Consider the following 116754-nt stretch of genomic DNA (forward strand, 5'->3'; position numbering starts at 1 on the left):
CTCTCACACCCGCTGTCTCCTGCCTGAGACGCAGCTTTTCTCGGTGGTGAGCGGGAGTGCACAGAAATCCTCATCATCCGAAGGGAGACGATGAGCACGGCAGGGTCAAGGAGCTGCCTTGAGCTTTTTGCCCCTATTAGTGACCAAATGGTGGTGGGTCCTGCATCACACAAGGGTCACACCACCCCGTACTCACAGAATCACAGAATCACAGAATAGTAGGGGTTGGAAGGGACCTCTGTGGGTCATCTAGTCCAACCCTCCTGCCAAAGCAGGGTCACCTACAGCAGGCTGCACAGGACCTTGTCCAGGCGGGTCTGGAATATCTCCAGAGAAGGAGACTCCACAGCCTCCCTGGGCAGCCTGGGCCAGGGCTCCGTCACCCTCAGAGGGAAGAAGTTCTTCCTCATGTTCAGACGGAACTTCCTGTGCCTCAGTTTGTGCCCATTGCCCCTTGTCCTGTCACTGGGCACCACTGAAAAGAGCTTGGCCCCATCCTCCTGACACCCACCCTTCAGATATTTATAAGCATTTATTAGGTCCCCTCTCAGCCTTCTCTTCTCCAGGCTGAACAAGCCCAGCTCCCTCAGCCTCTCCTTGTAGCAGAGATGCTCCAGTCCCCTCCTCATCCTCGCAGCCCTCCACTGGACTCTCTCCAGTAGCTCCTCATCTTTCTTGAAGTGGGGAGCCCAGAACTGGACACAGTGCTGCAGATGGGGCCTCCCCAGGGCAGAGCAGAGGGGGAGGAGAACCTCCCTGACCTGCTGCCCACACTCTTCTTGATGCACCCGTACTCCCCCGAGCAAGACCCCCTGCAATGCTCCCCAGCCCAGGAGCCGCGCTGGGGGGTGTCGGTGTGAGCCCCCGTGCCCCGTGCCGGGGTTTCCATTGGGGGCAAAAGGAGCGAGAGGCAAAGCGCAGCGCGGATCCGGCCCCGTCTGCCCGGGGTTTGTCCCAGCCCTGCTCAGCCCGCAGCCGGGTGCTCCCCGTCCCGGCGTCCGTGCAGCGCAGCACCGCGGCTGCAGACATCCAGACGGACGCCACGCTGCTGCTGCAGCTCGCAAGGGGCAGAATTGCTAGCGAAAGGCTAGCTAGACCAGATTTTGAAGCTAATTTATACCTTGACTTTTTCACTGGCTTTAGCACAAGCTGTGATCCTCGCCAGCGAGCCTCAGGGTGTCCGGATATGTTCAGCCATATTCGCATGGGGAGAAAACCCATTTTTCAGCGTACATCTGTAGCCCTTTTCCAGCACCTTGGGTATCCAACACAGTTTCTGTGCTGCGTGTTCTCACTCGTTCAGCGATAATCAATTTAACTGCCATATGCCCTGCTCATCGGGAAAGAAACTGCTTCTTGTTAAAGGTGTGAAAGTAAGTCGTGTGTAAAATTAGCTTAGCCCTTTGCTAAGTCAGATGGGAATTGCTTTCAGAGCAATACAACCTGCCCGGATTCCCAGGAGCTCAGCCATTTTCCACACCAGCTACTGCTTCGCCGAAGAGGAAAATACTTTTCCGAAGTATGGGAGGAGGGTGCTGGGAACTCGCTAATGGCTGGGTCGTGGAAGGGAGCGTGGTCACCAGGATGAGCTCCCGAGCCACGTCCCCGAGCTTTGAAACACTCAGCCAGGCTGGGAGGATCCGTCCCAGTGCGCGGGGGGAAATGGGGGTGGCTGTCCCCACACGGCACCCGTGGGTGCCCTGCGGCGAGTGGCCCAGGGCTGCGGGTGACCCTGGCCAGCCCTGCGCCTGGGCTGCCAGTCCCACACGCCACTGCTTGCGTTTCTGTTTGCTTTGAAGAAAAAATGAACTTCTGCGGTGGGATTTGCCGCCACTCCAGGGATTTGGACATTAATTTCTAATGGGGATTAAGAATTCAAATCCCTTAAGCAGCTTTCGCAGCCCCATCCTTCCCTCCCCTCACGGCAGAGACCCCTGGGCGGCCCCACGCCAGCGCGGACGGTGCCTGGGAAACCCCCACGCCGGCACGGCACCGGGCATGGCAGCACGGCCATCGCATCGCCCAGGACCTGGGGGATGGAGACGTGGCTCTGCCCACCCCCAGGAGCAAAGGCAACAGCAGCCTGAGCCCGGTCTCACCGCCCGGCTCCATCCCTGCTCCAGCCACGGAGCATTGGCTGGGGCTGCGGCCAGAGCGGCGGGAAGGGCTTTTACCATCCAAAACCAACACGGGCTTTGGTGAAAGCCCTGACACCTCCTTCAAAGTCCTGGGTTCGGCTCTGCCCCCGGAGTCCCCCCTCCCCAGACCGCCGGGCTCAGCCCCGCTCCAGCACAGCAGGCCCTTCAGGAACGGAGGTTTCAGGCTGATTCCCCCATGTCAGAGACTCCCCCAGGGCTGAGGAGCAGGAGCAATGCCTCCACTGCAAGAAGCTCCTATAAATAGGCTGACACTGTCTTCTTGCTTAATTACGAGGCACTTTTAGGCGATTTCCCACTGTATTTCCTGTTGCTTTCCTTCTGCCTTCGCCCTGGGCACGTCTCTGCTGTGGTTTAATCTGAGCGGAGCTTGCTGGAAGGCAAGGGCCAGCTGCAAGAGGCCGGCTTCAGGAGGAACAAACCCAAGAAGAAAGCTTGGATTCCCAGTTTGAATGGAGGGAAAGACTTTGGCCGTGCTGTTTCCACCCGACGGCTGCTGGCAGCACACAGGATCCTTCGCAGCCACCCTGAACGCCACGGCCAGGAGCAGGACGCTGGCAGGAGGCAGCTGGCAGGGGCATCTCGCTCCCAGAACCCACTACCCAGCACCCACCAGTACCTCACCAGGGGCATCCTGCACCCACCACCCAGCACACTGCCTCAGTGGGGGGCTACGGGCGAGTGTGGCCCCGGGCGAGGGGACCTGGGGGGCCTGGGGCACCCCTGGACCCCTGCCCTGGGACAGGGCTCTGCACCATGGATGTATGTGGACCCCCCCAGGATCCTTCCCCCCAGGTCCTGTCCCCAGCCAGGATATTTGGGGGAGAAAGGTGTGAATCTGGGGGTCTGGGGGGGTCTGCCTTGGCTGTGCCCAGGTAATGCGGCAGGTCAAGGGGGGGTGCGGTGTCCCTCTGTCCCCCGGTGTGATAACGCTCCCCATGCCATCGGCATCACCCTGCCGAGGACAGAGAGGAGGAGGATGGCCCTGGCTCCTGCAAACCCAGCCTGTCCTCCCCCTGCCAGGGTGCTCTGCGACACCGGGGGCTCCTGTCCCCAAGGGCTGTGGGACACAGGGCGAGGCAGGGGCAGCCCCGAGCCCGCTGCCGGCTGCCCCGTGGCCTCTCCACCAAGTCATGGCGGGAGGAGGGTGAGCAAGCACCTGGGAACCTCGTTAGCAGCCCAGCCCTGTTCATAACCATCTCCATGGTGATGGAGCTCAGAAAGCCACACTGCAGAGCGGCCCCGTGGCTGGGCTCCGGCACGCCAGGGCCAAGAGGCCGAAGGCTGCGCTCCTCGGGGTGCAGCGCGGTGGCTCCCCGAGCTCCGGCAGATCTCCCCGACACGCTGTGGGCAGCCACGGGGCTGGGGGAAAACCAGGGATGTCTTCGTGCCGCAGCCCTTCTGCCTCTCCGGCATTGCTAATCCCACTGCCCTGCTTTGCTCTCCCCTGCTCCCCCTCCTCGCTTCCCCGGTCCCAGCAGAGATCCCCCCCTTTAGCCCAGGGTTTGCCACTGGTCCCTGAAAAATCCTGCGAGACCTCGGCAGCTCGGTCCTGCTCACGCATCCTTGCATCGTCCTGGGCCAGCAGCTCCCGTGGCTCCCGGCATCTCCCCCACGCCCCACAGCATCTCCCCCACGTCTCACATCATCTCCCCCACGTCCCACATCATCTCCCCCACGCCCCACATCATCTCCCCCACGCCCCACAGCATCTCCCCCACGTTCCACATCATCTCCCCCACGTCTCACAGCATCTCCCCCACGCCCCACATCATCTCCCCCACGCCCCACATCATCTCCCCCACGTCTCACAGCATCTCCCCCACGTCCCACAGCATCTCCCCCACGTCTCACAGCATCTCCCCCACATCCCACAGCATCTCCCCCACGCCCCACAGCATCTCCCCCACGCCCCACATCATCTCCCCCACGCCCCACATCACCTCCCCCACATCCCACAGCATCTCCCCCACGCCCCACATCATCTCCCCCACGTCTCACATCATCTCCCCCACGTCTCACATCATCTCCCCCACGTCCCACATCATCTCCCCCACGCCGCACATCATCTCCCCCACGCCCCACATCATCTCCCCCACGTTCCACATCATCTCCCCCACGTCTCACAGCATCTCCCCCACGCCCCACATCATCTCCCCCACGCCCCACATCATCTCCCCCACGTCTCACAGCATCTCCCCCACGTCCCACAGCATCTCCCCCACGTCTCACATCATCTCCCCCACGCCCCACATCATCTCCCCCACGCCCCACATCATCTCCCCCACGTCCCACAGCATCTCCCCCACGTCCCACAGCATCTCCCCCACGTCTCACATCATCTCCCCCACGCCCCACAGCATCTCCCCCACGTCCCACATCATCTCCCCCACGTCTCACAGCATCTCCCCCACGTCCCACAGCATCTCCCCCACGTCTCACATCATCTCCCCCACGCCCCACATCATCTCCCCCACGCCCCACATCATCTCCCCCACGTCTCACAGCATCTCCCCCACGCCCCACATCATCTCCCCCACGTCCCACAGCATCTCCCCCACGCCCCACAGCATCTCCCCCACGTCCCACATCATCTCCCCCACGTCTCACAGCATCTCCCCCACGCCCCACAGCATCTCCCCCACGTCTCACATCATCTCCCCCACGTCTCACATCATCTCCCCCACGTCCCACAGCATCTCCCCCACGCCCCACAGCATCTCCCCCACGTCCCACAGCATCTCCCCCACGCCCCACAGCATCTCCCCCACGCCCCACAGCATCTCCCCCACGTCCCACAGCATCTCCCCCACGCCCCACAGCATCTCATTGCTCCCCACAGCATGAAGGAGGTTCCCGCTGCCTTCAGCCACCCACAGCCACCCATGAAGCAAAGCCTGCCTTGGGGAGGGAGAGGAAAACGGGCCACTGGGCTGCTTTTTGCTGTACCTGCCTCCCTCCCCACCGCTGGCAGCCCATCTGCAGGCTCTGCCACGACTCTCCTGAGGAAATTCCATGGGATTTTGTAACCGTAGCAGCAACTAAACGATTTGACAGGTCTTTCGCATGATCTGGGGTGGCCAGCGACCGAGCAAGACGACCATGGGCTGGTGCGGAGCAGAGCCCAGCGAGCGGCGAGCGAGCACGCACCCGCCGGAGGGGGGGATTTTCTGTGCCAGTGGCCGCGACTTCAGCGTGCCAGACTTCACATCACCACAGCGACAAACCTCTGCAGGCCCCCCAAACCAGCAAAACCCCTGCTCTGCCCACGGGGGAGAACAGGCAGCGGCGTGCTCAGATTTCCTCTGAACAAACACGGCTGCGGAGGAGCACGCGTCCGAAAAACTGGGAGGTGTGGTAGATACACCAGCAGGCTGTGCTGCCATCCAGCGTGACCTGGACAGGCTGGAAAGTTGGGCAGAGAGGAACCTGATGAGGTTCAACAAAGGCAAATGCAGGGTCCTGCTCCTGGGGAGGAACAAACTCATGCACCAGTAAAGGCTTGGGGTGGACCTGCTGGAGAGCAGCTCTGTGGAGAGGGACCTGAGGTTGTTCCTCCCCAGGTGCAGGACCCTGCACTTGCCCTTGTTGAACCTCATCAGGTTCCTCTCTGCCCAGCTTTCCAGCCTATCCAGGTCACGCTGAATGGCAGCACAGCCTGCTGGTGTATCTACCGCACCTCCCAGTTTGGTGTCATCAGCAAACTTGCTGAGGGTACGTTCTAACTCTTCATCCAGGTCGTTGATGAAGAAGTTAAACAAGACTGGGCCCAGTACTGACCCCTGAGGGACACCACTTGTCACCAGCCTCCAACTAGACTCAGCGCCGCTGATGACAACCCTCTGAGTTCTGCCCTTCAGCCAGTTCTCTATCCACTTCACTGACCACTCATCCAGCCCACACTTCCTCAGCTTCCCTAGGAGGATATCATGGGAGACTGTGTCGAAAGCCTTGCTGAAGTCAAGGTAGATAACATCCACGGCTCTCCCTTCGTCTACCCAGCCAGTCATGTCATCATAGAAAGCTATCAGATTGGTCAGGCATGATTTCCCCTTGGTGAATCTATGCTGACTACTCCTGATAACCTTCTTTTCTTCCACTTGAAGAAGAGTGTGGCCAGCAGGTCGAGGGAGGTTCTCCTTCCCCTCTGCTCTGCCCCAGTGAGGCCTCCTCTGGAGTACTCCGTCCAGTTCTGGGCTCCCCAGTTCAAGAAGGATGAGGAGCCACTGGAGAGAGTCCAGTGGAGGGCTACAAGGATGAGGAGGGGACTGGAGCATCTCTGCTACGAGGAGAGGCTGAGGGAACTGGGCTTGTTCAGCCTGGAGAAGAGAAGGCTGAGAGGGGACCTTCGAAATGCCAATAAATATCTGCAGGGTGGGGGTCAGGAGGACGGGGCCAGACTCTGTCCAGTGGTGCCCAGCGACAGGACAAGGGGCAACGGGCACAAACTGGAGCCGAGGAAGCTCCAGCTGAACCCGAGGAAGAACTTCTTCCCTCTGAGGGTGATGGAGCCCTGGCCCAGGCTGCCCAGGGAGGCTGTGGAGTCTCCTTCTCTGGAGATATTCCAGCCCCGCCTGGCCGCGGTGCTGTGCAGCCTGCTGTGGGTGACCCTGCTTGGGCAGGGGGTTGGGCTGGGGGACCCCCAGAGGGCCCTGCCACCCCCCAACATTCTGTGATTCTGTAAAACACACCCGGTTTCTTGGCCATGCGTTAACGGGAATTCCAAGGAGGACGATGTTAAAATGAAGTGTGATCTCCCAAGAAACAGCCCCGACCGTCCAGCAGCCGCACCCACCCATGCCGGAGCCTGGGGTCTGGGGGCTGCACGGGGGTCGGTGCTCCCCACACAGTGCCTGGCCCGGGGGAGAGCGGGACGTTGCCGAGGTTTTGCAGGCACGAGGCACTGGAGCGACGCTGGGCGTACAGACCTGGCGAACCAAGGGCAGGTGCCTCTAGCACCCTGCACCCAGTACCAGGACCAGCACCAAATGCTCTTCCCCAGTACCAGGTCACAGAACCACAGAATCACAGAATCCCAGCATGGCCGGGCTTGGCAGGGCCCTCTGGGGTCCCCCAGCCCAACCCCCTGCCCAAGCAGGGTCACCCAGAGCAGCTGCACAGCACCGCGGCCAGGCGGGGCTGGAATATCTCCAGAGAAGGAGACTCCACAGCCTCCCTGGGCAGCCTGTTCCCAACGCCTTTCCCAGTACCAATCCTCAGCACCAGTACCAACACCCAATGCCAGCCCCCAGCATCAAACCCCTGATGCCCAACGCCTTTCCCAGCACAAACTCCCCGCACCAGTACCAGTGCATGAGGCACTGGTGTCCCAGATGTTGGTCCACCAAAAATGTTTGGGGTTTGACCCGTTCCCAGCCCTCACACCTGGTGAAGGAACAGGAATGAATACAATCCATAAGGAAGGGGAAGGGGCTAGGGGTGGGCAGGAGCCCCCCGATCCCCTGGGGCCGGGCTGGATGAAGGCGTCCTCCCGCGCATGGCACTTTTTGCAAAGAGCCACGAGAACCGCTACCCCCCGCACCCCCAAACACGCCGAGCACCCCGGGGCCGGCCACCGCCTCCCACGCCCGCGCCGGCCGCCCGGCTGGGGTCTCCGGAGGAGACGAGCTCACGCAATAACCCTGCTTCCAAGTGCTCGTGCCGTTGCCTTCAGAGCTTTATGAATATTGTAGCAAGGCTGCTCCTTTCATCTCTGCTTCCTTCCAGGGAGCCCCAAACCTTCTGCACATTCGTTTCCACCTCACTATTCCTCTTAATTATTTAAACTCACCCTTCCGAAAGCGGAGCCCTTCCATTATCACTCCTTCCTCTGCAGCGCGTGTGGAATTTGGGGGCTTGCAAACCCACCCGACTCCTTCGCGTGCGTGCGGAGCCGCGGGCTCCCCTCCGCGCTCCCTTCCAGCCTGAGCCCACATCGCGCCTGCAGAGGCCTCGGCCGCAGGGACCTCCGAGCCAAAGCAGAGCGTCGGCGCTTCTTGCCGAGGTCCTGAGCGCTGCGGTGTTTCCCAGCGTGGCTTTGATTTCTGCCACGGCTCTTCTTGCCGACGGTCCTTCCCAGAGCCGCGTGCGGGGCCCCTGTCCCTGCGCCGCGGCTGCACCAACGCGGTTCACAAGCGGCGCGTGAGACACCGGAGAAACCCCTCGCTGCCCCGTTGCCAGCACCCATCAAAGCGAAAAACACCTGCGAGGGCTCCCTGCGCTGTGGATCCCATCCCTGCCCCTCCAGTGAGGCATCCCTGATTAATTGCCTGTTAATTAGAAGGTAGGAATGCCAAGGCCAGCTCCCCAAATACTTGGAGTTGAAGCCTGGAGGCTCAAAATGCTGTGGGAGAAATGCAGTTTTCAATAACATAGATTCATAATAACACCTTCTCCTTCTCCTTCTGGAAGGTGGCAGGGGGGTCTGAGGACCACAGCTCCCCGGGGACACCCCCGTGCTGCCGGGACCCAGCCACGGCTGAACTGGGAGGGTTCTGGTGGAGCTCCAGGGATGCCTGTGGGATGTGGGAGCTGCGGGACAGGGTGGCTCAGCCAGGTTTGACGCGCTTTGATCTTCTCTTGTCACGTCTGAACCTGCCGGCTGCTCCACCGCCGGGGCTTTGCCGCGGTTCCAACGGCTGCACCAGCCCAGCCCTTGTGTTCGGCTGGGCACGAGCAGCGTGGCGGGGCCTTCTGCTGGAGGAAGACCCCCTCAGTCAATGCTTTTTCTCCCCATCCTCCTGCTCTTTATGGATTATTCTCTGATTATCTCGTGCCCTGCCAACAGTCTCTCAATTTGGCTCACAGAATCACAGAATGATCGGGGTTGGAAGGGCCCTCTGTGGGTCATCTAGTCCAACCCCCTGCCACAGCGGGGTCACCTACAGCAGGCTCGTCCTCTCCGAGGCCACCACGGGAGGGCTGGGGTCTCCTCACCCCACTGGGGGGGATGAGGGGGGTGAGGAGGTGCAGTGTGTGTCCCATGGACTGGCCGCCTCTACCAGCAGCACGTTGTTCCCGGTGCTGTTCTTTGTGCATTTACCAGCACACAGCTGGAAATGGGGTGGGGGCTCCAAGGGGACCCCGGCGTGGAGGGGCTGGCAGAGCCCTCAGCCTCCAGCACCAACAGCAGTGTCACCAGAGCAGGGACACCCCGCTCTGAGCAGCTCCCGGCTTCGTAACCCCCCAAAATACTCCAAGGGGGGCACAGGCAACACCTCCGGGGTGCAGCAGGAACAGCCACCAGTCCCAGGGCGGGGGGACACCAGCACGGGCCGGTGCAGCGTCACTGATCCGCGCCCCTGGGAGTGCAACCCCGCGGAGGTCGGTCCCTTCCCAGCCCCCCCAGCCTGGTCCAGCAGCGGGACCCCCCGCGCATCGCCCCCGCGCCTGGCACTCGCCTCCGTGCGTCACTCCCTGCATTAATCATCAGCCTCGCTCTGCGCCAGGGTCCTTGCTTAGACAGGTTTTTAGACATTAAAAATTAACAGCACTGAATGATTGATGCCGGGTCCCCCCGCACCCCGCGCTCTGCCGCAGAGCTCAGCTCGCGGCGGCTTTGCGTTCCCCGAGAGCTGCGACACGTCCTTGTCCCCAGCCATCCCCTCCACGGCTACACTCAGAGGAGTGTGGGCAGCAGGTCAGGGAGGGTCTCCTCCCCCTCTGCTCTGCCCCAGTGAGGCCCCATCTGCAGCGCTGTGTCCAGTGCTGGGCTCCCCACTTCAAGAAAGATGAGGAGTTACTGGAGAGAGTCCAGCGCAGGGCTGCGAGGATGAGGAGGGACTGGAGCATCTCTCCTGCGAGGAGAGGCTGAGGGAGCTGGGCTTGTTCAGCCTGGAGAAGAGAAGGCTCAGAGGGGACCTTAGAAATGCCCATAAATATCTGCAGGGTGGGGGTCAGGAGGACGGGGCCAGACTCTGTTCAGTGGTGCCCAGCGACAGGACAAGGGGCAATGGGCACAAACTGAAGCAGAGGAAGCTCCAGCTGAACCCGAGGAAGAACTTCTTCCCTCGGAGGGTGCCGGAGCCCTGGCCCAGGCTGCCCAGGGAGGCTGTGGAGTCTCCTTCTCTGGAGATATTCCAGCCCCGCCTGGCCGCGGTGCTGTGCAGCTGCTCTGGGTGACCCTGCTTGGGCAGCGGGTTGGGTGGGGGATCCCCAGAGGGCCCTGCCAACCCCCACCATGCTGGGGTTCTGTTATCTGGGGGAGGAAACCACCATGCCCCCCCCCCCCAAAGTGGCCGTTGGGTGTCAAGGTGCTGGTGGTGGTGGAGCATCCTCGGTGCCCTGGGATGAGCATGTGGGGGGGGGGGTGCTCTGTCCCCCCACGGACACGGAGGGGTCTCTTTGCCCATCCCACATGCGCACAGCAAAACGAGCCCCCGCCTCCAGCACCCACCCCGTCACCCCCACCCCCAGCACCCGACTCAGGCTCACACCCCACGCACGCACCCCCCCCCCCCCAGCACCCGCCCACTCACGCACCCCATGCCCCAACCTCGGGCACCGGCCCCGTACACCCCCCACCTCCCGCACCCCCTCCCGGCACCTCCCAACTCCCGCTGCCCCCCCACCCCCCCCACCTCCCGAACCCACCCGGGCACCCCACGGCCCAGCCCCCCCGACACCCCCCACCTCCAGGACCCCTCTCCGACACACCCCACCTCCCGCATCCCCCCTCAACACCCACCGCCTCCCGCACCCCTCCGGGCCCCGCCAGGCCCCGCCCCCGGCCCCGTGGCTCTTCCCGGGCCGCCACTGCCCCCTAGCGGCCGTCCGGTGCCGCCGCCCCCCGGGAACGGGGAAGGGGCGGGGGGGGGTGCAGCGGCGGGGGGGGGGGGGGAGGTTCGGGGCTGCACGGCCAGAGCTGCGAGTGCGGGGTCACCGCCATCCCCTCACCCCCTCACCTCGTCACCCTGTCAGCCCATTACCCCCTCACCCCATCTCCCCCTCACCCCATTACCCCCTCACCCCATCTCTCCCTCACCCCATCTCCCCCTCACCCCATCACCCCCTCACCCTGTCACCCCATTACCCCCTCACCCCATCACCCCATCACCCTGTCACCCCCTCACCCGTCACCCCATCACCCCATCTCCCCCTCGCTGCACCACGGCTGCTCCTGCTGGTGGCCCCAGCCCCCCCCAGGCTCCCCCAGCCCCAGGGGTTCAGCTGGGCAGGACCCCCCCATGCACTGCCCACCCCACCAGTGAGCCCGACACCCCCTCCCGCACCCCCCAACCCCACCGCCACCATGGTGCCCTGCTCCCTGCCCCTGCTCCCCCCGCTGCTGCCTCCGCTCCCCTCTGCCCTGCCCCCGGGAGTGGGGAAATGGGGTGCTGGGGGCTGTTCAACCCCCCACGGCATTACCCTGATGCTCCGGGGGAGACGTGTCTGCAGGGCACCCATGGGTGCTGCTCCAGGGTGGGGGGGCCAGGGCAGCACCCCGGCTGCCCCCGGTGCTCAGCCCAGCAGCGCCTGGGGGTCGGGAGCGCGGTGGGTGCTCCCCTGCCCGGTGTCCTGTGGCTGGGGCTGGGCCATGTGGTCCCTCTCAGTGCTGCTCCTCGAGGGAGCGTGTCGTAGGATCACGGAATCACGGAATGGTTGGGTGGGAAGGGACCTTAATGAACTTCTCCTTCCACCCCCATGCCACGGGCAGGGCCCCCTTCCACCAGCCCAGGGTGCTCCCAGCCCCGTCCAACCTGGCCTTGAGCACTGCCAGGGAGGGGGCAGCCACAGCTCCTCTGGGCAGCCTGGGCCAGGGCCTCACCACCCTCATGGGGAAGAATTCCTTCCTTCCATCTCATCTACATCTCCCCTCTTCCAGTCTAAAGCCCTCACCCCTTGTCCTGTCCCCCCAGGCCCTTGCACAAAGCCCCTCCCCAGCTCTCTCGCAGCCCCTCCAGGCCCTGGCAGCTGCTCTAAGCTCTCCCCGCAGCCTTCTCTTCCCCAGGCTGAGCAGCCCCAGCTCTCCCAGCCTCTCCTCCCAGCAGAGGGGTTCCAGCCCTCGCATCATGGCTGGGGCCTCCTCTGGCCCCGCTCCAGCAGCTCCAGCTCTGTCCTGTGTTGAGGGCTCCAGAGCTGGACGCAGGGCTCCCGGGGGGTCTCACCAGAGCGGGACAGAGGAGCACAATCCCCTCCCTCGCCCGCTGCCCACGCTGCTGGGGATGCAGCCCAGGGGACGCTCGGCTTTCTGGGCTGCCAGCGCACATTGCCGGGTCGTGTTGAGCTTCTTGTCAACCAACAGCCCCAGGTCCTTCTCCCTTCTCCTCAGGGCTGCTCTCAATCCACTCCCCGATCAGCCTGGGTTTGGGCTTGGGATTGCCCTGACCCATGGGCAGGGCCTTGCTGAACTTCATGAGTCACTTCACTGAACTTCATGAACTTCACGGGCCCACCTCTGCAGCCTGTCCAAGTCCCTCTGGATGCCATCCCATCCCATGCTATCCCATCCCATCCCATGCCATCCCATCCCATCCCATCCCATCCCATCCCATCCCATCCCATCCCATCCCATCCCATCCCATCCCATCCCATCCCATCCCATCCCATCCCATCCCTTCCCTCCCGTGGGTCGACCATTGGCAGACTGGCTGAGGGTGCACTCGACAAAGCGACACGTCGTCACCCTACACGTCCAGCTCCTCCTCGTGTCTCTGTGGGGCTGTCCCTGTCCCCGCGTGCAGGTGGGCTCAGGCCAGCAAGTCAGGAGGCCCCAGCTTCACCGCGCATCACCCGCAGGAAAACCTCCCGTAGATCAGCCACCTTCTAGGGGGCCATTTCCCTCCCCGCCGTGGTGGCCGGGGTGCCCGCGCTCCCCGGACGGCGGTTGGCACGGCGGGAGCTGCCGGAGGTGTTGGCGAGGGTGCGACGCTTGGGGAACCCGGGATGGGCAGTTCCCCGCGGAGGTTCTCGAGCAGAGAGCGAGGGCCGAGGCGCTGCCGGGGGGAGGACCCAGACCCCAGACCAGGAGGGGTGGGAAAGCTCCTGTCCTCGGCCCCGCGCCGCTGCCGCCGGCTCAATGGCCCGATTGTGCGCCGGGACCAGCTGCGCCGCGTCGGCCGCCGGCACAGAACGGCTTTTCCGCCGCCTTTCAATGGCCGCTCTGTGCCATTCCTGCCGGGAAGGTCCCGCCGCGCGGACCCCCGGCCCTCGCCAGACCCCCGGCGGGCAGGGACCCGCCAGCTGCGGGGCGCGGGGCGGGGAAGGACGCTCTGTGTGCCCGGACGCGCGCGGCCTTGCTGGGCTGCGCTGGAAATGTCAGAGCGGAGCCGGACGCCGGCAGCCCGCGGGCGCTGCGGCGGGGGGAGCGGGGAGCTGGAAGTGACTCCAGCGGAGGGACCGTGGGGTTGGGTCGCTGGTGGCGGTGGCCGGGCACAGAAGGGCATCGGCTGGGCAGGACGTTCCCTCGTTGTCCCGAGAGGTCGGCTGGGGTCTCTGTGGGGGGCTGGAGAGCCCAGAAGATGACGGTGTTTGGGGCTGGTTTGTCCCCTCCCGGGACTCACCCGTCCCCATCCTGCTCTGCAGGGTGAAAGGACGAGCTGGGAATCGGTGGGCAATGCTGAGCCCACCTCACCCACCAGGCGATGGGGACACCGGTGTCCCCACGCAGGCCAGCGTGCCCCCCTCTCGCCGAGAGCCGGGGGGCTGGGAGCGGTGCCAGGGCTGCTGCTCCTGCACAAGGGCGTTTCCCACAGGGCCTGGAGCCCACCCTGCTGTGGGACCCACAAAATCCCAGCATGGCGGGGGTCGGCAGGGACCTCTGTGGGTCCCCCAGCCCAACCCCCTGCCCAAGCAGGGTCACCCACAGCAGGCTGCACAGCACCGCGGCCAGGCGGGGCTGGAATATCTCCAGAGAAGGAGACTCCACAGCCTCCCTGGGCAGCCTGGGCCAGGGCTCCGGCACCCTCAGAGGGAAGAAGTTCTTCCTCGGGTTCAGCTGGAGCTTCCTCGGCTTCAGTTTGTGCCCGTTGCCCCTTGTCCTGGCGCTGGGCACCACTGAACAGAGTTTGGCCCCTGGGGTCGCATGAACTCGCCGGAGCCGCTGTCCGCCCTGCTGCCCCCTCCCAGGGGTGACCCCACCCGGGGACAGTCGGGGTGGGCACCTGCTTTCACAGCACGTCCTGCAGCTCACAGACGGGCACCAGAACACAGCCTGGAGGTGTCAGAAAAACGTCCATTTTAAGGAGTGCTGAGTTCAAGCCAGGATCACAACTCCTCAGGGCACCCCAGGCTGCAGACCCTCGGTGCGCAGCGTGACCTGGGTACCCGGAAAGTCCCGGAGCTGGGGGCACCCCGCCGGCGGCTCCCACCGACCGTTGGGGAGTGTTCCCGGCCAGGTAACGGCAGGAAGCTGCCGGCCGGTGGGGCAGGGCCCCCCGCGCTGCCGGCGGGGCTGGACGCCGGCCAAAGCAAACCCCGGCTGCGGAAAGCCCGCGCGGCATTTTCCTCAGCCCTGATAAGGCCGAGCTGCAAACGCGGCCACAAAAATCAAAGCCGTCCCGGTGTTCCCCGGGCTGGCTGGGTGCCGTGCCAAGCGCGCCCAATATTGCCCGAGATCAAAGCTCGCGCCCGCTGTGCCGCACGGGCATGGAACGTCACCGGCAGCCGGCTAGATCAGAGGGGACGCGGGAGAGGGGACTGGGGACAAGGGCGAGGGCTGGTCGTGTGGAGTCACAGGGGGAATGAGAGGGCGCACGGGGTGACACCCATCGGGGGGACGCAGGGGGAGGTGGCAGGGAGCAGGGGGTCCCCGGGGAGCGGGTGGCATGGCAGAGGTTCGGGGTTCGGTGCAGCGGCCACAGTGTGGCCCCAAATCAGTGTCAGGGGAGGTGGGGGGGCGGTGGGAGGGAGCAAGGGGGGAGGCTGCTGGCGAGGGGTCTGTGGGGTGGTTATCCCACTGTCGGGGTACGGCTTCAGCCCCCGCCACCAGCCCCTTCCCCACCAGCCCGGCTGGGTCTGAGCCCGGTGTGGGCATCCGTCAGCCCCTCGAGGGCTCTGCCCCGAGCCCCGCTCGTGGCTGGGGAGTTAGGTGGCTGCTCCTGCTCCACTCTCAGAATCACAGAACCCCAGAATGTTGGGGGTGGGCAGGGCCCTCTGGGTCACCCAGCCCAATCCCCTGCCCAAGCAGGGTCACCCAGAGCAGCTGCACAGCACCGCGGCCAGGCGGGGCTGGAATATCTCCAGAGAAGGAGACTCCACAGCCTCCCTGGGCAGCCTGGGCCAGGGCTCCGGCACCCTCAGAGGGAAGAAGTTCTTCCTCGGGTTCAGCTGGAGCTTCCTCTGCTTCAGTTTGTGCCCGTTGCCCCTTGTCCTGTCGCTGGGCACCACTGGAAAGAGTCTGGCCCCGTCCTCCTGACCCCCACCCTGCAGATATTTATGGGCATTTCTAAGGTCCCCTCTCAGCCTTCTCTTCTCCAAGCTGAACAAGCCCAGCTCCCTCAGCCTCTCCTCGCAGGAGAGATGCTCCAGTCCCCTCCTCATCCTCGTAGCCCTCCGCTGGACTCTCTCCAGTAGCTCCTCATCTTTCTTGAACTGGGGAGCCCAGCACTGGACACAGCACTGCAGATGGGGCCTCACTAGGGCAGAGCAGAGGGGGAGGAGACCCTCCCTCGCCTCCTTTGTTTTGCTGCAGCGTCCTGGGGAGGAAGGATCCGGGCAGCGAGGCCAGGAGAGGAACCGAGCCTCCCGCCCGCTCCCAAACCCACAGGCAGGAACCAGGGGCAGGGCTGGGCAGGGAGAGCCGAGCCTGCCGGCGGGGAAGCTGCTCGCCGCGTTTATTCACACAGCGCGGAGGCGTTCACGCCGCTTTCCTACGGGCACTGCGTCAGGCAAAGCCCCGGCCAGGCTCTGCCCGTGAATCCCACGCTGTGTCCGGCCTGGCCAGCCCAGTCACGAGGCCATGGAGCGGGCGATGGAGCCGGGAGCTGGGCTCGGGCAGCTTGGACATGGCTGGAACACGCTGCACCGGCTGCTTTCCACGCGTGCCCGGAGCACGCACAGCTTCTCCCAGCCACGGGCCACCGCCAGCCAGCCCTGGGCACACAGAGCTTCGGGATCCTGCTGCCCGGGGAGGGGACCAGGGTGCCCAGGGCTTCGGGATCCCGCTGCCCGGGGAGGGGACCAGGGTGCCCAGGGGTCTGGGATCCCACTGTGCCCACACGCACACACGTACTCCCTGTCCAACTGCCCTGATGGGGAAACTGAGGCACGATCACATGCACAGTCCCAGTCAGGGCTGGCAGAAAGCGAAGGATTGGGATTCTCAGGGAAAGCCACTTTTGAGACCAAAAAAAGCTTTTTCATGTTTCTGATGAATTGAAAACTCGTCAGGTGCTGGAGCTTTTTGTTCAGGCGATGCTCCCGGGAGGGTCAGGGCCGGTTTCCCTGCCTAGCACGAGGTCCAGGACTGGGGACGGCCGTGCCAGGCCCTGCCACGACGCCACACAAGTCTGCAGCACCCCAGACTGCTGGACCACAACCTTCCAGCACCAGAACACCATCAGGCTCGGCCAGAACTGCCCCTACCACAGCCACCACGCCTGGCTAGCCCTCCTCACCTTGCCCGTGTCCCCACCAGGGCTGAGCACCCGGGCGTCCCTCCCCCACGCAGGCACCCACCGCCATAACCACAGCCTCGCGGTCGCACCCTTGCTCGCTCGAAGCTCGGCACACGCACGGGCGCAGCAGGAAAGCTGATGGGCGCTGCCATTTGCCTCCAAGCCTGGGCTGGGCTGCGGGCGCCGGGGGCTGCCGGCCCGGGAAGGCGGGTGCTGCCGCTCGGACCGGTCCCACGCCGGCGTCCCCAGCCTGGGGTGAAGCCACCGGCGCTGGCCGACGGTCGAAACTTGGGCAGCGCTTTTCTCCACGCCGCCTCCCAGGTGCAGCCGTGATTTACAGAGGGTGAAAACCTTCGTGTTTGAGCTTTGCAGAGTTTCCACAAAATCCGTGAACGCTGGGAATGAGAGCTGTGCCCTGGGTTTAGCTCTGCCGGAGGAGTCGGAGCGGAGCAGGGAACAACTCAACACCCCTTATCCAAAGGGTGCTGCCGAGTTTTAGCCTGGAAATAAAATCTCCGAGCTGCCACGGTCCTGTGCTCCAGCCCCGAACTCCGGCAGCCCCGGGTCCGTGTTCCCGTGGGGGCCGTGGGAGGTTTGAGCTCCCCCCACCCCGTCACAGCTCTGCCCCGGCGCCGGGGCGGCAGCAGCCGCGTGGGCAAGGTCTGGCGCCCGCAGAGCTGGGGTGACATCGCTCTCCCAAGCTCATTTTTCCTCCACTCCTCCTTGACGGGTTTTTTTTTGCTTCGGAAGGAGGAAAGCAGAAACCCTGTCTGGCGGTGGGTGACGCTTTCGTCGGATGCCCGAGAGCGGGTCTGAGGGACCCGGGCGTGGGCTCCTCGTGGAGCTCCGAGAGGCACGAGCCGGTGGGCTCCACTCCTCGCGCCAGGCTTCCCCTTTCCAGAGCCGGACGGAGCAGGCAAGCCGCACGGCTGCCGAGGACCCAGCCGATTTCTCTGCCGAGCCGGCAGTGAACCGGCAAGAGTGGGGCTGCTCCAGACCTGCTCTGGAAACGGGACGAGGGCATGAGCTCACCAAGCTCGTTACCACAGGATGCCGGAGAGGCCAAGTATGTAAATGGGGTGGAGAGGGACGAGGTCTGGCTGGAGGTAGATCCATTAGTGCTATTCAGGTACTTCCATCCGGATGCAGATCCTTTCCCAGGAAGTCCCCGAGCTGCCAGCCGGCAGCTGGGAGGGACGCCGGGAAGCACGTCGTGTTTCTCCTGCTCTTCCCGTGAGTAGCGCCGCAGCAGAGCCAGCTGTGGAAAAATACCCGGGGGGGGCCGGGGCGGGGGCTGAGCGGCTGAAAAGGAAAGAAAAAGGAGCAAAAACTCCTTGCTGAGGGTTTCAGCGTTGACAGGGGTTGGAGCGGTCGGTGAGGGCCAGCTTCAAGATGTGGAAGTGCCGGAGGTCCCCGCGGGACGGTGGACGGCCCAGGGCTCGGCGGCTGGGCGAGGAAGCAGGCGGGGAAGAAAGCTGGCAAAAAAAGGAGACAAACAGCGCGGTGCCGGGCGAGGGAGGGCTGCCAGCACCCAGCGGGGCCCGGCCCGGGGACCCAGCCAGGGCGAGCGGCTCAGGGCTCCCAGCCATGGCCCCGGGTGGGACGAGGGCAGGCGGCGTGCGAGGGGAGGCTGTGCCAGCGGGAGGACGCAGGGCAGGAGCTGGGCCCCCCGCCAGCAGCCGTGTGGAGCTCGGGGCAGGGGATCCCCCGTTCTCCAGGGTGACTGTCCCCGAGGCGAGCAGGGAAGGGACATCCCCATCCCAGGGTAACTGGAGTCGGGGCACCCCATTCCCAGGGGTAACCAGGGCAGGGGACCCCCATCCCTGGGGCAACTAGGGAAGCGGATGCCCCATCCGTGGGGTGATCAGGGCAGGGGACCCCTGTACCCAGAGTGATCCGGGCAGGGAATCCCCTATACCCAAGGGTAACCAGGGCAGGGGACCCCCATCTGTGGGGCGATTGGGGAAGGGGAGCCCCCATCCCTGGGGCAATTAGTGCAGGGGACCCCCATCCCTGGGGTGACCAGGGCAGGGGGCACCCCCCTTCCTGGGCTCACCGGGACACCCCTTCCTCCCAGGGGCATACCCCACCGCGGGGGGCCACGGGGACAGGGACCCCCCCCCCCCCCCCCATGGGTGGGATTTCGGCGCCGGGGTGAGCGGGGATCCCGCCCGGGGGGGGGGGCCGGGGGCGGTGCCTCTCCCCGCCCGCCCCCGCCCCGCCCCGGCCCGCTCCCGCCCGCCCTCGGCGCGGGGCTGCGGCGGGCAGCGCTGCCCGGCCCTGGAGCCGCCCGGAGCGCCGAGCCCGGGACGGCGGCCCCGAGCTGGGGCCCGGCTGCAGCCCCGAGGCGCGGGCGGCACGGTGAGGGGCGGCGGGGACCGGGCGGGACGGGACGGGACGGGACCGGGCGGGCCCCGGCTGCGGGAGCGGCTCCGGCAGCGGCGGGGCCGGGGCTCGTCCCGGCGGCGGCGCCCAGCGGGGCCCCCGCAGCCGCCTCCGCCCGGGCCCCGCCGAGGGGCCGCTCCGGAGCCCCCCGGGAGCGCGGGGGGGGGGGGGGGGGCGGCCCCGGCGACCCCCGCCTCGGGGGCTCCGCCCCAGCGGCCCCGGGAGCGGGGCTGCTGCCCGCGCCCTCGGGCTGCCGGTACCGCTGGCTCCGGGCCGGCGGGGCCGGGCGGGGCCGCGCACCCAACCCCGGCTGGCGGGGGCGGGGGGGTCCCAGGGGGGGTCCTGGGCTGGGGGCGGGCGCCCCGACGTGCGGGGGCGGGCAGGGTGGTGCGGGCACCCCGAGGTGCTTTGGGGCTGCCAGGGCCACGGGGACCCGCGAGGTTGGGGGTGCTGGGGGGCTCCCCGGGGTGCTGGGGTCCTGTTAGCGCTGGGGATGCTGGGGGGGCTCCCCGGGGTGCTGGGGAGCTGTGGGGCTGGGGATGCTGGGGGGCACCCCGGGGTGCTGGGGGGCTTCAGAGATGGGAGTGCTGGGGGGCTCCCGGGGGTGCTGGGCTCCTGTTAAGGCTGAAAGTGCTGGGGGGCACCCTGGGATGCTGGGGAGCTGCAGGGCTGGGGGTGCTGGGGGCACCCCGGGGTGCTGGGGCTTGGGGTCTGGGGGTGCAGCAGGGCACCGTAGGCTGCTGCAGGCCCCGCTGGGGTGCTGGGGGGCACATGGGGTGCTGTGGGATTTGGGGTGCTCCCTGCGTGTGCGTGGGGAGCCCGCCGTGGGGCTGTGCCTGTGCGCCGTGGGGGGAAATGTCACCGTTTGACCCTGAGCCCCTCCTCGCAGCGGGGCGATCCCAGGCCGACCCGGTGTGTCCCGAGGGGATCGGGGAGGTGTTGGTGAAAGTGCTGGTGGGCCGCCGCGAGGAGGGAGCCGGACGAGCGGTGGAGGTTTTCTAGTGGCAATGTGGGAGCCCTGGAGAGCTGACGGTGTAACGGGGCCGTGGAGCCGAGCCCCGCGCGAGCCCGGCTGCGGGCGCGCTGTGCGCCTGCTGTCCAGGGGTTGTGAGCTCGCGGGGGTCCCCGAGGTGGTGGAGCGGGTGCTGAGCCTGAGCAGCCCCCGCAGCCTCCCGACCAACCGGGCCGACGATGAGAGCCCAACCCTGGAACTGGGCTGTTGAGGAGATGGAAGCATTTCCCTTCCCCTCCCCGGGTCCGGCGCACCCACCCGCCCGGGACCCGGCTCCTCCGGGAGCAGCCCCAGCCTGGACGCCACAGCCGGGGCGGCCCGGGCGAGCGGGCGCAGGGACGGCGGGCGGCACGGAGCACGGCCGTGCCGTGCAGCCCCGGGGCAGGGGATGGGGATGGAGCAGGTGGCCGGGAAGACGCGCCGAGCCCCGGCTGCCTCCCGTCCGCACCCAGCCTGCGGCGCCGGCGGGTGACGCTGCGGGTGACGGGCACGCGCGGCGGCTGGCTCCGTGCGAGGGGCCCGAATCCCGGCGGGTCGCTGGCAGCGGAGGAAGCCGTGAGCTTGCTCAGTGGTTTCCCTTTAACTTTGGAACAGCCTCAGCGCCGAGCTTCGGGGCTTATCGCCCGCGCGCAGCTTTGAGGGAAGCGTGCCTGGCCGAGATAAATCAAGTCGTGCTGGCCAGGGCTGCGCTGGACTCTGTTCTTCTCACATTCCTCATGACCTCAGTGTTTTGGCTCGGGAGGAGAGCCCGGGAGAGCCCTCCCTGTGTCCGGCCTGGCCCCGCCGGCGGTGCGGCTCGGGCTGCACGTGGCCGAGCCGGGGACGGGTGCTCCTCGTGAGGGAAAGGGCCCAAAGGAGTCTGGAGCTTTAAAAATCTCTCACCTAGGTCTGTCCCCTGCCAGCCTGGGGGCTCGGGGACCCGGGGAGGGGGGGGATCGCCCCACGGACCACGAGGCTGGGGTCCCAGGGGCCGGGCTGGGTACAGGGGGTAGCGGAGCTGTGCCGAGGTGCCCGGCCTGCCCCATCCCTCACACGGCTTCTTGTTGTAGTCGAGCAGAGCGGCTCCGGTTTTGGCTCCGAGTTTCGTGGGTTGGTGTTGGTACAACGGGAAATGGAGGTGCGAGCCCGGGGCAAAGCGTGGCCCTGCCTCCGCGGGGACGATTGGGTCCCTGCGCATCCTCCTCCTCCTCCTCCTCGCCCTGCTGAGCCTCCCCAGCGGCTCTTTGCTTCGCACCCACCCGCTTTTCTGCGGAAGCACCGGGGCTGGAAACGACCCTTTCATTGCTTCCAAAGGCAGCTGGGATCGTGCAGGGTCCCCTGCCCTTGGCACCCACGGGTCCCCGTGCCCAGCCCGGGCAGCACCAAGCCCCGGTGCCCAGGGGCGCGTCCGGAGCTGCCGAAAATCCGCCTTTGGCACCAAAGTGGCCGGCGCAGTCTTCCCCGTCGGGACTCCAGCCCGGGTGGGGAGCGGCTTCTCTTTGAGCCGGTGCCGCGGCGATGGCGGCCGGCCAGGGACAAGGCTGGCTTCGTGCAGGTGCCGGGGCCGTGGGTGAGGGGACTTCACCCTCTCGCCGCTGCCGCGCGCCGGGGCCGTCTGCCCCCGCTGCTGATCCTCGCCGGCTCGAACCCGGGCTGCCGCTCGCCTCACCGCCCAGCCCGGGGCAGCTTGCGCGGCACGGGGAGCCCAGGGGGAGCTTTGCACATCACAGGGCCCCCCGGGGGGGTCACACATCGCAGGGACCCCGTCGGTGTTGGCACATCGTGGGGTCCCTGGGATGATGTGCGCGTGGTTGGGAGCCTGCGGGTCCCGTCGTCTGGCCTGGCCCTTGGGGAGCTGGGTGAAGGCAGGAGCTGCTGCCCCGGGTCCAGCCCATCCCGTCGGAGCGGTCGGACCAGAGGGGGGCTGCGGGAGGGTCTCCCCCGGCTCTGGGACGGGCACTTCATCAGCAGAGGCTGGCGTTGGGTGAAGGGGTGATGGCAGGGGGGCTGAGCAGCGCGTCCCGAGGGCAGCGGGGCCGTGCTGTCCCCAAAGGGACAGCTTTGCCAGGCGGGAGGAGCGGAGCGGAGCAGGAGCCCTCCCGGGGCGGCTGTTCCTGGCCAGGCCCCGGGCAGGACAATTCCCGGCCGGGCGGCGGAAGGGAGCTGCCGGCCGCTTCCCCCGAGGAAACGCACCCGCTGGCCCTGGCTCCCGCTGCTCTCCCGCTTCCTCCCGTTTGATTTACGGCGTGCGCAGAGCCCGGGGGGAAGTTTGTCCTGGCCCCGGCGCTGTTTAATTACCTGCAGCGAGGGCACGGGGCCGGGCAGAGGAGGAAGCTGGCCGCTTCCCGGTGCAGGAGGGCTGAGACCAGGTGGGGGATGCGCAGACCCTTTTGGGCGCAAAGCTGGCGGCACGAGAATGGTGGGGTGCCAGCATGGAGCTGGGCTGTTCCCAAGGGATGTGGAAGGGGTGCCAGCGCAGAGCTGGGATGTCCCCAGGGGAGGCAGAAGGGGTGCTGGCACGAAGCTGGGGTGATCCCAAGGGAGGTGGAGGTTGGGCTGTGCACCTGGTGTGGATGGGTTGGTAGAGGAGTGGAAGAACCCCAGGATCCATCCCAGTCACCGATGATGGGAAGCATCTCATCCCTGCCCGGCGGACTCAACCCCTTGGCCCCACGTGCTGGGGGTGGGGGGGGGTGGGAGGCTGCCAAGCCTGGCCCAGTGCTGCCCGCGCCACGGCTGCTCCTCCGGCTTCTGGCACAGGGTGAGCCACGGGCTGGCAACCGCAGCGGCACGGCCGGGGCTGGGAGCAGCCGGCGGCATCACGGTGGGCAGCGGGTGCCAGCCAGGGGCCAGGCCATCGTCCCCAAGCTGGGTGCGTGATGGGAGCGGCCACAGCACCTCTGCTAGAAAAGTCTGGATCCTCCGGTCGTCGCAGGCGGGGGATCTGGGGAGGGATGCGGGTGTTTCCCCGCAGCCGAGGCCGGATCCTGTGCCCTTCTCTGGGCAGTGCTGAGCCCCAGCTGCCCTGAGGGCTGTGCCTGAGCTGCCTTTCCTCAGCGGCGTGCTTCCTCCCCTGCTTTCTGCTGAAAATAGCCCAGTGCCAAATTCTTTGCCCGCCAGCAGCTGTGCCCCGTGGGCAGGGCACCGGCCCCCGCCGCGCAGGGACCCCGCGGGTGGCTGCAGGGTGACGCCGTGTGCGGCGGCAGCAGCTGCTCCCGGGGTGCTGCTTGCCCCCGTCCTGCTCCCGCCAGCAGTGCTTCCCACCCCAGCGCCCAGATGTTGCTCGCAGCTGGTGGCCCCCCCTGGAGCTGACCCCCGGGTGGGAGCTGCGTCCTGCTGGCTCTCCTCCAGCGTGCCCGTGCCTGGCTCTGGGGAACAGCAGGCTCTGGTTGCATTCCCGCCATGCTTTATCCCGTATTATCGACAGGGAAAAGCAGCCAGGTCCCTCCTGGGGGTCCCCGGCCCTGGAGACCCCCCCCGAGGTGGGGGTGGGCAGCTCAGGGCCCCCCGGTCCCGCTCGGCGGACATCACGCCCAGCGACGGGCGGGTGTGCTGCGCTCACGTGGCTTCGCAGAAGCATCGATCCCCTTTACCCAAAGCAAACTTCGCACACCCGGGAAGGCTCCAGCCCGCTGCCCCGCTGCGGCCAAGCTCTGACTCACGACTCGGCACCCTCGGAGCTGGCAGCGCGACCGCGGCGGCCGTCCCAGCCCGGGCTGCGAAGCATTCCTTAAATGTACAAACATCCCCGGCCTCGCAGGCAGCGCCGCGCTCGCCCGCCCGGCAGCCGGCTCGAGCTCCAGCCCCGCGGCACCGAGGGCTGGAGGGAGGCGAGGGGGCCCAGCGATGGCGGGCGGGGGGCTGCGGGGTGCTCCCCGGGCAGGGGGGCCATGGTTTGCGGCTGCGGGGGGCTCACCAGCCCCCCATCCACAGGGTTTTGCCAGACGTTGGCCCTTTGTTGTTGCAGGTTGATGGTCCCCTGGTCAGCGGCATCGCGGGAAGAAGATGGCTCAGCCCGCGCCCCTGAACCAGAACCTCCCAGGTAAAGGGACCGGGGTGGTCGCCAGCGGAAGGAGCGCGAGGGGAGCGGCACGGCTGAGCTCTCCCGGCCTGTCCTGGTGGGTCTCCTCTCCCCAGCACCCACCCCGGCACAGAGCGGGTGCCCCGCGACACCCAGCAGCACCGAGCGTGCCGGGGACAGGGCATGCCGCTGGGCCCACTGCCAGCAGCATCACGGCAGGGAGGGGGGCTGCAGACTGCAAATCCCAGTATAACCCAGTTGGAAAAGCCTTCCTGTGTCTACCAGGTCCCTGCCTAACCGTCCCTGCTCCTCTTGCAGATCTCGGGGGCCCGTTCTTGTACCGGGACCAGGACGATGGGGAGAAGAGCTCGTATTCGGTGGAAACCCCCTACGGCTTCCTCCTGGACCTGGATTTCCTGAAATACGTCGATGACATTGAAAGCGGACAAACCCTGAAGAAAGTGCCGCTGCCTCGCAGGGCGAAAGGGGCCCGGCAGCCGCCCAGCGCCCTGCGCAGCCCCAGCAGCCACACCAGCGCCTGGACCTCCACCGAGTCCCTCGCCTCCACGGCCAGCGAGGAGGGCAGGACCGCGCTGCTGCTGTCCCCGCACGGCCGCGCACCCCTGGAGCCCCCCAGCAAGCCGACCTCCCACCCCGTCTCGCCGCCGGTGCCGCCAGTGCGGCTGCTCCCACCTCCCACCCGCAAGTGCCTCCCGCGAAACCCGCAGGTGGAGAACACCTTGCTGGAGACAAGCCGGAGGCTGGAGCAGGAGCAGGGCTGTTCGCAGGACAGCGGTGGTCCGTCCCGCGGTGCCCCGAGTCAGCCGCCTCCCTGGGTGCCAATGGGTGCTGAGGGCCAGGCAGGCTGGGGACGGGCGAGCCCCGGCAGCTCGGGGCGCAGCACGCCGGCACCGGGGCTCGCCGCTGCCCCGTTGCAGCACGTGCGGGAGCAGATGGCCGCGGCCCTGCGGCAGCTCCGGGACCTGGAGGAGCAGGTGAAAACCATCCCCCTCCTGGAGACGCAGATCTGCGAGCTGAAGAGGGAGAAGGCAAAGCTGTTGGAGAAGCTGTCGGCGGAGCCCGGCGAGGCTTTTGGCCACCCCTCTGGCTCCGAGGCGGCGGCGGGGGGCGAGGAGCCGCCCCAAGCGGGGCTGGAGAGCGAAGTGGAGCCGGCAAAGGGACGAGCGAGCAAGATCACGGAGCTGAGGAAGCTGACGGAGAAGCTGGCCGTGCCAGAGCGGGGCGGCAGGGCTTGGCCGGGCAGGAGCCCCAGGGCCGCCGAGAGGCCGTGCCGCTCTGTGGCGGTGGGCGAGGACCGGGCCATGAGCGATGCCGTCTTCTACTACCGGTCGCAGCAGGAGGGCGGCGGCGACGCGGCGGATGGCGGGGCACGGGAGCGCCGGGACGCGGCCGTCTGGGTGCTGGAGTCCTCGCTGGGGCTGGCCAGCGAGGCGCAGCGGGAGCTGGAGCTGCTGCAGCAGACGGTGGGGCACCAGAAGGAGGTGATCGCCCTGATGGAGGGGCACCTGCAGGAGGCCACGCGGGAGCTGGAGGAGCTGCGGCTGGAGGTGTGCGCCCGCCGGCCCCGCGGGCGGGTGGACAAGGCGGTGATGGCCAAGCCGCTGGTGGCCGAGGCGCTGGTGGAGGCGGCGGTGGCCACGCGGAGCCGGGCAGCCGGCGACCCCCCGGAGACGGCAGAGGCGGGCGTGGGGTGCTGCCCACCGACCACCTGCGTCGGGGTGGGATGCCGCCCCGACGGGCGGGACGTGGCCGTCGGCACCGATGCAGCTGCCGGGTGCGAAGATCGGGGCAGCCAGACCGACGCGGGCAGCGCTTTCCTGGCGGGCGAGGAGACAGCGCCTGGGGCGGGCGATGCCCCCGGCAGCCCCTTGGCGCAGGGCACGGGAGCAGTTGGGGGGACGTGCCAGGGGAGCCCAGCGCCCAGGGCAGCCACGCCGGAGATGATGCAAAGCGACCGGGACCCGTCCCCGGTGTGGGACGGCGGAGCTGCCCCAAGCCCTGCAGCTGGTGAGTCGGCTGCGGGGGGTGACACCAGGGTCTGGGGTGGGACATCCCTGTGGGAAGGGTGAGGGTGGCCCTGCTGGGGACATGGCCTGCGGGGCCAACGCTGCCTGCGTCACAGCAGCTGCCTGCACGCTACCCACATCCCTCCCGTGCCCACCCCGGCGGGTTTGGGGTGCCTGGGGAGCCCCGTGGGGGGGTTCCTGCTCGCCGGCCCCTGACACCCATCTCTCTGCCGCCAGGAGCCCTGAAGTCCATCATGAAGAAGCGGGACGGTCCCCCGCGGAGCGAGGCCGAGGGCAGCAAGAAGAGCCTGCAGTTCGTGGGCGTGCTGAACGGGGAGTACGTGCCAAGGGGCTCCTGCCCCCCGTCCGTGGGCCAGCACCAGCACCCGGCACCCCCAGCCGGGGCTGGGCACAGCGGCAGTGAGGGGTCTGGAAGGGACCAGCTGGGCGCTGCGTTGCCGCTGAGCATCCTCCCTCTGTGCAGGTACGAGAGCACGTCCAGCGAGGAAGAGGAGGAGGAGGAGGAGGAAGGAAACAGCTCCTCTGAGAAGGCTTCAGCCGACAGCTCCGACAGTGAGGAGCAGGGGGACACGGAAACCTCGGAGGAGGAGGCCGGGGAAGGCGAGCACGAGCCAGGACGGGAGCAGGAACAGGCTGGCGTGGCCCTGCCAGAGCCCCCCGAGGTGAAGGAGAAGTAAGTGCCGGGGGGAGGCACCAGCCCTGCCGAGTCGGGGCATCTGCCCCGGTTTCAGTGCAGCCGATGGGAAAAGCACATTGAGCTCCTGCGGAAACCATTCGGCAGGAAAACAGCGCTGCCAGCTTCTCGGCTCTGCTGTGGAAGGGATGGGGCTGAGGGCCCAGATGCCTCCTTGCTGGGGAAGGTTGATTGAAGGGGGCGGGGGGGAATCCCCAACAGCCCTTAATGGCATTTTTCAACAAAAGGAAAAAAATTGAACTAAAAACGAGAATCGTGCCTGAGCGCACCCGTGTATGGCTCAGTTCAGCGGGGTTTCAGAGGCTGGAGCTGGCAGGGTGCAGCCGCCGGGCTGGACGTTGCAGCGTGGGGAGCTCGCGGAGGCTCGCGGGCACGGGGGAGAGGAGCGGAGCCCCCGCGGGGGTCTCGGGGTGCCCCTTGGCCGCACGGTTTCGGTGGGGTGACAGACGCCCTCCTGCTCTCCCCAGGTTCGAGCTGAGCCCCAGGATGCGGGAGGCCTGCCTGATCGTCAAGACCCACCTGGGCCACCCCGGTGCCACCAAGAGCAAAGAGGTGGTGAGTGGGGTGCTGCGGGTGGGACATCTCGCCCGGCCCCTGCCGGGGACCCCCCCGTCGGGCCGGCGCTCCCCAAGGATGGGCCAGCAAAGCCTGGCTCAGCACCTTCCCCCAAAGCACGGCCCTTTGCTCCAGGCTTTGTCCCGGACAGCCCACAGCATGGCCTTGGCTCGGGCCATCCCGGCACGGTTTTGGGGTTTCAGGGTCCTGCCCTGCGCCGGTCTCTGGAGCGGGGCCGGCAGCGGGGGGTGCGGGGCTCGGGGACAGCCGCAGCCCCCAGCTCAGCGCCGCTCGCCGTCTGCAGCTCAGCAGCAGCAGCCTGGTCCTGCAGGAGTGGTTCCGTCTGTCCAGCCAGAAGTCGTCTGTCCCCGACACGGTCGCCAACCACCTCCTGGCCTTCGCCGAGGTCTCGCCGGCTCTCCTGGCCCACGTGGTGAACCTGGCCGACGGGAACGGCAACACGGCCCTGCACTACAGCGTCTCCCACTCCAACTTCCACATCGTGCGGCTGCTGCTGGACACGGGTCGGTGCCCCCCACCCCCAGCAACGTGCCCCCGCCACCATCCCGCTCCGTACCCCGGGTCACAGCGTGGCCGGGCAGGGCAGGGAGAGCTGCCCCAGGCTGTGTCCGTGCCGGGGGGGGAGCTGGGCCACCCCAGCCCTTTGGGAGCCCCGGTTTGATGGGGAGGGCTCATCTGCAGGTCTGGGCCCACGGGGCTGTGGGACAGCTCGCAGCACCCTGGGCAGGGTGGGAGCCAGGCACGTGGCTCGGTCCGTGCCTCGCACCAGCCCCATGGCACCCTGAGCCCCCCCTCCTCTGCCCGTCCCCACAGGGGTCTGCAATGTGGACCACCAGAACAAAGCTGGCTACACAGCTCTCATGCTGGCAGCGCTGGCGGCCGTCGAGCAGGAGGATGACATGAACGTGGTCAGGAGGCTCTTCAGCATGGGCAACGTCAACGCCAAGGCCAGCCAGGTTGGTGTGGGCCGGCGGCCACCATGTCCTGACCCTCTCCCCCCACCCCAAGCAGCTGCCAGGGCACCACTCTGCTCCTTCAAGGGCAGGAAAGCGGCTCCGAACCCTGTAGGGGCCGGTACATGGGGCAGGCATCGCATTAGGGGCTCCTTCTGCCTGACACCCGGGCTCTCGGGTCTCACCCCCACCTCATCCCCAGCCAGGGAGTGCTCAGAGGCGGCGGTGGGCGCTGGGGACGGCAGTGGGGCCCTCCCGGGGCAGTGGGAAGAGCGGGTGGCACGGCGGGGCAGCCTGGCAGCGTCCCTTGCCCCGCAGGCTGGCCAGACGGCGCTGATGCTGGCCGTCAGCCACGGCCGGCAGGAGATGGTGGAAGCCCTGCTCGCCTGCGGAGCCGACGTCAACCTGCAGGACGAGGAGGGCTCGACCGCGCTGATGTGCGCCTGCGAGCACGGCCGCGTGGAGACGGTGAAGCTGCTGCTGGCCCAGCCCGCCTGCAACGTCTCCATCGTGGACAGCGTAAGGCTCTGCCGCCGCGGCCCGGGCACGCTCGCCCACCCGCGTCCCGTCCCCGGCCCTCTCACCAGCTGCTCTCCCTCCCTCCCCAGGACGGTAACAACGCCGTTGCCATCGCGCTGGAGGCCGGCCACAGCAACATCGCCGTGCTCCTCTACGCCCACCTCAACGGCACGAAGGCGCAGCTGCCTGTGAGTCCTGCAGCCCCCGACCCCGTCCCACCCAGGGCCCAAGAGGGTGACACCACAGCAGGCAGGCGGCCCCCCGGGAGGGGACGGGGCTGTGACACAGCTGATGTCCCCCAGGAAGGGGCTGCAGGAGCAAGCGGCCCAGGGGTGCACGGCGCATCCTCAGCTTTGGGGAACCAGCCTGGCTGGCCCTGACCGGGCGTCACCGGAGGGGTCTCTAGTGACATGTCGTGACTCTGCTCTCTCTGCAGCAGGCGATGTCACCAACAGCCACCAAGAGCCCCGCGAGCCCAAAGAAACCAAATTAGAGCGACCATCAGATCCGGCCAGGGGCCAGCCGGCCACCAGCACTCGGCTGCTCATTCACGTCCCCTCTCCTGTGCCGCATGGCTCCCTGTGCCCGCAGATGCTGTGACCCTCCTGTCACTGGAGCAGGTTCCACCCCCGGGCCTCGCTCACCCACATCCATTGCTGGGAGCGGCCCGCGCGCGGCCACCTTGCTCCAGGTGACAGGGGAGCCAAGCATCCAGCGACCTCAGGCTGGAATCACAGAATCACTGAGGTTGGAGAAGACCTCCAAGATCATCAGCCGCCAAAGGCAGCGAGCAGAGGTCAGCGGCATCCCCTCTGCTCCCCGCCACCCCGGAGCCCTCTGCAAGCCGCCAGCTCGCTGGAGCAGCACAAACAGCACCCGGTTTCTGCCCTCCCGGCAGGCAGCAGAGCCAGGGACGGGGAGCAGGGCTGCGGGAGGGCGAGCATCGGGCCCTGCACCCTGTTTGCTGTGTGGCACTCAGCGGGCGAGTCCCGCACAGCAACAGGAGAGGGGACACAAAGCAGCTGGCCACCGCTGCCTCGGACGTGGGCTGGGAGCACTTCCAGACCGAAATACTTGCCCTTCTTTTGTGTCATTTCCTTTCCTGGCTGAAATCTTAATTTTTTTCTAGCACATGCACACCAAGCAAAAACCAAAAAGGTGTATTGCTTACTCAAAGGATGCAGTTCAACGTAAAATCACTTGGCGGTTTGATCTGCTCAATGGGAGCAGAACTTCTGGGCACGTGGGGCTGCAGCCAAGAGCCAAGAATACATTTAGGGACTGAGGCTGCCCAGCCGCTACCCGACACAGGGAGCAGGGACCTTCTCCCGGGGGAAGGATGGCAATCGCCTCCCCAGAATTTCCCCGTTTAAAGTCCCACAGCCACTGACTCTGAAGGCACATGGAGCCCACAGCCACGTCCCTCTCTGCCTGCTTCCCTTCCCAAAAGGGAGAGCAGCTGAGGATAGCTCCAGGGAAAAAGGGTCAGCAAGCAGCGCTCAGAGCAAGCCGAGGGCCTGTGGATGGACACGTATGTCAGAGGGTGTGTGTGCGTCTGTGCGAGTGTGTGTGCAGCAGGGGGGGTGGGGACGGACACGGGACAGACTACGGACCAGAAGGAAGAAAGAGGCTTTTGCAGGTGAAGCCAGCTCTGCTCTCTGAACCCTTCGCTGAGGTAACACGTGTGGCAGCCCCATCTGTTCCCCCAGCAGCACCCCTGCCGCGCACAGGCCTGCTCTGAGCCGTTCTGTGAGCTGGGAAACGCTCCCCAAGAAACTTGTTCTGGGCAGCACGCCGCTGTCCCGCAGTGGGCCTGTTTCAGCTTTGCACTGACGTTAACATACGATGCTCACAGCCACTCTAGTACGCTGCTCTATGTATTCCCTACTCACTGCTTTGGTTTCACAGGTTTGTTTGCTGATATTTTAATACTGATGTTTATTTTTAAGATATAAATAAAATTTAAAGTAAAATTATTTTGAAATATTACAGTGACCAGCAGCAGTCGTCTCCTGCTCCTTGTCTGGCTCAAGCTAAAACCCCCAGAACAGCTTCACCCAAGGGACAGCCTGGCACAACCCTCGCCCAGAGCGGCTGCCTGCACGTTTCCATTCATTCCCTGCAAGTTTATAAACTGGTGACATCCATTGGTCTGGTTTCTTCCAGCAGAACTGTCCCAGTCTCCAGTACCAGGGTGTCTTCTGGCCTGTTTCACTTCACAGGGCCAAGTGGGACGCTGGGACGAGACGCAGCCCTTTGCCACCTCTGATATTAAGCTGCATGATCAGATTGAGAGCAGGGCTGCAGTCACCTCCCTCCTCACATGGCCGAGGGCCATGCTGAGCCCACAGGGACACTCGGGAAGGGTCGCGGCTGCTCCGAGCCACCCTCACTACCAGTTCACCTCTGTCTGGACACCGCCTCGCAGCCGATGCCTCCCCTCTCGGCCACTCAGCACGGTCAGGGCTGGCAGCCGCCAGAGCAAACACTCTTCGGTCACTGCTAAAGCTGTGTGGGGAACAAACAGCAGCCAGAGAAGTGAACTCCAAGGTTCTTGCACTCATAGCTAGTTCCCAAAATCTCTGCTGCGTCACACTAATCAAGGGACTGCAGACTCGCCCAGTGCCCTGAAATGCCACCAAAGAATCAAGCCCTAGATGAAGCAATGCATGAGCACATACTGAGAAGGGCACAAAATCCTCCTCAGGGCACCCATGAGCTGACCAGGGCACAACTAACACCCGTGGGAGGGAAGAGAAACTACAAATGCTCTTTCAGCACCAGCCCTAACACCAATCCTCACTAGCTGCCCAAGTTCAGTGATTTTAACATCTATTCCAGAAGTGCTCTCCTCAGCTTGAGGATACTCAAACCCTCAATCCCACCCGCCACTGAAGTGCCTTAACCAAGGGCAGGACATTGAGGGATGAAGAACACTCCCATCAGAGACCACAGGATCAGGAGCCACCAGCCCAGCTGGGCTCAAACACACCACAAACCAGTATCACTATTATCAGATGCAAAATATCGGTACTTAAAAACCAGCCCTTGAACAGTGACAGTTTCCATGTTCATTCCTAATCCTTTCAGCCTTTTACTTTATATAACAGCCTAAAAGAATAAATCTTCCTAACTGATAGTGTGACAGAAGGGAAAGCTCAGGAAGAAAACTAGCGAGATCGATTTACTCACTCCTCTAAGGGCAGAGAGACAAGCCCTCTCTTTCCATGGGTGACTGGCAGGGAAGGCAGCGAGTTGGTGTATTTATAGTATCACTTACTGAGGAGAAAGACAGAAGCAGCGGGCTGTAACTTTGCAAGCTGGTACAAAGCTCCACCTTCTGCTTGTAATTAAACTGCACAGAAGCCCAGTACATCAAAGGCTGTGGGCCCAGGCTGCCCAGAGGAGCTGTGGCTGCCCCCTCCCCGCCAGTGCTCAAGGCCAGGTTGGACGGGGCTGGGAGCACCCTGGGCTGGTGGAAGGGGGCCCTGCCCCTGGCAGGGGGGTTGGAACAGGATGAGCTTTACGACCGCTCCCAACCCAAACCATTCGATGAAGTTCAGTAGTGTCGCTTTACCAGTTACACACACGAAAACGCTTACCAGAAAGGTCGGGATGAAGGCTGCTGTAATCAAAGCAGACAGTTACTTTTGTCATGACAGTTATTTTTGTTGTGACAGGTTAACAAGAGCGCTGGGGCACCGCAGCGTGAGGGCGGAGGCATTGCCCGCAGCCCCAGCGAGGCCCCTCAGCAAGCGACACCCAAGGCACGGGACCACCGGAAAAAAAACCCCATCCCTTTATTGTGGGGCCGCCGCGCTGCTCCCCATCCCCCGCCGGGCCCCGCACCGGAGCGGGGGGGCTCGCGCTGCCTCAGGCGGCGGGGGATGGGGGGGGGGGAGGCCGTGAGGCGCCGCGCGCGCTTCACCGCAGCCGCCGGGCCTCGCGCTCCGACTCCAGCAGCGTGAGGACGTCGCCCTCGCGCACCGGGCCCTTGACGTTGCGGATGATGGAGCGGCTCGTGTCGTCCATGAACTCCACGCGCACCTAAAATGGCGGGAGGAGGAGAAGGGGGGGAGAAGACGGCGTCAGCGCGGCCCTGACTCGGCGGCAGCGCTTCCCCCGCCGAGGCCCCGCTCACCTGCGTGCACTGCCCCTGCGAGCCGGTCCGGCCCAGCACCTTGGTCACCTGCGGGGACAGAGCAGAGGAGTCAGCGCCCGCCCAGTCCCCATTCCCCCTCCCCAGTCCCTGTTCCCAATCCCCCTACCCTGGCCAGCTTGATGGGCTGCACACGACTCGTGTCCATGGCGGCTCCGCAGCGCACGAAAGGGGCGGAGCCTTCCCGCTCCGCTTTTTATAGCCGCGCCCAAGTCTCGCGAGACCCAGCGTGCCCCGCGCGCGGCCGGCTCCGCCCCCTCCCGCCTTCCCCCTCGGCACCTCCCTGCCCTTCAAGGCAGCACAAGATGGCGACAGCCACTCGCCTCATCCAGCGCCTCCGCAACTTCTTAGCGGGGGTAAGGGCGGGCGCGGTTGTCAGAGCCGCCGCGGGTACCGGGTGCTGCGCGGGCCCGCGGGCCCTCGCAGCGCCCGACGTGGCTTGAGACCCTCTGGCCTTGCCTTGCAGCGGGACCTGCAGGCCAAGCTGTCGCTGCGCTACACCGAGATCTCCAAGAGGTGCGGGGCCGGGCTGCGGGCCGCTGACCTCCTCAGTCCCCCGCTGACCTTGTCGCCCCCCCCCCCCTTTTTGTCTCCTCCAGAAGCCAACCGCCGCCTCGGCTGCCGCTGGGTCCCAGTCACAAAGCGGCCGGTAACTATTACTGCAACCGGGACGGGCGTCGGGAGGCCGTGCCGCCCGTGGTGGTGGCGGGAGGGCAGAAGAGCCTGGCTGCGGGGGCTGAAGCTGGGGGGTAGGTGCCCGCGCCGAACGGGTTTCAGCCTTGCTTGGTTTAGGTTTTTGTAAAACTTTAACTTTTCTCATCGGCGGCGTTGGGTGCCGCGGGTCGGTAGGTGAACGCTGAGCTCGTTCTTTGCGTCTGTGTCCCCCCGTGGAATAAAGCGAGGTGGCTGGAAGTTCACTTAAGCCCCTCTGGCACTGATAAACCCCACACTCCTGATTAAATCCGAGTCCGGTTTTCCCAGCGTTGCTAAAGCCTCTTTTCTCTGCTCCTTCCTCCCCCCCCCCCAGTTCGGGCTCTGCAGTGACAACAGCTGAGAAAAAACCGGTGACGCCAGGACCGGCCCTGAAGAAGTGGGAGATTTCGAGAGACCAGCCCTGTTTGTGAGCGGGAGCCGCGACGAGGCTGGGCGTGTGAGGCAGAGCTGGTTACGGAGCCGCGCTCGCGGGAGGAGCCCGTGGGTTCCGCTGCAGCGACGCTGCCTGGAGCTCAGCCCGGGGCTGGTGCGTGGCTAATAAATATGTTTAATGCTGTGATTACCGCCCCCTTTTTTTTCCTGTTCTATATGAATTATCTACATTACTCCTCTTTAACATCGCTTTGGGCGTGAGGTTTTCTGGAGGGAACAGCGATGCGTTACGCGCGTCGGAGCTGGGGCTCAGCGGGTGCGTGAGCTGTCCGTGAGCCCGCCCCCAGGTGCGGTACCGGGGGGTGTGGCAGGGCTGACCGGAGGTGACCCGGCAGCGAGCTACGCGGGTCGATGCGGTGTCAGCCGCGGGGGAGCCCGCCCGGTGCCCGGAGCTGCGGGTGGGCAGCGCTGGGGCGGGCGCAGGGACCGCGGGGCGGCCCGGGCCGCGGGCGGGAGGGCGGGGCTCCTCAAGGGCACGCGGCGGCGCCCCGCCCGCCCGCGCGTCCCATTGGTGGAAGGTCTACCCGTGCGCATGCGCGCTTCCCGGCGTGCGGCCGGCTTTATAGCGGCACGGCGGCGGCGGGGCCTCCCGCGGGCGGGAGCTGCGGCATGGCGCGGTGGCCGCTCCCGGGGCTGCTGCTGCTGCTGCTCGTGGTGCTGCTGCCGCCGCCGCCGCCGGGGAACGGTGAGCGGAGGGTGGGGAGCCGGGACCGCGCGCACTGTCCCCATCGTGCCTATTGGCTCTCCGCGCACGCCCTTCGCTCCCATTGGCTGGTTGCCGTGCGCGCGGTCTCCCCTCAGCGAGGGGCGCGGGGAGGGGGGGGGGGGCTCAGTGCGGCTCCTCACGCCCGTGTCCCCCCCCGCAGCGTCCGCGCCCGCCTGTCCCCCGGAGCAGTTCCAGTGCCAGCCCGGCGCCGCCTGCTTCCCGCGGGAGTGGCTCTGCGATGGGCACCCGGACTGCGCCGACGAAGGGGACGAGCGGGGCTGCGGCGCGGGGACCCCGCCGGAGCCCGGCCCCGACGGCGCGCGAGTGACCTCGCAGTGGAGCGCGGCCCCGCCGCCCGCCGGCACCACAGGTATGGGGCGCGGGGGGGGGGGCCGGACGGACCCTGCCGCGGGGGGGGCCCCGCCTTGGGCTTCCTCCCGCGATTGAACCGCCCGGGGCTCCTTCGGGAAGCGCCTGTGAAGCAGCTCCTTCCTGGACACGCCGTTCCCGGCGCTGCCCGCGGCGCTGGAGCCTCTGCCCGCCCTGCTGAGCCCCTCCGGGGATGGGACAAGCTTGGAGGGGAATGGTGGGGGAGCGCTGCTGGGCCGAGCGGGCCGGATCAGAGCGGCAGGCACCGGTACCTGTCCAGCTCAAGGGTCCATCTGCGTCCCCAGGGCTGTCGGTCGCCGCTGCCCTGCTCCGAGATGCCCTGGAGCTTGCTTTCATGGGATCATAGAATGGTTTGGGTTGGAAGGGACCTTAGAGATCATCTGGTTCCAACCCCGCTACCGTGGGCAGGGCCCCCTTCCACCAGCCCAGGGTGCTCCCAGCCCCGTCCAACCTGGCCTTGAGCACTGCCAGGGAGGGGGCAGCCACAGCTCCTCTGGGCAGCCTGGGCCAGTGTCTCGCCCCCCTCATGGGGAAGAATTTCTTCCCAATATCTCATCTAAATCTGCCCTCTTTTAGTTTAGAGCCGTTCCCCCTCGTCCTGTCACTACACACCCTTGTGAAAAGCCCCTCTCCATCCTTCCTGTCGGCCCCTCCAGGCGCTGGCAGCTGCTCTAAGGTCACCCCGGAGCCTTCTCTTCTCCAGGCTGAACAGCCCCAGCTCCCTCAGCCTGTCCTCGTAGGAGAGGTGCTCCAGCCCTCGGATCATCTGCGTGGCCCTTCTCTGAACCCAAGCAGCTGGATGGTGCTGCTCCAGCTTCCCTTACGCTGCGGGTTTCCGTGGTGTCAGGGAGCTGAGGCGCCTGGATGTGGGGAGGAGGGGGGTTACTGTGGGCTGCATTTGGATTTGGTGCCTGCACTGGCTCGGTGGGGAGGTGAGCTGCGTTTTGGCTGTGCCTGGGGCTTCCCAGTGTCACGAGGAGCAGTTAGGGTGCTGCAGCTACAGCTGAGAAATCTCCTAGCTTTCCCTACTGTGCAGTTCCGGTAGGAAATTTTTCCCTTTGATGTGGGCTGGTCATAGTAACGGCAGATAATGTTTTGCATAAATTGAAAGAGGCCTGTTGGCACCCTTGAGGTGAACTGGGAACTCAGCCAGGTTTGGACTAGAGACTGCTTTGAATGCCGACCACAAGGTGTGTTGGAAGCTGATGGATTTCTTGCTCTTTCATCGCAGAGGCTACAGCTACGCCTGTCCCTGGGGGCTCTGTGCCATTGAGGAGTCAAGGCCGCACATGGATCTTGATCGTTGCAGGTACGTGGGACTCAAGAGTGCTGCACGTGGTCTTGGTCCTGGCTGAGAATGGAGTATCCCGATGGAGTTAATTCCAGGCCTGTATCAGTAGCTGCTTTTACTGGGCTGGGAGGGGTGGGGGAGGCCTTGCACCACAGCTTGACCATTCCTCTGACCAGGGCACGCGATGTCCTTGGCAAGGCCATTCCATGCGACCTGTCACTAACTCACTTCCTCTGCCCCATCCCTTCTCCTCGAGGGAAGCTGCTGCTCTCTCGCTGTTGCCTGACGCTGTGGAGCCCCGTACTGACGTCCAGCCCAGGGGCAGCGAGTGGTTCTCTGCTTGTGCGCTCTTCTCTCTAGTGCTCCTGAGCATCCTGGTAGCTGTGGCTGCCATCGCTGTATGGGGCCTGTCCAAAGCAAAAAGCAGATCTGACATCTTCAGTCACGAAAAAGCATCCAGGGAGCAGCTGGTGCCTGACACGAGCCAGACAGGCTCATTTCCCTGAAGGGTAAGTTTCCTGCGCTCCATGCGTGAGGGAGAAAGGGCCCCTTGCCCTGCGTTTCCAGCCTCTGGAGCTTTCCCCTCTAGGGGCAGCTGTTCCTGCTGCTGGTCAGCCGCACGCTTGGGGTTTTGGTCTGCCCTGAAGCAGCAGGACTCTCCCCTGACCTTCCTTCATTGCAATCAGGTGGTGAAGGGTCTTGCTCAACTGCAGGGGTAGTGGCACAGCCTGAGCTGAGAAGGTGCTGGCTGCTTTTGGTAGTGAAGTGCTGGTCTCTGTCCTTCCTCTGCTGCCAGGGACGCGGAGCGCTCATGCTGCGATGCTGATCTTCTGGTGTGGGTTGTTTTCCTCCACTTCGCACAAACTGAAGTGAAACCACATTCTTGCCCAAAGAACTGTCAGTAACCAGGTGTTTTTCTGGTTTTGTCACAGGGATCTTTACCATGCGGTGAGAAGATGGGACTAGCCTGATCTCCCTCTCGCTCGCTGCAGAGGCTGACTGAATTGGACACAAGCTCTCAAATCTGCATCGTTACACTGGAATAACAGGAGGATGCTCCTCTTAGAAATGGGTCCTAGATTGCGGGACTGCTTGGGCACTGGGAATAGCACAGCTCCTTCCCTGGTGCTATGAAACCACCCCACACAAAGGTGGTAGAAATTTCTTCACCGTTCTTGCCTCCGGGGGTTGTTAATGCTGACTCTCACCAGTGTGGCCTTGGAGCCACCCATTTTATTCTCCATGAAGTGACAGGTGCTAGGTGCTATTCAACTGTGTTCTTTCACTTCCAGCCAAGAGACTTGTCTCCACCTGCCCCATTCTTTCCCCTGGGTTTTGTCAGGGAATAGGGCATTTCTCATCCGTTTTGGCAGGAGCTCCCTGCCTCTGCGCAGGTCAGACACGGCAGACTCCGCGTTCGCGCGAGCGTTTTGATGCCGCTCCGTCCAGTGCACGGGAAGCTTTTACTGACAGGTCGGCTGTGGGGGTGAGAGCTGAAAAGTTTCCTGTCTGCTCTAGCTTTTTGCTGCCACCCTGAGTCAGCCTGGGGCCAGCAGTTCCTGGGCACGCTCCCTTCCAGCAAGGATCTCTGCCCTGTGCAGGACCGCGCTTCCCACCGCAGTGCTGAGCTCTGATGTTGCTTCTCTAGCACCGGTAAAGGTGCCTTCCTTAACGCTGTCTTGACACGAGTGGAGTCCCTCGAGGGTCTGCGCTGGGACCAATGCTGTTGAAGGTCTTCATGGGTGGTGTGTGCAGTGGGATTGAGCGCACCCTCGGCGGGTCTGCGGGTGATGCCGAGCTGAGCGGTGCGGTTGGCTCACTTGAGGGAGGGAACGCTGTCTGGAGGGACCGGCAGGCTGGCGGAGCGGGACGTGTGAACCTCCTGAAGTTCAGTAAGGTCGAGCTCAAGGTCCTGCACCTGGGTTGGGGCAGTCCCTGGAGAAGGGCAGGCGCTGGGGAGACCTTCTTGTGCCTTTGCAATGTATAAAGGGGGCTTGTAAGAAAGCTGGAGAGAGGCTTTTTACCATGGCCTGCAGTGACGGGACAAGGGGCAATGGTTATAAATTGGAAGAGGGTGGATGTAGACTGGACATAAGGAAGATGTGTTTAGCAGTCAGGGTGGTGAGGCCCTGGCCCAGGCTGCCCAGAGAAGCTGTGGGTGCCCCCTCCCTGGCAGTGCTCAAGGCTGGGTGAAAATCTGAAACCATTCTATGAGGTTTTGAGCATTTGGCTGCTTCCCCCCCTCCCCCCTTTCAGCTTGAAATAACTCGTGTGTTGGATCAAATCCTGTCTGTGTCGTGGCGTGCGTAGCTCTTTCCGAACGGCTCAGTGCTGTACATTTGACTGGCAATGGGGGAAGGAGATAACTGACCGGTGCCTCTAGTTCGGTGTGGACCTCTGCTCCCCGTGCTCCTTGTGCACTTTGTGAGCGCTTGTGCGAAAGAGCCAGAGCTGCTGCCGAGCTCTGAGCCCGGAGGGTGAGGCCTTGGCTGGCCAAGCAGCAGCGGTCAGCAGCCTCAGCCGGGAGTGGAAGAGTCCCACTGTGGTGCGCGAGCGTGCCGCCGAACGCCGCGGGGGAAGTGGTGTGGAGTACTGAGCTATTCCCTGCTGTTATTTTTAGTACCAGAGGTCATTTGCCAGGGTGCACACAACCTTGCTTCTGTTTCCGTAGGGACAAGTGGAGATAGCTGTTAGTGAATGACACAGGAGAATAAAGAACTTCAAACTAAGACTTCTGGATTTTTTCTTTTTCTTGGATTTTTGCATTTGCTTTTGAGTTCTGCAGTCGGGAGGCTGCATCACCCTTGGGTTGTCACGTCCTGGGAAAGAGGGCTGGTGGTGGGAGGGCTGGCATGGACGGAGAGCACGGGAGAGCGAGTGCTGCTGTGCCTGCCTGGGACCAGAGTGACTGCGCTGACAGAAAAAATGAAATACGGGGCGCAGAGTGGGAGGAGACGAGAAACTGCTGGCACTGGGCCAGGGTGCTCCTGCGGACTGGGTGAAAAGTGGAAAGCTCAGCCGGGAAGAAGGTGAAAAGACTGCCTGAACTTGTCCCCTCTTCAGCAGAGCAAGCGCAGGGAGCGGGGTGCCCGCGGAGCCGCAGCAGTCCCAGCCGCGCAGGGCTGCGCCGGGCGCACAGACGTGCCGGCGCTGTCAGGGCCGCGTGGCAGAGGTCGGCTGTCCCCGATCGTCCCCTCAGCCCGCGCTGTTCTGCCTGGGGAGCAGAGCCCCGGCTCTGTGCGCGCGGGAGCACGGGCGGGGGTGAACTCAGCAGTCACAGCCTCTTCCCACTGCAAGATCGTGCAGGTTGTGTTTGCTGATCCCTGAGCTGGGTGTTTCGGGGTTGAAAGAAACACATTTTTATGGATCTTGTGTCAAAACCCGGGGCCGTGTTTGCAACAACAGCTTCCCTTCTCCTGCCTGCTGCCAGGAGCATTTTGTTGTCCTAATCCCCGGGCTCAGAGCCGTCAGCTGCAGGGGAGCAGCAGGAGCTGCTTTCCAGCCGAGGAGTGGCTTTGCGCTCTGGGTCATAGAATCACAGAATCGTAGAGTGGTAAGGGTTGGAAGGGACCTTAAAGATCATCTGGTTCCAAGCCCCCTGCCATCAGCAGGGACTCCTTCCACCAGCCCAGGGTGCTCCCAGCCCCGTCCAACCTGGCCTTGAGCACTGCCAGGGAGGGGGCAGCCACAGCTCCTCTGGGCAGCCTGGGCCAGGGCCTCACCCCCCTCATGGGGAAGAATTTCTTCCTAATATCTCATCTAAATCTGCCCTCTTTTAGTTTAGAGCCGTTCCCCCTCGTCCTGTCACTACACACCCCTGTGAAAAGCCCCTCTCCATCCTTCCTGTCGGCCCCTCCAGGCACTGGCAGCTGCTCTGAGGTCACCCCGGAGCCTTCTCTTCTCCAGGCTGAGCAGCCCCAGCTCCCTCGGCCTGTCCCCGTAGGAGAGGTGCTCCAGCCCTCGGATCATCTGTGTGGCCTCCTCTGGACCTGCTCCAACACCTCCGTGTCCTTCTTATGTTGAGGGCTCCAGAGCTGGACGCAGGACTCCCGGGGGGTCTCAGCAGAGCGGGGCAGAGGGGCACAATCCCCTCCCTCGCCCGCTGCCCACGCTGCTGGGGATGCAGCCCAGGGGACGCTCGGCTTTCTGGGCTGCCAGCGCACATTGCCGGGTCGTGTTGAGCTTCTCATCCACCAGTACCCCCAGGTCCTTCTCCTCAGGGCTGCTCTCGAGCCACTCTCTGCCCAGCCTGTTCTTGTGTTTGGGAATGCCCTGACCTGCGTGCAGGACCTTGCACTTGGCCTTGCTGAACTTCATGAGGTTCACACGGGCCCACCTCTGCAGCCTGTCCAGGTCCCTCTGGATGCCATCCCTTCCCTCCCGCGTGTCAACAACGCCACACAGCTTGGTGTCATCGGCAAACTGGCTGAGGGTGCACGCAGTCCATGTCGCCGACAAAGATATTAAACCACACCAGCCCCAGTACCGACCCCTGAGGCACACCACTCGTCACTGGTCTCCACCTGGACATCGAGCCATTGACTGCAACTCTTTGAGTTTGTCCATCCAGCCAGTTCCTTATCCAGCGAGTGGTCCGTCTGTCAAATCCACGTCCTTCCAATTCAGAGACAGGGACACCATGCGGGACAGTGTCGAATGCCTTGCACAAGTCCAGGTAGACGACGTCAGTTGCCCGCCTGTTGTCCACCAACGGGGTAGGTCAGTTCCTGGCACTCGATGTGCTGGTTTGCGTGCTGAGGTAGGGTTGTGCTCCAGGGTGAGGCATTAAAGACCAGCCCGTTTAATTTTGGTTCCCCTTTTACTTGCAGATCCAAAGGATTATTTCCTTCTCTTCAGTTCCTGTAGTTCAGGGGAACTTCTGCTGGACGGTTGCATTTCCAGTGCCCCATGCCTCGTTCCTCCCCCTGCCTGTCGGAACGGTGGGGCTGAAGGCTGGTGCGATGAGGACGTGGCACAGGGCAGCGGTGCCGGAGCAAGCTGTCACGCTGGGGACCTGCTCGGGCACTGCGTGGAGAGCAAGATGGGTCCTTCACCTCTTCCGCTGTAAATCTGCGCTGTGGGGCTCTGCGGGTGAGCCGGGAGGTGACAGCCGTTCTCTGGGCTATGACGGCTGCTGGAGCAGGGGCAGCTGATTAGCGTTCATGTGCTTAATGAACGATGGCAAGAGCACGAAAGGTGCCAGGAGCAGCATCTGCTGTGGGGGTACAAAGCTGATACAAATCTGCATGTCTGCACCCTTCTGTGCCTGGCAAGGGGGGTCTTTCAGGGTTAAATCGAGGCGAGTTCATGTTCTCTCCTCAACTCGCTGTTGCAGATGCCCTCGCTGGGAGCGGGGCCGCGTGCGGCAGGTGCAAACAGCAAATAGGAGCAGAATGGGGAGAAAGAGTAGTGCGGAGCTGGAAATAGTTCCTTACGTAAAGGGCTGGTGCTTCAATCTCATTATTGTCTTAAGGAGCGGACACTTAGCTGCCTCTGACTCCTGCGATGCGATCGGCAAGCTGATCAGCAATCGGCTTTGGGAACCCGGCAGGTGCCTCGTGGTGCGGTGACACGGCCGGTGCCCCTCGGCAGGACCTCGCCACCGCTCCTCTGAGCTCACAGCGCTCGTCCCCGTCAGCGTACGCCGGGTGGGAGCCTCCCTGCAAAGCCAGAGCCGCTGTCCCACAGCCCTGGACGGGAACCGCTGCCTTGGAGGGTCGGGCGCGATGAGGCAGCCGGGGACGAGGCGTGCGAGTCTCTCTGCCGGCCTGAAAACAGGGGCTCGCCGGGGCTGGTGCCGGACGCCGGAGGAGGAGGAGGTCCACATCCCGTTTGCGCAGGACAGCCTGGTAAGGCAATGGAGCTCCCTGCAGGACGTGACAGATGGAAGCCAGGAGAAAAGCCCGACTCCCGTCCAAAGGAACAAGTACCTGCTCAACATCAACGTGGGTGGCAAACTGTTCCAGATAGCTTGCAAGGTAGCAGCTCGGTACCCGGTCACCAGGCTGGGGAAGCTGGCCCTGCACACAGACCCGATGAAGAAGCTGCAGCTCTGCGATGACTACTCGGTGCAGAAGAACGAGTATTTCTTTGACCGAGATCCTTCAATTTTCCACTACATCTTCCACTTCTACCGCAGCGGGGTCCTGTGGATCATGGATGAGATGTGCCCCAGTAACTTTGTGGAGGAAATCGAGTACTGGGGAATCCATCTGAAATACTCCCAGCGCTGCTGCCGGATCCTGTTTGAGGAAAAGCAAGATGAACTCAGCGAGTACCTGAAAATACAGAAGGAGCTGGAGGCAGAACTGGAGCCCCTGGACTCAGTGGAGCAGTTTGAGGGCAAATTTCTGGGATGGTTTCGGAAGATGATCTGGAACCTCATTGAGAATCCGTACTCTTCTGTCCCAGCCAAGATCATTGCTGTCATGTCGAGCTTCTTTGTGCTCGTCTCCATCGTGGGCATGACACTGAGCACAGTGGAGGAGATGAAACACAAGACAGGGAAGATGTGGATGGAGCAGCTGGAGATGATCTGTGCCATCTTCTTCACCTCCGAATACCTCATGCGGCTCATATCTTCCTCCAGCTTCAAGAACTTTTTGCGGGCAGCGTTTAATGCTGTAGACCTGGTGGCCATCTTGCCCTTCTACATCCAGGTCCTCTTCGAAAATCTGGACGAAGGGGACACGCTTTACCATGAGGAACTGCACAAGGTGGAGAGCGTGAGCAAGCTGGGCAAAGTCCTCAAGCTCATCAAGCTGATGAGGATCTTCCGCATCCTCAAGCTAGCACGTCACTCCACCGGCCTCCGGGCCTTCGGCTTCACCATGCGCCAGTGCTACCAGCAGGTTTGCTGCCTCCTCCTCTTCATCGCCATGGGGGTCTTCACCTTCTCCGCTCTCATGCACTCGGTGGAACATGATGTCCCAGGCACCAACTTCACCAGCATCCCCTACGCGTGGTGGTGGGCAGCGGTAAGCTCTGAGCACCTCCTTCCAGCGAGGGGTGCGGTGGGACTCGCAGGTAGGGGCTGCGCCGGTGCTCGAGGGATTTGCCCGGGAGGCAGAAAAGGGTCCAGTCTTCCCACCAGCTCGGTAACGGTGGGAAACCCAGAGCCCTGCACGCGCTGGGAAAAGAAATCAGAGATTTGGGCTAAGCTCAGAGGCTCAAAAGCTGGTGCTGGGGTGGGATGGTGGGACAGAGGTGGTGGCCTGGGAACCTCCAGGCCCGTGTTCGTGACAAGGGGGATTTGACTCAGCCCGGGCTTTTTCTGTCAGGGGACCAAGTGTCGGGTGGACGTGGTTCAAACCCCGCGGGCACGGGGAGAGCTGCTTGGGGCAGGCGGAGGCCTGCGCAGCACCGCAGCCCGGCTGGGCTCGGGAGGTGCCAGGGGGTCTCAGAGCTCGGGGGGCTGAGCCGGGGGGCCCAGGGCTGCACGCAGGAACCGAGGAAATGAGGTCGCACCGTGCCTCAGCCCCTGCCCCGAGAGGGGACGCAGACCGGGGCGTGCTGCTGATGGGGTCGGGAGCCCGTGTGTGCCGCCCGCTCGGGCGGGAGCCGGCAGCTCAGCTCACAATAAACCCGGGATTGTGCTAAAGCGCTCGAGAGCCCGGGGTTACGAGGGCGCCTTGATGTACGGATGCGGTGACGCCACGGATCACTTCTGCTCTTACAATCCCCCTTGGCCACCACCGGCTGCCTGCTTCGAATTCATCCTTCCTCAAGGAAGTGAGAAATCACTTAGCGAGGTCGCCGGATCGGGGTGTTTGAGCGTCGCGGGCTGACCCTGTCCCCAGCAGCACGGCTCCGTGCGAAGCCCAGCCCGCTCTGCCCTGTCCCCACAGCCCTGCTCCCCTCTCATCCAGACGTGGTTCCTCTGGGTGCGTGCCTGCGCGCTGCCTCTGCTTCCCTTGGACCCAGGCTCCGGGAAGCTTCGTTCCCGTGGGACCGGGCAGCTCACGGCCAGGAAGCAGCGGAGCGGCTGCTCCGTGGGGTCAGGAAGCGCCCGCAGACAGCCTGGCTGCTGGGGACCACTCGGCTCGGCCATGTCCAGCTGCTCTGGAGGACACGCACGCGAAGGAGAAGAAGGAGCAGGGAGGGTTGCTGCTGGTCTGTGATGCTGAGGCCTCACCCAGCCCTTTTCTTGGGCTCCCCGAGCCCGCCGGGTGCAGCCCGGGGAGCTGAGCTGGCTGCCGGGGCAGGGACAGCCGAGCTGGCTGCAGCCATGGCGCAGCGGCAGAGGGACGTGGGTCCCAGCACCCGCGGGTGGGGCCTGCCGGGCTGCTTCTTCCCATGGGATGACCCACAGAGGTCCCTTCCAACCCTGACCATTCTGTGATTCTGTGATTCCTCGCCCAGGTCAGCCTCTCCACTGTGGGCTACGGGGACACTGTGCCCGACACGGTGCTGGGCAGGGTGGTGGCGTTCGGCTGCATCTCCTTTGGCATCATCCTCAACGGCATGCCCATCTCCATCCTCTACAACAAGTTTTCTGACTACTATGCCAAGCTGAAGGCCCACGAGAACGAGACCGGCCACTCGCTCAAGCTCTCCAGGAGGCTCCGCTTGAAGGAGCGAGTCCTGCGGAAGCTGTCGGAGTGCTGCAGAGCCGAGCCCCGCTGTCGCCACTGACCACCGGCCTCCCACCCCCCTGGGGACCCCCTCCACCACGACACATCCTGCACTCCAGCCCGGCCGTCCCGCCGGTGGCTGCTGTCCCCGGGAGGCTGCACAGCTCGGGGGGCTGCTGTCATAAGGGGGCACTGCCAGCTTGGGCTGCTTGGAGGGATGAAGTGTGCCCGTGACTGTTGTGACCTTCCTCAGCGTTGGGTGCTGGAGCCTGCTGTCCCGTGGAGCGGTCAGCGAAGGACCGGCTAGCGACCTGGCTGAAGGGCAGAGCCCAGAGGGTTGGCATCAGCGGCGCTGAGTCTGGTTGGAGGCCGGTAACCAGTGGTGTGCCCAGGGGTCAGTACTGGGCCCAGTCTTGTTTAACTTCTTCATCAGTGACCAGGATGAAGAGTTAGAGTGCACCCTCAGCAAGTTTGCTGATGGCACCAAACTGGGAGGTGTGGCAGACACACGGGCAGGCTGTGCTGCCATCCAGCGTGACCTGGACAGGCTGGAGAGGTGGGCAGAGAGGAACCTGATGAGGTTCAACAAGGGCAAGGGCAGGGTCCTGCACCTGGGGAGGAACAACCCCAGGCACCAGTACAGGCTGGGGCGGCCCTGCTGGAGAGCAGCTCTGCGGAGAGGGACTGGGAGTGCTGGGGGACGACAGGGTGACCATGAGCCAGCAGCGTGCCCTGGGTGCCAAGAAGGTCAGTGGGATCCTGGGGTGCATTAGGAGGAGTGTGGGCAGCAGGTCAGGGAGGTTCTCCTCCCCCTCTGCTCTGCCCTGAGGGAGGCCCCATCTGCAGTGCTGTGTCCAGTGCTGGGCTCCCCAGTTCAAGAGAGATGAGGAGCTACTGGAGAGAGTCCAGCGGAGGGCTACGAGGATGAGGAGGGGACTGGAGCATCTCTGCTACGAGGAGAGGCTGAGGGAGCTGGGCTTGTTCAGCCTGGAGAAGAGAAGGCTGGGAGGGGACCTTAGAAATGCCTCTAAATATCTGCAGGGTGGGGGTCAGGAGGATGGGGCCAGACTCTTTTCAGTGGTGCCCAGTGACAGGACAAGGGGCAACGGGCACAAACTGGAGCAGAGGAAGCTCCAGCTGAACCCGAGGAAGAACTTCTTCCCTCTGAGGGTGCCGGAGCCCTGGCCCAGGCTGCCCAGGGAGGCTGTGGAGTCTCCTTCTCTGGAGATATTCCAGCCCCGCCTGGCCGCGGTGCTGTGCAGCTGCTCTGGGTGACCCTGCTTGGGCAGGGGGTTGGGCTGGGGGACACACAGAGGGCCCTGCCAGCCCCCAACATTCTGGGATTCTGTAGCGAGCGTGCTGTATGGCCAAGGCAGGACGTCCGTCCGTCGTGGGCTGGGGCGTGGGCCCCCCCGAGGAGGCGGGGAGTGGGTGGTGGGATGCGCGGAGCTGGACCCCATCACCTTTCTGAGGAAGGCAGAAGTGGACACAGTGACAAGGCAAAGCCCAGCGTGACACCAGCGCAGGCTCCCGGGGCGAGTGGGACACACAAGCCCCCGCGGCAGGCAGGGGCCTGGGACCCCGGGGCTCCTTCCCAGCCCAGCAGACCCCCCGCCCAGCGCGAGTCCAGCGTGGGGATGTGGGCGAACCCCACTGAGAAGATGGCAGCCACGCTTCCTTCCAGCCAAGCCCACCTTCCTTCGCACTGCCCTGGGAGCAGGGTCCTGGCTCGGGGTGCTGCTTTGGTGGGACCCGCGGGCACCCCAGGGCTGCAGAGCCGGGAGCCAGAGCGTCCCCAGGAACCGGCGTTTAATAAACCAGGCCAAAAGCGTTGGTTGTCGTCGATTGCTGACGAACCACTTTGCTCCTCATTCTGGGGTGGGGAGGGGGCGTCTCCCCAGGGCTCGCAGCCCCCCTGTCCTGCCCATCGGTGGGAGGACGGGGGTCTGGTGGGGCGCAGGTGACCCTGTCTGCGTGTTGGCTGTGGGATGAGGTGCCTGGCCCTGGGGAGCTGGGACACCCGCACGTGCTGGGGACGCACTGGATGGCTCTGCCCTGTGGTCACATCTCGGTGGCGGGGGGGGGACAGTTTGGGGGCACAGGGGAAGGACTGGCCCTCTGCTGTGGGACCGTACCTGGTCAATGGGCCCCCGGGGGGAGTCAGCCTTCCCCTGGGGGGGGACGGGGAGAGAGACCCCAGGGTGCAGGGCAGGGCCGACAGCCGCGGGTGCTGCCTGCGGGTGGGAGGAAGCCAGTGCCTGCCGGGCCAGGGTGGAAGCTGGTGGCTTGTGAGCTGGGCTTGGGGCTGGAGAGGTGCTGGGGGTCCTGGTGTCAGCCTGGGAGACCACGGTTCAGCCGCTGCTGCTGGGAGCTGGTGGAAAGTGGCTCGGCGAGGCTGAGCCCGCTGGCGGGGACAGCCACGTTCCAGCCAAGCCCTGGACCGCAGGGGACAAGGGGGCTGTGTCAGCGGGTGTGAGATGGGGACCCCTGCCCTGACCCCCAGCACCCACACCCGCTCTCGGGTGCCCACATCGACACCCACCCTCTGTACAACCCCCCCAGCACCAACACCCCCCCCCAACATCAATCAGCTCTGCTTCCCACCCTATCGCTCTTCAGCGAGGAACCTCTGGGCCCAGCACAGCCTCCTCCGGCCATCCTCACCCAGAGACCCCCTTCCCCACCCCCCCCACCCCGGCAGTGTCACCTCCGGGCACCCCTCCACCCCGCACCCCATCACCGCGTCCCCCCAGTCGCCTGCTTGGGGAACCCCCCTGCCCCTGGCTGCGGGCTGGCTGGTGGAGCCCGAGATCATTCAGCTCCCAAGGACCGGGGTGCAGCAGCGGGACAGCACCCCACCCCGCGCCCCCGGCCGGCGGCCCCGCACGCAGCCCCTCAGAGAACGGCACGTTTAATAGTTCCTCTGGGTCCATTTTCCAAGGCACGGCGATGGACAGACATTCACAGGGCACTGTACAGGCGGTTTCTCTCATATATTAGGGCTCTCGCTATTTACATATAGTACAGCCTGCGGGCAGCCGCTGCCTGGGCGAGGGGCCCGGCACCCCCGCGCAGGGCACCCCAAAACGGAGCTGACGTCCCGGCGCTGCCGAGTCACACCGGCTCGTTCGCGCCGATTTAACCAGAGCTGGGCCCTGAGCCTTCCTGGGCACGACCGGGGGGGGACGGGCACGCCAGCCGGGGCAGAGCCCCACACCCCCTCACTTGGCTCAGCCCGGTCTCTTTTTGGGGGGGTTTCAGGACACCCGCAGAGACGCTCCGGCGCGAGGAGCCTCGGCCGTGGCGGCGTTTCCCCCTCCCTGCTCCTCCCGCCTCAGTGGCAGCCGCAGCTCCCGGCCACCATGTCGTCGTACTGCTTGAGGACCACGTTCTCGTCGTCATCGAAGTAGAGGAGGTTGATGGAGTAGAGCTTGTCGGGCACGCAGCAGGGGCTGCCGACGCCCTCGCTCAGCTTGAGGGCGTTGATGATGGACTGCACCGTGGCGTGGTTCGTCGGCCGCATGTTCTCGCCCAGCGGGAAGGGGCAGGAGCCCTTGCAGTGGTAGGCGTTGTAGCCCCGCGGCGAGATGATCCAGCCGGACCAGCCGATCTCCTCGAAGTCCACGGACAAGGGATGCTTCTGGCAGGGCTGGAGCCGGTCCAGGGAGCGCGTGCTGCGCAGCCCGCTCAGCTTGGCCACCGACATCTTGGCGGGGAGAACGGGAGCCGGTGGCTGCGAATCTGCCAGAAAGGAGCACCCGGTGCCGTCAGCCACCCGCTGACCCTGGGAGGAGGGAGAACGTGGTGCAGCCCCCCCCCCCCCGGCCACCCCTCTCTGCAGGTCTTGCCTGGGTGCAGGAGCCCTTCGGTCACAGCCTGTCCCCGGCCCGGGCAGAGCCACCAGCAGGTGACAACCTCCCAGCCCCACGGCAGCGCTCGGCAGGGCAGGCAAAATCCAGATCTACATCTGCGAGCCTGCACCCCCGCACGGACCAAACCAGAAAGCAGAGAGTTGCCCAGAAGGCCAATGGTATCGGTGCATTCAGAGGAGTGTGGGCAGCAGGTCAGGGAGGGTCTCCTCCCCCTCTGCTCTGCCCTGGGGAGGCCCCATCTGCAGTGCTGTGTCCAGTGCTGGGCTCCCCAGTTCAAGAAAGATGAGGAGCTACTGGAGAGAGCCCAGTGCAGGGCTACGAGGATGAGGAGGGGACTGGAGCATCTCTGCTACGAGGAGAGGCTGAGGGAGCTGGGCTTGTTCAGCCTGGAGAAGAGAAGGCTGAGAGGGGACTTTCGAAATGCCTCTAAATATCTGCAGGGTGGGGGTCAGGAGGACGGGGCCAGGCTCTGTTCAGTGGTGCCCAGCGACAGGACAAGGGGCAACGGGCACAAACTGGAGCAGAGGAAGCTCCAGCTGAACCCCAGGAAGAACTTCTTCCCTCTGAGGGTGACGGAGCCCTGGCCCAGGCTGCCCAGGGAGGCTGTGGAGTCTCCTTCTCTGGAGATATTCCAGCCCCGCCTGGCCACGGTGCTGTGCAGCTGCTCTGGGTGACCCTGCTTGGGCAGGGGGTTGGGCTGGGGGACCCACAGAGGGCCCTGCCGACCCCCACCATGCTGGGATTCTGGGATTCTGTGACAGCCTCTCCCTCTGGCCAGGGAAGGAGCTTTGGATTTGACAGACCCCACGCGTGGGGAGCACACCAGACTCCAGAGGCACTGAGGAAGCTGTGCCAGGGAACATGGAACCCACCTGGGAAGCCGGCCACGGGCAGCGACGCTCCCCGGCGCCCATCATCCGTGAACAGGACCAACATGGGCTTCTTGCTCTCATGGTCCCTGCCGGACGCGAACTGCAGCGGCGGGGGGTCCAGTGGGCTCCCGCCCAGGCCCTGGACCGTCACCAGCAGACCCTGGTTGCTGCTTTCATCTTTGGTCCAGTCGTGAACCTGGGGAACCAAACCAGCGTCACCGCGGGACAGGGACCGTGCCGGTGTCCCCACGGCAGCTGCCAGGCCAGCAGACCCTCTGAATGAACTGGGACCCCCCCCAGAGCCGCGCTCCATCTCCCAGCTGTGGGAAGGGGCTGTGCTGCTCGGGGGCTGCGTGAACTGGGACACCCCCCCCCCCCCCAGAGCCGCGCTCCATCTCCCAGCCGTGGGAAGGGGCTGTGCTGCTCAGGGGCTGCGTGAACTGGGACCCCCCCCCCCCAGAGCCGCGCTCCATCTCCCAGCCGTGGGAAGGGGCTGTGCTGCTGGGGGGCTGCGGCGCAGGGGCTGTCGCTGCAGGACCCTGCACCATCGTTCCCCAAGGAGCACTGGGACCAGTCTGGGGCAGGACGGAGCAGCCCCCCGGGACGCTCGCAGGGCTCTTACCCCCTCCCAGAGGCTGTACCCCCCCCCCCACGCTGCTGCGGAGAGTACAGATGGGAAACTGCATTGGAGCCTGAAACGCCGCTGGGGGTGAAATGGGCTAAAAAAAAGCTCCAGCACACAAACCCCGGGGTTCCCTCTGCCACTGGGTCCAGGGGAACAGCAACTCACGGCCTGCGTGATGGCGAACACCTCCCAGCCCGAGCCCTGCAGCGCGACCAGCCTGGCTGCCAGCAGCTTCTTCCCTCCGGGAGCGTCCGGCTCGCTCTCGCCCAGCACTTGGTAGACGCTGACCTGGGGAAGGCAGCAAAGGGCCATTACCACCGGGGAAGGAGCCCGGACACAGCTACCGGGGGAAAAAAGGGGTGGAAGATGGGGGAGCTGTGATATTTAAGAACCCGCCATGGTTAAATCATTGTGACTCTGTGCAACGCAGTGACTTTGGGTCGTGTGATTTTCACAGAGCCGGGCTGTGCTCCCGCTGCCGGCTGGTGACCGCTGCACGCCGGTGGCATCCCGGGCCCAGGCTGGTGCACATCCCTGTCCCTGCCTCCATCCCCATCCCATCCCCATCCCATCCCCATCCCCATTCCATCCCATCCCATCCCATCCCCACCTCCATCCCCATCCCATCCCGTCTCATCCCATCCCCATCCCGTCCCATCCCATCCCCATCCCATCCCCATCCCCATTCCATCCCATCCCATCCCCATCCCCATCCCATCCCCATCCCATCCCCATCCCCATCCCATCCCATCCCATCCCATCCCATCCCATCCCATCCCATCCCATCCCATCCCATCCCATCCCATCCCCACCTCCATCCCCATCCCATCCCGTCCCATCCCATCCCCATCCCCATCCCATCCCCATCCCCATCCCCATCCCCATCCACCCCATCCCCATCCCCATCCCCATCCCCATCCCCCCCATCCCCATTCCCATCCCCATCCCATCTCTATCCCCATCCGCATCTCATCGCATCCCATCTCATCCCGTCCCCATCCCCATCCCACCCCGTCCCTATCCCATCCCCATCCCATCCTGTCCCCATCCCCTCCCAGCCCCATCCCCATCCTCACCCCCGTCCCCATCCCCATCCCTGTCCCCCCCTCACCCGGCAGAGGTGCTGCCGTTTGGGCCCGTCGGTGGCCCTGGGCCAGAGGCGGAAGAGATGCAGCTCCGCTGTCAGGATCTTCTCGTTCTTGGCCACGCTGGAGAGGACGAAGAGGAACCGCATCTTCTCGCTGTGAGCTGGAGGGAAGGACGGGTTGAGAAGCGGAGCCGAACTGGGGGTGGTACCTCCTCCAGCAGCGCTTGGCCCCTTCCCGCAGCCCCGTCCCCAGCGCCACGGGGACCCCCCCACCCTTACTTTTATCCAGGAAGCTGCGGACCGTGTTGCCCTCCAGGATGTCGGGGTTTTTGGTGACGCCGTCCGCGTTGGCGACGGTGTTGAACAGATCCACCATGTACTGGGGGGGCTGCTTGAAGTGAGCGGGGGGCGGCGGAGGGTCTTCCATGCCAAAGACTTCCAGGAGCCTCTTCAGCGCCTCAGCCCGCCGGCTCACCGCGCCGGCCGGGCTCGGGCACAGCGGCTTGGCCAGGGCCAGCAGCAGCAGGACGGTCCCCAGCATGGCTCCGCGGTCCCTCCCCGGCTCGACTCCCTCCTGCCTCCCCGGCACTGCTTTTATAACTCGCTGGAAAGATGGATTGGAGTCAAATATGCACAAGAGCAATCAGGAGGGTAAAGAGAGCTAATTGCCATGCTAACTAGGTGCGAAGCTGGGCACCCTGCACCAATTAGCCCCAGTACACAAGCAGGAGGGGAGGACGCTTCACCCGGTGCTCCCCGGGGCTGGCGGGGGTCTGGGGGCCGCAGCCCCTCGCCACGGCCCTGCCTGGGCTGCGTTTGCTCTCCGTGGGAGACTAACTGGTTTTTAATGATGGTGCTAATGGGACAAACAGGAGGACCTCTGTGCGGAGGAACGCAGCCCCCTGAGAGCCGAGCGGGCTGGGCGAGCATCCCCGTCCCGGCCCCATCCCATCCCCATCCCATCCTCATCCCTTCCCTGTCCTGTCCCCGTCCCGGCCCCATCCCATCCCCATCCCATCCCCATCCCATCCCCATCCCATCCCCGTCCCGTCCCCATCCCATCCCCGTCCCATCCCTGTCCTGTCCCCATCCCATCCCCGTCCCATCCCTGTCCCATCCCCGTCCCATCCCTGTCCCGTCCCCATCCCGGTGCAGCAGCTCGGGGCGCCCAGCGCTGCAGCCGGGAGCATCGAGGGGGCTCAGTGTCACACCAGTGTCCCCATCCCATGTCCTCAGCTAGCATGGGGTGCCCTGGGGACCCTCCATGCAGCAGGGGTGGCCCAGGCTGCACGTCCCCAACGCGACGCCCATGCGAAGGGGCCCAGCGAGCCCGGTGCGAAGCCAGCTTCCAGCCGAGCACCGGCAGCCCCGGGGGTGCAGCTTCCCCCCACCGCGCTGCCGGGCCCCGGGCTGTGGCAGTAACTCAGCAGCAGGAGGAACCAAATCAAAATTAAGCACTATTTAAAATTACAAATAAAGAATTGGCTTCCTGGGGATTCAAGGGTGTTTGCTGCTATTCTCCCTATTAATGAAATCTCATGAGAACCCTGCAGACCTCTGGACGACGGGATAAAGCCAATTCTTTCGCTCTTCTTCCCCTTCACAGGGAAACCGGGTTGGTGAAGGTGGGCAGGCTGACGCAGTGCCCTCGTCCTCTTTACTTTTGCCGTTTGTTTTAACGCCACGTGACTGAACGGAAAAAAATCAGCATTACACAACACCTGCATCGGGTGGAAAGGGCAGGATCAGAAAAGCCTGCGAGATCTCACAGGGAAAGCCCCGGCGACGGAGGCCCAGAGGCACGGGCTCTGCGAGAGGGGAAGCGCAGGAGCAGAGCCAGCGCTGTCCGTCCGTCTGTCCGTCCGTCCACCGGCAGGGACCCAGCCGCGCTCCCCGGCCCCGCAGGCACCGGCCGGAGCACTTCGGGCCGGCGCGGGAGGAACGAGCCGAAGGCTGCTTGCCCAGCTGGGGTCTGTAATTTATTCCCAGCCAACGCTCGGCGGGCGGAAGGGCTGTTAATCACCCAGAACAGGCTGGGAAGGAACGACAAGCGCGAGTTAACTGATGGAGGAACCTATTCGTGTCCCCTGGAGCCTTTCCTTTCCCTGCCCCGCTCACCAGTGGGGCAACTGGGGCTGCCTGTGCAGGGATCGTGGCTCTGCCCCAACCCGCCTGCCTGCCTGGCTCCCTCTCCTCTCCCAGCCCTGCTCCGCACCCCGCACGTGGGAGCGAGCCCCAGCAGCCCGCCGCGTCCCGCCGGGATGCCTGGCGGATGGAGGGGCTGCGGAGCCGCGCGGAGGAGCCCCAAGGAGCCGCGAATTGCCCGCGACGTTCAGTTTACAAGCCGCAAAACATTTTGCGGAGGGTTCATTTATACAAGCACGGTTTAAAATAGCTTTTATTCAAAAAAAAAAAAAAATAGCCTTCTCTCATTTACATATAGTACAGACAGTCTGGCGGGGGTCGTGCAGGAGCCCCACCTGCAGCCCCCCAGCCCCGCTACCCCCGGCACTTGCACTGCCGGATGGCGACAACGCTGCGAGCGCGGTCTCAGCGGCTGCTGAAGGTGTGGACGTCGGAGCGGTGAGGGGCACAGCCCCTGCCCCAGCCCCGCACTGCTCCCCGCCGCGCGGCTCCCTGCAGCCAGAGGCAAACCCAGTCCAGCCCCGGCCCCCGCGCCCCGGCACCTGGGGACGGGGCAGATGCCCCCGGCGGGGTGGGGGAGCAGGGTGCAGGGTGCCCAGCTTTCTCCCAGTAGCATCTGTTCCTTACTCCTGGTGTAACTCAGCCAACTGCCTCCTCCCTCTCGGCCTGTGCACAGCAGGGGTTATTTCTTTCTTCGTGGTTTGCTTCCCTTTGCGTTCGCCACATTTTCGGGTCTGCGAGCACCACAAAGCGCTGCGTCCCCGGCCTGGACCCACCCTGCCCCGCAGCATCCCCCTCCTCCTCCTCCCCCTGCCCCACGGCACTGCCACATCCCAGGCTGCAGAAAGCCACCGTCAGCACCCTCTTCCCATCCGCGTCGGCTGCCAGCGGGGACCCCAAGCCCCGCACCCGGCTGCCCGCCCGGCCGAGCTCAGCACCACCCTCGCGGGTTGCTCTTCGCCCCACGAAGCGACGCAGCAGCGCAGCTTCGCCTCCGTCCCCGCACGGTCCGACGCAGCGCAGAGCGGCGGGTGCTGCCCAAAACCCGCTGCTGGGTCACCCTCCCAGACGCTGCGCCGGGCGCGGGCGACGCGTTACTGGGGAGGAAGGGGAACAGCCCCAAGCTGCCCCGGCACGGGCGCGGAGCGGGGTCCCGGCAGCTGTGCTTACCTAAGCGAGCAGGGATCCCCCCAGGAGCAGTTGCCCAAGCACCTTCCCACATCAATTTCCTGCGGATTTGCAAAAGAAAAGCATGAAAATCCCCAGCGGCACCTTCGCTGGGGACCCCCCAGGGGACCGGCCGCCCGTCCCCAGGCAAAGCGCGGCAGGAGGGGTATTTCGGGGCACGCCGGTGGTTTCTGTGGTTTTGTGGGTATCAAGAGGATGGGGCCAGACTCTGTTCAGTGGTGCCCAGCGACAGGACAAGGGGCAACGGGCACAAACTGGAGCAGAGGAAGCTCCAGCTGAACCCGAGGAAGAACTTCTTCCCTCTGAGGGTGCCGGAGCCCTGGCCCAGGCTGCCCAGGGAGGCTGTGGAGTCTCCTTCTCTGGAGATATTCCAGCCCCGCCTGGCCGCGGTGCTGTGCAGCTGCTCTGGGTGACTCTGCTTGGGCAGGGGGCTGGGCTGGGGGACCCCAGAGGGCCCTGCCAACCCCCACCATGCTGGGATTCTGAGCCAGAGGGCCCCGTGCACGAAGGTACATTGAAGGAGAGAGCAGAGGCTCTGTCGAACTGAGCTTAAGACACACTCGACAATTTAAATAATTTTTTAAACAAGTATCCCACTGCTCCTTTAATTATTTTTTAAAGAAATCCCCACCCCAAAGAAAAGGCCATCTGTTACTTTATGGCACTGGTCCACACACAAATTAGTAGCAGTAAAATACACTTTACAGCAGAAGATAGTACAAACGTGAGGCTTTTGCCACTTTATGGCCGGGGTGCTCTTAGCTCTGCCAGGGTGAAGCCACCCGGGTCAGAGCACCCACCCGGCTGCCCAAACCCCCCCACCAGCCCAGCCGAGTCCACTGGAGAGGAGGCCACGCCACGGGGAACCCACCTTGAGCCGTTCCTCCCTGCGTCCCACCGCGCCGAGCACCATTTCATAATAATATTCCACCCAGGAAACGCGACAGCGTTCTTCGTTCATCCCGCAGCTCACCAGCGTCCGAACCACCTCCCCGCCTTGCGGGTTCTTCACTGTGGGCACGCAGGAGAATCCATCTGCGAGGAAACATGAAGGAAATCGAACCCGGGGCTGTGTCTGAGCTGGCTCCGGCCGCAGCGTCGTCACCGCCGGGCTGCCGGGCGGCACAGACGGGCTCCGGCGTGGAAAGCGCCGTTTTCTGCGTCAGGGTCCCCAGCCGCGCGCTCGGGGCTCACCCCCGCACCAGCTCAGGGCTCGGCGATAGGTTTTGTTCCCCCATCTCGGTTTCAGAGAGGTTTCCTGGGTGCAAATCGTGAATCCTGCACCTGACCCCGTGAAAGCCCCATCCCCGGGGAGGCAGCCTGCGCTACCGCACACGATCTTCGAGCAAAAAAGGTCTTTGAACGTAAAACATTCACAGCAGCGCTTTTTCCCAGGGACACGGGGAGCTGGGCGACTGTACTCAGCGTTTACCCATTCCGCATCTCTCTCTGGATTTGCCAGGCAGCTGCGCCCTGCACGGGCTGGTCGGGTGCCGGAGCGGTGTCCCCAGCTCTCCCGGAGACGCGTTCCCGAAGGGTTTGCTTCGGGCCGGGCTCTCAGCGCTCCACGCAAGCGGGCGAGCTGGCCGGGGCTGGAGGCAGCATCTCCCCGCGTCGGCACGAGTTCTTCCTCGTGGGACGGGGCAAGGCTGGCACAAGGGGGGAGGAAAGGGAAGGCAGGCGATGGCCCCTGTTCTCAGGCGCAGGACCAAGTCCTACTTCACCTTTTCTTTCCCTGTTCGTGCTTTAACTCAATGACAAATTCCCAGGGGGGGGAAGAAAAGTGACGCTGGGGTTTGACGCCCCTAGTCTGGGTGCTACGGGAGCCGCGCAGAGCGAAGCGGGGCTGCACGCGGACGCGCCGCCCACCCGCGTCTCTGCGGCCGTGTCCCCTCCGTGCCAGGACACGCCGCCTCCGTGGCACGTCCCGGCCGGCCCAGTCCCGGGCTCGGCGGCGGGAGGGGAGGCAGAGGCTCCCCAGCAATCCCGGTCGGGAGGCATCAGGCACAGCGTCCTGCCTGGCTCAGCCTGAGCACGCGCTCTGCGTAGAAAGCAACGGTTTCTCTGCTAAACCTCCCAGCTTTTCTTTCCCTCACTGAGTAAATCAGGACTAAAATCTCCACTGCACGAGCCAGAGGAGGGGAAGGAGGGTGGCCAAGTGGGCAGCTAAGCCAGGCCTGGGCTTTAGCTCTAAGCAGGACCCAGCCGTGCTCTGTCCCAGCGTTCGGTGCCGGCCCTTCAGGGTCTGGGTTTGGTTCCTGGCTTTAGATTGAGAGCTTTCCTGTCCCCTCCCAGCTCCTCCACCCGCTGCTGGGGGACATCTCTGTGCTCCAGGATGGGGCTGTGTTTCAGGGGAGGGAAAAGCATTTCATAGAATCATAGAATGGTTTGGGTTGGAAGGGACCTTAAAGACCATCTGGTTCCAGCGCCCTGCCATGAGCAGGGACATCATTTTCTGAGAGCAGATCTCTCTGGGACACTTTACAGGGGGGGACACAAAATGACAACCAATTTCTGGAAGCCAAGTATTTCTGGGCGAGATTTTCACATCCTTCTCCAGATCCCTCTCTCCTCGGACACGTCCAGCCTTTAACGTGAGGCTGAAAGTGTCAGCCTGACTCTGCGGGGGAACCCCAGAAGGAAAGTGCCGAGACCCGCCCGAGGGCAGGGGCAAAGCTGGGGGCGAGTCCACATTGCCCAGCCCTGGGCCATTACCGCTGAATGAGCCACCCGGGGACCACCGCCTCGCCCAGCACCTCCCAGTCGCACGTCTGGAGGTAAATGCTGATTCTCCCACCTCTGGAAGAAAGCATTTCACACCGCCTAATTCTCTCTTCCACTCGCCGGGCGCGCAGAGGCCGCGGGGCTGCGGGATGCTGTGCCCGGACCCTGGGGCTTCTGCGCTCTCCAGCACCCACCCGGCTCCCCCAGCCCCTCCGACCCTGGGGGTTCTGCGCTCTCCAGCACCCACCCGGCTCCCCCAGCCCCTCCAGCTCAGGCCCCTGCCCGATTTCCAGCTCGCATCAGGACTCGCGTCGGTCTCTGTCCCTCTCTAGTGGCTGCTGTACAGCCGTGTCCCAGCAGTCGCTGCCCAGAAGGTTTCAACAGGACGCTCTTAGATGCAGAAATGCCGATAAAATGACATCAGCAAATTCCAGAACTGATTTCATCACGCAGTTGTGGAAAATAATTTCAGTACGACTTTCCATTCTAGTAAAAATGGATGAGTTCATCTTCACTGACGTGGCTCTCGGGTTATTTTATGGGTGATCTCACAAGACAGCACACCAGTTCAGGACGCACCAGTTCCGCTTTGTCCCAGTGGAAGGTTTTGACCTGTCTGGAACAACTTAGTTTGGAGTTTCCATTCCCCAGTGATTTTCGAAGCATCAGTGCAGCTCACTGGTGCCGAGGTGGAAGGGCATTGCAGCCTGTCAGAGAGGAAACTTCACTTTTTAGTGGTTGCTAGATGGTCTGTTTTCAGCAGAGCTTTTCTCATCAGGTTGTTTTTCTTGCTTTGAGGGGACATGTTGGACCCCAGAGGTCCCTCCCAGCCTGGGTTACTCTGATGATGAGATCTCCGGTTAGAGGACACCTCCCCGTAACACGTGGTTGTATTTCCACCCTCAAACCATGTACAGGGGTGCAGAATTACCACTCCACCCACAGCCCTGTGCTGTAAGCGCCCGGCAACAGGAGGGAAAAGAAAACCAAACCCCGACAGCACAAAACACCTTCCCACTCCCACCCAGGGCAAAGAGGGTTCGTGTAGCAGACCAGAGCGCTGCTAGATCAGGCTCTGAGCTCTGATGTTGGTGCTGGTCACCCAGAAGGGCTCATCCCCGTATTCCTGGAGGGAATCCATCATTCCTATACCTGCACCGTAGGTCGGGTCAGAGCATTTCCCCACGTCGACCGTCACCTCCCAGGGAGAGTCTGGAAAGGTTTTCAGAGCTGGGAGACGGAGACGTTCCTCGGGGCACGTGCCGCAGTGCCAGCCATCCACCACCTCCACCTCCCGAAGGCCTTCGCAGAGCAGGAGCCGCTCCACGCGCACGCGGGCAGCAGGAACCCGCAGGGCAGGAGCGCGGGGCTCCCGGCGTGGCGGGGCACCGGACCTGCCGCTGCGCACAACAGTGCAAGCGGCACGTACACTGGTAAGGACAGGTCGTGGAGAACAACGCCCAGCACCAGCTCCCTGACAAAAACCTCTTCTGACCTAGAACTGACCCAGCTTTTACTCCCCTGCCGCACGGCGCTGCTGGGGTGCTGCTCTTCCCAGGGACACGTTGCTATCAGAACTGGTTATTCCCCCAAACCCTGCCACAATCAGATAAATCAGCCTTCCAGGACCTGAACGGGGCCTGCGAGAGAGCTGGGGAGGGGCTTTGTGCAAGGGCCTGGGGGGACAGGACAAGGGGTGAGGGCTTTAGACTGGAAGAGGGGAGATGTAGATGAGATGGAAGGAAGGAATTCTTTCCGGTGAGGGTGGTGAGGCCCTGGCCCAGGCTGCCCAGAGGAGCTGTGGCTGCCCCCTCCCTGGCAGAGCTCAAGGCCAGGTTGGACGCGGCTGGGAGCACCCTGGGCTGGTGGAAGGGGGCCCTGCCCATGGCAGGGGGGTTGGAACGAGGTGAGCTTTAAGGTCCCTTCCAACGCAAACCATTCCATGATTCCATGAAGCTATATTGGCTAAAGCAGCCCTCACTTCACACCAGGCTCCTGATCCAGAGGGTGAGCGTGATGACAGGTCCGGGGAGCGAATGTGGACCTGCCTGCCTGGAAGATGTTGCACCAGCAGTGCCGCAGCGGTGACAACAGTGGGACGAGCGGCAGCAAGACCTTTCACAGTTACAGCCCCCCGGGTGAACGCTCACAGGACGCACGCGAGCATACCCTGCAGAACTTGTTTCCATTCCCTCTCCAGGGCTGGTTATCCTGGTGGAGATGGGACTTTCGGCAACATCAGCTCTCCCAGGACAAGGAGAGCATTGCGGCCCGTGCACAGCTGTGTCCCCAAACACAGAGGCTCCTTCCAGTGTCTCCTAGGAGTGACACATGGCACGTGGTAAGAGAATGACATCAGCACCTCCAAGGCCAGACATTTGTCAGGAAATCACAGGTCCTGCCAGTTTTGCTCAACCAGGCAGAAAAAGGCCTCCAACCCCTCTACACACAGTGCACCGGCTCTCACGTACAGCAGATGACAGTGAACTGTTTCCTCCCTCTCTGCCTGCACAAAGCAGGGGTTTCTTCTTTCTTTGGGATTTGATTTGCTTCCCTTTGCGTTTGCCACGGTTTTGTGTCCGCGAGCAACGCGACGTGCTGCCTCCCCGTGACAGCCCTTCAGCTGAACCCTGGCCCTTCCTCTGCTGCGAGGTGTTCGGCTTTGCCGGATGGCTTCCATTCGTCTCGCCTGCACATCCTACTGCTTGCTGGCTCAGGAAGGGCAAGACACTCAGTGATGGGTGTTCTGCCACGCAGGAGCCAAACCAGGTATATATATGTATAAATATCTGCAGGGTGGGGGTCAGGAGGACGGGGCCAGACTCTGTTCAGTGGTGCCCAGCGACAGGACAAGGGGCAACGGGCACAAACTGGAGCAGAGGAAGCTCCAGCTGAACCCGAGGAAGAACTTCTTCCCTCTGAGGGTGCCGGAGCCCTGGCCCAGGCTGCCCAGGGAGGCTGTGGAGTCTCCTTCTCTGGGGATATTCCAGCCCCGCCTGGCCGCGGTGCTGTGCAGCCTGCTCTGGGTGACCCTGCTTGGGCAGGGGGTTGGGCTGGGGGACCCACAGAGGGCCCTGCCAGCCCTGAACATTCTGTGATTCTGTGATTTTAAAGCACGTATAAAATCACAGCCGCAGGCATCAGTGTATGACCTTTGCCCAGACCCAATCGCTCCAGCTGCGGGGATGACACAAACACACTTTTCTCACCTTCTGGCTTCTGAGGAAATCGAGCACGGACGAGTGTCTGGGGAGCCCCAGGAGGCCGGGCTGGGGGGAGCTGATCCGCTGGGACAGGCAGCTGGACCGGCACCTCCCAACGTCCACGCTCACAGGACTGCCAGAGACATCTGCGACCCACAGCACTGACAAAAGGTTTACTCCGCGCTGTTTGCGTGATGCTGGGGAGGCCCACGCTCAAACCAGGGCCGAATACAACACAAAACTGGCCGAACAGACACGGTCCACCCCTGGAAGTCTGCCTGGGAGAAGTCCCAGAGAGAAAACCCTTCACTAGCGCTGCAGGCGTGTCTACTCTGTTTGCAGACCAGAAGAAAAACATTTCATATTAGACTGGCAAATGCACTACAGAATAAAAAGAATGCAATTAACAATCCACTAGGTAACAGGAGGTTTTATACTCTTTAGTGAGCTCCCGATGGATGGGGTGAGAACAGACGAACACATTGATCAGCAAAGGGAAAGCGCTGAGCTGCAGCCCTTGAACGCACTGAACAAGCCTGAGCACCCGGCGGATTCGGGGCAGAAAGAGCAGCCCAGCCCCCCTCGCCTGGAGCCCGGTGAACCTGTTCACGGAGCTGCTTGAGCAGAAAACAAACCCGCCCGGCTCGCTGCCAAATCCCAGCTCCACAGCTCCCCAAACCTGTCGCATTGGCACGTCCACACCACAGGCAGAGGACGGGCAGGCGGGAACGGCTGTGGGGAGAGGGGAGACACGGGACCGCGGCACCCAGCTGTAGACCGGTTTACTCTGCGGCATCTTGAGTTTGCAGAGTATCGGTGGGTATCGGCTAACGGCTGTTTCTTCTGGAAATCATTCTAAAATGAACTATTTTTCCCCAGAAATGCTGTCCGTACTCCAAGGGTTGACTGATGTAAATCCTCATTTCATCACACAACAGGGAAGAAAACTGGCCTTAAAGCACCCACTGCCGAGTCCAACTCCACCGCAGCTCATTTGCTCCAACCTGCGGGAGCTGCAGAACCAGCGTCTGCTGCAAAACTGCCGTTCTGCATCGCTTTCGAAACTGATCTCCAGTGTCAGCGCAAGAGACAGCCCCTGTCACCACGCCGCACGACACCGGGAAATACGCAGGGACATTCCCACCTCGCCTTCGGGCCACAGCTGCTGCTAGCTGCTCGAGGATTTCCTCGCCCAGGGCAGCGAGGGAGCAGCCGGCCAGGTAGCAACGTGCAGTCTACCGGCCATTCCCAGTGCTGATCCTCGGGGATGCTCCTCACCCACAGCACGGCCGCAGGCAGCAGATAACCCCAGCTCTCCCACCCCCGCAGCGATACAGGCCACCTTCATTATTTTTATCACTATCTATTACTATTTTCACTATTGTCATCATTATTTACTCTTCCAAAGTTGTTTCCGCTGGAGATGACAAGCTGTCACTGCATGTGACAGTTCTTCATTCGGATATGGTCATTTTATACCTCCCACCGTTCACGTTAGAACCTGGTATTTTGCAAACATGTCCTGGTTTCAGCTGCGATAAGAGTTAATTTTCTTCCTAGTAGCTGCTGAGTTTTGGGTTTGGTATGAGAATAACGTTGATATGGGTTTTAGTTGTTGCTAGATAATGCCTATATTCAGTCAAGGCCTTTCTTTCCGGCTTCCCATAGAAGCTGAAGGGGAGCACAGAGAGGACAAGCTGGCCAAAGGACTACTCCATACCACAGACGGCACACGCAGCGATAAACAGGGGTTGGCCGGGGGGCAGGGGTCTGGGATTGCTGCTCAGGACGGCAATCGACCACCGAGCAGTAAGAAAACGTATCGTGCATTACTTGGTTTGTATATTTGTTGTTGTTGTTCTTATTATTCTCTCTTCCTTTTGCTGTCCTATTAAACCATCTTCATTTCAGCCTGGGAGTTTTACTTTTTGTCCATTCTCCTCCCCGTCCGACTGGGGTGAGGGAGGAGTGACCGAGTGGCTGTGTGGTCCCAGCTGCCAGCTGGGGCTTAACCACGACAAAACACTAAATGCTGAATTTGTACAAGTGCTGCTCTCATGCACTGAAACCCCCCCCAGAAACCTCAGACTTCAGGCCACACAGTTTAAAGCCATTTCCACACATCTGTGCTAAAATCAGCCGAGGCTCATTTTGGGTAGCCTCACTGCTGCTGTGAGGGGAACTGAGACCAAAGGCTACTCCTGAAGGCCACAGACCTTTTTCTGGTGAGCAAGTGGAGCTGTTTCCTACTTTCTCCGCACAGTAAGGTCAGGACACCCTGTTGTCTTGCTGACAGCCCTTCCAACGTTCACCCTGGGAACCAGGAGTCTGCAGTAGTCCTGAACTTATGCCGTACCAGAGGCAAACGCAGAATTCAAACGCAGAATTCAACCACACTGCAGAATATCAGTACAGAAAACGAAGCCTCTTTCGTGGAGATGAACAGACCTCGGGGCCAGGCTACTCATCAGTTCCTGTTCTACAAAACACGCTGGAAGCGCTGGGTTATCTGGGCGACAAGTCCCCAGCGTATTTCTGTCCTTAATTCCCCGAGGAAGAAGTCACTAGGATAATTCCAACACAAAGAAAGATCTGAGGGGTGATGGGTGGGATGTGAGCAGGGAAGCTTAAGGGATCCAGGCTTCTGGCGGGCGAAGGGGGAACTCACCATGCCCGACATGGAGGAAATGGCTCTGCCTCCTGCAGCAGCCCCTCTCTGCAAACAGGTTCCCTCGCTCGTCCTCTCTGCCGACGGCTCCAGCACCTGCAGTCACAAACCACCAAGCCCAGCATGAGCCCAGTTATAATTCACCAGCTTCCCTGCTCAAGCTGGGAGGAGGCACCGAGCCTGAGCAGAAGCCTCCAGCCACTGAGACCCAATGGCTTCAGCGCAAGGAAGAGATTTAGAGCAGTTATGAATGGACATGGCCCATCTGACTGCTCAGACCTGGCTAGTTGGGCTAAACACCCTGTATCTGATTAACTACACCAAGAAAAGGCTGAGTTTATCAGTGATTTATCTTAGGACACCAGTCCCCTGCTCTCTTCTACTTCCACGTTACTGCAGTGCCAGCTCGGGTGAGAGGAGTAATCTCACACAGCACAAAGTAGCTCACAGGCATTAAACTCCACAAAGACTCCTGCACAGCGTCTTCCTCCAAGACAAACTCCAAATTCTTCACTACGTGCAGACACTCCTCCATGCTGCTCGCAGCAAAGCACCGTACGAAACACACACCGTGCCCACACAGAAGCACCAGATACAAATGAAGCCCATGCACAGCCTTGCACACAGCCCTTTTCTCTCCCATGCAAGAGGCCAAAGCAGCGCCAAAGGCAGTGAGAAGGAAAAAGGAACTTACTGGCAAAGATGGAAGCATGGAAGAGCCCTGCGAAGACGACTGCAGCTAGTGGGTCCTGCATACCACACCTGGGGAAAGGCAGCAAGGTCGCCGCCATCTCCGGCTCTTACACCGGGCCCTCCCTCGGCAGACAAATGGGCTCGCATATCGCTGGCAAACGCCTCCAGATCGTGATCTGAGCAAACGCCTGAGCCGCCCGGGCAGGGACGGCATCTCCCCAAGCGTCTACAGGCTTCAAGCAAACTTCAGAGTGTTTCTGGAGAGCAATTGGTTTTGCGCCCAGCCTGAGGAAGATCCCTTGGGGGTCTTTGTTCTTCCCACCACTTTCAAACTAATTTTGTGGCGGCTCGAGCCACTTTCACGTCCCCTCATTTGAAAGGAACATGCATCCTTCATCCTCGCTCACCGCCTTCAATGGCCTTTTTATCTAGGGATGACCCTTTTTGCCCCTCCGCCACACCAAAACTGAGACCAAAGCTGGCTCTTTGATAAAGACGACAACGCAGCAGGACTCAGCCACACCAGCAACGACAGCGTGTTCCCCGCGACCGCACGGAGAGGCCTGCAGCTCCGGCTTTGCCTCTTCTCAGCATGACCGAGCCCCGGTGCCAAGAGGAGGCATCTTTCTCTCTGGCTTGTTCAACACACGCAGGGAAGTCCTGGTGCCCGGAGCCCTGGGAGCAGCAGAGGCACCGATGGTGCCTGCGTGCTGCAAGGGGTCTCACAGACACGCTGGGCACGCCGAGGGCAGCAGTACGTCCTGAACGCTTGCTGCCTGCGGCTCTCAGTTACAAAAGTTAGGATCTCTGCACGGACTTGGCCAAGTGCACGTGGCAGGGAACAGACCCGGTTCCAAGGGAAATTTTTTTTTGCCAGATTCAAGAACAAGAGCGCACAAAAGAACAGTGACAGCAGCGTAACGCATCTGACGCCAGCCTGGCTTTCAAAAGGGGGGTGGGGGGGTGGCTACAATTACTGACAGGCATACCAATCACAAAAATCTGCGGAAGCCATACAGCCCCAGGAACAAGCCAAGGCTCCCTGGAGCTCACACATAGTTCCTGGAGGAGAGTTGCCTCGAGGAAACAATTAGCAAAAGCAAAATGCTATTAGCAGGCACCCTTCACCACAGTGCTACAGGAACACCATTCCGTTCATCCCAGCAGCACAGAGGAGAAATCAGCACAGCTCTTCAACAACAACAACAAAATTTAATTGTGTGTGGCCAAGAAACAAACATATACAAAGAAAAATACATTTCCATAAAAAAAAAATCCCCGTGCCTGGGCATCCGAGCCGAGCCCCTCTCCATCCCCAGCTCTGTGGCACCGCAGAGCATGTGGAGAGGCAGGGACTGCTGCTCCGAGCAGCGGCTGCGCGACCGGCCCGAAGCGGGAGAGCAGTCCTCACCGTGGCGGCAGGGCACAGTCAAGCGACATACAAAATACTTGTGAAAAAATATGCATTTTAAATAAAGAACTTATTACAACTTAACCTTTATACAAAATATTATGGTCGCCATTTCAGTGTCTCGGTTCTAGGAACTATTTTGGAACTCTCGACGTCCTGTTTTCCACCCCACGTCCACCTCCGCAGTCCCTTTCTCCAGAGAGCTCCGTTTCTGTCCAGCTCAGTCCAAAGTACCTAAAAATGGAAAAAAAAAAAAATTATAGTCTCAGGAATCAGAAATACAGTTATGTGAACAAATGAAACTTGTTTACAAGCTGCCAAAGGAATATGCGGTAACTTTTTAAAGCTTAAGCAAATCACACACACGTAAAATCAAGCCTAGCTAAAAAGTGTTGTACTTGCTGAGTCCCCTTGGTTTGAGTTTCACCCTCAGAGCGGGGCGTAACAAGTCACACTATTAATTGTTAAAGATGTCGACACGGAGGGCTCTGTAAATTATTCAGCTCTTTCTCTCCCAAGATTACACAAAATACTGGAACCAAGTGAAACCACGCAGAAACTCACCTTCCAAAAAAGCGAACTCGTCAATAGCTTCAATGGCGTTATCTGCAAAGCAGAGAGAAAACAATTACCGTAGATACACAGACTCCACGCGAGCATCTGCTTCAGTGGCGTGCGAATTTAATCACAGTGCCCAGTTTCAGCGAGGTTTACTTGTTTTGGAGCTGGTGTGTGAAATCATCAGCCTAATATTTGGTAGAAGTTTTTCTCTCCCGTCTTCAGAGAAAGACAGACAAGCACCCACGCCCGCCTCATCACAGCGGGATGGGGGGTACGACACCCCACGCCAGCGACCCTCCGCGGAGGAGAGCCCAGCACGCGCCCTCGTACCCAGGTCTTTTCTCTGCAGGGTTTTCCTTTTGCTTTGCTGCGCGTACACGTAGGCATCCTTGGCAAGGGTTTCAACGAACAACTCCTGCAAGGCAAAACCAAGACAGGGGATGAGCGAGGGGCGAGAGCACACGTGGAGGAAAGGAAGGCGCCTACAAGGCTTCGGGAAGAACCCAGAGCCCGCATCCTAACACGTCCCGTTCCGAGCGACGGCTCTGAAGAGAACGAACGGAACCGTTGGATGGTGACAACGCGCAAGAGGCAACGAGGGAGAAGGGAAGGCCGAGAGCTGGATGGAGATGGCTCCTCTGGCCGGGGACAGCCCCCTCCCGCTGCTCCCCGGGGACCCTTCCGAGGGGCAGAGGGGTCTGCACCCAGCACCCAGCTGCAGCAGGCCCGGGGGAGGCCCGGCAGCGGGCCCGGGGGAAGGCCCGGCAGCGGGCCCGAGGGAAGGCCCGGCAGCGGGCCCGGGGGGAGGCCCGGCAGCGGGCCCGGGGGGAGGCCCGGCAGCGGGCCCGGGGGAAGGCCCGGCATCGGGCCCCGGGGGGAGGCCCGGCAGCGGGCCCGGGAGAAGGCCCGGCAGCGGGCCCAGTGGAGGCCCTCGGCGGGCCCGGGCCGGAGCGGCCACGCTCGGGGGAGGGACCCGGGCCCCCCCCGGGGCTCCGCGGGCCCAGCCGCCCCCCTCAGCCCGGCCCCCCCCGCCGCCGCTCACCGCGGCCCGCGCCAGGACGAAGACGGCCTCCTGGCTGGCCTGGCTGACGTCCGGGTCCGCCTTCATCAGCGCCTTCACCCGCGACAGCGGCAGCCGGGCCAGGCGGGCCACTCCCGGCCCCGGCCCCGCCGCTGCCTCCTCCCCCGGCCCCGCCGCCGCCTCTGCCGCCGCCCCCGGCCCCGCCGCCGCCGCCGCCGCCGCCATCCCGCGCCCGGGGCCGCGCCTGCGCGGGGAGCGGGGGTGGAGGGGGCGGCAGGGCCCGGCCCCGCGGAGGCTCCACCCGGAGCTCGGCCCGGCCCCCGGGCCCGCCGCCACCCCCGGGCTCCAGGCCGGGCCCCCCGCCCCCGCCGCCCCTCGGCTCCTTCCCAGCCCCTCGGGGCGCAGAGAACGATCGAAGCGTTACGAGCGGCCGTGCCTGCTGAGGGGAGCAGGTGGCCGGCACCAGCCGCCCCGCGCCCCGTGCTGGCTCCCCGCGGGACCCCCCGACCCCCGCCTCCATCCCGCTGGGACCCGGCCCGCCAGCACCCGCCGTGGGCACCCCCCGCCCTCCGCAGCACCCCGGGGACCACCACCCACGGCCTCCCCCGACACACCGTCTTCTCCTCCAGCCCGCCATGGGCGCTGCTGGTGGGCCCCTCACCGGGGGGCCGGGGGCCGGGGGCCCTGCCGCGGGGCTGGGCGCTGACTTGCGGGGGAGATGGGACTCCCCAGCCCCCCGACTGCAGCAGCTGTGTTTTGTTCAGCGCCGGGCGCACGGGGGTTAGCATCGCCAAGCCGTCTGTAACTTACACAGTTCCATTTTGCATATTCGTATACACCTATGTATATGCATACGCTTTCCTGCCTCGTAGTAAAATTAGTTCCAAGAAGTCATTTCCATAAGCTCCTCTCAACTGCGCTTGCGTGGTGCCTCCTTGGGGTGGTCGTCGGGGGTCGTGGGGATGGAGATAGGGGACTCCTCTTCGTCACCGCTAGTAAGCTTTGAACTTCACGCAGGCTCAGCTACTGCCTGGCCTTTACCCAGACTACAGAGCTGGCTACGGCCGGCTTGAGGTGCAGACTTCTCGTTCTGGAGCTCTTCTTTCCAGCCTTATCACTCAAACAGTTACAAAATTCACGGAGCTCACGAATTTGCCAAGCTAAGGAATTTGCCAAGCTAAGGAATCTGCCAAGCTGAGCTAGACTAGCATTACCGAAGTCTTCATAAGCATTGTCTAAGCTTATTTATTTCTTTATTTTCCTGCATCAAAGCAGCCTCTCGGACCCTTCCCGCCTCTGAGGCAATCAGCGGTGAAACCGGGACGTTTCGACACAGCGACGGCCCAACGCGGGGCCCAACGCGGCATCACGCCGCGCAGATGCTTCCCCCGCTTCCCGGCGGAGCTCGGGTCTTCGACGGGGAGAAGGTCCCCCGGTTCTGGATATGCTGGGAAGACGTAGCCCCCTCCCCAGCCCGCCAGCACTCCTGCAGAGCTCGGCTGCGCGCGGCCGACCCCCACGAATCGCCACCACCCTCCCCATGTCTCCGAGGACCTGACCCGCAGCAGGTTCACGTCGGCCATCGTCAGACGAGAACGTAACCCACCCTCCCGCTCCTCGCAGCAGCGCGTCCCTCGCACCCCAGAGCCGCTCCCTCAACCCCAGGCTCTTTTCTAGACGACACCAGGGCTTGGTGGGCTTCAAGCTCCCCAACAGCAGCGGAGTCCAAGGTAGCGGTGCACCAAGAGCTGCTCCTCCTCCTCCTCCTCCTCCACCTCCTTCTCCCCGGGCTGGTTCACCGTCAGGCTACAGCGACTTCCTGGGGTTGCACACAGCTTCTTGCCAACCGTTAGGAAAGAACTTCTGGTTTCAGGGGAGGGCGACTCCGGAGAGGCTCACCTTGCACGGGTTCTCCTGCTCGGATGCCTCCGGTGGCCTCCAGAAAGGAGGTGAGCTCGCAGGGAAGCGTCGGCTGATGGAAAATGGTGAGTGAGGAGAGGACCCGGGCTGCGCTGGACGTGGGGACGGGGCGTGGGGAGCAGAGCCGTGTCTCCTGCTCGGGAAGGCTTTGGCGGCGTCCTTGTGAGTGGCTGGATCCTGCCGAGATCCTCGCTCCTCCTGGAAGCCAAAGTCCTCCCGTACCTGAGCTGGTCGGAGCTGCAAAGGTCTCTGACCAGTTCCTGGGCTCAGCGCGAGATTTGCTGGGTGAGGCTGGGCTGGATATAAAATCTGTGAAGGGAGATCTGCCGCTGAGCCCAGGAGAGCGCCCACCCCTGCAAAATGTGTTGGGAAAGCTGGAACGGAGCGTGGCGACAGCGGTGCTGCATCCCGCCGGCACACCCGAGGGCTCCGCGCCAGTCCCAGCTCACGGAACAGCTCCAGAAGTGATGGTTACGAACCTCTGAATCATTCGGGTGCCAAAAATCCCGGCAGCACGTTTGGGAATCTGGAAAAAGTTCCTTTTTTTTCACTAGTTTGGATGAAAGCTCCCCTGCCCGGCGTGCAGGAAACAGCGAACACGTGCTGCTTTACCGCAGGCTGCTCTCGGGGTGCCTCGTTTGCAGCGTTCACCAGGGAAATCGGGGCTGCGAGGGGAACGGGCACTGATCTCGGTACATACACATTTAGCAGTTATGTGTAAAACTATTGCGCTGCCTCCTCTGCGTACTAACCCTGCTGTTGTGAAAGCAAAAGAATTATGCAAGCACAAACCCAAACTGAAATCCCAGAGGGAGGAGAACTTCAAAATCAAAGCCGCCAGCTTGCCGAGAGCAGGCAGAGCAGCCAGCTCTGGCGCAAAGGGACGCGGTGGGCTGGGGAGAAGGGGATGGGAGAAAGATGGGGGAGGGCAAGATGATCCCTCCCTTCCCATAACGTCCATCTGGGAAGCTTAGGAAAAATGTAACCCCATCCCACCTGAGTTTTCTGCCACACCTCGACCCTGGCACTCGTCCTACAGAAGTCATCCAGCCCCCTCCTGGCAGCCTTCCTCTGGAGGCTGCAGAAAAAAGGAGCTTTGGGGCCATTCTGCTCTGCGCCGGGGCCGGCGCGTCCCAGTTCGCATGGTGCGAGCGGCACAGGAAACGCGCTGGTCAGAAAAGTAGGGCAGATCTGCTGCCTCTGGGGCTCTGCTTTCGCACGCAGCCCTTGGCGGGACGAGCTTCGGTACCACCGGCCTGGTTTTTCCCCCAGGGAGGGACGCTGAAGGCTCTGCGTGGTCTCCTCCACCAGCTCCGGGGTTCACCATGGGCTTCCTGGAAACAAGGACCAGGGCGAAGCAGGTTGCTCTCACCTGACCCCTGGGCAATTCTCAAATTCTACCTTCAGGAGCTTTCCCACTAGTAGGGTACAATCCCCCACCCCGTCCCTCTGTTTTGGTTGTCCCTGGTAGTGGACGAAGGGTTGATCAGACCAAAAACCTCCATGAAATGCCTCCTGGATGCCCTTGCGGTGGTGGGACCTGTTCCCGATCTGGTGCAGCCCAATGTTGTTTTCTCAGGCATGCTCCAGGAGCGCTTTGAGCCAAGAGCACGTTTCACGGAGGAGGCTTAGTGTCAGGCCACGCTGAAGAAATGCTGCGTTCCCCAGAGGGGTCTTGGACTCGTTCTCCTCCACGGTGTTTTAACTGGAGCTTTTCTTAATGGTCGCAGACACATCTGGAGGGGAAAGAGGCCATGGTGAGGCACCTACGGGCAAAGCTCCAAGGGAACAGGAAAGACCCTCCCGAAGCGGGTGGCTGGCTGGAGAGCCGCTCTGCAGCATCCCCTGCAGCGGAGCCGGGACAGACGCCTGCGCCGGGCTCCAAGGGCGAGCTGCCTCCCGAGCCCCTCCGGACCAGGAGGGTGGACTTCAGCAGGGCTTCTCCGTCTCACAGTAAAGGTCAGAGCAGGGGACGGCGTTCGCCTCCTCCTCCCGCCTCTGAGACCCCGGGATGGACGGTGCGACTGAAGAAGGGGACTGCTCAAGACACCAGTGTCCCCCCAGCCCCTCCAAAGCCAGGAGGAGGAGACACATTGAACAGGGAGGTGGGAGCCACCTCTGATCCCCCCCAGAGAAACCCAGCCCAGCAGACACGGCCACTTGCCAAAGAGAAGCGTGCTCCAGCGGTTCCTGCCAAGGGCGCAGTGGTTGCAGCCTCTTCGGACGCTGCGGGAGGCCCCCGCGGTGCGGGGCACCCAGCTCTGCCTCGGAGGAAGCCTTTGCCACACGTCAAGGCGCTGGGAGCGAGACCGGCCAAGCCCAGGCGCCCTCCTGTCGTGGATCTGGAGAAGTTTGGTGTGGCTGCATGTCCTGGGATGCCCGTCCGTCCTGCCATGGAGCCACCAAGGAGCGCTCAGCCAGGTACGGCCAGGCACCTGCACGTCCCCCGGAGAAGGATGCCACTGGTTCAGGAAGGAAAATCTCCCCAGTTAGAGTCTGGAGCTCCTGGAAGATGGAGATATTGGGGGGGCCGATGGAGAGGTGGGGGCTGGTAATGCCACAGGGGCTTTTGTAGGCACAGCATGCAAAAAGGAATGAGAGAGAAGGACAGCAGGCAAAGAAACAAAGGACCAAGTGCCCTGTCCCTGACTGGGGACAGGTATCGGGCTCTGGGGTGCTTGTAGGGAGTAGGGTTGGAGTAACACGAGGGTTGCTGACAAACTGGAGTGAGCCCAGTGCAGGGCATTAACATGGTTGGGGGCTGGAGCACGTGGGGAATGAGAGGATGAGACCCAGGCTTGTTTGGCCGGGAGCAGGGAGCGCCGAAGTGGAGATCCTCTCTGCCCAGCGCTACCTAACGGGAGGAGAAGATGGAGCCAGACTCTCCCTGGTACCCGGGAGCAGGACCAGAGGCAACGGGCATGAGCTGCAGCAGGGAAATTCCAGTTGGATATTAGGAGAAGATGTCCTGCGAGTGGTGCAGCCCTGCGGCAGGCACCGGAGAGATGGGTATCTCCATCCTTGGCCATCCATGTGTGCATGGCATCCGTGGGCAGCGGGTGAGGGAGGGGATTGTGCCCCTCTGCCCCGCTCTGCTGAGACCCCCCGGGAGTCCTGCGTCCAGCTCTGGAGCCCTCAGCACAGGACAGAGCTGGAGCTGCTGGAGCGGGGCCAGAGGAGGCCCCAGCAGTGATGCGAGGGCTGGAACCCCTCTGCTGGGAGGAGAGGCTGGGAGAGCTGGGGCTGCTCAGCCTGGGGAAGAGAAGGCTGCGGGGAGAGCTTAGAGCAGCTGCCAGGGCCTGGAGGGGCTGCGAGAGAGCTGGGGAGGGGCTTTGTGCAAGGGCCTGGGGGGACAGGACAAGGGGTGAGGGCTTTAGACTGGAAGAGGGGAGATGTAGATGAGATGGAAGGAAGGAATTCTTCACTCTGAAGGTGGTGAGGCCCTGGCCCAGGCTGCCCAGAGGAGTTGTGGATGCCCCATCCCTGAAAATGCTCAAGGTCAGGTTGGACGGGGCTGGGAGCAACCTGCTCAAGTTGCAGATGTCCCTGCTCACTGCAGGGGGCTGCACTGGATGCCCTTTAAAGGTCCCTTCCAACCCAAACCATTCTATGATTCTACGATCCTTGGAGATACTCAGTTGTCACCTGGATGAGGCCCTAAACCTGCTCGAGCTCAGAGGGCAGCCCTGCTCTGAGCAGGAGGTTGGATTGCTCTCCAGAGGTCCTTCACAACCAGTCCACCCCTGTCTGGCTATAAGAGCAGACAAGCCCGGTGAAAAGCAGAGCTGGTCTCCATCGCATGGACCAGAAGCACTTACACACCCTTTGGCCAGGGTCAGAAGTTCTCCGAAGCTGGCAGCACGTTGCCTGCAGCACCGTCTGCCTCCAAGCCTGAGGGAGCCCCGAGACGCCCCAGGCACAGCCGGAGCTGTGGCCACCAGGGCCGTGGTCCTGGCTTGGTGTGCCCTCCGTACCGGCTGTCTGTGGGATGCAGGGCTTGGTGCCTCTTGGACGTGGTGGTTCTCCGTTCGGCATGAGCCCTGCCTCGCTCCACGGTGCCCTTCCAGATGTGTTGTCGCCAACAGCTGCCGCTCTGCTAATCCACACTCTGGGTGATGAAACTTGTTTCAAATCCCATTTCTTCCTCAAGTTCTGTAAGTTCTTGTGCACCAAACCGTTCAACGGATGGTTCCTTACGAACCAGCTCATGCCATAGCCACGGGGTAGAGGGCAACTGTGAGAGCAGAGCATCTCTTTCCCTCCTTATGAGAACTGCAAAACCGAGCTGGTTTATGTTATTATTACAAGACATTATTACTGTTTTAGCACAGTTTCTGAGGCCCGGCCCTGCCCTTGTGCGAGCGATGCTCACGCGCTGAGACCCGGGCTGAGCGCCCCTGCCAGAGGAGGGAGCGATCTGCTCTCCGCGTGTCCTACAAACCGGCAGCTTTCAAGTATTTATTTGTCTCATCGGTACTGAGGCAAGTCTGAACATCTAGAATTACATCCCCACCCTGATTTGGTTGTTTTTGTTATTTTTTAGGGCAATCTTACATTTTTTAGGGCCTTGTATATGATGGCGCACTACTTAGTGCGATAACCCAGCAGAGTGGCGATGTTGTTCCGCAGATCTTCGTGCCAGCTGTTGGCTGGTCTGGTTGACCAGGCTGGTGACAGCTGTGAGGCTGGTGATAAAAATAATGGGATCTTAGCAGGGGTGCAGGTACGCCAGTGATCGCACGGGGTGCAGCAGCATGTTCTGGCTGATGATGTTCCTGAGCACCTGGAGATCATGGAATAGAATCATAGAATCATAGAATTGTTAAGGTTGGAAAAGACCTCCAAGATCACCCAGTCCAGCCGTCACCCCAACACCCCCAGGCCTGCTAAACCATGTTCCCATGTGCCACATCCACACGGTTTTTGAACCCCTCCAGGGATGGGGACTCCCCCACTGCCCTGGGCAGCCTGGTCCAAGACCTGACCACTCCTTCAGGAAAGAAATTTTTCCTGATATCCAATCTAAACCTCCCCTGATGCAGCTTGAGGCCATTAATATCCAGGACTTGCCCTGACTCTGGTCCAGATCTGGAGTTCAGAGTTTTCACCACGTTCAGAATACCCATTTTGGCCTCTTCCCCTTCCCTTTTGTCACTGGTCCAGGGGGAAAGTAACATTAGGGACATCAGAATGGGAAAATAAATATTAAAGCTCCCCAGTGAGCTGCCCAATGGGCTGTGCCCCAGTGTGCTGGGAGGAAAGAAAATCTGTAGAGGAGCCAAGGGGTAAAAACACCTCGCTGGATCCAGACGTGCAGTCAGTTTTATCTCCCTGCACCCCTGCATACTAAATCTAGCCCAGGGAGACTCTCACCCTCTGCGTGAGTGACAGAGTCAAGCATCAAATCTGAAATAACCCCTTGCTGCTCCCTCCTGTTCCTCTTTCTACGGCAGGTTACCTGAAACCAGGCTACGTCGCGCCAGCCCTGGCGCGGCTCCCACCGCAGGATGCTCCGAGCGGAACGGGGTAAGGACTGAGGCAGCGCTTTTATTCTGGGTGGCTTCCAGGCTGTCCTGACCCCGTGGGAAGGGCACGAGAGGGAACAGCAAGAGGGTCCCTGGGCTGTCCTGCCTGCTCCTGGAGCCCAGCGAGGGGCAGCACCCCGTGCAGGCAGCTCCGGCGGTGCAAAGCACCCTCCTCCACGGGCTGCATTACTGCACGGGCCCGGCTGCTGCCATCGCACCCCGCTGCCCGGCTCCCGCACCCCAGGCTGCCGTCCCGCGCTGCCGCAGAGCCGGGGCCAGCCCACGGGCAGCCCAGCCGCCTGCTGCCCACCTTCCTCCTGGCAGCCCCCGTCCGGCCCGCGGCCCCCAGCGCTGCAACAGGGCGTCCTCACCGCCGTCTGCCTCGTCACAGGGATGAAGAGGAGATATACGATGACGTGGAGCCCATTGGGCAGCTTGGGAGAGGCCAAGGCTTTCTGCCGCCCGCTGCGTCCCGGCCACCGGAGTATCCCCGCCCCGGAGGAGGTGGGTGCAGGAGGGGCTGGGGTGCTGGCTGGGGAGGGGATTGCTGCAGCTCAGAGAGCCTCGAGGCCCCGGCGAGCCACGGGCAGCAGCAAGGACGATGCTGAGCCCACCGTGCCCATGCCTGGGAGGGCGATGGGCTTCCCTGCTGCCGTGTAAACGGGCAGGGGAAATCCTGATCCCCTCCGCGCTCAGGGGGAAAGCTCAGGGCTTGGTCCCAGGAGGAGAAAGCTCCTGCTGCTGTTTGAGTCTGGCGTCCCGTCTCAACGGGTGTCTACAGCTTACAGCAGCCTCACGGCAGCACCTCTCCCGGGGTTTGGTTTTACAGGTGGAGACGCCGGTCGAGCCTCTAACAGAGTTGCCGTGCTGGCAGCGGCACAGAGGTAACAGGGGTCTTCACTCTTCCTAAGGGTCTCAAAACGGCCAGGGCTCACTGCTGCTTTGACAAAGCTGGTGGTTTAATGGTCTCTGCTGGGCTTGTGACAGAAATGTCCGTGGTGAAGAGCACAAGCAGGAGGTTTAAAGCTGGCTGAGAGCCCCAGCAGCCCTGGAGGGAGGCACCTTCGGGCGCCGGGGGAGAGCTGGCGCAGGCAAACACGCCGGGGCAGCAGCCGGGGAGGGAGGGAGCCGAGCGGGGGGTCACCTGAGCCTGCCCGGGACTCGCATCGCCTCTGCAGAGAAACCCAGGTCTCCCAGAGGGTGAAGCCAATGACACTGAAGGAATGCAAGAAGGAAGAGAAGGCAGACAGGGAGTTTCAGAAGAAATTCAAGGTGAGCGGCAACAAGCGATTGCTTATCCCTCTAAGCTCCCCTCCCTGCCCGGGCAGGGCACATGGCAATGGCAGAGAGGAGCTGTGCTCCGCAGAGAGCAGCCAGCACCCCGGTCACACCCGCCCTGCGCCCCGCCGCAGCACCCCCAGCTCGGACTGGTCCCACAGACCTTTTGGCTGCAGAGGGATCTGCTGTCTCCAAGCAGGGAGAGCGGCCGGGGCTGCCCGGCTCACGCTCCCCGGGGGCGGCTGCCAGGCTGCAGCGCTGCTGGTTGTGTTGCAGTTCGAAGGCAGCATCAGCGTCCTGACTCAGATGATGGTCGACCCCGCCGCGACGGAGAAGAGGGGCGGAGGGAAGAACCTGCCACTGAGACGAGGAGAAATTCTTGATGTCATTCAGTTTACAAATGAGGAGCAAATCCTCTGCCGGAACAGCCAGAGGAGGTGTAAGTCTGGAGGGGCTGGTGCTGTGCCCGCAGCACACAGAGCTTCGGGAAGAGGTTTCTTTGCGCACACCACCCCCCGTAGACAGCAGGAGACATCCCCTTGCTGTCACACAGACCTGACATGTACCCAGCATCTCAAATGCTCCACTTCTCTTTGCACAAACGTCCTGCTCTTCCACCCGCTCAGCACCAGCGCTTCTGCCGTTAGCTGGGCTTGTCGTCTCCCTCTGCTCAGAGCCTTCGCAGCTCCCGGAGCCTCCCGGCCGCCAGCCCGGCACACCAGGCTTTGCCATGGGCTCCACGAGCCACGTCTGCACCGAAGGGTGCTCCCCGAGGCGGAGCGACGGGGCCCAGGCTCTCCCCAGCCAGCCTGGCAGGCTCATTCCCTGCTTTGCCCCGAGCAGGTTGCTTCCCAGCGCCCGGCTGCTCCATGCCCCCAGCTCTCCCCGGGACGTGAGACGTTGCGAAGCCCTGCTTGTCCTGGGCTGAGACCTCGCCCGTGCCCTGGCTCCCGGCACAGCCTGACACGCTTTTCCTCGCTCTCTTGCAGACGGCTACGTGCCCCGCGCCGTGATGCTCCACCTGTGAGTATCTCTTCCCCAGTCCCTTCCTCCCCACTCCACGAGCTGTAGGAATCGCCCAGCAAGTGCCCGGCACCGACCCAGCGCTGGCCGTTGAGTGCCAACCCAAAACCCTCCAGCCCAGGCACCGACCCTCAGCACACCGCCGGCTAGTTACCCTGGGCTGGAACCTGCCGTTTCTGGTGTCAGGAGAGGTTCTGGCTCTGGGAGCAGCTTCCTGGGGTGCTGTGAGCCCTCCCCGAGCTGTGGTCCCTCGTGTGGGACCTGCCCAGACCCTGTTCAGATGCTGCTGGTGGGATGGTGCGAGGGGCCGGCGCTGTCCCTCTGCATGGCCAGGTCTGCAGCTCCCGGCAGCCTGGGACAGGGCCACCACCCACCCAGGGCAACGTGAGGGGGGCCAGAACCGTGCTCACCCACGCCAGAAGATCCCGTCTCTATGGGGAGTGCGTGAGGCGAATGGGGCTGCGTGGAGGAGACCAGAGCCCGTGGAGATGTTAGGAGAGACGGGACAGACACGGCAGCAGGAGTCGCGAGGCGGTGGGGACACGGGAGACCAGACCGCTCACAGCACCCCGTCTTCTTCCTCACAGGGACACTGACATCTACGACGACGTTGAGATCTATGGTAGGTGCAGAGGGCACTGCTGCCACGGCCCCTTTGCCAGGCGCCGGGTGCTGCTCCCTGGCACGGGCAGGCGGCAGCGATCCCCGTGCCAGCACCATGGCCTCCCTTCCTGTTTCCCCTCCCTTCCCTCTCTCCCCGCCCTCTCCATGATCCCTCTCCCTCACTCTGGGACATCCCTTCCTTTCTCCCAGTTCCCCACAAGTTCCTCGTGTTCCTCTGTTCCCAATTCAGACTTCTCTGCACCCTCTCCCTTCTCAGCTTGCTCCATCCCCTTGCTGCTAGCCCCAGGAACCCTTCGAGGTCCTTTGAGATGTCCCTGATCCCCCAACTTGGGACACCCTTTCCCGAGCAGTTGCTCACTCCCTGCACGCGAACTCCATCCCCTGGCCTGCAGACAGCTCTGAAGATGGAGCGGAGCAGAGACAACCGTCTTTCAGCTGTGCTGCTGAGCAAAGATGTGATCGAATTCTGCCTGGCAGGTTGAGGGACCCAGGCTACAGCCAAAGGCACAAGGCAGCGCCACAAGAGACCTCCCCAGGGGCCAGACCAGGAGGCAGCACTCTGCCCACAGCCCTGCTTCGGAAGGAGTTCTGCTTCCTCCGAGAGAGCCCGCGAAAGCCACCGCGTCCCTGCCGAGAGCGCGGCCGGGGCTGCGGCTTCGGGGACACCCTCAGGCCAAGCCTCCTCTGTGGCTTTGGCTCTGTAAAATACGGCAACGGTTTGAGAGGGTTGCGTGGTCTCATTTGGGAGCGCGGGGCGGTAAAATCTGGGCTGGAGAGGTTTTAATTTGGAGAGGTTTTAATATTTCCCCATCCCCAGAGCATCCTCAGCCTGGGAAGGGCCCTGTACCCCTACACCCGCCCACCCCGTCCCTCGGCTGCCTTCTGCACCGCTCCCCGCCCCGCGAGGCTCCTGGCCTGAGCCGGAGACACGGAAACACTCGAAACCACCGTGGGCAGCGATGATGATCGACCAGGCGCCCCGGCAGCATCCACGGCCGTGGGGCAGCCTCCGGCAGAGCTGGTGGGGCAGGGGGGGTGGGAGATATTCCTGTGGGCACATTCAGCATCGTCCGCTGGGCCTCGGGCTGACGGTCGGCGCAGATTGCCACGGGAAATTCTCCGATTAACTGGGAACCAGTCTTCCTTCGCAGGCTTTGCCCTCACGCAGCCCTTACGGACGTGAGACCCAGCTCCCTTTGGATCGGGAACCACGATGGGAAGGGCGCTCCGGGGCCGAACCCCCGCTCTCAGCCTGCAGCGGGCGGCCCCGATCCCGGGGGTGGAGGGTTAACCTGGGAGGGTTCAGCGCCGGCCCCAGCGCGATGCCAAGCCCAGATTAACCAGTTGAAGACGTCACTTTCCATTAGGGGAAAGGCTCCCACACAGCCCCGAAGCTTTTTGCCCCGGGGATCAGCCGCTGGTGCGCTTGGCTCCCGGCAAAGAGCCGGGGTCCGTGGGCGCAGCGGTGCCCGGGGCCATGAGCTGCTCCGAGAGGCATCGCCCCGGCTGCTGAGGGCGACCATGTGGGAGCGGGTGAGGAGAGCTTTGCTGAACTCGCTGTCCGCGACCTTCCCGCACGTCTGGAAGTGGGTCCGGGCTTTCTGGGGTAAAAATGGCCTCCTGACCCTGTCGATGCTGTCGGTTGCCACCGGCTGCCTCCTGGGGTTCCTGCTGCGGGCGCTGGAGCTGACGGAGCTGGTGAGCTGGGACGGGGCTGGGAGCGAGGGGGATGGAGCGGGGCGGTCGGGGCGAGCAGCGCTGGTGCCTGCCAGACATCACCACCACGGGCCCCAAGCGAGCACGGCCCCAAAAGCAAAGGCTCCTGCCCAAGAACACAATCCCAGAATGGCCGGGGTCGGCAGGGCCCTCTGTGGGTCCCCCACCCAACCCCCTGCCCAAGCAGGGTCACCCAGAGCAGCTGCACAGCACCGCGTCCAGGCGGGGCTGGAATATCTCCAGAGAAGGAGACTCCCCAGCCTCCCTGGGCAGCCTGGGCCAGGGCTCCGTCGCCCTCAGAGGGAAGAAGTTCTTCCTCGGGTTCAGCTGGAGCTTCCTCTGCTCCAGTTTGTGCCCACCTCTCAGCACTGGCTTCTCCTCACAGCCCTTTTTTTATTTTTTTTTTTGACCCCCAAAAAAGCCACCAAACGCCAAAGTTGCAGGACAGATCCTGTCTCCCTCCACAGGGAGTGGGGGGGCTCTGGGACGGAGCCAGTGGGGCTGCGGGAGCCCACGGGGGGGATGGGGACAGCAAGGGGGGCACCGGCTGCTGGATGCCCAGCAGTAGCCTCCCCCCAGCCCGGAGAGCAGCGCTGAGCTCCTCCTCTCGCCCTCCCAGCTGCACGGAGGCTCACCCAGAGCACGTTTCCACTCTCTGGAGAAGCCCCAACAAATAAGTGCGGGGTTGGGGGAGAGCCTGGGGGGCTTTCCGGGGGGGTCACCTCCCTCTGAGGGCCCCTGGGGACAAAAGCACTGGAGAAAATGCACCGAAAAGGTGCGTTCCCTCGGCGCTTTCTAGGAGCGCTGCGCCGTTAAATGTCACCACGCTAAATCCACGCGGCTTTAACGTCACCGGGCGTCTTGTGTGGGGCTCAGCCCTGATCTCCAGCCAGGCTGGCTGAGCCCGGGGAGGTGCTGATGGTGGGAGAGCTCGGCTGCCGCCGGCGCGTCCCCGTGTCACCCGCAGGGACTCCGCACAGTCCCGTCACTGCCATTACGCCCTTCAGCATCGCCGCCCGCAGCGGGGATGATCTCGTTACTTAATTGCAGCCGGGTGTAATCTCCCCGCGCCCTGGTGCACGCGCCTGCGGGAGCCCGGCAGCCTCCCCCCCCGGGCCTGAGGCCGGCAGAGCCTGGGGGCTCCGGCCCCTCGTCCTGCCGTGCACCGAGTTCATCCGTGCTCTGCCCCAGTGCCACCCTGCCCTGTCGCCGCAGCCCTGCGCGTGGTCCCTGGCAGCCACTCCTCCCCATTAAAGACTTTCATCCCCAAATCTGTGCCACGGACGAGGGGCTGGGGAAGCAGCCAGTCCCCACGTCCCTCCTGGCGATGGGAAAGTCTCACGAAGCTGAGAAACCCGCCAACAAACGAGACGCTGTTCAAATCCGCCGTCGCTCCTCGTGCCTGCCCAGCCCCCTCGCAGCCCCGCTCTGCCTCAGCTCCCGGGGGGAATCGGCCAAGTTCAGGCCACACGGGTGGGTCTGCGCAGGGATCGCAGCGTGGAGATCTTAAATGGCTTCCCTTGGCGTCCCTCAAAGGCCCGTGGTGTTGGTTCCTTTGGAGCAACCAAAAGCACCTGCCTGGCTTGGGGCCATCTCAGATCTGTCCCTGAAACCTCTACAGCGGGGCAGGGAGGGAGGGAGGGAAAGTGGATGGATGGATGGAGTGAGGGATGGATGGATGGATGGACGACAGATGGAAGGAATTCAGCAGCCAGAATGATGGTGGATGGAGAGATGGATGGAGGGATGGCAGATGGAGAGACAGATGGAGGAATGGCAGATGGAGCGATGGATGGTGGATGGAGAGATGGATGGAGCGATGGATGGTGGATGGAGAGATGGATGGCTGGGTGGTGGATGGAGGGATGCTGGCCAGGTGGCTGCTGGTCTCACAGACCTCACTCTTCCCTTGGCCATGGCTGTGGGATCTGGGCTTTGGGGGGTCTCTCTCCGGGCAGCCCTGCCCCACACCCACGTGAGGAGCGCAGGGGGTGGACAGAGGCCACGGCGTGCCAGCCTCCCTCGGTGCACGGCGAGGCTTCACCACGGATGGGTCAGACACCTCGGCTCCCCGAGCTCGCCTTGGCCATTTGCGGCCAGAAGGTGTTTCCACCCTGGGCTGCTGGCGTCGGGCTGCACTCGAGCTTCAGGGCACTTTGGCACGCGCAGCCGAGCCTCTGCTCCCCAACAAGGGCAACGACGTTCAGGAGGAGCCAGCGCTGGGGCCATGGGGCCAATTCCCTACAGGGCAATGGACCCGAGGATGTTTTTGGGAGGGGACCACCCCACACACCCCTCTCCGGTTCACAGTCGGGTTTCCCATGTGGCCAGCATCTCCCACCCCTGAGCTGGCTCCCAGTAAGGGACAGCCAGAGAAACAGCGTCCAAGTGCCACAAGCAATGGCTGCCGGCTCAGAACGAAGCTGAGCCAGGTCTGCTTGGGAAAACGGCAAATTTATCAGGTTTGAGCCCTTAATCCACGATCAGCGCCCACTTCTCAGCTCTCACCTGACACCACGGCTCTGCTCTATGCACAGGAGAGGCAGTATTTTTCCTTTCCTGGAGAGCTCCTGATGAGGATGCTGAAGATGCTGATCCTGCCCTTGATCACCTCCAGGTAAGACATCATCTTCTGCTTCTACAGTACCATCCTTCCATCACATTGAGGAGGTCTCTCTGTGATCCCCTATCGAGGAGATCGCCCAAAGCTGCCCAGGGTGAGAACAACCCCAGCCCCACGTGGCCAGCAACCAAGCAGGATCCCCTGACTTGGTGTCCATCAAACCCCATGACTCCCCAGCAACGGTCTGGGACAAATCGTCCCCTGGATGTGGCAGACACCCACACCCAGGTCAGATGATCAGACACCTGCATTGGGTGGGGTTTTCCCCCTCTCTGGGCCCAGCCAGCCGGGGATGCCGGGATCATCTGTGCGCAGCTGATGATGGGCAGCTGTCTAAACTCCAAGCAGATTTCCTTATCTAGAGGGTTCTGAGAAAGTTCAGGTAGAAACCACAAGCACCTCTCAGCGTTGTGTCTACATTTGCAAATCCCACTTTTATCCAGATCCACAAATCAGAAATTGAGCCAACAGAGTCACACTCAAGTCTAAGTAAGGTCTTGAACAGCTTACATGGATTCTCATATTTTAAACAGTTGCTGACACAAGCTCATCAGAAATACTCAAGCAATTAGCTCTTCATTCACAGAACCACAGAATCACAGAATAGTAGGGGTTGGAAGGGCCCTCTGTGGGTCATCTAGTCCAACCCTCCTGCTGAAGCACGGTCACCTACAGCAGGCTGCACAGGACCTTGTCCAGGCGGGTCTGGAATATCTCCAGAGAAGGAGACTCCACAGCCTCCCTGGGCAGCCTGGGCCAGGGCTCCGGCACCCTCAGAGGGAAGAAGTTCTTCCTCGGGTTCAGCTGGAGCTTCCTCTGCTCCAGTTTGTGCCCGTTGCCCCTTGTCCTGTCGCTGGGCACCACTGAACAGAGTCTGGCCCCGTCCTCCTGACCCCCACCCTGCAGATATTTATAAGCATTTATTAGGTCCCCTCGCAGCCTTCTCTTCTCCAGGCTGAACAAGCCCAGCTCCCTCAGCCTCTCCTCCTAGGAAAGATGCTCCAGTCCCCTCCTCATCCTCGCAGCCCTGCGCTGGACTCTCTCCAGTAGCTCTTCATCTTTCTTGAACTGGGGAGCCCAGAACTGGACACAGTACTCCAGATGAGGCCTCACCAGGGCAGTGTAGAGGGGAAGGAGACCCTCCCTCGTCCTGCTGCCCACACTCTTCTTGATGCACCCCAGAACAGGTCACTTCTCTGTTTCAGAGTTTGTTTGCTGTCCCATTTGCCTTTGGTCTATTTTGGGGAGTGGTGTGGTCTCTATCCTGGCCACGCTTGTTTTTTTCGGTATCAGCCCCCGCAGAGCTGCTTTCTTTCCCCCTCCAGTGTTTCAGACCCCCCTTTCCCCGATGCACTGCCTGGGCTCTCCTTCGCTCGCGGGGTGCTCTCAGCCCTCCTCGCAGCTCAGTGATGCAGGGCTCCCAGGACCCTTCTTGCACGTCGAATTGAACAAGGCTTCTTTCTTACTTGATTACTGATCGATGGTCAAGCAGCGTCTGCTCTCCGGGCACCGTCCCAGCGGGGAGCGGGTGTGCTCTGGGGATGGATTTGTCCAGGTTGGGGCTCAGCTCTGGAGCTCCCCAGGCCTCACGCTGGGAAGCGTCACCCACCTCCGCGCTGCTTTTGTGGCCTCTCTTGAGCTTCCCAGGGCGTCTCTCCTCCCAGGCACGTGGCTGCTGAGGGGATCTGCGGGCCGGCCACCACCTCAACCACCCGTCCCTTATGTGTCCCCGAGGGTGGCATTCACCCCCGCTGCCTCTGTCTCCATCACGTCCCACGCCGGGGTCATCGGGCCGCTGCTGCCCGCCACCGCCTTGGCCGGGGACCCAGGGCCACGCAAACCCACGGCCAGGAGCTCGGTGGGGTCTGCGTGCAGACGGGGCAGCTGCAGCCCCCAAACGCTCCCGTCCGCCCCCAGGCAGCTCTCCCTGACGGCGCAGCCCGCAATACCCTCTCTATTTTTAGTCCAGTTTTGTTTAAAAGTAGCTTACGGGCTACTTCTTAGGAAAGCTTACGTGTGCGTGAAGCCTGACGCTCCCCCAGGGACCGCCCCCACCAGGATTTTACAAACCTCGCGAACGCCTTTCTTCGCTGCTCACAGTGACGCAGCAGCACAGGGCGTCGGAGATACAGAACCATATCACCAACAAAAAAAAGAGAGAAAAAGAAAGAGCAGCATTAATTACTCACCATCAAACACACTATTTACTTCTTATCCCTTGGACAAAAAAGAAAACATGTCCACACCTTGCAAAGGGACTCGGGGAGGTGTCTTCTGCCCTTGGCAGCTCAGCCTGGGTTGCCACAAGCCTGTCCTGGGTGCGGGATCCTGCGGGCACGGGCACACAAATGTGCAAGAGCCTGGTGTTGCCCCTAAGCATTGGTTAACAAGAAAAAAAATCTATGGAGACTTCTCCCACCTTGGAGATTTTGCCCATCAGATGCATCTCGGGCAGTTTCGGGAGCAGCCACTCACCGCAGTCTCTTCTGCTGCAGCCTCATGTCCGGGCTGGCCACCATGGACTCCAAGGCCTGCGGGAAGATGGGGGTGATCACCATCACCTACTACCTCTGGACGACCTTCATGGCAGTGACCGTTGGCATCATCCTGGTGGTCAGCATCCACCCCGGCGCGGCTGCCCAGAAGGACGACTACTCGGTGGGGAAAGTGGTGCTCAGCTCCGCCGACGCGCTGCTGGATTTAATCAGGTACGGCCCCGAATTTCGGGAGGAGCCAAGCTCACGGCGGCATTTCGCAGAGAAGTTCTTGCCACCAGGCACTGAGTTCCCGGGAGTTATTCAGCTCTCAAGGGAAATGGAGAACCACTGGCCACGCTGAGCAGGCACCAGCACCTCGGAGCCCAGCGCCGTGGGGTTCCCTTCTCCCCACCGCTGTCCCTCTGCCCACCTGCCCCCCGGTGCTCTCCTCCCAGAGGGGTGCAGCTGCAGGGAAGAGCAGATTTCAATTCTCTGCCAGGCTCGGTGGTTCTCCGTCTGCAGCCCCGGCCGTGACATCCCAAACCCCGCAGCTCCTCGGGCTCTGCCAAACCGAGCAGGAGTTGGCCCAGGGCTGGGTTAGAGCAGGGGACGAGGGTTAATTGGGGAGGGGGTGCAGCACGGACCCCGGGGCTGGGGGAGAATCTCCGCTTCCGGAGCAGCTGATCGCCCGGACAAGGCTCTGCGCATCCTGCTCCGGCTCTGGAGACGGCCGGCGTCTGTCCCAGCCTCCGGCTCTCTGCGAGTCCGCTCTGCTCGCGGCTCAGTCCTGCTCCCCGCTCTCCTCCCCGCTGCCTCCGCCCTGGCACAGCAGGCACCAGGCTGGTGCTGGCGGTCGTGGTCCCCCCATGCTGGCCCGAGTTGCTTCCCAGGCTGTTCCCCGGGCTCTCGCCACGCGCTGTAACCCCTGCGCCATTGCTCTCTTACAGAAACATGTTTCCTTCCAATCTCATCGAAGCTTCGTTCCAGCAGGTGAGTTCACCCGGCCCCTCTGTGCGGGGACAGGGACGGTGCTCAGCTCCGCACCCGCTGCTCTCCCCGTCCGGGGGCTCTTCCCACCCCCAGCCCCTTCCCTCTGCCTCCCTCCCCGCTCCCGGCAGCTTCCAGCTCACCCCAGGGTGGGCACCCAGGGTGGGAGGGTGCTGGTGGGGGCACGGAGCCGCAGGGACACCCCCGCCTGCCCTCGAGCGCTGCCGCACAGCCGCAGCATGACGTCTCCTCGCCGGGACCCCGCTGCTGCGCGGGGGCTCGGCCGTCCCTGGGGTCGGGAGCGGAGGCAGAGGGGCGAGCGTGGGGACGGAAAGGCCGAGGTGGATGGAGAGCCCAAGGAGGGGCCAGGTAGGATGGAGGGGAGAAGGGAAAACGAGCAAACTCGTGGCATGGGGAAAGCACCCACAAAGCCCCCAGAAGGAGAGGGGTGGGGGGTGAAGAGGTCTCCCTGAGGGGACCCCAAAGTTTACCCAGCACTGCACCAGCATCCTGCAGGGACCCCCCTCACCCATGCGTCTGCCCAGGGACGCGCAGCCCGAGGCCGGCTGCGCCGAGGGCTGCAGGGAACAGCCGCAGCTCCCCTGGCCGGTTTCCTGCTCCTCCTCTTCTCACCAGCCTTCTACTGCGCGAAAAACAAACTTTGGACCCCCAGGGCCACCCGGCCCAGTGATGGCTTTGCCTCTGTGTGCAGGGCAGGATGGAGCCCACTGCCAGCAGGACACTAACCTCACCGCTTCGCTCTTGTTCCAGTATCGAACTGTCCTCGTCCCGGTGGTGAAGTCTCCCGGCTTTCCGAAGATCCCAGGGAAATCTCTCAGTTTTATTTACTTTGCACCCGACGCTGACAACCCTGAAATCCATCGCCCGGTGTTCCTCGAGCTGACGCCGTCACCTGAGATGACCTACAGGACCCTGCCTGGGACCAGCAACGAGATGAACGTCTTGGGAATCGTCATCTTCTCGGCAACGATAGGTACCTGCTCGGCAGAGAGCTGGGCTCGGCGCTGCCCCGACCCAGCTCGCACGGCTGCACCCCGGGGGGGCAACGGCTGCGGCCGCTGCGCTGCGAACTGAGGTTCAGATGCTCGGGGGGATGAGGTTGTCTTGACTCTTCCTGCTCAGGGCCCTGGGGAACCAACACCTTCGTCAGTGCCGTCCCTAACGGCGCTCAAAAACGGGGTCAGGCACCGACGAGGCTGTTTCCTCCCCAGATTTCCCACACGAGCCTTCACAGCCCAAGCGCGGGCCCTGAGGGTTTCCAAACCGTCACGTAGGCTGCAGGGGCCGTTTTACGGTGTCCGCTGAAGCGAGCCGTGACTTCTGCAGAGGCTGCCTGGGACACAGCTCGTTACAAACGGTCTGAACCCTTCGCGCTGGCACTGTTCAGACCCCTGAGCAGGCAGCAGCTGGAAGCTGGGGCAGGCTCAGCGCCTGCCACAAATGTATGGAAATTTGTGACTCTGCACGGCAAGCGAGCTCCCTGCGCTAACAGCCCGCAGGCGCGTGCGGACAAGGCGCCCGGCAGCAGCTTCAGGGAGAAGCAGCAGCGGTGGGATGGAGAGAACACGGGCAAGGGACAGGGCGTAAGCAGGTGTATGTACAGGGGAGAAAGTCACGGGAAGGAGGAACTTGGAGCCGACCCAGAGCCTAAGCCAGCAGGAGAGTCTCCTTCTCTGGAGATATTCAAGACCCGCCTTGACAAGGTCCTGTGCAGCCTGCTGTAGGTGACCCTGCTTCAGCAGGAGGGTTGGACTAGATGACCCACAGAGGTCCCTTCCAACCCCTACTATTCTGTGATTCTGTGACCCCGGGTGCAAAGCTGAGTGAGAAAGGGAAGAGGCAAACCAGGAGGGAAAAGAGTAGGAGGCGATGAGCATGGGGACAGGATTACACGCAGATGAAGAGGTGAGGGCAAGGGGCTTGAACTTCGTGTATCAGGAACCAGAAAGCCAATTAGAGGATCTGCGGGGTGGAGGCAGCGCGGCCAGCACAGCCCAGCTGCCAGGGCCTGGGGAGAGCGGCCAGGTCCACGGGCTGCGATACAGCAAGTGCCTGGAGGTGACGGCCACAGCGAGACCTGGCAGAGACAGACCCACCCAGAGACCCTGACAGACAGATGTCCAATGGCAGACTCCTGTCCCCACACCCAACACCCTCCGCGGACCACAAACACTTCATGAACGTGCCCTGCTCCTGCTCGCAGGACACGTGCCCTCCTCCAGCCCGGCCAAACCAGCGAGGAAAAGCCGCTTTTCTCTCCCAAGATTACCACCCCGCGCCCTGCCAGCGTGGGAGTGAGGATCAGCACCGAGTGAGGACACGGCGGGAGATCCCTGAGCCAGCCCCGGCCACCCACCCGCCCTCCCCGCGTTCTGCACGGGATGGGTTAGAGCTCCAGGAAGCCACAGGCCAGCAGAGCACCAGGGACCAGCAGCTTGGAAAAGGGCATTTTGGCAGCCGCAGGAAGCTTTGCCTGCGAGGAGAGGTTGAATTAACGGCGTTTGCCCAGCAGAAAACAGGAGAGGGACAGGGAAGGCCAGGCAGCACAGCTCCGTGCCGTGGGAAACAGAGATCCCAGGCAAGGTGGACGCTGGCCGAGCTCTCAGCAAAGGGTATTTGTGTCCAAGGCCAAAATCAGAATCAGTTGGTGGGACTGAGACCACGGTGTCCACGCAGCGCCCGCTGGCCACCCGGCGTGGCTTTGCTGCGGGTGGTAACCCCACGCAGCTTCCAGCACCAGCCACCTCTTCGCCGGCACTGAGTGTCTCCAGTCGTCTCTGCTGCTTCTGAGATCCAGCAAAGGGCAGAGATTTCAAGTTTCTTGCAGCAGGCTGTCCGGCTGCTAGGGCGATCTTCTCCAGATCAGCTGTCTGTGGGACCTGAAGAGAAACAGATTTCTTTCAAACTTGCTGTTACGGCCACCCAATACTGGATGAAGATCCACCGAGATGATATTTAAGTACATCAAAGCCTTGTCTCATATCTGAAAATCCTGGCGAAGATGACCCTATCACACCTCTCTTCCGAGCAAACTGAGATCCAGCTACCTGCCAAGGGTCTCCAGGAGCCCTCAGCCCTGAAGACTGCAGGGGGATGAGAGGAGCAAGACAAGATCCTGACTATATTCTTATTTTCCAAGCTAAAGCAGACACTTCTATAGTGCTTCAGAAGTAATTTTAGCTAACGAGACCGCACAGAAAGCAGACGCACCAGGCTGGAAACCACACGGGCAAACACTCCAAGCCTCATTTCCCTTTTGCTCAGTGGGTACCTGGGAAACCTCCTCGCCAGCTGAAGCGATGGGATTTAGCACTGGCCAATTCTGTGCTGGCAAAGCACCGTAACCCCTCCAACCATTCACCTGTTCCTGCTCTCATATTACTTCAACAGAAAACTAGACAGGAATCAGGTTAACACAACAACATCAAAAGAAGAAACAGAATTAAGACAGGAGGCTTAGTGCCTGTATCTCAGCAACTCCGCTGGATCCTTCCCGATGTGCTGCTGCATGGCCACGTGTGTCACCACCATGGCACGGTCTGCGAGGCACCGGCAAAGCCGTCTGCCCGGCAGCCAGCACCGCCCGGCCCAGAGGCAGGCGAGAATGCCGGCGCCGCGGGGACCCGGCACAGCCCAGCGCGTCTGCAGAGGCTCATCTGAGCAGCAGACCTGGCGCACGGGTCTACTCCAGAGCAAGGGCAGGGATGCAGCAAACGGTCACCTCCTCAGCTATCTGTAACGCCACCAAGCTTTATCCTTGAAAATAAAATAAATCCATTTTTCTTTCCAGAGTGACGTTGTTCTGGTATTAACAATAGCACCAAGACAGCTTACCCACCTCGAGAAGGGACTCGTCCAGTCCTGAGCAGCAGTGAAGAGTTTATCAGCTGTCCGTGCAAGGAACAGTCCAGATCCCGGGTTTGGGTTTGGCGGGGTTCTCAGAGGTGGCTGGATGTATTTTGCTTGGAGCAGAGAACCACCGTGACCCATGAAGGCAGAGAGAAATCCACATTCAGTCTGACCTGCTGCGAGTTTGCCCAGCAAAACCCACTCGGTGCCCACCAGAGCCCCGAGACGTTGGCAGGACACGTGCTGCTCCCGCGGCACCACGGAGTAACGCCCAGCCCTCTGCTTGGTTGCAGGACTCCTCCTGGGAAAAATGGGCGAGCGAGGAACTCCGCTGGTGAACGTCTGCCAGTGTCTGAACGAAGCAGTCATGAAGATCGTCTCGATGGCAGTCTGGTAAATGTTTTGATTGATTCAGTTCTCTTCTCACCTGCTATCTACTGGTCACGCCGGTCACACATCCACAAGCTCCTGTTGTGAGCACTGGTACCACACGGTACCAAATACTGTAATAACTGTTGTGTAGTGGTTCAATGCTTGCTGCATCCTCATAAATACCTTTTTATGCTTATTCTTGGCAGGTACTTCCCCTTTGGCATTGTATTTCTCATCGCTGGAAAGATCCTGGAGATGGAAGACCCATCAGTCATAGGGCAGAAGCTGGGGCTATACGCCATCACAGTAGTGTCAGGGCTAGTCATCCACGGACTCGTTCTGCTACCTCTGCTTTTTGTGCTCATCACCAAGAAAAACCCCTTCGCTTTCATCCAGGGGATCCTGCAGGCCTTGCTGATAGCCTTGGCTACCTCTTCCAGGTATGAAACCGCGGCTGAAAGACGCTGAGCACCCCTCTGGCTTAGCCGCGACAGACGCGGCCGTGCGTACGGCCAGGCGACCTGCGGGAGAACAGGGACAATTCGGGCAGGGAAGAATCAGGCTCCAGCACTGCTTGGGATGCGGTCGCTTCCAGTTCCAGCAGCTAGCGGGATGCTTGGCATGGCCCTGGTCCTCGGAGCCGGCCAGCTCGCGTCGCTCCTCCGCTCGCCCTCTCCTGGGGTCTTCCCAGAGCAAAGCAGCAACACGGGCGCGTGCATGTCCTTAATTGCTGCAGACAGTTTTCTTTCAAAGAATTCAAAACCAGACTGTTGTAGGTGCTTTATAAAACAGCCTGGGGTTATGATCCTGGGTTTTAACTGAAAAGATCAAAAGCTCTTCTGAACACTTCACTGAAAATCTTAAATCAGTTCCTGTGTATCCCAAGCTCCTCCACACAAAAGCATTGTCTACTTTGGTAAAATTTTATAATTTTAGATTGTTTTTCAATAGGAATAAAATAGATAAAAATATACTTTATAACAATGAAGAAACTTCACATTAGAAACTACCATCCTTTCTGGAAGACACACAAATTCAAGCATTCCTTAGGAACTGTCTGACCAGGCAAAGGGCTTTGCTGGCCTCCACCTAGGATGGCACCTCCCCCCCGCAGCACCCACCCACACAGGTCTCTTCTGCTGCGCTCCACCACCCGCTGTCCTCTGGAGCGGGTCCCCAGCTCTGCCTCCACCAGGCTGCCTCCCCTCTCTGCCCGCTCCCGCCAGCCGGGCTGCCGCTCCGCAGAGGGCAGAGCCCGCTCCGTGCCAGGGGCCGGGGCACCGCGCTGCGCAGCCAGCCCCTCCGGCACAGCAGCCCCCAGCTCCAAGAGCCGACCGCAATCCTGCTGACTTCTTAGGGAGAATTTCTTTCCTGCAAGAGTGGGCAGGTGTTGGACCAGGCTGCCCAGGGCAGTGGAGTCCCCATTTCTGGAGGGGTTCAAACACCGTGTGGATGTGGCACTTGGGGATGTGGTTTAGCAGGCATGGGGGTGTTGGGGTGATGGTTGGACTTGATGATCTTGGAGGTCTTTTCCAACCTTCAGGATTCTATGATTTTCCGTGCTCGTTTCCTTTCTTCCATCAGTCTTCGTCCTGCACGTCCTTCTCCCGACTCCCACGTGACAGCTCACGTCGTCATGCTGGGCAGAAAAAACAGGGCAAGGTCAGGGGGTGCAGGAGCCGAGGTGGCTGCTCCCCGCAAGCGCGGGGAACAAGGGGGTCTGCAAGGACCCCCAGCAGTGCTCCAGGTGCTGCAGGATTGACGTGGGGGCCAGGGAAGTACCACAGGCCGGTAACCGCCGCACAGAGCTGCTCACGGAGAGCGGCTCATCCTGCAGCCGCAGCTGACCGACCGCTTGGCGAGATACGCGCGCTCCCCAGGCAGGGCACGCTGAGGAAACTTCAGCTGCCACAGTAATTTGTAGAACATTGCTGCTGCACTTACCTCCAGGAGGACTCGTATTTCTCTACCATCATGTTAATCCCTATTGATAAAGCTCAACGCAGACGACAGAGAGAATTACTGATCACTGCTTGCTCTGCAGCTCAGCCACCCTGCCCATCACCCTGAAGTGCCTCCTGGAAAACAACGGCATCGACAGACGCGTGGCACGCTTCGTCCTCCCCGTCGGGGCCACCATCAACATGGATGGCACGGCGCTCTACGAAGCGGTCGCTGCTATCTTTATCGCCCAGGTCAACGAATACGACTTGGATTTGGGACAAATTATAACGATAAGGTAAATGTTTCTTTGCAGCAGCTGAATTATTTCTCTCTATTCGTATTTAGAGACGACAATAGATATATTTTATTATAACGACCTCTCACGCTCTTCGTGCTTGGCAGAGGTCCTGCTACAGCGGCGTGAGCTTTGCTGGGCAGCTGCGGAGCAGGCCAGGGTGCAGCAGGCACCAGCCCCCCGTGCCAGGGAGGGCTCGGGCTCTGCACCCACAGAACTGGCCGCAGAATCACGGACTCTGCCTGCAGGCAGAAGCCGGCCTGCGAACTAACAGCACGGCTAGAGCCCAGCACCTGCGGCTGCAGAGGGACGATCTCAGCACAGCAAGGCTGGCATAGGTGTGATTTACTCCCCTTCAGCAATGGAATACCCTCATTTTATACGCGGGGAAATACAGCACCTACCTCGATAAAAATAAGTAAGCACAGGTGCAAATCTTTCGCAGTTTTATGCAGGGGCTGCCTACCCTGGGACACAGAGGGTCTTGCGTGAGCACACAGCCAGCCGGACCTGCTGCAAGCCCCCCGCCACGCGGTGCCCGGGCAGAGGCTCAGGCCAGCACCGGGGAGCATGAGGTGGAGGCAGCCAGGTCCGATCCAGTGCTCCCACAAGGGAATAACTCACTTTGCCAGGTAAACATGCTTCCTTTTTTTTTTTCACCCACAATAATTACGCAGCCGCCTTCTCTCCGCAGCATCACAGCAACAGCAGCAAGCATCGGGGCAGCCGGGATCCCCCAGTCCGGCCTCGTCACCATGGTCATCGTGCTGACTTCTGTTGGGCTGCCGACTGACGATATCACACTCATCATCGCCGTCGACTGGGCTCTGTAAGTATGCTCCAGAGGCAACGTGACGGGCGGGTGCTAAGAGCCAATTCGCAGCGACGTGTCCGAAGCAGCTCTCAGGGAGGCAGGCAGAGCGTAAGGGATCACAGAACAAGGCTGGAGCAGAGCGTGAGACTCTTCATTTCCGATTATTTTACTGAAATAGCCCATGATAACCATCAGCAAACAGTCCACTAAAGGAGCGTTTGACTTGAGGTGTTTCGGTTCCGCGGTGCCCGTCGCTGTCTAGGGCCTCATTCAGGACTGTACGTGGAAGAAGCGGTGCTGGTCTTCAGCCGCTCTCTCAAGTGAGGTCCCCAGTTTGAGATACCAGCTTGTCCTCATCCTTTAGCTAAATTCCTGTCTGACTCTGTAACACGTCTTTGTTGGAGGTCTCAAATAAGTAACAATACCTATCTTTCTAAAACACATATAATTTATATTTTTAAGAGATCAAAAGAATGCTACTTTCCTCTGTACTGAGAGGTAGGAAAGGAGGAAAGCAGGCGTGTAGGCTTGTCTTCACAAGGCGCTACCGCGTACGGCTGCTAGTTCAAGCATTCCCTAGAAACACCCCAAGTCCCAGTCCTCTCCAAGCTGCCCACTCTGTGACCCACAGAAGATGGGCAGCACAAGAGTCAAAGCGAAGCGGTGGATGGTAAAGTACCTGTTTTGGTGGAATATTATCCCTGGAAGAGGAACAAGCTTGGAAAAGCAGGGTGAAGGGTATCTGGCTTCACACAAGGAGAAATTAAAATTAGCCAGAAAGATGCTAAGAACAAGAAGAGAGTGATAAAAGGGGTGGAAACATGCGATTCTTTAGGAAAAAAGCACAGTCTCTGGGAGTGGGGGGGAATCAGAGAAACCAACAATAAACCATAAACCACTGGTAATGATTTACAGGGTGTGCTCGTCCAGTTTGCTGTTTCTATTGCTGAAACACGGGCATTTTCACAATTAAAAAGCAGAAAGGAGAGAGAAGTAGATGTCACATCCAGCTAGGAGGCAAAGCACGAGCCGGTTGCACACCAAACCACAGCAGAAAACGAGACAGTCGGCTCTGGAACCGAGGTAGCGAAACCCCCTCTTGCATCTAATAAGCAACTTCTCTCACAAACCCGTGTCACCAGAACCACAGCATCACCGGAGTTGCTACAAGTAAGCATGGCATTTGTAAGGACGGCAGCAACACGAAGGCCGTCCCCCTCCCAGCCAGACCGTCTTCATCTTGACAGATGCGGCCCAGCTTGATCTTGAGACAAAAACTGATGCTCGATTACTTTCGTCACAGACAAACAGCAGCCCAAGTCACACAGTCTGTGGAACGTCCCGTTTTAAAGTACTAAGATTAAAATGCAGCAAATTAACCAGGTGAAAAAACCAGGCAGAGCAGACGCTGACTTCCACAGAACTGACACAGGGGTTGTGGTCCGCCCTTCGCAGCCACCCTGGACAGGGAGGGAGCAGCACCGAGGATCCTGGCTGCTCTTCTCTTTCTTTCACATCAATGGAGATTGACTTCTCAGGTTAAACTTGTAAAATGGGAACACAACACAAGTTCAGTCTCCGGCCACGGCTGGGCACCCAGCACTCCCCCAACCCAGCACCTTGCCCCGATGCGAGAGCTGCCGGGGCTGGACAGCCCAGGTTTTCTCCCCAGAACTCCGGGGTGTTAGGACTCCCCGAGGCAGCTCTCACCCCCACACTGAGCGAAGACGCTGCTGCTGCCTCCGGGGGGGAGCAGCGCGGCCAGCTCTGCGCGCTAGGAAGACCACGGCGATGAGATGGAAGCAGCCTCGTCGCCTTCACGGCTCTGGGCTCCCAGAGACCTCCCATGGGCCGTTTTCCCCTCTGTATTTGCAAGAACAATACCGCACTTCTCACCTTGCCGTTAGCAAAGCCAGCGGTAGCGACATTCACGATGGAGGGGGACACATTGCAAAGCCATAAACAACTCTGGGCACGTTGGCTGTGGCCACCAACTGCATCCTCATGGCTCTCTCTCATCTAGGGACCGCTTTCGAACTATGACCAACGTCCTGGGCGACGCTCTGGCTGCTGGCATCATAGCACACGTCTGCGAGACGGACTTTGCCCCGAAGCCCCCCACGGTAGGTACAGCTTGTCTGGGAGAGCAGGGGAACGCAGGAGAGGGAATGACTGCACAGACACAGCGCGTGCGCTCACCCAAGAAATTATTTTCCTTTTTGCAGGAAGATCCAGCAAGCAGCACAGACAAGTTTCCTTCTGTAGAGACTTCGCATCTGCATCCCAAAGAGAACGTGATCGAAATGATTGAAGAAACTCTGTTTGACCAGACCGGAGTCCATTACAACATCTGCCAGGTGTAGACCACAGCACTCCTGCGCCCAGGAATGGCATCTGGGTGCTGAACGCTGACCTCGCGACGGCGTAGGTGGATGCTCTGCAAGATAAACGCCTTACCTGGCACCAGTGGAAGAACCCTCTCCCTCCTCCGCTGACTGTGGGGCTCTGGCTGTGTGGGGAAGGAGCCCGCTCCTCCCCGCAGCCACGGACACAGCCGCAGCCCGCTGCCTCGACGCTTCTGCAGCAGCTGGGACCTGAAGGTTTCACGACTCTTATTTTTCAAGCCCAGTTCTTTTCCAACGTTAGGGAGGTGAGCAGGTACTGGAAAACTGGGACTGGACCAGATGGGAAAGCAGTAGAGACGGGACAAAAATCTGGCACCTGAGGTCAGTAGCCCTTAACCACCGGCCAGGCTGCACGCTGCAAGGTTTTATTTTCTTTACTATAATTTTTTTAAAATCATTGCTTTTTTTTTTATTACTAGGTCCTCATCTAAAAATTAAGATTAAATGAATTTTTGCCTAGAGCTCAAAATCCAAGTGGGACATACCTGGATTTCCCCGCCGTTCCACAAAGCCAGGACAGCTGGCGGAACTGTTCCACTCCACGGGGACAGCGAGACCCGTTCCCACGGCAGGGACGGAAGGACCAGCTGTACGCAGGCTTTTGCTGGCTGTTTTACTACAGCGAAACTCATGGACCGGGCCACATTGCAACCGCGTTGGTCTTCCCAGCGACGGATCCATCCCCAAGGTCAAACTCCCGTTACAGCCTTAAACCCCGGGCCTCCCAGGGCAGCCTGCTCCGCAAAGCCTCTCACGCCGATGGCTCAGTCGCTGAACCCCTCTCTGTCTGAAATGCCACCTCGCCCCTTTTCTCCCTCCTGCTTTGTCGCTGTGTTGTGGAAGCAGCTCAGACTCCCACTGTCACCACTCACCTGCTCTCCAACCACACATTAAGAAAGTTTCCTGTGCATAATCCTTCATGCTGGAGTCAGGGGGTTTAAAATATTTTCTAATTTAGAAGAAACATTAATTCCACCTTTGCTAAATGAAAAGCAGAAGTTATTAAATATCATAAACCAGGTTTTGCACAAAAACTAGTCTTCTCCTCCCTATTAACTTCAAAAAGCCTTCAGAGAACCAGAGTCATGGTCAAGGTGAGCTGGAGGGGCTGCTGCTAGCTCTGGCTGCTGGCACTTTCCTCCTAGGTCAGTTCGGTTTTAACGCCGCCCGAAACACAACTGTCCCGCTGTTCTTCAGTAGGAGCAGCTGAGTCTTCTGCAAAAAGCAAGACAATCACATTGCAAATCACGAGATCTTTGCTGCACCCCAGGCCACCCCTCCCTCCCCGGACCGGGGACCCCAGCGCCGCTCGCTCCCACCAGCGGCCTGCACCCCCCAGACACAGCCGGGGCAGTGGCCGGCTCTGAAGCGCGTCGTCCCAGGGTCGCCATTTACAGCGGGCCAGACGCCAAGGCTGTTCACCAGACCAGTCCGGACGCCGGCTTTACGGGGCAGTCGCCGGTGCCTGGCAGCGCCCAGGTCCCTCGCGGGCTGCCCCAGCCAGCACAGGCACCGAGCGGCAGCCGAGAGGAACCCGGCCTTTCACACCCCCCCCCGCCATTACAGAGCTCTGGGCACTACAACACAGAACCTCCCTCCTGCCATGACAGGCAGGGCTGAATGTCCCGACAGAGGTTTCCTAGGGCAGCGGTGGGGACGCGGGCTGAGTCTCCGGGCAATCGCCCACACCACGGGGCTCTGCCTTCTGCAGGCAGCCGGCTTTTCTCCCCTGCCTCCAGAGGCTGCAGTCCTACAATAACGGCTTCCAACAGCACATCCTCAAGCCCACTGCGACTGGAGAACAAACTATTACTGACAAAGTGGAATATTATATCTCAGGAATAAATCTAGAGCTGGTGAAACAAACACAACTCCGCGTGGCTTGCCTCAGGAGCTGCAAGTCCTGTGGTTTATCAGGTGTGGGGAACATCTCGCATCTGGAGAGATCCATCTTAGCAGAGAAGTTTTGATTTGTGAAATCAGCAGCGAGGATGTTCTAATAAGGTTAAAAAAAAGTGTCACGTCAGAGACAACACGGCCTCGTACCCTGTGACAAATACAGCGAGAGAGCTTCAGCCACTCAGCAGCCTCAGGACGGGGCTGTAATCACTTCCCCCTCTAACAGGATAAAACAGGGAAACAAAAGTAATTCAAATGCCCCTCAAAGTCTGTTTGTGGTCTGGTAAAAAGCGAAGACACCATCATTGATGTGAAAAAGCCAAAGGCAGCAAGGATAATCCATCTTCTTCAGCCGCAAACAGGCACAGAAGAGGCTGCTCAGCACCTTCCAACAGGAAAAAGAGATTGTGGACAAGTTGAAGCAGCAGATTTACCGAGTGCCCAAGTAGCCAGGAAAGTATTCACTGCCTCAGCTGATGCCCTTGGGATGGCACCACCTCAACCCCACTTGTATTTTCAATAATCTGCTGCCGGGGGGACCGTTTACACCAGTTTTTGTCTGCTGCTCAGCAGCGTCAACCTGCCCACACCGAAAGCAGGCAGGCACCCGTCTAACCCCAAAACGTCGGCACGACTTTATGTACAGAGTAACAAAAACTTCTAGAAATCTCTTCTGGAAATCTTGTGTCCCTCAACCACCGAGAAGACCAGAAAGCAGCAGAAAGTCTGGACAAAGCCCCTGGGCACCATCTGAAGGTGCTTTACTCTGCCTGGACTATACTGGGGAGCACCGGGGCTGGGGGGAGGCAAAGTAACCCACGGTCCACACCGGGCAAATGGGGCATCTCGCTTAGCAAACTGAAAACTGCCTATTCAGCCTGAAAAACGGTCGAATATGATTAAATCCTCCTGACGGATACCCTGCACCTTCATAGGATTTCAGACTATTTTCCCAGATACCCGTAAGGAAGAAGCTGCCTCTCTCCGTTCTAGCAACGCACACCTCAATTCACATTTCCACGCGATCAGAGACTGCGCAGGCAGCGCAAGGCACACCTACTGAACAGACAACGAAATCCAGCGCACAGCAAGAATGTAAGCTCCAGAGCTCAGTTCCTTCCTTGGAAATCGTTCCCCTTACAGATATAAAAATCTCAGCTGACACTGTGATGCAGAGTATGGCTTGTGTCTGTGACACTGCAACAGCCACTGGGGAAAGGAACTTGGCTGTTACACAACTATTATTTCCACTGAGTAAAACACCACCACAGAAAGCTACTTCCACAAACTAAAACCCCCGCGAAATATTTCTGGGTTTTGTGGTTATTAAACAAGCGGAAAATGAGCAGCAGCCCCTGGCTGGATGGCACCGCCCAACCCCCGGCAGCAAACCCACCTCCTGGGCCACCCGAGCTTCGGCGAGGGAACGGCCCCTCACCCGCGGCGGTGCCGGACCGGAGGCTGTGACTGACCACAGGCGCCAAGCTTACAGGCATCGGCATCAGACTGACCCTCGGCTCCAGCGTGAGCTTTACACGGGAGACAGCAGCTCCCTCCCGTAGCCCACGACCACGCTGCCTTCATCGCCAAAAACGGGTCCCTGTCTGCGCGATGAGAAGTCTTCCAGAGCACGAATTAGTCTTACGCAGCTGAATTTAGAAAGAAGTGGTGAGTTTTTATAAGGGACTTTCAATTCTGTTTTTAGATCTTTCTAGGATTTATGAACAGGGTGGCGACAGCAGCAGCGGAGCACGGTCACGCTGGAAATGCTGTGTGTACGGTCGGCAGAGCGCTGCCGCCTTCCTGTCCTCCAGACCAAACCCTGCACTGGCCTGGGCTCCACTGAAAAAACAACAAAATATCTCCATGTAGTAGCATGTGGCAAAATAAAATATAAAATAAGAAATGTGAAAAACAGCCCAAACCTCCCTTAATTTAAAATGCTATCGGTTTCAAAATTACTCCGTGCAAGTTTCTAGAACAACTTTTTGAAAATTCCATTCCACCAGAAGTTCTGAAAGTCTTTATTTAAATCTACCAAAACAACAGGCTTCTCTGCAAAAGCAGACTTCCAAAGTAGCTCTAAGTGATACACAAGGCTTAGCTACCTCCAGGCTTTTCCCCCCCCTTTTCACTCCCCCTTTCTTCCCCCTGCCCCCCCCCCTTTGTTTCCTTTAAATTAGCAGCACATAACCTACACCAAACGCTCCTCCAAGGAGCCAACACCTCCCTAGTGAATGTGTGCTGGGGGTCGTCTGTCTTCACCTCTTCTCTTCTGATTCACTGCACACACTTCTTTCCTTAAGAACTTTCTCCATTTGTCTGAAGCTTTGTAGAAAATCTGAGCGAGTCGTTTCGAGCCCTGCTGCAGGCAGGTGCTCCTCACCACACGACCCACCAGTTACCACCCCCCTAATAATTCAGCAGATCCTACTGAAGATGTAACGGCACGAGAGCAACAGAAGATGTGGCACGGCAACATCCACGTTCATGGTACCATTTGCAAACTGCTTCACAATGAAAGCTCAGATCTACTTTATGAATCCTTCCTCTGCTGCTCCAACGCACCTGCAGCGTCGCTGGGCACGCTGGATTCGCGTCCGGACACACCACCACCACGCACAGCAAAGCGGCCGCCCAGCAGCGCGTTACTCCTCAGCTCAGCACGGTGCGGAGATGCCTCATGGGCACCTTAGCTTGGATCTCGACAAGCCTGGGCAATCCTGCACTGTGTCACATCTCCCGGGGACATTCTCCAGGTTTCCAGCCCAGGGAGGAAGCTGAAACGTCCCTGGGTGAGACGCTCCAAACCCCACCTCAGGAGACTGCCAGTCTTGTGCAAGCACAGACACCCTGCGCCTACGTGCGCAACGTACACTGACCTTTGGTGCCCAGAAGTTACACGTTTCATTCAAACTACACAAGTGAGGTCCCTCCAGTCACCAGCGAGAGACGGGCACCTTTATGAGCAGTAAATCTCACATATTTTAGGAGCAGATGAATTGTCTTCTGCTGTCTCTTACCGATGGGTTTGGACTGGCTGCTTGGATTCTTAACTGCTGGAGTCAGCAGGATGAATCCCACTCCAAATCACATGTCTGAGCAGAGAGCTTCGTTTTTAGAATGCTGAGCCTTCAAACTCTGTACGACCAGATTTTGACTTTGAGACATGGACTACCCAAACTGTAGCTCGACACAGACAGGAGAGAATGATAGGGCTGAAACATTACACCCAACCCAAAACTTGCTACTTCACTTACCTGGCCACCTCACCTCAGAGGTCTTCTACTCACCCTTCCTCCTTGCGCAGAGCCACAACAAAACGGGTATTTGGCCATTGTCCTCCTGGTTTCCCTTTCAATACTCCTGAAGTCTTCCATCATCTGCAAAGCATTACCTTAAGCCACATGCTGGTGCTAAAGTATCAGAAACCTCAACGTCACAACCCCCACCTTCAGAACGGTGTCTTTTCTTTAGACGTCTTCATTGCATTTTGCCGTCTCTCTGCCCTCCAAACGCCAAATCCCAAACCGCTCTTTGCTTTGACAGGCTGCAGGCACTGGAGACAGACAGAACGAATGCTCTTCGCGCTTCCAGCCGGGCAGACATCTGACGCTGACTCCACAGCTCTAGCCAGGCTGAACACCTCATGATTCTCCTCCCAGTACCAACAAAACACCAACCCTGACCTTTAGTTGAACATTTCTACTGCTCATCGACTGGCGAGCCTTCCTGAGCTGACTCCACCCAGTCATCTGCTATTCAGAGCTATGAGCTGCTCTTCAAGATCATGTTTTCTTCCAACCTGAGCACCAATTTGCATTTCCTGTAGATGAAGACTTAAGGAGGAAATAAAACATTCATACATATCCTTTACAAGCAACAGTTACTCACTCGCTCATAACTAAGAGTTACAAAACCAGAAATCTCTCTCTGTACTCATTCACAGCCTGGCTTCTTCAACCAGGTACAACAAACACATACACGGAACTGGTAAGAACGTTTCTCCACCTATGGACCTGAATAGTTCCACCTTCTGAGTCTGCAATCACACCACCTTTCCCCTCACGAGCTCGCAAAAGCAGCAGCTCAGCGAGCAGGGGCCAAGTCCAGTCTCCGCGCTGCGACACGGCTGGGCACCAGACACCAGAAATACGGGGCCGAGTCGCACTGCGCCGGGGCGAACCCCACGAGCTGCTCAAGCAGCCGGACGGGGCATCTCCGCTCTGCCAGTTCTCGCCTCAACAGTGCCAGGCCAGGCGTACAGGGAAAGGTGCAACCCCCCCGTAAATGGGCAGGTTCAAAACAACCAGACAGGGACGCAAGAACCCTGCAAACGTGCAGACACAAACCAGCCAGGTCCCTTCCTCCTTTCCCCTTCCCTTCCTCAAAGCCTCCAAACACACGGCTCTTCACGTAAGCCCCAACGGAAGAGACGCTCTCCCCAGATGATCTCTCTTCTCACCTCCCAGTGCGCGCGCAGCAGCTCTGGGCGTTTCTCTGGACCATTTCTCTGTAGCACACCCCCATGTGCAATGGCAAGTGCACCTGGGGCATCCCCACGAGCGAGCTGCAGCGCGCTGCTCCCCACCGCGGCAGACACCTCGGAAACTCGTCACTGGAGGAACCGGAGCTGCGTGTGCTCCCCCTGCTGCAGCAGACCTAGGCTGGGAGCAGGACGCACGCAGCTGAGGTACACAGTGTGGTACACACCGGTTTAGCTGTCTGGGGATAACCTGAACCAAGCTTCCCCTCTTCAACTGTTTGTTATTCTAATTACCAACCATTACGTGAACTAAAATATTAAGTTCAAAGCACTAAAGAGACTGTAACAATTAATCCACACACCAACCATGAAAGATAGGGGAAAAAAAATCAGATTATAATCTCTAATGGGTCAGGAGAAAATCAGAAGAATCGGGTAGCACGTACTATCCCACACAAGGAAACCCCAGGCGAAAAAGTCAAATTAAGGTAAGAGCCTAATGTCATTCCTTTGCTATTCAGACTCACTAGTGTAACAAGATCACTACTGCCCTGTAGTCTGCAGGCCAGAACCAAAAAAAGACAAAAGTATACGCTTCAGTTAAGCCCTTGCTTGCAGCTCTCAGATGTCACTGACTTCGTGAGTACCCTCCCTATTGAACAAAAGCTCTTGAGAATGGAATCCAAGTGATGCAAAGTAAAAACAAGCCAAACAACAAAAGCAGTCTAGGAACAGAGAATTACTCAAGACGCCCAACGCTGGTGCGCAGCCCTTCAGTGATGCACACTGCGGAGTCCTACCATTTCCTGAGTTACCAGAGGTACCTTCCTACCTGAGGTTATTTCTGCTTTTGCATGGGCTCCTGCTTTAATAAAGAAGTTCAACACCCACTCCACTCCTTAAGTCCCACGCTCTGCAGTCCTGGCTTTCAAGACTACGGCATCAACTTCTGGAAGCTGAGCAAGGGGCCCAGGGAAAATGGAAGCAGAGGACGCAGAGGCAGCCTTCTTCCACAGCGACAGTTTGACAGTCTCTTGAAGAAACAGTGCAACCCAAAGAACCAACCTTGGCTCTGAAGTTCTGAAACGTCTGAGAGTTTGTACACACTCCCAGAGCGTAACGAGGTGCAGCTCAGTAAGGAATTCTGCACTTCTGCAGAAAAGATCTTTATTTTACAAAGAGCACAGACACAAAGGTGCCTGGAATGCTCTGACCGCTGGATCTGGAACTGCACCCACCGTCATTACACAAGGAGATTAACTGTGATCACCATCAGGCTTCAAACACTCGAACAGCAATAACATGCTTCAGCCAGGACCACAGTAAGAGGAGGGGGAAAAACACCAGAAACAAACTGGGAAGTCCAAGAGGATTTCAGCCACCTTCAAAGCCCCCACGAGCACAGCCTGCTGCCGGGCGAGTCCAGCCGCTCCGAAGGGGGCTGGGGACGAGACCCACCGGCATCCTGGTGGATGAGCGGTCTGCTACCACCGCCCTGCTTCGTAACGAGGGCTCCAGGCTTAGGCGCCTTTACTGACAGAGCGACAGCAACGAGTCACGGGCAGAGAAATAACGGCCTCGGGTAAGCGGGCCTCGGGCCGAACGGGGCTGTGTGAACGGACGCCTGCCGCTGCGGGCAGCCGCAGACGGCCGGACGCTCACCGAGCCAGGCAAGCCCGCGTGTCCCTCTGCACACACAGCCTCCAGCTGGTTTTACTCTGTGGCTCCATTAGGAACACCCAGTACCGCAAAGGTAATTCTGAGGACAGTAATTCAACGAGGAGCAGCACAACTCCTTGGCTGGCTCTGGCCAGGCAACCGTCCCCGCTGCCACTGCGACGCCATCACCAGCTGGACTGCAGAGGGGTTACGCTGCCTCAAGCTGAAAATCCTGGCAGTTCAACAGCTTTCTGTGCATGTGTGATTCGTTTTGCTGCGTCCTCCACCTACACGACACCCTCACTTCTACTCATGTCCCATCCCCAGGCAGAAAACCACGACACTGCTCAACCTGCTCAGTGTCAGAGTAAGGAAAGCAGGACAGTTCGGTTCGAAACTAACGGCACATCAAAAGGCTTGTGCCTTTCCATCCCTGCCCTCGTAAGCGAGCAGAGCTCACCAGCACTGTCCTGCACCGTACCTGGGAACAGGACATCCAAACAGCTTCTCTACACATGCTCACCCCAGCCTGTTTGGAAGAGAGAAATCACTCCCTGGCCGTTCCGAGCCTCCTCCCTTCCACACCGCCTGCGTGACAAACCCCGGAACAGCCAGATGCATCAAGATTGCCAAGCTCCCACCACCAGCCTGTCGCTACATTTTCATAAAGGAACGCGCCACGACGTCAACAGTAGATTGCCAAATCCTGTCCTGGAGCGATCTCCTCGTTCCCAGCCTCGTGCATCTCCTAGCCAAAGGACACAGACCAAAGGCAGACATAGCAGGTAAAAACAGACCCCCTCATGTCAGCAACTCCTCGAGAGAATCATCAAGGTTGGAAAAGACCTCTAAGATCAAGTCCAGCCGTCACCCCAACCCCACCATGCCTGCTAAACCATGTCCTCAAGTGCCACATCCCCACGGTTTTTGAACCCCTCCAGGGATGGGGACTCCCCCACTGCCCTGGGCAGCCTGGGCCAATGCCCGACCACTCTTTCAGGAAAGAAATTTTTCCTAATATCCCATCTGAACCTCCCCTGACGCACTTGAGAGCTTCAGTCCTTTGCCACGAGACGCCATGAAGCACATGATGAGCCCATCTGACTCACCACACGCGCTCTCCTGCTCGCAGAGGGACCCGAGCCACTTACACCCAAAGCCTCCTCGTCACAGCAGTGCTCCACATCCCCGTCACCGCTGGCCGCAGCTCTGCGCACCCGGCTCCTGAACACGCACGTCACTACACTGCTCTTCACCACGTCTGACCCACGCTCCGTGCAAGAACATTCACACTTCTCGTGCCTCTCCAAAACCCCTCCTCACCCTCATGAACACCTGGGAGAAGGGTTCGGGAGGGGGACGTTAGTGAAGAGCTACAGCAGCTCTCAGCAACTTCCAGCTGAGGATTTCATAGCACATAAGTGATATTTCAATGTAAGTAAACGCTGAAAACGCATCCCAAAAAGCTACGAAATCCATAGCATTCCCTCAGCTGACAATCTTCTGCTTAACTTTCCCTACCACTGTCTTTCTTTAAAACAACTCCCACCTTAAATTCCCTTTATTTGTAATTATCCAAGCTTATTTAGTGTTATGCAATATCAAATGTTTTACAAAACTCCAGGTAAATAGGAATTACTGCATTTTATATGTTTGTAAAATTTAGTTATTTATAAAGAACTTCTCAAAGAAACTCACCAAATTAATGATTCTGCGATAAAATCTGGCACCATCTATGACAAAATGTATTGGAACCATTCCATTTACCTCTGTATCTTTAAATCTGCTATTCAAAATTTCAAGTCCATGGCTTTAGAATAATTTTTTAGGGTACGCTTCGGTGCAATCAAGCCTCCTTGGTGCACAGCTCCTTGGAAGAAGCTGCAACAGCCTTCACTTCCTAGGTGTGGCACTTCGCAGGGCGAAGCGTCCTGTCTGCTGAAACACATCGCGTAGGACAGCGCGGATGAGGGGGTTGTACCTGCTCATGCCACGTTCCCCTCATACACCGTGCCTGCTGTTTGCTGTTCTCCACTCCTAAGATACCACCAAGACTGACAAGTTAACCAATTTCCTACCAGAGCTCCAGAGCTAGTGATGCACTTACGAACACGTCAGTCTCTCCTGTTTCACACTCCCTGGCGCAGTCCTTTCCTCGCAGGCCTGCTCTTAGCACCCGTTCTTCTTCGGCCACACACACCACACCCTCGCTTTAGCTGAAAATGCGGTCTCTGTCCGCCCCACCTCAGGGCATCACGAACAACGCCTTCACTTCTTGACCTTTCACGTGTACCTGGTGTTGCTAACCAGCCCTCCCTCCATTAACTCTTATTTTCTTTTAATATTTTGGGTTGGATTTTTTCCAGTGCAGTTTTTTTTCGCTTTTGCCAGGAACACAGACTGATATCGTACCAGTAATTTTGACTAAGCAGCAGCTCCAACCGTCCTCCACATCCATACAGCCCACCTCCTAGTCCAGCTGGTTCCCCTGACCAGTCCCCCCAGTTTCGCCGAGCCACCCAGCCGACATCAGGCTCTCCAAGCGTGTTCCAGTGCATCTTCAAGCAGCCCCAAGCTCAGCTGGCTGATCCCCCCTTAACCTCCCCTTCAGCAGTGCTGGTCTGTATATCCCCATGGGACTACATGGAGAACAGATCCAAGAACTGATCCAGTTGAAAGCAACCACTGCTGAGGCTTCTCTCTCATTTAAATAAGTTCCTACCAACACTTCTATCAGCACAAAAAAGATGATGGTGGAGCACTGGTGTACGATGCTGGAGACTGAAACATTTATAGCGACACCATCATCTAAAACCATATCCAGAACTCACCTTTGAAGTCTGATTCACGTCAACAGTGACATCCAATTATTATTGTTAATTTTTTAGGACCTGAACACCTAAAATTCTCTCACAATACAAACCATTTTTGAAGCCGTATCACATCACGTCATTTTAATAACCTATGAAGCTTTCACACAGACACGAGAGCCGACAGCGTGGAAGTGCAGCTGGTGTAAGGAATTTCCCAACCCGCTAGCTCCGGTGCGGAGCAGGAGCCGGACAGGCCCCAGCCGACAGCACGGCTCCAGCAGCAGCAGCGCTGGCCGGCAGCCACGACGATCCCACTCCAGCACATATACTAAAACATTTCTGAGCAAAACCATTTCATCCTTGTTCATATTAGGGTGTCACACTTCTCCTCCTTCGGAGTGTACAACAAAAAGTTTGTGTAGAATGAGACGATGCTCGCCCTCCGCACTGAGCGAAGGGGTGAGATGGCCCAGCTCTCCCACTCGCCCCCCTGCTCCCCGCCCCACGCCTGCAGAGCGCTGTCGCGAACACTCCCAGACAGAGACACCTCCCGTCCGCCGCCGTTAACAGCCGGCAGCTACGAGACTGGCACTGAGCTATTCTTCGCAGGAGGAGCGTTTCACAAATTATCTCACCAATTCCAGAACAAGGTTGTCCTTCTCCCTTTTTATTCTTTCTTGGATACGACCAGCCAGCATTATTCCCTCACCAAACCCAGAAAGCATACCAACAAAGGAACTGGGAAATTGGATTCCACACAGTGGACACTGGAACTGTTCTTCTGTAAGATCGGTATGTGTGATATGAACGAGGAGAGGCCAAGTTTGGGGCAAACATTCCTCCACCAAGGCCACCGGCAGTCCACCAGCACGTGAGGCTCAAACCTGCCCAGCTGAGCGTGCTCTACACTGAGACCGGGAGGGAAAGCACAAAGCTTCAAAACAAAACTCCATCTCGCACCGCACCTCTTGCCCTGCCTTTGAGAATTACTGTGTTCAAGCAATGTAAGGTGTAAATCAGGCAGAACGCTCCCTAGGAACTATCGCAGCGCTGGAGACACTGCTGCCCAGGAGTAAAACAAGAGGTGCAAGTCCTTATCAGCCAGCTGAGCGACCGAACAGGGCAAAGACATCCAGCCTTAACTTTGCCTTGTTCAGAAAAGCAGCGCTTCAGACGCTCGGGCAAGGCTTCACCGTGTTTTATCTGAGCCAGCCCAAGCAGCCAGGATGTCTACCCCGGAATCCAGTGACGCGGCGGGGGGAGCCCAGGCCATCGTGCTGTGTGCCACGGCATACGCAGTCACTGCCATGTCACTAGGATCACAGTCCTTCTCGAAGCTGACTTGTCTTCCTTCCTCCATTCCTGCAGTAAGAAAGGATTAAAACATTAAGGCCCATGAAATATACTAAAAACAGAAAGGGGAAAAAAAAAACGTAGTGAAGGTGGCTTAAGACAAAATGAAAATAATTTCAGAAGTCACTGACTGCTAAAGAAGCAGCAGCATTTTGTCTCATAGGGAGAAGAGAATGGGAGCTGCTCTCTGAAAAGCAGTGATATTGTGCATGACAGGACCACTGTTGAGAAATCTTAAGATATCATATAGAGATGGGGCTGTTTTCTAAAGTTTTTTCAAAAGAAACTTTAGAAAAATTTGGATGTTAAATTTTTACCCAGCTGAAGATAATTTTCTTAAATTTCCACAGCTTGCTCACCATGTTACTGTACTATTGTTAACAATACCTTTTAACTATAAAGTTTTATGTAAAACTTGGATTTTTAAGGCTACGTCTTTGTACAAATTACGTCTGTACTGTGTAGGCAGGTGGAATAGCGTACGCATGCATACGCAGCAGCTACACAATGCTCATACATGCAATTAGCAGATACACATACGTATTCTAAACCATCTATAAACACAGTCTACATACAGTTTAATACACACACAGGTATTATTTGTGTGTGTATACACACATACAGATGTGTCTGTAGACTGTGTCTCTTGGGAGATTCGAAGCAGAAGGAACAGCCTGGGACAGAAGGATACATGGTCACAAAAACATTTCATCCCAAGCTTTGCAAGTCTGGTTTAACCGAGACCACAACCGTTTGTCCCGTAACTCTCGAGAAGCATCCGAGCTTACTTACCACAGCCGTTCGCAGGCTGCAATTCAGCCTTGACATCCTGCCAGCGCGAGTGCACGCTCCTTCCGCGACACCTGAGCCGGAGCCTGCCGAGCTCTGCCAGCAGGAAGGGGCTCAGCACTGCTTACACTGCCTCAACACTGCTCCTAAGCCAAACAAGCTCTGCTCTCCTGTACGATCTTTCTTTGTAGCATGCATGGCCTGGGCTTGGGGGCAGATCTGTTCCAACACATTCAAACAGAATTTCAGTTAAAGTAAGTTTAAGAGCTCTACTCAAAGCATACAGGAAGCCCCTTACTCATTTTTATTAAACTCAGTGAAGTTCCTTGTAAGTTCTACTTTCAGTTGAGAACGTGCTCTTTAACGAGCGCTCCAGCTACCATTCTGCAGATAAAAGTCAATCCATTTTAAAACTTCAACATTTCAAGCATTATATACTATACTTACAATTCAAACAAATAAAATCTGTATTTTAACTGTGACAGATATAGTTCAAATCAAGTTTGTTGCAAAGAAAAATATTTGCCAACGAGATGTTAGTGGAAGTTATGTTCTGACAAACTAGATTCAGATTTCCATTTCGCTAAATTCACTGCTTCTATACATGAATACTTCAAAAAAAGAAAAAAAAAAAGGAAGTCTGTCACAGTGCAAAGTGCCACGTTGCTGTTTGTTCACCTTCACCCAGCCGCGTGGGTAACGCACCCCCCCAAAGAAAGTTACCCCCAATGTTCCACTTTTCCTTCTGGCCTCCTGCTGTCAGCAAGCGACGAAAGCAGACGACAGCTTAAGGAAAAGGAAAGCAGCTTCAAAACCCAGGCAGCGAGAGGAGAGGAGATGCTGGGGGAATGGGCAGGGCCCCCTGACACCCAACTGCTGTGCGCGCCGCGGCAGCACGAGAGGAGCGAGGAGGGGACGGCGGCCGGGCCTGATGCGCTTCCCTGAATTAGCTCCTCTCGCCGCCATGGCCAGCGACAAAATCCTGGGCTAAACGCGCCATTAACATGGCCCAGCAGCACACTCCTTGCGCTCATATTCTCCCATGTTTCTTTTTTTTAAAGATAGGTGATACAGAGAAAAACATAAAGACAGGATGAAATTTTTTCCTCCTTGTTTCCTGATGTACCAGCGAGATGGAAATCTGTGCTGTTTTAAGACCTCCTCCCCCCTTTCTTTTTTTCCCCCCAGTATTCTGGAAATGAAGGGGGTGCCATTTATCAGTAGGGTACTCCAGCTGTCCCCACAGCAGAGCGAGTCGGGGAAGAGTCTGAAACCAGGGAGTCTATCGGGAATTCTGCGAAACCAGAAATCTCCACCTGCGGTTAACAGGTCTACACTGAATCTTCCGTTTTGCTTTGGAAAAATCGCCACTTCTGCGAAGGGCCCACGCTCCACACGGCCAGATGTTGTTATGAAGCGCTTCAGTGGTTAATACATGTTTTTCCTCATGATTTTTCATAAAAGAAAAACCTGGAAAACACACTGGTGGTCAGATAGAACCTGCGTGAAGCAAATTACACGGGACTAACATCCGGTGGGAGTAAGAAGGTAGAAGCTGCCCCAGCTCCATCCAAAGCAAAACCCAGGAAAGGTCTAAAATTCTGCACTGGTGATTAAGCATTCCGGATTACAACGGATGCTGCACATTCAAAAATCTGTTGTTATACAGGTAGTAACAGAAAATGCTCCTTTCTGCTCTTTACCGATTCAGCACAAAGAGTCACTCTGACCTGGTGAGCAGCGCTGGACTGAGCAGCTTCCCTAGCAAGAAAAAGTTATTGGAAACTAGTTTTCCGCTACATCGAGATGCCTGAGCTGATGCAGCACCACCATCTGCTCCCTGTTATCATACATGAGACACAGGGTTTGCTTCTTATTTTACATCTCTTTTCACAGTCATTAGGATAAGAGAAAACTCAGAGCCAATGCCTCACCGGTGCGATAATTAGCCCAGCTCTGAAAGAGACAATAATTTCTGCAACTGAAGAACACAGCAAGGCACCTGCTGAAACGTGGTAGGAGCCGACCTCAATTAATCCAAGCTTTAAAAATCTGTGTCGGTGACAAGGGGCGGAACACCTGACTACGGTCTGCGCACAGCCACGAGCAGCGCGCGGGCTCCTTCCGACGGAAGGGACACGGTTTCACGGCGCTCCTTCACAAGGGCACCAACACAACCTCCCCCGGTGCCGGTGCCGCAGGGTGCCGGTCCCGCAGGGTGCCGGTCCCGCAGGGTGCCCACCCTGCCCCAGCGCTGCGGCAGGGAAGAGGACCCCGAGCGCCCTGCCTGACCTGGCGACCGACGCATCTCTTGCTCTCAAGAGCTCTCTTCACAATGTGCAGAACCCATTTGTGAGGAACAGTGTGCCTGGGCTTGGCTCTGGTTTAAGCAGGACGAACACCGTAAGATGGAGAGAACAACTTTTTTTTCCCTGAAAAATAAAAAGGAAATCACGCGCCTGCTTTTAATTCCATCTTTCTAACAAGGCTACAAGTAACCAAACGCTGGTGGCGTAAGCCTATTCATGAACACAGTTCAGATTCTTCTGCAAAAATATCAAATTCCAAACTGCACAATAATAATCCAATTCCTGCAGGGAAAAAAAGACACAATATGAACAATTCAGTAAAAGCCTAATTCTACTCTGAAGTACATCACCTTTCATCATGGATCACTTAAAAACATTGTGAGTATCTTCCAAACAAGTACTCAACAAAAGCAGTAAAGAACACGTGGCAAAAGTACAAAATGCCTTTGCGCTACTGACAGGTAATTTCATTTAAGTATTAACACTAGCATAAAAAATGTAGGTGTTGTTCCATTTCATTTTGAAAATACCATATAGAAAACAATGCTCATAATTCCATCCACAGGATTCTACAAAGCTGCCGCTTCATTCCACAAATCTTTGAACTGTTTCAATATGAAAACTCCCGTTTTTCAAATTGCTCAAAAATCATTACAGGAAATTTCCAAGCACTTGAACTGAAGCACAACAAAAGTATGAACTTGGTACATTTTTGCAGTTATTTCTAAAATAAGTTAATTTACATTAGTAGTCTCAAAATAACACAATGGGATTCAACTTCATTTTAGACATTTGGAAAGCAGTGTCATACTTTATTTAAAATAAACCCATGTAAAAACAAAGCTTAAATGAAAATGGTACCTGAAAAATAAATTATTTGATATAAAACAAATCAATAACTTAAAAACACACTAAATATACAAAATGTTTAACCATATACTGTACAGTATGGAAAACAATTGATAAAACCTTCTGTCCCACAGATAGATTAATTTATAAACAAAAGATTACATAAGTTAAGGGAAATTAAATCAATAAAAAGACTAGAAGTACAGTATTATTCAAAATTACTGGTCAAATAAAGGTTTATCCCAACTTCTGATTCAAATGTCAAGTCATTTTCTTCTCAATGACCAAGTGAAAAAGTTCAGCTATACCACTGAAAAGTTGCTCAAAAATGTTTGGAAATAAGGAACAATCGTATGAGATGAAGATTCTCAAAGGTGAACACAACAGCAATTTTCCCAGGTTGCAGGTGGCAGTTCTACTATTACTGATTTTCCATCGTTATCGACAAAAAGAATTTAAGTGCTGAAAATTCCACTCAACAGAAAAATATTTCTAGTTCAACCTTCGCAAACGTTTTGCCGAGTGTGATAAATAACAAACCACGGCAGCAGGACCGAGGGACCCCACACCAGGATCGACAGGCAACCCCGCTCCCTGGGCGCTGCGTTTCGCTTTAGAGCGCAGAGAGGCTTCCACTGCTTCTTTAAGTCACGCAGGAGGAGAACGCGACACTTTGGGTTTGGTTTAGTTTCACTACGTCAGACTGCTACAAAAAAGCCATCGCAAAACCGATGCCGCACCTGATGCGGCTAAGCGCAGACACCTTGAGAAATGCACTGCAGCGGCCAACCCTGCCGCTGCGTCCTGGAGAGGTCGCGCAGCACGCGGGCCAGAGGGAGGGAGCTGCGACCCTTCTTGTTTTTTAAATGAGTAAGTAGAAAACCAGTGAGGTATAATAAACATAGAAAATAAACGCTAGCCTTTCGATCTTTATATTTAGCAGTTCTATTGTGCTCAGTATCCAACACTGAGAAGTGCAGAGCTACATCAGAAGAGCTGGCCTACGGCACAGACTCTTCTGCTTCCAAGGACAGAGATTAAAGTACCTGGGGGGACAAATTCAGTTCTTGGAAAAAACAAACCCACCAAGTGCAGCTCCACTAGGGGAACTCCAAGGGAGCTGTGTCTTCTTACGCTAAATGTGAACTTGGTCCCTTCACCCTAAAGCTATTCTTAGAAGCCTAAAAGTAGAAACGTTACAATAAGGTGCTTCACTGGTACAAAGGACAAATTTCTTCGTTACGGAAATCAAAAACACGGTACCCTTAGGACAGAGGTAGCATCAGGACAAACTGCTCTGTATTGGACTTTGGTGACTGAACCATGAGATCACCGTCAGAAGTTCACAAAGCTGTATGTTAAAAAAACCTCCCACAAACCCTAACCTTTTGCAGGTAGATATATCAGAGGACCTACTTTCAATTAACAGTTTATTACAAGACCTGTTTATTTTGTTAAAAAAGTACGCATGGGGACATTCTCCAAGTGTGGATGTTGTTGTTGTTTTTGTTTTTTTTTTTTTTGTTAAAGCACATAGGTAACTACAAACTATCCAAAAATTCAGTTATTACAGTTTAGAATACACTGAAAAAAAAAAAAAATCTCTCCTGAAATCTTTGAAGAATCTCTACTTTATTTACCTTACCCAGAACATCAGAGCAACATAAAACTATAGCCAAACTATAGACTACTCATTTCCAAAACTCAACGTTCAAAATAATGGATCACCTTTACAGTTATTTCATCATTTTGGTTTCAACTGCTGAACATTCTTTCTATAAACACAGCTATGCCGATATTTTTTCCTTGTAAAGACTTTTAATCGCTTTGTATAAACAACATTACGACAGTGTTCAACGCCCCCACAGGAAGAGGCATCCTCTCCATGTGGACACCCTTTGGTCACCGGGCCAACCGGAGCGACCATCAACTGACCGGCCAGGGCTCGCGGCAGGGAGTGCAGCTGCCCTGCCTCAGCGCCTTGCGCATCTCTGATTTTTCAGTGGTTGTCATGCTATCATGACACAGATGAGCTGTAAAAACGTACCCAGCCAAGGGAAGGAGCAAGGTGTGTGGCCACACAGCACTACGGGGACGCTGCTCTGGACGGTGGTGTTTCCTGACCTCACCTTCCACCTAACAGATGGATCCTCAAGTCCTTCTCAGTGCCAGACCTAGAGCAGCAGCGAAGGGATCGGCACAAGCTCAGCACAGGAGGCTACGTCAACTGCGTGGGCTCAGCTCCCCGCTCCCACACACACGAGTGGAGCACAGCACCTCGGGTAAATCGAACTCTAGGATGACGCAGTTTGAAGAACAAAATCAATCCGACACTGCAGTAAACAGACACTGTCTAAAATGGAACCACAGCAGAACTAAACATGCTAAGCTGCTCCGATTCTGCCCGTGTTTATAGCTTCTCTGGTGGTGCAACCTCCTCATCTGAAGGAACTGTACCTGCCTCTGCCAGCTTATAGAAAGTACACAGCAACGTTAGAGTTTCCTTTTCTGTCTTTACTGTGACATTTCCCTCTCTGCAAATGGTTAACAGAAGGTTTAAACTGTGATTGGGCTTGTGGCTAGCTTTCTGCACGGGGGTGAATTCCATTCATAGTGGAAACCTGGGAAGCAAATCTAAGTTACTGAGCAGGAATAAAAACTTATTAATAAATCAACAGACTGGAAAAGACCAAGTCTGAACACAGCCTTCAAGGCATTTAGATTTTTATAAAATTCAAATTTGGTTACATACTAAGAAAACCTGATTCATTTTTTAAATTTGTTTTTATTCTGTACAACACATCTAAAGCCCAGAACACCTTCAGAGAAGTTTGGAGGTGGTCTTCAACCACAGCCAGGACAGTTTTGCTCTTAACTACGCATTGTCTCGTTTTTTAGAGTGAAACTCCACAGTCTTGCAAAGAATGAAGACTGCTCATGTGCAGCTCTGGAACAGGTGTGCTCAGCAGCCGTGCCTTGGCCTGGGAAGAGCCTTCGGAGAGCGCCAGATACAACGCGTATTTGAAAACAAGTGGAGCAAGGGGCAGGTATCAAGTAAGGGCAGCAGAGCTTCCCTTTCAGAAGAAATACCAAGATAAAAGTGATTCTAAAGCTAACAGTGATGAAGCAATAATTCAAATAACACCAGACATTCAACAGCTGGTAACACTTCCTGAAGAAGTTAATTGGTTTAACATTCACAGTCCTGAAGGCTGACCGAGCCCCGACGCGGCAGCCTGCCCTCGCATCGCGAGCCTCTTCATTGCCCCAGAAGCCGAGGCTCAGAGGTGACTGATTTGCAGACTGGCTTCCAACCCAGATGGCTCACGGCCAGCGAAGTGAAAACCCAGGGCGACTCACCACTGGAAAAGGTACAGAAGCAAAGGCCAGTCCCTGCAGGAGCACCACGGACTCACACACCAGCTCTCTCTTCGGGAAAGCAAGCGAGTTTGGGACACGAAGCAAACCGGTCCATTTGAAAACAGAGCCCCGCTGAAGCCTGACAACAGGATCCCTGGTCTTGCCATTTGTATTCCCAACGGGCAGATCTTCAGCTCCGAGCAATCCAAAAGCCTTCTCTCCCCTTTTCTTTTTAAACACATGCAGATAAACTTCTCATTTTGTCACCGTACTGCCTACCTGATCAAGTAAGTGCAAAAAGGTAACAGAGTTACCCAAATCGCAGGCTCATGAAAGCCAGGCTGACCCCTTCAGAAATGCTGGCACGAAAAACCCCATGCCCTGTCCCCTGAGACATCGTCACTCTCTTCGACACCGACACACGAGACCCTGCAACAGCCGCATGGCCGTAACTACGTGTTTTCATCAGGAATTATGCTTGATCCTTCCAAAGCAGGTGCCTGGGGGTGTCCTGCAAGGCTTCTAACCTATTCTAAAGGACCCCAAAACATTGCCATCGCAGCTGTTCCCTGTAGCACATCTCCCGTATGGACCAGCAGATCCAGGTCTTTAAAATCTGATCATCATGTCCTAATCCAGCACCCAAAAATTCCTAGTATTCTGCACCTTACTGAGCCTACCGCATCCCACAAGAGATGTAAGAGACCTCTGGTTTGAGACAGGCCTTGGGTTTTACAAAGATCCTGTAAGCACTGACCAAGACAGAAGTATCACCTGAAATAAACATCTATATTTCATCTAACTAAAGGATGAAAAAGCAGGAGGTATCCACAGTGTTTCTAAAGTCCCCCAGGAATAAGAGGCCAAAACCTCTCTTCAAACAGTTATGTTCAAGGGAGAGCTTCAAGGGAGGGGATGCTGGATGACATGGTAAGGAAACCAGTCGCTCATAACATTTGGGTAGAAAAACTCCTGCAGATGACTTCTTAGAATCTAGTTTCCACTTCCAGAAGTTTCCTTTTGGTCTTTACTAGTAGGATACAGAGGCCATTGTTTAGGACCAAAAGCATCAAGAATACATTCACAATTTTTTCTTGACTTCAGCTATTTATGCCAAGCATTTATTGACTGTTAGAATGGTGCAGACCATACGCTGCTTCTGGTGCCAACGCTCCATATTTTTGCAGGATTTTCTTTTCCTCTTTTCCTCTGCTCAAGCAGCAGGGCTTTGCTCCCGTGAATTGCCTGGTAACTGTTTCACAGCACCTACCACAGGAAGCTGGGACCAGATGTTTCTGAACAGAGATGTTTCCACATCACTACTGAAACAATACCCTGCCTTTCCTTCTTATTTAGCAAAGAATGAGAGATGGAAAAAATAGGGAAGCAGTCCGATGACAGCGATGCCAAAAAGCCTCCAAGAAGAGTTCTAAACCAAAGTGACAGCCAGCGAGTTCACAGCAGCGTGATGCTGGCACGGCTGCAACGGCCAGCGTGTTTGCCTTGATTACTGACACGAAGTCGTACTCAGGGCGTCATTCGTAGTGAAGCTGAACCCCCAACTAAATGCTGTGATAAAACAGCAACTCCCATTTAGTTTGAACATTAATCTTCTATGGAATAAGGAAAGAGAATGACAGGAAGCTGGGAAGGACTGCAGACCCACCCCTGCAGAACAGGACAGTGTGAGTTAAGAGGTGATGGGTCACAGTAAGAGGCCTTCTCTACACCAGGCAGTTTGAACTTGGGGAAAATCCCTCCAATGCTTCTGAATCTCTCCTTATACCCAGAAAAGAAGTATTTGTTGAACTGACAAATAAATGATGATGAATTGGTGGAAACCTCTGGAGCAGACACTGGAACAGACAGCTGGCAAGCACACTTTGGGGGGTGTGGGTTGGCTGGTTGCTTTGTGACAGCCACCGCTCTACAGACCACCATGCTTCTCAAACGATGGCACAGTGAACAGGAGCAGCAGGAAAGGCAAGGTTGAATGGATTAATAGCAAAAATCCCACTTACATTCACTGCACACAGGCTCAAAAAGAGTGGGAGGCTTCTCCCTGTGCCAAGGCCTACCTATACAACTGTAAGGATGCCACCGGCAGCTCCAGAAATCCCAGCGCTGTCGA

At 59.9% G+C, this 116754-nt stretch overlaps 9 protein-coding genes across 12 annotated transcripts; 6 read left to right on the forward strand and 3 right to left on the reverse strand.

The window, feature by feature from the left end:
* Positions 1 to 18984: 18984 nt before the first annotated feature.
* On the forward strand, positions 18985 to 30893 carry KANK3 (KN motif and ankyrin repeat domains 3). 3 transcript variants are annotated; one of them, XM_075444131.1, is made up of 11 exons: positions 18985 to 19072; positions 24055 to 24129; positions 24427 to 26136; positions 26373 to 26472; positions 26620 to 26829; positions 27318 to 27405; positions 27710 to 27929; positions 28240 to 28382; positions 28698 to 28898; positions 28988 to 29086; positions 29335 to 30893. In XM_075444131.1, exons 2-11 carry the CDS (start codon positions 24093 to 24095, stop codon positions 29389 to 29391), a joined length of 2865 nt encoding a protein of 954 aa, XP_075300246.1. In that variant the 5' UTR covers positions 18985 to 19072; positions 24055 to 24092; the 3' UTR covers positions 29392 to 30893. The 3 variants fall into 3 exon arrangements, with proteins under 3 accessions (XP_075300246.1, XP_075300247.1, XP_075300245.1); XM_075444132.1 differs by having other exon boundaries at positions 29338 to 30893; XM_075444130.1 differs by lacking the exon at positions 29335 to 30893 and having other exon boundaries at positions 28988 to 29322.
* Positions 30894 to 32542: 1649 nt separating this feature from the next.
* On the reverse strand, positions 32543 to 33250 carry RPS28 (ribosomal protein S28). Its single transcript, XM_075444133.1, has 3 exons — positions 33167 to 33250; positions 33040 to 33087; positions 32543 to 32945 (listed from the first exon to the last, which is right to left on the reverse strand). The coding sequence occupies exons 1-3, from the start codon at positions 33203 to 33205 to the stop codon at positions 32823 to 32825; spliced, it is 210 nt and encodes a 69-aa protein (XP_075300248.1). The 5' UTR covers positions 33206 to 33250; the 3' UTR covers positions 32543 to 32822.
* Positions 33251 to 33321: 71 nt separating this feature from the next.
* On the forward strand, positions 33322 to 34330 carry NDUFA7 (NADH:ubiquinone oxidoreductase subunit A7). The gene is made up of 4 exons (XM_075444140.1): positions 33322 to 33413; positions 33524 to 33573; positions 33657 to 33806; positions 34085 to 34330. The coding sequence occupies exons 1-4, from the start codon at positions 33363 to 33365 to the stop codon at positions 34179 to 34181; spliced, it is 348 nt and encodes a 115-aa protein (XP_075300255.1). The 5' UTR covers positions 33322 to 33362; the 3' UTR covers positions 34182 to 34330.
* Positions 34331 to 34771: 441 nt separating this feature from the next.
* Positions 34772 to 39307, forward strand: CD320 (CD320 molecule). The gene is made up of 5 exons (XM_075444430.1): positions 34772 to 34888; positions 35070 to 35279; positions 36531 to 36608; positions 36951 to 37099; positions 37523 to 39307. Exons 1-4 carry the CDS (start codon positions 34813 to 34815, stop codon positions 37094 to 37096), a joined length of 510 nt encoding a protein of 169 aa, XP_075300545.1. The 5' UTR covers positions 34772 to 34812; the 3' UTR covers positions 37097 to 37099; positions 37523 to 39307.
* A 3009-nt stretch (positions 39308 to 42316) lies between these two features.
* LOC104333822 (potassium voltage-gated channel subfamily V member 2-like) lies at positions 42317 to 45224 on the forward strand. The gene is made up of 2 exons (XM_009939376.2): positions 42317 to 43567; positions 44952 to 45224. Exons 1-2 carry the CDS (start codon positions 42317 to 42319, stop codon positions 45222 to 45224), a joined length of 1524 nt encoding a protein of 507 aa, XP_009937678.2.
* Positions 45225 to 48301: 3077 nt separating this feature from the next.
* On the reverse strand, positions 48302 to 54987 carry LOC142364539 (bone morphogenetic protein 2-like). Its single transcript, XM_075444195.1, has 6 exons — positions 54935 to 54987; positions 51899 to 52223; positions 51644 to 51780; positions 50698 to 50820; positions 49908 to 50103; positions 48302 to 48904 (listed from the first exon to the last, which is right to left on the reverse strand). The coding sequence occupies exons 2-6, from the start codon at positions 52158 to 52160 to the stop codon at positions 48498 to 48500; spliced, it is 1125 nt and encodes a 374-aa protein (XP_075300310.1). The 5' UTR covers positions 52161 to 52223; positions 54935 to 54987; the 3' UTR covers positions 48302 to 48497.
* A 10445-nt stretch (positions 54988 to 65432) lies between these two features.
* POLE4 (DNA polymerase epsilon 4, accessory subunit) lies at positions 65433 to 68021 on the reverse strand. The gene is made up of 5 exons (XM_075444111.1): positions 67831 to 68021; positions 67255 to 67477; positions 66543 to 66627; positions 66216 to 66257; positions 65433 to 65885 (listed from the first exon to the last, which is right to left on the reverse strand). Exons 1-5 carry the CDS (start codon positions 68019 to 68021, stop codon positions 65872 to 65874), a joined length of 555 nt encoding a protein of 184 aa, XP_075300226.1. The 3' UTR covers positions 65433 to 65871.
* A 7846-nt stretch (positions 68022 to 75867) lies between these two features.
* On the forward strand, positions 75868 to 78225 carry PRAM1 (PML-RARA regulated adaptor molecule 1). 2 transcript variants are annotated; one of them, XM_075444429.1, is made up of 5 exons: positions 75868 to 75950; positions 76233 to 76395; positions 76946 to 76979; positions 77567 to 77601; positions 78081 to 78225. In XM_075444429.1, the coding sequence occupies exons 1-5, from the start codon at positions 75888 to 75890 to the stop codon at positions 78083 to 78085; spliced, it is 300 nt and encodes a 99-aa protein (XP_075300544.1). In that variant the 5' UTR covers positions 75868 to 75887; the 3' UTR covers positions 78086 to 78225. The 2 variants fall into 2 exon arrangements, with proteins under 2 accessions (XP_075300544.1, XP_075300543.1); XM_075444428.1 differs by having other exon boundaries at positions 77860 to 78082.
* An 899-nt stretch (positions 78226 to 79124) lies between these two features.
* LOC104333823 (excitatory amino acid transporter 5-like) lies at positions 79125 to 95064 on the forward strand. The gene is made up of 11 exons (XM_075444112.1): positions 79125 to 79301; positions 81857 to 81936; positions 84438 to 84650; positions 85367 to 85409; positions 86178 to 86400; positions 89570 to 89669; positions 89855 to 90088; positions 91693 to 91887; positions 92582 to 92716; positions 94725 to 94824; positions 94927 to 95064. Exons 1-11 carry the CDS (start codon positions 79125 to 79127, stop codon positions 95062 to 95064), a joined length of 1638 nt encoding a protein of 545 aa, XP_075300227.1.
* The last annotated feature ends 21690 nt before the right edge of the window (positions 95065 to 116754 follow it).

This window comes from Opisthocomus hoazin, chromosome 27, assembly GCF_030867145.1.
Source record: "Opisthocomus hoazin isolate bOpiHoa1 chromosome 27, bOpiHoa1.hap1, whole genome shotgun sequence".
Classification (NCBI taxonomy): Eukaryota; Metazoa; Chordata; class Aves; order Opisthocomiformes; family Opisthocomidae; genus Opisthocomus; species Opisthocomus hoazin.

What these genes read in the sequence shown, in the direction of transcription:
- KANK3 (XM_075444130.1), top strand. Translation starts at nt 24,093, where the DNA reads ATGGCTCAGCCCGCGCCCCTGAACCAGAACCTCCCAG. An exon ending in TGCCCCAAGCCCTGCAGCTG is followed by an intron (nt 26,137 to 26,372) that starts GTGAGTCGGCTG and finishes CTCTGCCGCCAG; the next exon opens with GAGCCCTGAAGTCCATCATG. An exon ending in TCAACGCCAAGGCCAGCCAG is followed by an intron (nt 28,383 to 28,697) that starts GTTGGTGTGGGC and finishes CTTGCCCCGCAG; the next exon opens with GCTGGCCAGACGGCGCTGAT.
- RPS28 (XM_075444133.1), bottom strand. Translation starts at nt 33,205, where the DNA reads ATGGACACGAGTCGTGTGCAGCCCATCAAGCTGGCCAGG. An exon ending in AGCCCATCAAGCTGGCCAGG is followed by an intron (nt 33,088 to 33,166) that starts GTAGGGGGATTG and finishes CTGTCCCCGCAG; the next exon opens with GTGACCAAGGTGCTGGGCCG. An exon ending in CGCAGGGGCAGTGCACGCAG is followed by an intron (nt 32,946 to 33,039) that starts GTGAGCGGGGCC and finishes CCGCCATTTTAG; the next exon opens with GTGCGCGTGGAGTTCATGGA.
- NDUFA7 (XM_075444140.1), top strand. Translation starts at nt 33,363, where the DNA reads ATGGCGACAGCCACTCGCCTCATCCAGCGCCTCCGCAACTTCTTAGCG. An exon ending in TACACCGAGATCTCCAAGAG is followed by an intron (nt 33,574 to 33,656) that starts GTGCGGGGCCGG and finishes TGTCTCCTCCAG; the next exon opens with AAGCCAACCGCCGCCTCGGC. An exon ending in GCGGGGGCTGAAGCTGGGGG is followed by an intron (nt 33,807 to 34,084) that starts GTAGGTGCCCGC and finishes CCCCCCCCCCAG; the next exon opens with TTCGGGCTCTGCAGTGACAA.
- CD320 (XM_075444430.1), top strand. Translation starts at nt 34,813, where the DNA reads ATGGCGCGGTGGCCGCTCCCGGGGCTGCTGCTGCTGCTGCTCGTGGTG. An exon ending in GCCGCCCGCCGGCACCACAG is followed by an intron (nt 35,280 to 36,530) that starts GTATGGGGCGCG and finishes CTTTCATCGCAG; the next exon opens with AGGCTACAGCTACGCCTGTC. An exon ending in ATGGATCTTGATCGTTGCAG is followed by an intron (nt 36,609 to 36,950) that starts GTACGTGGGACT and finishes TCTTCTCTCTAG; the next exon opens with TGCTCCTGAGCATCCTGGTA.
- LOC104333822 (XM_009939376.2), top strand. Translation starts at nt 42,317, where the DNA reads ATGAGGCAGCCGGGGACGAGGCGTGCGAGTCTCTCTGCCGGCCTGAAA. An exon ending in ACGCGTGGTGGTGGGCAGCG is followed by an intron (nt 43,568 to 44,951) that starts GTAAGCTCTGAG and finishes TTCCTCGCCCAG; the next exon opens with GTCAGCCTCTCCACTGTGGG.
- LOC142364539 (XM_075444195.1), bottom strand. Translation starts at nt 52,160, where the DNA reads ATGCTGGGGACCGTCCTGCTGCTGCTGGCCCTGGCCAAGCCGCTGTGC. An exon ending in CCGCAGCTTCCTGGATAAAA is followed by an intron (nt 51,781 to 51,898) that starts GTAAGGGTGGGG and finishes CCTTCCCTCCAG; the next exon opens with CTCACAGCGAGAAGATGCGG. An exon ending in AACGGCAGCACCTCTGCCGG is followed by an intron (nt 50,821 to 51,643) that starts GTGAGGGGGGGA and finishes TGCCTTCCCCAG; the next exon opens with GTCAGCGTCTACCAAGTGCT.
- POLE4 (XM_075444111.1), bottom strand. Translation starts at nt 68,021, where the DNA reads ATGCTAACCCCCGTGCGCCCGGCGCTGAACAAAACACAGCTGCTGCAG. An exon ending in ACGGTGTGTCGGGGGAGGCC is followed by an intron (nt 67,478 to 67,830) that starts GTGGGTGGTGGT and finishes CTCCCCGCGCAG; the next exon opens with GCGCGGCCCCGGGCGCGGGA. An exon ending in TCGTCCTGGCGCGGGCCGCG is followed by an intron (nt 66,628 to 67,254) that starts GTGAGCGGCGGC and finishes TTTGCCTTGCAG; the next exon opens with GAGTTGTTCGTTGAAACCCT.
- PRAM1 (XM_075444428.1), top strand. Translation starts at nt 75,888, where the DNA reads ATGACACTGAAGGAATGCAAGAAGGAAGAGAAGGCAGACAGGGAGTTT. An exon ending in AGTTTCAGAAGAAATTCAAG is followed by an intron (nt 75,951 to 76,232) that starts GTGAGCGGCAAC and finishes GTTGTGTTGCAG; the next exon opens with TTCGAAGGCAGCATCAGCGT. An exon ending in CCGGAACAGCCAGAGGAGGT is followed by an intron (nt 76,396 to 76,945) that starts GTAAGTCTGGAG and finishes GCTCTCTTGCAG; the next exon opens with ACGGCTACGTGCCCCGCGCC.
- LOC104333823 (XM_075444112.1), top strand. Translation starts at nt 79,125, where the DNA reads ATGTGGGAGCGGGTGAGGAGAGCTTTGCTGAACTCGCTGTCCGCGACC. An exon ending in TCGAAGCTTCGTTCCAGCAG is followed by an intron (nt 85,410 to 86,177) that starts GTGAGTTCACCC and finishes CTCTTGTTCCAG; the next exon opens with TATCGAACTGTCCTCGTCCC. An exon ending in CATCTTCTCGGCAACGATAG is followed by an intron (nt 86,401 to 89,569) that starts GTACCTGCTCGG and finishes GCTTGGTTGCAG; the next exon opens with GACTCCTCCTGGGAAAAATG.